The 130,679-nt window shown below is 33.3% G+C and overlaps 20 protein-coding genes and 1 long non-coding RNA gene across 31 annotated transcripts in view; 10 read left to right on the top strand and 11 right to left on the bottom strand.

Moving 5' to 3' along the window:
- The window catches only part of LOC18037712 (coatomer subunit zeta-2), a 2,488-nt gene extending 1,610 nt beyond the window's left edge, over window positions 1–878 (bottom strand). Inside the window, exon 1 of the mRNA XM_006426520.2 lies at window positions 725–878. Within this exon, the coding sequence (XP_006426583.2) occupies window positions 725–748 (24 nt within the window). The 5' untranslated portion in view covers window positions 749–878. The remainder of the gene's footprint in view (window positions 1–724) is intronic.
- A 299-nt stretch (window positions 879–1,177) lies between these two features.
- On the bottom strand, window positions 1,178–2,372 carry LOC18037711 (EPIDERMAL PATTERNING FACTOR-like protein 3). Its single transcript, XM_006426519.2, has 3 exons — window positions 1,999–2,372; window positions 1,681–1,736; window positions 1,178–1,583 (listed from the first exon to the last, which is right to left on the bottom strand). The coding sequence occupies exons 1-3, from the start codon at window positions 2,117–2,119 to the stop codon at window positions 1,392–1,394; spliced, it is 369 nt and encodes a 122-aa protein (XP_006426582.1). The 5' UTR covers window positions 2,120–2,372; the 3' UTR covers window positions 1,178–1,391.
- Window positions 2,373–4,001: 1,629 nt separating this feature from the next.
- On the bottom strand, window positions 4,002–5,127 carry LOC18037794. Its single transcript, XM_006426518.2, has 2 exons — window positions 4,991–5,127; window positions 4,002–4,486 (listed from the first exon to the last, which is right to left on the bottom strand). The coding sequence occupies exons 1-2, from the start codon at window positions 5,028–5,030 to the stop codon at window positions 4,233–4,235; spliced, it is 294 nt and encodes a 97-aa protein (XP_006426581.1). The 5' UTR covers window positions 5,031–5,127; the 3' UTR covers window positions 4,002–4,232.
- A 4,769-nt stretch (window positions 5,128–9,896) lies between these two features.
- On the top strand, window positions 9,897–10,320 carry LOC112096850. Its single transcript, XR_002904690.1, has 3 exons — window positions 9,897–10,016; window positions 10,107–10,169; window positions 10,283–10,320. It is a non-coding gene; the product is annotated as an uncharacterized LOC112096850 (long non-coding RNA).
- Window positions 10,321–24,277: 13,957 nt separating this feature from the next.
- On the top strand, window positions 24,278–26,981 carry LOC18037793 (IQ domain-containing protein IQM1). Its single transcript, XM_024180476.1, has 8 exons — window positions 24,278–24,498; window positions 24,620–24,734; window positions 25,012–25,077; window positions 25,192–25,280; window positions 25,395–25,482; window positions 25,690–25,920; window positions 26,018–26,119; window positions 26,499–26,981. The coding sequence occupies exons 1-8, from the start codon at window positions 24,278–24,280 to the stop codon at window positions 26,979–26,981; spliced, it is 1,395 nt and encodes a 464-aa protein (XP_024036244.1).
- A 1,977-nt stretch (window positions 26,982–28,958) lies between these two features.
- On the top strand, window positions 28,959–32,028 carry LOC112096714 (protein IQ-DOMAIN 1-like). Its single transcript, XM_024180086.1, has 5 exons — window positions 28,959–29,213; window positions 29,330–29,560; window positions 30,417–30,647; window positions 30,752–30,865; window positions 31,018–32,028. The coding sequence occupies exons 1-5, from the start codon at window positions 29,145–29,147 to the stop codon at window positions 31,642–31,644; spliced, it is 1,272 nt and encodes a 423-aa protein (XP_024035854.1). The 5' UTR covers window positions 28,959–29,144; the 3' UTR covers window positions 31,645–32,028.
- An 8,115-nt stretch (window positions 32,029–40,143) lies between these two features.
- On the top strand, window positions 40,144–42,029 carry LOC18036736 (transcription factor MYB26). 2 transcript variants are annotated; one of them, XM_024180051.1, is made up of 4 exons: window positions 40,144–40,165; window positions 40,267–40,534; window positions 40,728–40,857; window positions 40,971–42,029. In XM_024180051.1, exons 2-4 carry the CDS (start codon window positions 40,402–40,404, stop codon window positions 41,845–41,847), a joined length of 1,140 nt encoding a protein of 379 aa, XP_024035819.1. In that variant the 5' UTR covers window positions 40,144–40,165; window positions 40,267–40,401; the 3' UTR covers window positions 41,848–42,029. The 2 variants fall into 2 exon arrangements, with proteins under 2 accessions (XP_024035819.1, XP_006426579.1); XM_006426516.2 differs by lacking the exon at window positions 40,144–40,165 and having other exon boundaries at window positions 40,179–40,534.
- Window positions 42,030–44,137: 2,108 nt separating this feature from the next.
- On the bottom strand, window positions 44,138–47,033 carry LOC18036816. Its single transcript, XM_006426515.2, has 3 exons — window positions 46,662–47,033; window positions 44,900–44,993; window positions 44,138–44,561 (listed from the first exon to the last, which is right to left on the bottom strand). The coding sequence occupies exons 1-3, from the start codon at window positions 46,906–46,908 to the stop codon at window positions 44,489–44,491; spliced, it is 414 nt and encodes a 137-aa protein (XP_006426578.1). The 5' UTR covers window positions 46,909–47,033; the 3' UTR covers window positions 44,138–44,488.
- A 1,557-nt stretch (window positions 47,034–48,590) lies between these two features.
- Window positions 48,591–52,571, bottom strand: LOC18036601 (5'-nucleotidase SurE). Its single transcript, XM_006426514.2, has 10 exons — window positions 52,051–52,571; window positions 51,427–51,521; window positions 51,023–51,090; window positions 50,890–50,933; window positions 50,566–50,643; window positions 50,335–50,488; window positions 49,534–49,683; window positions 49,314–49,424; window positions 49,082–49,147; window positions 48,591–48,970 (listed from the first exon to the last, which is right to left on the bottom strand). The coding sequence occupies exons 1-10, from the start codon at window positions 52,359–52,361 to the stop codon at window positions 48,854–48,856; spliced, it is 1,194 nt and encodes a 397-aa protein (XP_006426577.1). The 5' UTR covers window positions 52,362–52,571; the 3' UTR covers window positions 48,591–48,853.
- Window positions 52,572–55,439: 2,868 nt separating this feature from the next.
- Window positions 55,440–60,390, bottom strand: LOC18035935 (serine/threonine-protein phosphatase 7). 3 transcript variants are annotated; one of them, XM_006426513.2, is made up of 10 exons: window positions 60,176–60,390; window positions 59,639–59,819; window positions 59,506–59,556; window positions 58,660–59,277; window positions 57,877–58,344; window positions 57,262–57,402; window positions 56,603–56,701; window positions 56,124–56,258; window positions 55,796–55,964; window positions 55,440–55,709 (listed from the first exon to the last, which is right to left on the bottom strand). In XM_006426513.2, exons 2-10 carry the CDS (start codon window positions 59,798–59,800, stop codon window positions 55,702–55,704), a joined length of 1,851 nt encoding a protein of 616 aa, XP_006426576.1. In that variant the 5' UTR covers window positions 59,801–59,819; window positions 60,176–60,390; the 3' UTR covers window positions 55,440–55,701. The 3 variants fall into 3 exon arrangements, with proteins under 3 accessions (XP_006426576.1, XP_024036726.1, XP_024036727.1); XM_024180958.1 differs by having other exon boundaries at window positions 55,440–55,964; XM_024180959.1 differs by lacking the exon at window positions 56,603–56,701 and having other exon boundaries at window positions 55,440–55,964.
- Window positions 60,391–60,772: 382 nt separating this feature from the next.
- Window positions 60,773–63,448, bottom strand: LOC18037387 (protein MAIN-LIKE 2). 2 transcript variants are annotated; one of them, XM_006426509.2, is made up of 5 exons: window positions 63,246–63,448; window positions 62,080–62,861; window positions 61,763–61,924; window positions 61,276–61,680; window positions 60,773–61,173 (listed from the first exon to the last, which is right to left on the bottom strand). In XM_006426509.2, exons 2-5 carry the CDS (start codon window positions 62,845–62,847, stop codon window positions 60,973–60,975), a joined length of 1,536 nt encoding a protein of 511 aa, XP_006426572.1. In that variant the 5' UTR covers window positions 62,848–62,861; window positions 63,246–63,448; the 3' UTR covers window positions 60,773–60,972. The 2 variants fall into 2 exon arrangements, with proteins under 2 accessions (XP_006426572.1, XP_006426573.1); XM_006426510.2 differs by having other exon boundaries at window positions 61,276–61,674.
- Window positions 63,449–68,290: 4,842 nt separating this feature from the next.
- LOC18036931 (protein ROOT HAIR DEFECTIVE 3) lies at window positions 68,291–76,810 on the top strand. The gene is made up of 23 exons (XM_006426507.2): window positions 68,291–68,472; window positions 69,301–69,450; window positions 69,891–69,957; window positions 70,042–70,144; window positions 70,433–70,503; window positions 70,606–70,669; window positions 70,756–70,821; window positions 70,954–71,001; window positions 71,105–71,167; window positions 71,265–71,321; window positions 71,745–71,903; window positions 71,993–72,061; window positions 72,159–72,250; window positions 72,661–72,739; window positions 72,889–73,054; window positions 73,326–73,450; window positions 73,729–73,991; window positions 74,077–74,173; window positions 74,269–74,430; window positions 74,739–74,843; window positions 75,284–75,378; window positions 75,475–75,571; window positions 76,161–76,810. The coding sequence occupies exons 1-23, from the start codon at window positions 68,469–68,471 to the stop codon at window positions 76,398–76,400; spliced, it is 2,442 nt and encodes an 813-aa protein (XP_006426570.1). The 5' UTR covers window positions 68,291–68,468; the 3' UTR covers window positions 76,401–76,810.
- A 3,350-nt stretch (window positions 76,811–80,160) lies between these two features.
- Window positions 80,161–84,501, top strand: LOC18036702 (protein HOTHEAD). Its single transcript, XM_006426505.2, has 6 exons — window positions 80,161–80,424; window positions 80,965–81,376; window positions 82,539–82,849; window positions 82,934–83,319; window positions 83,401–83,969; window positions 84,091–84,501. The coding sequence occupies exons 1-6, from the start codon at window positions 80,319–80,321 to the stop codon at window positions 84,143–84,145; spliced, it is 1,839 nt and encodes a 612-aa protein (XP_006426568.1). The 5' UTR covers window positions 80,161–80,318; the 3' UTR covers window positions 84,146–84,501.
- A 171-nt stretch (window positions 84,502–84,672) lies between these two features.
- Window positions 84,673–90,925, bottom strand: LOC18036701 (receptor-like serine/threonine-protein kinase ALE2). Of its 4 annotated transcripts, none has more exons than XM_024180185.1 (11): window positions 90,064–90,925; window positions 89,181–89,270; window positions 88,764–88,886; window positions 88,451–88,663; window positions 88,246–88,359; window positions 87,978–88,085; window positions 87,492–87,863; window positions 87,060–87,344; window positions 86,296–86,691; window positions 85,928–86,171; window positions 84,673–85,840 (listed from the first exon to the last, which is right to left on the bottom strand). In XM_024180185.1, exons 1-11 carry the CDS (start codon window positions 90,137–90,139, stop codon window positions 85,153–85,155), a joined length of 2,709 nt encoding a protein of 902 aa, XP_024035953.1. In that variant the 5' UTR covers window positions 90,140–90,925; the 3' UTR covers window positions 84,673–85,152. The 4 variants fall into 4 exon arrangements, with proteins under 4 accessions (XP_024035953.1, XP_024035954.1, XP_024035955.1 ...); XM_024180186.1 differs by having other exon boundaries at window positions 86,296–86,688; window positions 90,064–90,924; XM_024180187.1 differs by having other exon boundaries at window positions 88,246–88,347; window positions 90,064–90,923.
- Window positions 90,926–94,084: 3,159 nt separating this feature from the next.
- On the top strand, window positions 94,085–95,392 carry LOC18036109 (NDR1/HIN1-like protein 6). Its single transcript, XM_006426501.2, has one exon. It carries the CDS (start codon window positions 94,209–94,211, stop codon window positions 95,019–95,021), a length of 813 nt encoding a protein of 270 aa, XP_006426564.1. The 5' UTR covers window positions 94,085–94,208; the 3' UTR covers window positions 95,022–95,392.
- Window positions 95,393–100,317: 4,925 nt separating this feature from the next.
- LOC18036503 (chaperonin CPN60-like 2, mitochondrial) lies at window positions 100,318–106,443 on the top strand. The gene is made up of 18 exons (XM_006426499.2): window positions 100,318–100,502; window positions 100,599–100,620; window positions 100,913–101,044; window positions 101,265–101,424; window positions 101,802–101,977; window positions 102,440–102,535; window positions 102,620–102,724; window positions 102,946–103,032; window positions 103,141–103,230; window positions 103,944–104,024; window positions 104,118–104,186; window positions 104,253–104,330; window positions 104,920–105,015; window positions 105,086–105,185; window positions 105,274–105,377; window positions 105,468–105,573; window positions 105,799–105,877; window positions 105,968–106,443. Exons 1-18 carry the CDS (start codon window positions 100,465–100,467, stop codon window positions 106,071–106,073), a joined length of 1,725 nt encoding a protein of 574 aa, XP_006426562.1. The 5' UTR covers window positions 100,318–100,464; the 3' UTR covers window positions 106,074–106,443.
- A 3,819-nt stretch (window positions 106,444–110,262) lies between these two features.
- LOC18036682 (putative pentatricopeptide repeat-containing protein At1g17630) lies at window positions 110,263–112,473 on the top strand. The gene has a single exon (XM_024180249.1). It carries the CDS (start codon window positions 110,299–110,301, stop codon window positions 112,438–112,440), a length of 2,142 nt encoding a protein of 713 aa, XP_024036017.1. The 5' UTR covers window positions 110,263–110,298; the 3' UTR covers window positions 112,441–112,473.
- A 47-nt stretch (window positions 112,474–112,520) lies between these two features.
- LOC112096731 (LOB domain-containing protein 22) lies at window positions 112,521–113,629 on the bottom strand. Its single transcript, XM_024180250.1, has one exon. The coding sequence runs from the start codon at window positions 113,474–113,476 to the stop codon at window positions 112,652–112,654; it is 825 nt and encodes a 274-aa protein (XP_024036018.1). The 5' UTR covers window positions 113,477–113,629; the 3' UTR covers window positions 112,521–112,651.
- An 850-nt stretch (window positions 113,630–114,479) lies between these two features.
- Window positions 114,480–116,846, bottom strand: LOC18036940 (mediator of RNA polymerase II transcription subunit 9). 2 transcript variants are annotated; one of them, XM_006426497.2, is made up of 6 exons: window positions 116,469–116,846; window positions 116,294–116,356; window positions 116,115–116,195; window positions 115,585–115,643; window positions 115,412–115,494; window positions 114,480–114,671 (listed from the first exon to the last, which is right to left on the bottom strand). In XM_006426497.2, exons 1-5 carry the CDS (start codon window positions 116,727–116,729, stop codon window positions 115,437–115,439), a joined length of 522 nt encoding a protein of 173 aa, XP_006426560.2. In that variant the 5' UTR covers window positions 116,730–116,846; the 3' UTR covers window positions 114,480–114,671; window positions 115,412–115,436. The 2 variants fall into 2 exon arrangements, with proteins under 2 accessions (XP_006426560.2, XP_024035786.1); XM_024180018.1 differs by lacking the exon at window positions 114,480–114,671 and having other exon boundaries at window positions 115,410–115,494; window positions 115,581–115,643.
- A 3,385-nt stretch (window positions 116,847–120,231) lies between these two features.
- Window positions 120,232–121,959, top strand: LOC18036863. Its single transcript, XM_006426494.2, has 2 exons — window positions 120,232–120,365; window positions 121,513–121,959. Exon 2 carries the CDS (start codon window positions 121,524–121,526, stop codon window positions 121,719–121,721), a length of 198 nt encoding a protein of 65 aa, XP_006426557.1. The 5' UTR covers window positions 120,232–120,365; window positions 121,513–121,523; the 3' UTR covers window positions 121,722–121,959.
- A 194-nt stretch (window positions 121,960–122,153) lies between these two features.
- On the bottom strand, window positions 122,154–128,738 carry LOC18036862 (beta-galactosidase 17). 3 transcript variants are annotated; one of them, XM_024180597.1, is made up of 20 exons: window positions 128,655–128,725; window positions 128,171–128,488; window positions 127,831–127,935; window positions 127,215–127,410; window positions 127,007–127,095; window positions 126,157–126,237; window positions 125,671–125,765; window positions 125,338–125,408; window positions 125,034–125,124; window positions 124,851–124,968; window positions 124,661–124,756; window positions 124,535–124,583; window positions 124,166–124,353; window positions 123,971–124,042; window positions 123,710–123,859; window positions 123,562–123,612; window positions 123,078–123,246; window positions 122,794–122,939; window positions 122,649–122,714; window positions 122,464–122,568 (listed from the first exon to the last, which is right to left on the bottom strand). In XM_024180597.1, the coding sequence occupies exons 2-20, from the start codon at window positions 128,438–128,440 to the stop codon at window positions 122,464–122,466; spliced, it is 2,208 nt and encodes a 735-aa protein (XP_024036365.1). In that variant the 5' UTR covers window positions 128,441–128,488; window positions 128,655–128,725. The 3 variants fall into 3 exon arrangements, with proteins under 3 accessions (XP_006426555.1, XP_024036365.1, XP_024036366.1); XM_006426492.2 differs by having other exon boundaries at window positions 122,154–122,568; window positions 128,171–128,738; XM_024180598.1 differs by lacking the exons at window positions 122,464–122,568; window positions 122,649–122,714; window positions 123,078–123,246 and having other exon boundaries at window positions 122,800–122,939; window positions 128,171–128,738.
- Between the last annotated feature and the right edge of the window lie 1,941 nt (window positions 128,739–130,679).

Here is a 130,679-nt window from a genome sequence, read left to right as displayed (position 1 = left end):
GGAGTATTAGAATGCTACCAGCATTCAATCCTGTCATTTTGTCAGCCTTTGAAAAGCTTGAGAGCCAACAACCAAGCATAGATTATGCTTTTGAATTCATGCAAATGTACCTCACATGACATGTGTCTATTAATTATGAGTCATTTATGATCAGCAACACCCTTAATTGAATTTCTAAAACATGATAATCATAGTTTATCTAAACAAATACACACAAAAAAAAAAAAGATTCTCTCCCCCTTTTTTTAATAAGAAGAAGAAAATGTAGTTTGTGTTTTATTCAGATTAATAAAATCCCTCACATTTCAATGTTCTTTTTCTTTCCCCTTCATTTTCTCATCAAGAAAACAGAGCAAATAAAAACAGAGCATGTATGAACAGAGTAAACAGATCAGGAACATTTTAGATCAAATCTCAACAACACAACGACGGGTATAGAGTAATAATTTTTAACCCATGTTTGGTTGTGAAGATAATGTAATCCAGAATATTTCGTTTCATTTTTATCGGAGAAAGATCAATAAAATTTTTCAATATGTATCCTTTTCCCACAAATTCTCTGCAACCAAACAGAGTATATAAAAACAGAGAATCTTTATAGCAGATCACATACAGTACAGATATAAATTTTAGATTAAAAAGATCAAAAAAGAATTTAATGCTGCTGAATAATGGAATAAGAGTGGCTTTCAGTTATAGAGATGAGAATAAAAGAGAGCCTTACATCGGATGCTAAGATGTGAGCCATTTTTGTGGAATTATGATCGAGTGAGTGAGAAGAGTTTGTTGTTGTTGTTGAAGCAATTTATAAGTTCATGGTTAAAAAGGGCTTTTTGGTCACTAAGAAAAAATGACTTCCATGAGCGTTTTGGTATCAATAAATCATTTTCATTATATGATTGGTCATGTTTGTTGTGATTAGAATTTAAACAAAAATAAATGAAAATTCCTTTACCAGTTTGTATAAATTCACTCGCTCTTTAAGTGATTGTGAACCACCTATTTCGTTACTTATAATTAACAGAGGTTATTTGAATCTCTCTTATTAAATAAAGAATACTGGCACTCACTTGAAAGTTGAAACTTGTAAGCTTATGGTTATAAATTGCGAAAACGACTTGCCTCCCCTTAATGCCAATTGCACTATATGAATTTATGAACCAACCCCCACCGGCATTCCTAGGAAAGGAAAAGAGAAAAAGGCCAAATACATTCCGTTTGTTTAAAAGAAATAAAATTTCTAGCTACTACACCAACTATTTTACTAGTCTCAACTAACATTTTCAAATAGCCATGCCAATCTGAGCTTTTGTACAACAATATTGAGATGATAAAAAGAGAGAGGAATTGGAAGAATCTCTGTTGTTGTAGTTGTGGGTTGAGTCATTCATTCATGGGGTGTAAATAGAAGGGCCACACTTGCATTTCCAACCCTCAGGCTCATAATTTGCGTACTGAATACCCAACTGGCTGCGCTGCTTGCTGGTTGTGGGCACTTGTACGGCTTCACATGGAATGCATCCATAACACTTGTTCTCACAGCTTGGAGGGGTTGATCCTATTTTGCTATCGAAATTATAACCCTTCAAAGAGAACAAAACAAAGGTTGTATTTTGTCAAAACATTTGTTAATGACAGACACAACGGAAGAACAGAGAAGAGAGAAAGAGACAGGCACACCTCTTTTGAGCTCGAATTTGGGTCTATGGTGACTGGTAAAGCCTGCGGGCTCTGGCCTGTAACTCAGAAGGCAATGAAGTTTGGTTAGTACTGTGTTTCTTCACAAGCTAAAGCCGAAGAAGATTTTTTTCATAAGGAAAAATAGGGCATGGTTGTGATACTTTTAAGTCAAATGGAAGCTTAAAAAAGAAATCATGTAAAAGTAATTAAGTTTTGATATGCAAAAGGCTATTTTTTGGTCTAAAGAGAAAAACTAATAGATATAATCATTGCCCAAAAAAATAGGGGGTGGAGTTTCAGCATATATAAGTTAATTACCAGGTGGATGACTACCAATACCAACACCATCATTTGGTGCAAAATGCCTGCTTGTTGCAGAAACCCAACTCACAATTTGAATGGCTAGTAACAACAAAAAGCAGCATAACCTTCTCTCCATTTCTTCAAGACTTCAAGTGATGATGATTATGACAATGAACTTAAATGATGATGGCAGAGGGAAAAAGAGCGATAGAGATATTAATGTCTTAAAAGCACACAAACTTTACTAGCTGGATGAGGCCATGCATGACTGCTCAAGTATATAACCAGGAAAATGAGAAAAGACAAAACAATCAAACTCCCATTTCCCCAGAACCTCTAAAAGTTTCTTGGATTTCTCCTCAGCCTCTCTTTAACATTCATTGGTATGGAGATTTGGTTGCTTCACAAGCAAAGTCATGGGTTAGAAACAACAGTGAGGTTTCCTTTTCAGCTTTTATCTTGGTCTTTTCTTTTAGTACAAGCCACTTTCTCTTTTGCTTACTCAAACCAATCTGATATACTCTATGAGCTGTCCAACTCCGTTCCATAAGGCTAGAATAACAGCTCCCTTTTTTGGGGTCTGCCAAAAAAGAAAAGAAAAGGAAAAGGATAAAAAAAAACCTGCATGACCATATAAAGATCAGAAGAAATCTTGCCTAGACTGCAGTGCCTTTTGCTTTTCTCTCAAGACTTATTTCTATAAAAGGAAAAAGAATCCATTGCTGCAGACTCCCCACTTATTTAAAAGGAGAATAAATGCATCAATATCTGAGACAATCAGCAATGCAGATAGGTTTTAAATTTTAATGAGTGAATTAATAAACTTAGTATGGTACTACTTGAGTCAACTTTGTAGTTGTAGAGGCTGGTAGATCGGGAACACCAGGACTTCGGTTAACTTGATCAAATCCGAGCCATCCATTAACATCGGCCATGAAGTAATTAAGGATCATGGTGGTCCAGATTCCCTTTTGGGCATCTGCAGATGTGCCCATTTAATGAGCAGTAGATCCGAGTACACTCTATCACCATGTCATTTTACTTCCTCTTTTTTTTTTTATTACATCACTCATTACACCGGACCAGCTGGTCCTGGTTTAACAAAAGACAGAGTAGGGAACGGAAGCAAAGCATGCAGGAAAAGAAAATGAGAAGCTATTATTCACTCAAGATCATCCTATAACTATGCAATTTTTAGGTGTGAGCTATGAAAGTGAAACTGGAAAGCAAAGATTGAAAAAAGGAAACCCTGATATAACCATTCAATTGTCTTCCTCTAGGGTCTTGGCGGCTAGATTCAGGCATTGTTATAATAGACAATTTGGTACTTGTTTGTGAGTCATAATTTCCACAATCAGGTGCTTTGGTGTCACCAAGATGACAATAAAACTTTCTTTCAGAGGAGGAAAAAGCAAAAGAAAAAAAGAAAAAAAGAGAGAAGAAAAAGAAGAAAATAAGACGATAATCAAGAAAGGATGAAATGGTAAGCATCAAAGTCAGTGGTAAGCAACAACTGCATCTATATCTTCATCTTTCTCATTATTTTATTTTGTTTTTGAATATATGGTGACTTGATATTTGATTTTCTGCTAGAAATTACACATTGACACCTGTGCCTAAGTTCAGTGATTAGATCATTCAATATGCTGTACAATTCCAGTCACTCAGTCAGTGCTCTCAAGTCTCTACTCTCTGGCAGCCTACCAAGTAGTCAATAGGTCATTTCAAGTCCATTACAGTAATACAGGACAGCTCATGCTTTTAAACATTATGGCCATTGCAAAACTCTTATCAAGCACCATTTTGTCCATGCAAAATTGGACAGCTCTGGTGTATCATAATTGCCACAATACAGCAATATAATTAGTATGGTCTCAAAATAGTCTGAGTATTCCATACAACTCAGTATAAAAAGCAAATACCTGGCCTCTACTTTAAAATCTCTCAGTATAAATTGCTTAAAGAATTGATACTAAGCTTAAATGGAAATGGTACCATCTCATATGAAGCAATTTCAGTGACTAATGCAACAAATCATTCATATTCACTCCAAAGAATGTGAGAGGAAAGATAAATGGACATCAAAATTTTAAAGAGCACACACATTCTATCCTGTGAATGATAAAATTTGTACCAAATACATATCAAAGTAAATTTAGTGAAGAATACAAGAGATTTTTCCTACACAAGCTCATTAGGTTCAAAGTTTCTCTCACAGGCAGCAGCACTCAAAGCACTCCATCCATGACTTACTTTGAAGAAGAATCATGACTGCTAGAATCTTTTTTCTTTGGATGAACAGCTTCAACAAGGGCCTCGATCTCTTCCTTGACTCTTTGAATCACACCTGGCCCTTTCACTTCTTCTATTGGGGTGTTCTCATCGATGTCATTACTAGTCCCATGAGTTTCTTTGGTATGGCGTGGTGATTTATCATGGTGAATAATTGCCTCAATCTCTTCCTTAGCTCTTTCCAAAATGTTTGGAGCCTTCACATATTTTTCTTTAACAGGAATTGAAAAAAAAAGAAAAAAGCAATGTAAATTATATCAGCTACAATTATAGTTCCAACTCCCACAAAAATTTTACTAGCAAGATCCTTACGAAAATTATGCATCTAAATTCTAAACCTCAACTTATAACAGTGGTTTGACATTTTGTATTAAACAATGGAATCAAATGTTATCTACAAAACTCGATTCTCATTAATCAAAAGCTGAAGTTTTTAGTTTGTGCTTGTACTAAAGATTGAAACTTTCAATATTCTGGCATCATACAAAGAAAACAAATTAGCATGAAATGAAAAGCACCCATTGAACATGATTGTTTATAGAGAAGATTAAAACAAATAATATCAAATTTCATGAGCGATATGTCAATTTCACAGTTTTGCATTATTATTAAAGTAATGCAATATTTTCAAAATAATTACACTTTTTTAATTAAACCTTATATAATAATCAGATGGAAACTTGAAATAAATGACATATTGACAATATATTTATACCTGATTGATTGACTGATGGGTCTGGTTTTGGTTCTGTCATTGAGCCTGCAATAAAATTTTGTGGGTGTGATTCTGATCACTGTTCAGAATTTTCTGAAATTTTTAACTCTTGGAGTCGTGGTTCAGCTGAGCTCTTTTTCCTGGTGTCACGTGCGAGACGTGTGGATAAAGGTGCGGGAGTTGGCCTTTCACACAAAGACCGAAGTGATGGGATCAAAAATAACTCCGGTTTATTTTGGGCAGGTTCATATTTTCAGACCCACATTGGAAAGAGTATGTCTTATGACACCCCTCAAAATTTCTAACGAAGCCCCCTTACCGAAATTACCTAAACAACTAAGTCGAATCAATTCAATTATTATTTCGAATGGAAATTCAATTAAACAAATAACTAAATTATTATTTTGAAAAACTTATTACACCGATCACATTTCATAAATATTTATATTATAAATTTTAATTAAATTTTTTTTAGAGAAAATTATTGTAGCTTAGAGTTATAGATAAAAATTATATAAAAAGAAAAATTAATTTAAGATTTTAGAACTTGTATGTATATTTTATAAACAAAAACTTAAAACAGTTACTCATTTTAGGGTGGCAAGATGAGTTATTGTAATATATGGGTTTTTATCTTATAAATTAATCAGGGGTGTTTTAGGAAATAAAATTCAACAGAGTGGCATAAGCGGCTTAGGGGGGGTGTTTGAAGGTCCAATCAAACTAAAAATAACTTGCTCGGCTGAGGCCCGAGGATCGTTTTTCCTTGGTAGTTTTCACAGAAGTGGAGCATGTTAGAGTGGAGCTTTTAACATCCCTCTAATCCTCCATAACACTTATTTTTAGTTTTATTTTTTAAAATACCCCAATTTTAATTGATAAAATACAAATTCATATATTAAACTTAACTACCTTTTCATAAAATTTTATCCTAAAAAATTATTTTTTAAAGTTTTTATTTATTAAATATATACAAATCTTAAAATCTTAAATTGTTTTCTCCTTATCATATAGTTTTTGTCTCCATAAGTCTAAAGTCTAATAATTTAAATATATATATTTTTAATTAAAATTTAAAATATATATACAAATTATGATATCGGATGTGTATAAATAATTTTTTAAAAGAATAATATTTTGAGTGCTTGATTGAATTCCCATTATAAAAAAAAAATCAATTTATTTGGTTATTTAGATAATTTTAATTGAAAAAGGGGCTTTATGAAGAATTTTGAGAGGTTTCAAAAGGCCTGCTTTTTTTTTTTTTAATAAGGTGAAAAGACCTACACTAAATCTTATAGCTACTTGTAACATAAAATTTGAAATAGAAAAAAAAAATCATAAAGTTGATGTCTTAAAATTATAAGTTTGATTTAATAAAAGTCAGCCAATGTATATATAAATATGGGTTAGATTTAACAGACACAATTTTAGACATAATCATAAACACATATTTTTTACCATTAGATTAAAAAAGAATGAAATATGAAGATTAAAGGACATGAATTATTAATTACAGTAATATTTTTCTCCTTCCTCCCTTTAGTGTTTCATCTATATTTCTTCTTTTACTCATATTTTCATGTTTCTCTCTCTTATATTGCACAATGAAATAGATGGAAATATTAAAACCATCAAAATCAATTTCTTTATATTAGTCTCTAAGATCTTTTAAGTTTTATGCAATTGGAGGAACTGGAATAGTGCGTATGCTCTTGTTCGTTTATTTTGCCCATTATTATTATTATTATTTTTGTTGATATTTTTATGCAACTTCTCCGTATAAATCCATGCAAATCAATTTGACATGCAAAATTTGTTCGTGTTTTACGATTTTGTTTGCTTGAAGTATATGAAAAGCTTTTTAGATTTGATAGGAGTGAGAAACGTGAGGTAAGAGAGAGAATAATTAGGGAAATAATTAATTACCACATGATAAGATCCACGTTATTTTGTAACTAATAAATAATAATTATGTCTTCTAATTTTCACCTTTTTTTTAATTAATGGTCAGAAATTTGTGTTCATAATTGTGTTTAAAATCGTATCTCATGTACCTACAATCATTGCATAGGATAATAATCGGCAGGAGAAAACATAATAAATTATATGAAAAAGGAAAAGAAAAATCAAACAAGAGTAAATTATTAGGCCCCTAAACCCTAATAATAAGAAATTAAAAATTAAATTTTATCGATATCGTCATCCTCAAACTCGATAAAATTACTGGAAGTAGCATCATGGTCATCATTAAAATCAGCCAGGGGCGGCTCAATTAATTTTGGGACTTTCGGCGAATTATTTTAATTAAGCCTTTTAGAAAATTTGAGGTTAAATATATGTATTAGTTTTATTAAAAAGTTATTTATTTAAAATCAATTTTTCTAGCTTTCTTAGGTGCAAAATTATTGTTCAAATTTTTATATTCTAATTTCGCTAATATATTTTTCTTAATATAGCTAAATCTTTTAACTTTTTTTTCGACTTAGTTGATCTTAAATAAGTTTTTATCAATTTTAATTTTGAAAATTTTCATCAATTACTAATTCTTCACTCTAATTCACATCATTTTTACTATTTTTGTCAAACTTATCAAGAGCTCCTTTTTGAGATCGAACTAACTTTTGTATTCTTCTCTTTTTTTCCCAAGTTTTTTGTATCTTGATGCACATTTTCTATTAGATATTTTTTTCTTTTTTAGTGAAAGAAGAGTAAACAAGCAAACAATTATGCTAGATAATTAAAAGAAAACAACTATAATATTTAAAAAAGAAACAACAACAATTGAATAACACAACTAATTAAGAAAAAATAGGAAGGAAAAACTTGGATATTTGAAATTTAACTTTGGTGGATTGATATTTTATACAACAATGATCAATGGAAATAGTTGATTTTTTTTCTTAAGCAAAAATTGAAGAACGCTTTTTTTTTCCTTTATGCATTAAAGCATTGAATGTGTCGTGCCTTTTTCTTTTAATTGATAAAAAAATAATAGATAACAAGTTAGCAAATGCGTGACTTTTATAAAGTTTTAAATGAAATAACATCGAATAGAGATTGTTGTAGGAATTTGATAATTTATTTGAGTAAAGATTATTATAGAATCATAATAATAATAATAAATATAAATGAATAATTTAATAATTATAATATTAGAGAAAAATTTGGGGCCTTCATATAGAGTAGGGCTCTAGGCAACTGCCTAAGTTGCCTAGAAGAAAAGTCGCCCCTGAAATAAGCAGCATTGCCTTCGTTCAATCGAATACTATCAGGTAATTCCTGTAAGTTCTTTTATCTCCTGGCCTCATCAGACATGTACTTAAGCATGACATTGGCCTTCTCGTCTTGATAATCTCTCGAGCCAACATCAATAATATCACCGGTGGCAGAGCCGCCTGGTGCCGCTAGTGCATGTGGCCTTGCAGCGACCATTTCTAAGCATTCGAATGACTTGGGCATACTCTTGACCCTTTTCTTTCTGTACCAACTCTCTCTTATTTGCGTCCTCACCGGCCTCATCCTCATTTTTTGCTCTCTTCAACGAAGCCTATAAATGGCGAGAACACAGAACAAAGCTTGCTGCCGATTTGTAAAGACCTTGATCCCTAACATACCAACATAAAAAGAAAATTCAGATTGCTTGGGAAAATCACAATTACTTGGAAAGAGACAACTTCATTTGAAGACTTACCCAAGTGAAAGAGTTCATTGCAGAATCCATTTTTGCATCAAATAACTGAACTTTCTAAGCCGGAAAGGAAGATGAAAAATAGAACTTGTAATAACCACTGACTAAAAACCATATTTGTTCGAAAACATTCCCACACAAACAATGAAAGAAAGAATCATATCAGAAATGAATAAACAGATAATTGATCAAGTAGTGAAATCCTCTAAAACAAAGTTTCCAGAATGAAATATCCCAGATTCAGGCTTTCTGATTTCACTGTTGCTGCCTGGTTTGTAGATGATTTGCATAATATTTTTTGCTCGGCCTGAACCAGACAAAAACAAAAACGGAATATAAATGAAAATGGAACTTGTATCAGCAGCGAGTTACAACATGCATTTGTACGACACTAATGAAAGTAATAAATATTTTGCTGCCATATGATTGCATGCTGTACCAAATATGTGTATTACAGACCCCAAATGCTGAAAAAAAATTGAAAATGCTTTGCTAATCGGCCCACATCATATTGATAACTGTAGGGTCCAATAATCCAACCGGGAAACTCAATCATAGAGCAGATAAGATAAGATTAAATTAACTTTATTATTGAATATATATTAGCATATTCTACGATTCTATCCAATGGAGTCCACAATTAATGTTTTGAATAGTAATTTTGTATTACTGTATAATTTGGTAGCCATGGTCAATTGGTCATGATCATCGTAGTGGCTATGGTGAACTCGCTTGTCATTATCCGTCAGAGTTGCTTGTGAGGAAATGCTATTAGAGAGATGACCCAGCACATTGCTTTGATTGTTCTAACCAAACTTAATATAAAAATTGATATGGGACAGTCAACTTTTAGAAATTGACATCAGGTATTCAGCTTATTGAGACCGGTTGATGATATTCTATATTCAACTTTTTGGGCTTCTGGGAAAGCTGCTCTAAGTCCTGCGGCCAAGTTCATACAACTTTGTTTTAGAAAATGGATCTAGATACATGTTACAGTAACCTTCTTTATAATTTCTTTCATAAATAAAATCTACACCCCCCCCCCCCCCTTCTCTAAATATATTTTTTTTCTATTTTTTCTAAAATTTATGATTAAACTCTAGTGCTAAAAGTTTTTACATCGATATCATACATTCGTGTCTTCGCAGCTTTCAAATGTGTACAAGTTCCAGCAAAGCCTCAGATTCAATATAACTAAATGGTGCATATGGGAGGCAATACTTTTGATCTCTTTCCCTTCACTGGAGTTTTTGTATCAGGAAAATTTCCACCTTCATCAACAAGATCCTCAATCAATCCATCAGGTGTTACATTCACAGGATAAGTTACCAGGTGAACACCGTCCGTGTCTACAACTTCTTCACCACTGTAAATATTCCACATTTCATCTCCTATTGAACATATTTTCTGCACACATTCCAGGCTTTCAGGTTCTCGAAATAGTCCCTCTGCAAGTCCAGTATGTTCGTACCATAGCGACAAACGGTATGCACTAATATCTTCGCTGTTTTGATCATCATTTTTGGGCAGCTGGTAACACCCTTTTGCAATTTCAGTGTCTCTTTGCCCATCCGTTGATCTTTGGTTTATATTTGCAGATCCTATCAAGAGGTACACATCATCCACTGAACGGAAAAAGGGTGGAAGATAAAGAGTAAATTTGATAAATTATATGAAAAAGGAAAAGGAAAAGGAAAAGAAAAATCAAACAAGAGTAAAATTTTAGGCCCCTAAACCCTAATAATAAGAAATTAAAAATTAAATTTTATCGATATCGTCATCCTCAAACTCGATAAAATTACTGGAAGTAGCATCATGGTCAATTTTGGGATTTTAGGCGAATTATTTTAATTAAGCTTTTTAGAAAATTTGAGGTTAAATATATGTATCAGTTTTACTAAAAAGTTATTTATTTAAAATCAAATTTGCTAGCTTTCTTAGGTGCAAAATTATTGTTCAAATTTTTATATTCTAATTTCGCTAATATATTTTTCTTAATTTAGCTAAATCTTTTAACTTTTCTTTCGACTTAGTTGATCTTAAATAAGTTTTTATCAATTTTAATTTTGAAAATTTTCGTCAATTACTAATTCTTCACTCTAATTCACATCATTTTTACTATTTTTGTCAAACTTATCAAGAGCTCCTTTTTGAGATCGAACTAACTTTTGTATTCTTCTCTTTTTTTCCCAAGTTTTTTGTATCTTGATGCACATTTTCTATTAGATATTTTTTTTCTTTTTTTAGTGAAAGAAGAGTAAACAAGCAAACAATTATGCTAGATAATTAAAAGAAAACAACTATAATATTTAAAAAAGAAACAACAACAATTGAATAACACAACTAATTAAGAAAAAAATAGGAAGAAAAAACTTGGATATTTGAAATTTAACTTTGGTGGATTGATATTTTATACAGCAATTATCAATGGAAATAGTTGATTTTTTTTCTTAAGCAAAAATTGAAGAAAGCTTTTTTTCCCTTATGCATTAAAGCATTGAATGTGTCGTGCCTTTTTCTTTTAATTGATAAAAAAATAATAGATAACAAGTTAGCAAATGTGTGACTTTTATAGAGTTTTAAATGAAATAACATTGAATAGAGATTGTTGTAGGAATTTGATAATTTATTTGAGTAAAGATTATTATAGAATCATAATAATAATAATAAATATAAATGAATAATTTAATAGTTATAATGTTAGAGAAAAATTTGGGGCCTTCATATACAGTGGGGCTCTAGGCAACTGCCTAAGTTGCCTAGAGGAAGAGTCGCCCCTGAAATCAGCAACATTGCCTTCATTTAATCGAATACTATCAGGTAATTCCTCTAAGTTCTTTTATCTCCTGGCCTCATCAGACATGTACTTAAGCATGACATTGGCCTTCTCGTCTTGATAATCTCTCGAGCCAACATGAATAATATCACTGGTGGCAGAGCCGCCTGGTGCCGCTAGTGCATGTGGCCTTGCAGCAACCGTTTCTAAGCATTCGAATGACTTGGGCATACTCTTGACCCTATTCTTTATGTACCAGCTCTCTCTTATTTGCGTCCTCACCGGCCTCATCCTCATTTTTTGCTCTCTTCCGATTGTTCCCTCCTTTTTTCTTTGTTCTACGCCATATTTTACATTTATACATTGTTTTGCACCATCTTTAACATACATACATACATACATACATATAAAATTTATATTATTAAGAATTTTTTTCTTGATGACTTGCATTTTTCAATTCTTTTCTAAAATATGCATTTAAAGTTGTTTGTTTTTTCTTTATTCCTAAATTAAACATTGCCTCATCCTTAATTTTTTTGTAAAGCATGTAATATATTTTTTCTCGCTATAGAAAGTAGGTATTTAAGGTTACTATTCCTTAAAAAGCGTCTTTTATGGAAACAGTTGATAAAGTATAATTGTCATTTGGATCATGATTATCATCAGTGAATGTACCCATTACCTTATGAATAATCTCTTTATTAGCAGGAAATTCCATTATTGCATCATTTCACAAAGATAATTCAAAAGATGCTCAATATCCATGGCATTTCTATAGTGTAAACCAGAAATAACTTCATGTAATTTATGTGTAAAGTAGTAATGGTATCACACAAATCTTGTGGCTATTAAAGCCAAATCTCAAAGATTATTTATCAACCATATCCCTCCTTGATTGGGCTCACTACTCCATTATTTCTTCCCTTATATCATGTATACAAAGCAAATTCTAGACTAATTTTAACATATTCTATGATCATAACAATAATTATTTTTATTTGTTTTTTTTTACACACTTCTTTTATACATGTACCAAGAAAACTCTTCATAAATTAATAAATATTCATTTATTGAAAACTTAATAAGTTATTCATTTATCAGTAAATAAATAACCTCACTAAAATAATATTTTTTTAGGTCCCAACAATATTATTTTATAGAGGTTTTGCAGTATATATATCTCAAGGAGAAAAGAAATACCCTGAGCAACTTTAATTTACCTTTTTTTCTTGTTGAACAAGTAATTCACTTTTGTTTACGAGTTCACAATTATATATGTCAAATAAAAAGAGCCTCCGGGGTTTTTTTATTTGTGTTATTTTTTTTCTAAGTTTATTAGAATTTGAACTTAATTACTTATTTGGGTAGATCCAAGTTAGATTAGGATTGTTATTTTGTTACGTGAAGGAACATTTTGATATTTAATTTTTAATTAAAAATCTTCTTTCTATTTTCCTATTAGATTATTTATCTTTGTATTATCAAGAATTCATACAGATATACTTTTAAAGGTTTAATAATCCAAAACATGGCTCTCAGTCAACTTAATTATCAAATATATTTTTATTGTTTTAATATGATATCAAACTCCATATTACCAAACGAGTGGCTTATTTTTCAAAAACAAATGAAAAATTTAATGAACAGGTTGACGCATCAAAAGTTTTTTTACTTAATTCTAAGCTCCACAATAATAACATACCTGAAAATGAGTTTGTTGTGCAAATTTTATTGTACTCGCAAGCACGTGAATATATTGTAGTATATATTTGTAGTGATGAATGTCAATCCCAGAGGAAGTAGATTTAATTATGAGTAGGGTTAATTTTCTAAGCGTATATGTGATTTGGTTGCAAGTGATTTTTTTTATCTTAACGTTTTAAAATAAAATGGCATGAATGGATTATAGACGAAAACTATGTAAATGAAGTGTTTGAGTCTATAGATGAAATATAAGTGTGCAACCCAAGAGGGGGGGTGAATTGAAATTTTAAAAATTATCCTAACAAATCCACACAACAAGCAATCTAATGTCTTAATAAAAATTGAAAGCAATAAGTTCAATAAAAGCACAATAATTAAAGAGTAAGGGAGAAGAGAAACAAACACACGAATTTTTACGTGGTTCGGCAATCCCCGCCTACGTCCACGCTTCCAAGTGATCCAAGCTTGAGGATTTCACTATCCAACCCTTTCCAAGGCTTCAACCGATTACAATTGACTTCAAGGTGTCAATGAACCTTTACAACAAAGAGATTATCTCCCAATCTCTTCACTCAAGTGTCTCACATACTCAAACTCTTACAATTGAAATGAAGAAATGAAAGTTACAATGAAACTCACTCAATGAGTAGATATTAAAAAATGAAGAGCAAGAAATGATTCAATGTTTGTATTTTGCAAGTTTGAAGGCTCAAGATATCTCGTGTGCTTTTTGTTTTTGCTTGTTGGAGAGCTTGAAAATGAGTTGGATTTGAGTTCTTATAGTTTGAGCTCAAAAACTAGTCATTATGCACATTTTGGTCGTAACCGGATTACCAATTATGGACATCCGAATAGCCGCTTAATGTTACCGTTACAGCCACAATTTTGAATTTCTGAACATCCGGTATGACGCTTTGTCAAATCCGGATTGCCGTTTATGCTCAGAAGCTTACTGCCCAACAACCGAATTTTCGTTTGTCAAGATCCGGTTAGCCGATTGCTACAGTGAAATATTTTTCAATTTTATAGTTTGACCCCAAAACTTTATAAAATTGTATTATAGCCTAAAACGTTATGAAACTTTGCAAATAGGTCAAATTTCAGAATTTCTAAATAATACTTTGTCAATCCCAAAACTTTCTGAAATTATGATTTCACCCAAACTATGTGAAATTATAGAATGATCCAAAATATTTAAATAGTTTCAAATATATCTAAATCCGAAATTTAAAACAATATCAAAGGTTTTAAAATACATTCATTTTAGTCCAAAACACTTTGATTCCATAACATCATTTTCTTATTATAAAAGCGCAATTCATAAATCTTTGCTTAATCAATACACGTGGTTTGTTATCATCAAAATCAATATTTATAGCCATATAGGCTAACAATAGATTCATACTCAACATTTCACCATAGGTTTAATATTTCTTTTTTAGTTGTAATTAATTTATGAGGGGTATTTCCACTTCTCATAATCCTCACTTTAAGAAATATGGTATCAAGCAGTTGGTGTGCTAGAGGGTAATGATTGATGCATAAATTAGCAAGTGTACTAGTCGGCACAAGTAATACAATGAAGAGTAGAGTATCGTCTCACAGAGATTGTATATCCTATTAGCTACCGAAATTATTCTAACCGTAATTTATTTGAACAATCGAATAAGCAAATTTAGATTAAAAACTAAAATAAAATAAATTAACCGAAAATTTAATTAAGACGCAGGCAGTAATAGAAATCACCAAGAGATTAAAACACTAGGACATCCTATTTCACCATAACCAATCCAATTTAATCCTCCATCACTGCTATTAAAATTTACTACCCATGTTGACAATGAATTTCCCTAATCCATTCAATATACTCTCTCGAGTAATATTAAAAATACCTCCACACATTAACCCACTATATCTCTATGTGAATTTAAATATGCAAAGATTCATTAAGCTCCATGGAAATTCTTAGAAAAACTGCACGATTTATTACTACCCATGTTGACAATGAATTTCCCTAATCCATTCAATATACTCTCTCGAGTAATATTAAAAATACCTCCACACATTAACCCACTATATCTCTATGTGAATTTAAATATGCAAAGATTCATTAAGCTCCATGGAAATTCTTAGAAAAACTGCACGAATCATGTGGGCACATCTCTATCTTTCGTTCAATTCATGGCATCCATTACACAGAGCAAAAATACATAAATCTCCTCTCGGTCTTATTATGTATCCTCAAATTATTCAAATATTGGCCAGATATTTAAAAGAATTAAGCACAATAATAAACACTCAACCATGGAATAATAAATTAAAAATAACATAAATTTATGGAATTAAATCTTCATAGTTAGGCTACATCGTAGCCTTAGTAAAATAAATTAGTTTATGGAATATAAAGAGAATCCATGAATTTAATTAGAAACATTCAAGCAAGATAATCGAGAAGAGAAAAAGAAAAACTCAAGAATTAATGCGTCTGCCTCCTCTTCCAAATTGCTCCGGCTGCTCTCGGCTTTTGCTCAAGACTTGTGACTGCTGCTCTGTTCTTTTTTTTCTCTTGGCTCCAATTTCGTGCGGCTGCCCTCTTCACTTTTCTTTTTATATTGTTACGCCACTTCCAAATCCTTAAATGAAAAGGATTTCAAAACAAAACAAATCCAGCCTACTTTTAAGCTCATGCACGTTTAACTTACCATTTGAATTGCCAATTAGTTCTATAATCCTCCCCACGTGCATGCATGCTTAAAATTGGTTAATTAAATCTTCATTGATTTATATTTTTTTATTTCTTTCCCTTTTTTCTTCCACAATCCGCAATTATTTCCATTAAGCTCCAATTTGTTTTCTCTTTTTGCTTTCTTTCACTTAAATATTCCCAGTATTCCTACAATGACAAAATATAAAAATTAAGATAAAAATTAATATAATAAAATATAATTTAAATTAAAATAATAGATAAATTATGAGCACATCAATGATCTTCCACTAAGTGTAGTGTCAAGAACACATTGTGCCAGACGATAATAATTTTCTGTCGACAACGTGGTAACATTGTCCGCTAAATAGCTTAGATGCACTCTTTGTCGACACTGAGTCAAGACGACCTACAAAATACTATAGGGAAATTTCTCTCCAATAACTATAGTATTTAGTATTTATTGTGCTAGACAGTAACAATCTTTCATTAGGAAGTTGGTATACCATATAAAGTCTAGACAAGATATGTTGTTTATCGACAATAAGTCAAAACAACCACATAACTCAAAGAGAAAAAGAAAATAAACTACTTAATTAAGCTCATGGATCATGTTAAGACTTCACTTTCAACCCAAGCTCGAAACTAAATTAGTCATTCATAATTAAATTAGGGGTAAAATGGTAATTTTACTAAAATACGTATAAAATACAAAATAGAGAGAGATTACAGAAAATGAGATTAAAAATAGATTCAAGTATGTCTAATTAGGAGGTGAGTCCTCCATTTATATATACCATGGATAAATCATGACCATCAAATAAAAACAATTTAGACACTCGTGATTGCGCCACGTGGTAAGTTTTGATTGGTTAGAACACGTCATCAGTCAACATCATATCAACATTTTAGCATAATAATATGTTGCCATATCATCAGTCAATGCCACATCAGTATTTCAGTCCAATAGAATCATGTCACATCATTAATCAATGCCACATTATTGGTTCAATATGATGTTGCCATATCATCAATCAATGCTATATCATCATCGGTCAATATAAAACTAATTAAATTTGTAAAAGAATATGAGTGATACTACTGAAAAATAAAATAATTAAAATAATGGCATGATGATGGCTAAATGATGATGGCTAAATAATTAAAATAATTAAGTAAAATTCTCATAATCCGAATCAAAATTTTTATAATTCTAACTTTATTATTATATTAAATATACATGTTAGTGCTCATTAAGTATACATGTTATTGTTTACTTTTAGTACATTAATTATAAGCTTTCTAGAACCTTGTGTAATCTTTGATATTTTATATTACTTATTCAGGCAGTTAGATTTTCTCTAAATTTGGGATCTTCCTAAAATGTGAGGCTCTAAACAATTGCATAATTTACGTAGTAGTAGAGTCGGCTCTGCACAAAAGACATGTTGGCACGAAGATCACTCATTTACAAAACAAGAAAGGCATAATATACACCGATTATTGCATAATATACCATGCAAAAACATAAATTATTTTTTTTAAAGACATAAAAAGGGCAAAATAAATCTCCAAAAAAGAGATAAAATCAAACTATGATAAATGGTCAAGTCTCCTTAGTAAACGACATCATAAAATCAAACTCCTTTCAATTCCAAACATCTCTATTGTTGATCACTTGCTTCTCTCTTATTGATCACAATCCCATATGCATTATTTGGAAGTAAATCTTCTTCACCTGCTTTGACTTTTTTCTTAATGCTTTTCCGTTCCCTCAAATAAATCTTCTTCATCTGCATTTTTAATTGAGTTGAAAAAATGCTCTGTTATGTTTAGCAAAATTTTCAATCTAATAACCACCTTGACAAGGGTCATAAAAAATACGATAAATTTCTTAGTTGCTCGGATTGACTTGTTGTCCACTTTCTCCCTCTAATTTTCCCACATATTTCTTGTCTATTCTAAAATCCCTTTCATTGCCTTTAAAATTCCATCTTTTACATGAGTATAAATTCATCCATATACCAACAAAGTGTTGACTCCACTGGCAATGGAGTCCCCTTAAGTGGCTTGATTGGGTTTGCTCCCCAGTTCGAGTCGCAGGGAACTCGCCTTTGTTGGGAGAACCTGTGCCTCTCGGTTCGAATGAGACTTCTAGTCTGGGTTGTAGTACGGGTTTAAAGGTGCCTCCCATAGTTTGGGCCCTCCCCAGGATACCTCGTGGTCAAAACCAAAAAAAAAAAAATTCATCCATATTATGAATTACACGCTCTAATGCAAGAAATGGCACCCACATTTGTCCGTTCTCCGACACCTTATCCATGAGGTCAATGAGCAGATTTAAACTTTTAGTAGCAAGGTTCTATGATTGATCATGCAAATCTTTAATTACTTTTTTTTTACTCCAATTTTTCACATATATGCTTTACCTTTTGTGAACCATTGAAGGAGGATCATCAAGAATCTCATTTTTGATAAAGGAACAACAAATTCTAAATAATATCATATCCATCATCACAAGAATAGCCTTCTAAGTTTCATCTGTCATTCTTGAAAAATATCTCCTCTAATCAAATTCCAAAGCATACCAACTGCCCTGTCTTTAACATAATCAAATTTATATTCATATTGTTTTCTCCCAACATCCATAGAATCATCAGTTGTTCCCTTACATTTGTCATTTATCTTCTCTTTACTTAACTCAATATCATCCTCCGTCTCCACTGAACTTTTTCCATATCTAATATTTAATCTTCTCACCCTCTGTTTTATAAAAGCTACATCCTCCTTCAACTCTATTATCAGTGACTGCAGGATGTCCGACTCACGCTTAGAAAAATCTTCTTTCAGCCTAACTCTTTTTTTTTTACGTAGTAAACAAGTTATTCCTCTACATACCCATATCAGACGTAATTGCTTTCCCTCTCTCATTATTTACTTTTGAGACTCTCAAATCTCCGTAAAAAAAAACTCAAGACTTTTATGTAGATCCTGGAGGTCTTTTATCTCAAGCAATTCCCTATTGCTTTTTTAATTCTATAATTCAACCTAGCAACTTCAAGTGCATCATTATCATCAACTATCCTTAATCTTCCTTCTTTGTAACATGCATTCATAAAATCATCCTCTGCTCATTTGCACTCACCAATTACTTCCTCTTGCTTTAACTTAATACCATCCTCAAACTCCTGTGCAATACCATCTTCAAACTTTACTACACTTTTTCCAAATTCAATATCCAATCTTCTTACCTTTGGTTTCAAACAATCTTCTTCCTCCTTTAAATTTGTTATCATTTTCTTCAAGGCATCTAGCTCATGCTTAGAAAAATCTTCTTTCAGCCACTTAACTCTCTTCTCCACACCAAGCAAGTTACTCCTTTGCACATTCACATTAGACATAATTGTTTTCACTCTCTCATTACTTATCTTTGACTCTCGCAAATCTTTGTCCAAACGCTCAAGACTTCCATGCAAATTCAATAGGCTATCTATTATCTTAAAAAATGCCCTAACATTTTCATTTGTTGCGTCATCCACTTCATCAAATGCGCCCTTAGCCATCCTTATTCTTCTTCACAAACACATAAATGATTAATCAATAAAAAGAGTTTTAAAAGAAAAACATGTTCAATCCCAAACAAACAAAACGAATCAATTAATCAGATAATGATTCACTAAGATCAAAGCAATAAATAAACACTTAATGTTATTATCCACAAGCAAAACAATTAATTTTCTTCGAGTTGTCAGTTTTTGCTTATTAATTGTGTTGTGCAAAACATTTTCTATAGCGGGATCAAAAATTTAATTCTGACTTTTTTAACAAACTATTTACTTCAAGAAGCTGACATGACATTCTTACTTGCTTCTCACGCATTCCTCATTGTGTTTTCAAAATTTCAAAAAATGATGTGTTACTAAATTTAACAAAAAAAAAATCAATTGAACAAACGAAGCAATGTGTTATTAATTATTGACTTCAATTTATTTAGTTATTATTACCTACCATGCAATTGCTACACTCTATTAGTCACACCGCCATTGAAAAGAATGTCATATAGCACATGAATTATGGATTTTATCAGTTTATCCTTTAGTTAAACCTTAGAATCTTGTTGTTAATCTAATATCCAAAGACAAGTTAATCTCTTTGTTTCCATTTTAAATGTATGTTACATTAGTTGTAAGTACTTTTGTTTATTAGATGCCTCAAATTGATTGACTTTCCCATTTTGTTGAGGTGGGTTTTTTGAAGACCGATTTATACTGTCAGTGAGATCTACAGTTCTACATTATATAATTCACACTACTTTACAGTAACACCCTTCTCTCTTATCTCCATACCTGCCATTCTAGAACATAAAGTTCTTAAAGATTGATAAACTAATAAGTTTAAACAGTGTAATGAAACTTACCTATATTATTTAATTTGTGCGCCAACGTGTATGGCCTTTTCAAAAGGGCTTTGGAGCCTAAAAATAAGCAACTACCCAACAAACTTTCTACGTAGACATGTTTTACACGGTAACCGATTTCATCTTTGTCATAGCTATACATATTCATCATAGCATTATGTTGTCTTTCTTCTTGAATATGCTAACATGTACTGTTTGCAAAGTCTTCAATTCCAGGAGGCAGCAAGTTTTGATTGCACCATACATGAAAATATATCTTGCAACTTGCAGGGCAGTAACTTAACATTTAGTAAATTTATCAAACTCCAAGCTTTAAATTCTTGGCATACAGGCCATACTCAATAATATCCTCTTTCATAAAATGAGGCACGATCGATGATCCGGAATATTGTGAAAAGAAAAATATTAATTTATGCTAAGATGTCTTGGTTTCTCTAAAGGTTTCTAATTTCTCCCTAATTTATTCCAAATAATATAGGTACCAAAAATTCTGATACAAATTATTTTAATACAGAATCATATGGCAAATGTACTCTTGGTTGAAAATTATTAAGTGGACAGTGTCACGTCACGTGCGAGTCATGCGGATATGATGCTGAAGTGGGCCGTCAAATAAAGGCCGAAGAGTCAGACAATGACATAAGTCGTTCTTTTTTTAGCCTATTTTAGACCGAAAATGGAAACTCAACATAAGTCGTTCTCTTTGCAATTCTTTCAAAAATTGCATTATTTTTTTTTCCCAAAGGGTATTAACTATTAAACCTATTTTCTTTAGGGTCTGGTCAGATTGTACACATAATAACCCATATGCAAAGGATTTTCTTGAAATCATGACAAAATTTTTTAAAAATTTAAATTGAAAACAACTTTCGTTATTATTATTATTTAACCTAAAGAAAACTCAATGAGTGGATTTCAAACCCAAATTTGTTGTTTCAAACACGAGAAAAAAATTTTAATGGATAAAACACATTGGGGAAAAATACATGTTACCTACTAATATACTACATTAATTGACTAATTAAAACCCTGTTTTATCTAATTTGAATTTATTTGTTAGTATGTCACATTTATTCTTCAATATGCATCTTTTTAGTAAATATTTTAATGCCAGTGATGAAAATTGAAATGAAGAAAACTCAATTCAAGCTTTCTCATTTGATTTAATTTCTTTATTTTGATGTTGAAGTTTTCTTTACTCTCTTCAACCTCTTTCTTGGAACTTGCTTCTGTCTTAATATTTACTCTTCTCTCTCTTCTTCTTCTTCTTCTTCTTCTTGTTGGCTGGGCAAGGGGGAACCGAGACAACGTAACATTTTCCCAGCACACGTATGAGAGGCTCTACGTGTTTGACTAGTTCTTCCTTTCTCTCACGCGAAAAGGTTAACCAAAATTTGTATGAATTTATTTATATCGCAAAAAAGGTAGAATTAATTCAGGGATATTTTTGCTAAAATCTTCAATCTTTTCATCTAATTCATTTATATGACAACTAAAACGGTTTCACTAGAAACCAAAAAATATTTTATAATAAGACAAACAAAAAATTTTGTCTTTTGTGTCTTTGTGCTAATTTTTATATTTTTCTCTTTTTAATCAAAGAGCAATTACATTAAGGGGGAAACCTTAAGAGTAATTGTGGTACCGTGCCTCAGTTGCATCTGGCCGTTAGATATCAGTAGATCCCACCAATTCAAGTGTATCCAACGGCTGGATGCAACTGTAGCACGGTACCACAGTTGCACCGTAACCTGATCCTACATTAAAGGTCTATTTAATATTTAGGTTGGATAGGTACAGTTTGAAAGTTACAGTATAAAATTATTTAGTAAATATTTATTACTATAACTTAAAGTTAAGTTGATTTAATTTCATATCAGTATAATAAAAAATTTATAATATTTTTATTATTTTTTAAAATTATTATTTAAAAATTATATTTGCGCTATTAGAGATGATAATGGGGTGGGGTGGGGGTGGAGAGGTCTACCTCATTTCCCACCCCATTAAAATTTTTTGTCTCCATTCCCCAATAAATTTAATGGGGTGGGGATAGGGAATCCCCACGTGAGGAATTATTTTCCCATCCCCATCCCCACCCCATTCCCCATTTTTTTTAAATTTTATATTAAGTATAAATACATGATTTCAGTAAATTAAAAATTAGAGATTTAAAATAAAATCATCACCATATTATAAAGTATTTAAATTATTTTTAAAAAATCTCTCAAAGTTTGAAACAATATCTTAAAATGATATTAAAATTGAAAAATATTTAAAAAGAACAACACCTTAAAAAAGAAAAGAAAATATAATAATGTTTTAAAGTTGAAAAAGAATTATATTGTAGGGTTTTCTTTTATTCATATCATGTTTATATTACGTAAGAATAAAAAAAATTATTAATTGACATTATAGTTGATAAAATAAAAATTATTAAATAAGAATTAAAAACATTTATATATAATGGGGATTGGGGTGGGGGTGGGGTGGGGAACACAAAACTAAACCTCACCCCGTTAAGAATTTGAAGATTATTTTTCCCTCATTCTCCAAAAATTATTTAAAATTTTTCCCATTTGGGGTGGGGCTCCATGAGGACCCAAACTCGTGGAAGATTTTGTCATCCCTATGCACTATTAACTTTTTGTTCATAGTTAGAGTTTTTTTTTTTTTTTTTATATAGTAATTGTGACCTAAAAACTACAACACCTCAATAACACACAAGATCTTGTCAGAGATTGGATTGAAATGCTATAACTAGTGAAATTTTGACAAAAAAGATGTTTGGTAAACTTTTTAAATACTAATTATTTCATAAGTTTTTATATTTTGATACTTTTTTAATAAATAGTTTATTAAATAAATCACCATACTTTTTGAAGTTCTTATTACAACCTTAATATTTTAATAAAAGGACTATTATATCTTACTTTTCTATATACCGTTATATATCGATAAAGGACAACTTAAATTTATGTCTATTTTGGTCACTATTATTATAACAATATTTTCGTAATAAATTTACCAAATGCGCATACTCAACCTTTCAAATTCACAGTAATTGTAATAACATAATTTACTAAAAATCTAATTACTTTTTTAATTAGCAACTTATTTCACTTGTACAGTAGAAACAACTTATTGTATAACCATCGCAATCACAAACTATCCTTCAGTATCATTATGGCTCCCAAATGAAAAAAAAAAGAGGATTATCCCATTGCCGTTTGGAGAAACAAAGTGAAATCCCTCTCATATTTTAAAATAGGTTCAAACCCCAGGTAGTTATAATGATGTCATTTAAATCAATACTTTATATAATTATTAGAGATTTTTATCATATTGTCCCTAATTATAACTTGTCTTCACACTTTAGAGTTCATTATCAAATTAATTTAATCATAAAGAGTATATAATTCATTTTACTTAAAAAATATTCTTAAAATATTTAAATTTTATAACGTACATGGAGATTAAGATTATAATAGTAAAATGATATGTAAAACTAACTCCGTTATAAGTGCTAGGGGTTTAGGCATTTTAAAAGATGAGGGAATTCTGTTTAATTTATGTAAACAACACGGTGATCCTCATTTTCCCCAACAAAATAATAAAAAAAGAAAAAGAGTACAAAGCTTGACTTCCAACTTCCTCTCAAATTCAACCTCGTGCACAGTGGTGGTACTTTGTATTATTACAACTTAGAACGCTGGCCATTTTATTTTCTACGTTCAAACAATACACGTTGAATATTTTCTAGATTTTTATTCATTCAATATTTGTTGTGTCCATGTTGCGTATTTGAAGGTCTCAATCGTAGTGACCGAGCTTTCCATTTGTATAAATAAAGGGCCTGGCTAGCAGATTTCGTTACGTTCACAGCAAGATTTAAAGTAATATTCAGCAAATAATAGTAACTATTGCATATGATTACTGCGAAATCACCGACCTTCGAATTGAAGAACGATCATCAGGAGACGAAGCCGATGATGGGAATTAATAAGAGCTTCAAGAAGAGGGGTCAGTTGGATAATGGCATTGATGGCGATCATCATGAATCTGATAATAATTGTAAGAAGCTGAGGGAATTCGGAAGTGACGATGAGCTGGTTGATCATCACAGAGCTGCAACCAAGCTGCAAAAATTTTATAAGAGCTATCGGACGCGAAGAAACCTAGCAGATTGCGCTGTCGTTGTGGAGGAGTTATGGTATTATCAATTGTTTTAATTAATTAATTAATTAATTAATCTCTCTCTCTATATATGGAAACGGTCAGTTATTGTTAGTATTATTATAATTTATTATTTAATTTTAGGTTTTTGCATGCAGGTGGAAAGAATTAGATAGGGCAGCTTTAACGCGAAGCTCAGTGTCATTCTTCAACTCTGATAAGGCAGAATCTGCAGTTTCTCGATGGGAACGGGCTAGGATAAGGGCTGCCAAGGTTAATCAATTATGTTAATTTCATCAGTTCGTTTATAAGGATTTGATAAACCCAAAAGATCATGTATCTCCTTTGCATTTTGGTACATTTAATTAATTATATATATTAGGGCAAATTTACTGTTTGGAAATTAACTAATATCTTAATTTACTTGAGAAGATTCAACAGCGCAACCTTTGAATATTAGTGATCCACAATATGTTCCCATTCTATCTAGCATTATTAAATTTCTGTTTTGTCAATGGCTGACTTGGTTAATATTGTTAACTGTACGCAGCTTGGAAAGGGTCTGTGCAAGGATGAAAAGGCTCAGAAATTGGCTCTAAGACACTGGCTTGAAGCGGTCAGTTCACAGTTATTTAAGAGAAAACATCTTTCATCTCAATATTAGTTGAATATTTTCGATAAAGAACAACTTGCTACAAAATTGTTACTTTTTCCTTCTTCTGTTGCTTAGATTGATCCCCGCCATCGTTATGGTCACAATCTTCATCTGTATTATGAAGTCTGGTTTGCCAGTGAGAGCACCCAACCTTTCTTCTACTGGTAAGCTAGTTAAAGAATACCCTTGATATATAATTAAGGAATTGATCATTTCCTTCTTTAATTTAATACTACATATTTTTAATTACCTTCTTTGATTTGTGAAAATTACTGAAGGTTGGACATTGGAGATGGCAAAGAAGTAAATGTTGCGAAGTGCCCGAGAAATGATCTACAACATCAATGCATCAAATACCTTGGACCAGTAAGCACATATATACTCTAACATAAATGGATAACCGCGTACTACAAATATTACTTCACATTTCCATATATAGTGTTCGGCGTTTATTACTAGAGTTACTAAGTCCTCATTTAAGAGTTGTTACATTACATGTATATGACCTATATATAATATATATAATAAAAAAAAGTAGTGATATATATTTGTTATTTACAATTGATCTTGCAGAAAGAGAGGGAAACATATGAAGTGGTAATAGAAAATGGAAAGCTTCTTTACAGACAAAGTAGGGTTTGTGTAAGTACAGTGGAGGGTTCTAAATGGATATTTGTCCTCAGTACTTCAAGAAAATTGTATGTTGGGGAGAAGAAGAAAGGCCTTTTTCAGCACTCTAGTTTTCTTGCCGGCGGCGCCACCATTGCATCCGGGAGATTGGTTGTCCTTGATGGGATCCTAGAGGTGTGTGTCTATATATATATATATATATATATATAAACTAAAATTTCGTTTACATCTTGTTCTATGATATAGATAACTTGATGCTTAATTTGTTTAGGCTATATGGCCCTTCAGCGGTCATTATCGGCCAACAGAGGAGAACTTCATGGAATTTTGTAGCTTCCTAGAGGATCATCAAGTGGACTTGACAAATGTTAAGGTAATTAAAATAATATCCCTCTTATTAATCATTCGAGATGTTCGAAACTATGAAAGCACTGAAATATCTGTACACTAGCTATATAAAAAAGAAAAATTAAAATTATATTTTCGTTTCAAGGCTTTGAGCTAATAAGTTATGTATAGTCGTTGTTGCAACCTACAGCCTACTAGTTAAATATGAGAATGGCTTACAAATAATAATTAAAGGATGTCTCTATATTTCCATTGTTTGAGGGACATTGAATTTCGTTCGTACGTTATAAGTTTCAGACAACGTAGCATTAATTCACAAATATTCCTATGAATAAGCAAATTAAATCAAGTGTGCATATATTAAGTAATGTATGTTACCTTGGTCTCCATTTTCATTTATGCAGAAACATCCCATTGATGATGACATCCCTCCAAAAGCCTCCGATAGTAAAGAACTTAAATTGGACTCATCTGCTAAAGTTGATGTCGAAACAAAGAACGTCAGCACCGCAGCGGCAGCCTTAATCAATGAAGAAGAAGACCCAAAGCTGAATTACAATAGCAATAATAATGATGTGGAAGCAGAAGCAGAAGTGTTTGAAATTGATGACGATCAGAAGCCTTTGTCACGCAAAATATGGACAACAGGAGCAGGTCCCAGAATCAGTTGTGTTAGAGATTACCCAACCCAGCTGCAATTCCATGCACTTGAACAAGTCAATTTGTCTCCAAGACCAGGACCTTCATCCATCGCAAGCTCTAGTATAATGAATGCTCCAGTCCCTTCACCAAGACCTAGTCCCAAGATTCTTCTCTCCCCCAGACTTTCTTGTATGGGACTTTCCAGCCCCAGTCCTAGGTCAGGTCAAATTCATGTGCGTCAATAAACTTATTATTATGTTTTTATTATATGTCGTAGTTAATTAATTACCACGAGTTGACGGGGCAATTTCAACTTCGTTCATATAAGTGGAAGGGTAACGTCATTTTCCTAGCGACTTGACCAATAATTTGAAAGATTAACACGCTATTAGGGATACTGTATACTTTTTAGCAAAATTCCAAATTGATGTAAATTTCTAAAGAAAATTAGCTTATATGTTCATCAAATGCCATGTTTATGGAGATGTTCATGTTGTGCCTAAATTTTTAGGTCCTCTATATGGCCTTAATAATTAATTTGCCTGCTCCTTTCATTTAGTTTCTACACACTTAACCTTATCAAATTATACAGATCATTAGTTAATTGTTAAAACGCATTGGCTCATTACTGCAACTATTATCTTTAATGAAAGTTAATATTTCATTCATTAAGCACAAGTATGAGAATTCAATTCGGCAGTTTGATTGATTATTTCATTGTTTCAATTACTTTTGATAATTAAGGCACACAGATAGTTTTTATGGTTGATTCTCTTATAATTCTCTCCTAATTTAATCTTTTTCTTAGTAAATTTTATTAACTTGATTGGTGGTTGCTAAATTAAAAAATAAAGGTAGTTAAATCTTAATTATATATTAGCACTAAAATATAGGTAACATAAAATTTGTAAAAGATCAGGAGAGCTCAAATCAGGAGAGGATCTTAGTCCCGATTATATTTTCAGCTTTCACCACATTAAAAAAAATGTAAATCACACTAAGAAAGTAAAAATGTTATTCGTATAATTTTTTTAGATATTAGTATCATTAATATAACTAACAAGCTTAATAAATTAACTTCACAATCAAACACTATACACACCATAATCCCAAAGGATTAGGTCCATGCCTTTAAAACTGATTACAAGCAAATATTGGCAGAGTTTCACAATAATGGTGCATTTACTAAATAAAAATTGGAATGGACTGAAATTATAATTGACAAGAAATGGAATGGGATGAAATGAAAATAGAGTACGGGAATTAGAATAAATTTTTTATTTAAACTATAATAATTGGAATCGAAATTGACCGTATTTCCATTAATGTGTTTATTCTGTCTTGGAATCAAAATTGTAATGAGTTATATTGTTCAAATTATTAAAAATTCCTTAATTAACTATTGTTATGATTATTAATCTGTATTTTAATTATTGTGATTATTATTATTATTCAAAATTATTATAATTGATAATAATTGTTAATAATAATAATAATAATAATCATCATCATCATCATCTTCTTCTTCTTCTTCTTCTTCATCATCATCATCATCATCACATCAGGAACATCGCCGTAGTCGACATCATCACCAACTATGAAGACGAAGATTATGCGGTGAGGCTCGATTTTGGCAGTGATCATGGTGAAGATAGAAATGACAAAGATGACCTATTCTTTTTTTTTTTTTCCTTTGGAATTGAGGGTAAAATTGAGTTAATGAATTTTTGGAGGTGCAAAATTAGAATTCATAGGAATGGGAGACTGATTCCTCTCCCATTCCCCATTCTCAAGATGGGGTAGATCCTATGATTTTAATTCTGATTCATGCCTCTATTTTGCGAAATAAATGTTGTCAATTATTCTAGATTTCAGATTTTGATTCTCAATTTCGGAAAGTAAACACATTATTATTGTAGATGGAGTAAATTTCTAATAGGTAAAAGATTTTTCACAACCATCAAAAAATAATTAAACAAAATTATAAATATATATTGTGACATTGGTTTTGTTTTAATCGTTTTAGTTGTAGTCTATAATGCTGATTTAATTAGAAACCAAAAAGGATTACTTAAAATCAAGGAGCGGCAATAAAAGTCTTTATATCCGTTACAATTCTGTTTTTGATTCGAAATTCGAAATTCAAAATACGACACCTGTCTCTCTCTTCTCACCCTCAATAAAAGTTGCTTCCACTTATATTCCCACTTCCACCAACGGTTCGTTGCCAGAAAACTGGTTTTCAAAATTCAAAGAATCACAAACGAAGAAAATAGTTTTCAAATTACCATTCTTCTATTATCAACTTCTGTCTCCAAAAAAAAAAAAATTAAATTAAATAAACTCACAACTCTGTTTTCAAATTAGATTTCGTTTCCGGAAAAGAGTTTGCTGTAAATTATCTTGAAATGGGCGTCTCAGGAAAATGGCTGAAATCACTTGTGACTCTAAGTAAAAAGCCCCAGATCGCAGACAACGTAAGTAACAACAAAAAAATTAAGAATAAAAAAATTCTGTTTTTTGTTTACTTTTTTTTTTAATTGTTTCCCATGTTTTTCGTTATTTTATTTTTGGGTGTATGTTTATTTTGCAGGAAAAAGTGAATGACAAGACCAAGAAGAAGTGGAGGCTATGGAGGAGTTCATCGGAAGGGTATGGATCTTCATCAAAGAGAAGTCACTTGGCGGCATCAGAGTCGTCCGATTCCGATGATGCTTTCGGTGCAGCTATGGCTACTGTGGTCCGTGCTCTACCCAAAGATTTCAGGTTGATCAGGCAAGAATGGGCAGCAATTCGGATCCAAACGGCCTTTCGAGGATTGTTGGTAATTGGGTTCTTCTTCTCTTTCTGTTTCATCAGATTTCCAGAACTAATATTTAATTATGTGTGCAACTGTGTCAAATTTTTATTTAATTTAATTTTCTACCATCTGTTCTGGTTCAGGACCGTGACCTTTAGATGTGTAGAAATAGTTTCAGTTATAGGTATATGCATTGAAAAGAAAATTTTATACAACTACAATTTTTGGAATTTTGTTATATAAACAATCGTCTAGGCAAGCTTAGCTTTGGAGTAATAAGCTGGTGAGATTTCTAATTCTACATAGTTGGTGAAGATCAATTTTTGACAAATGAGAAGGAAAATAGCTCATGATTTTGGTCCTGTATGTATCCGTATGGCCTCCATTAATTTGTTTGAGTCTGTTGACCCATTTCATAGTTGTGTGGAAAAAAGTTGGATTTGGATTTGTAAGGACATTTTGTGCTGATATGGTTGTATAATATCTTACTTATAGATGAGGTTCATCATGTTGCTTCATCTTAACGAGAAGCGTGAGAGGTCAAAGAAAATAACCAGATGTTTTATTCAGGTTTTTCTGAATATGCAAGTTTGTTGAATGTAAAATCCAGAAACAATGTTCGTTTCCTAGTGTGCTGTCCTCTTTTCCTCTTTCTAAAAGCTGAAAAAACAGAAGAGTCACTATCTTCAAGTGAACTAAACCATTTGAAAGATCGGTCTGGAAAACAGCCATTGTGGCTTAATCAATGGGGTGTCGAAGTTTATCAGTCTATTACACAACAGTGAGCTATGTCATAGAATCTTACGATACTTATTTGGAGAAGAGTCATGTGTGCTTTATAGTTTTCATCTTTTGTGTGTGAATTTCGAAATGATTGCAGGCAAGACGGGCCTTCAGGGCCTTGAAAGCTGTGGTCAGGCTCCAAGCAATATTTCGAGGCCGACACGTCCGGAAGCAAGCTGCTGTGACACTGAGGTGCATGCAAGCTCTTGTCCGAGTTCAGGCTCAAGTAAGGGCAAGGTCTGTGGGGATGGCTTCTGAAAAGCAGGCTATGATGCATAGCCTGTTGGACGAACATTGCAGCCAGGTTGACCCCACCACACAGGCTGAGGTTAGATGTTCTCAGATTTATATGATTCTGGGTGGTAGTATTGTTACATATGTGAAATGCAAAGGTAATGTTGTTTGTTATGTGTTGGGTGTTATTGATTGCAGAAAGGATGGTGTGATATTCCTGGAACTGCGGAAGAAGTTAGAACAAAGCTACAGCTGAGGCAAGAAGGAGCAATCAAGAGGGAGAGAGCAATTGCATACTACCTCTCCCAAAAGGTTCTTTCTTATCCTTCATCTTGGTCAGCTATTTAGCAGAACGCATTTTCTAATTAATGCTGTGTGGTAAAGAGAAATTCATAAGCGCTTAATTAAGATATATAGCCTTAATTGTATAAATTCACAGTATGTCTAATTTTCTTTGCTTTCAGCAATCAAGATCATGTCCTAGTCCAAATTCAAGAACAAACAAGCCTGTAAAGTCCATCAAACATCATAGGCTGGATAAGAAGGGCCACGGCTGGAGCTGGCTAGACAGTTGGATGGCAGTTAAACCGTGGGATAGCAGGTTGTTCGAAGAGATGCATTCAGACCCGTCAGAGATGACTCCTTTCTATCGGAAAAGTGAAGACAACATTGTTGGGTTTTATTCCTGTTCTTCCGAGCAAGACTCGGTGAAAGGAAGAAGGAATAATGTCAATACTAAAATTATTGCTAAACCTCCTATAACTACTCAGATTACTCGCTCATCATCCTCCCCGAGTTCTGAATCTCTTTATGACGGGACCTCACCATCCACTTCATCTTCATCCACATCTGTAACTCCAATTTCCGGCAATACACTCACGATGGAAAGAGCAGAAGAGAGTTACTACCGAAAACCCAGCTACATGAATCTCACTCGGTCTATCAAAGCTAAGCAAAAAGCATCGAGGTTTTGTTCTCCTAAGAAGTGGATGGAACTTTCTAATGGAGACGACAGAAGCTTGGCTGATTCTGAACCATCATTCAATTTGTGCAAAGATCTATACCCACCAATACCATTGGGGCCGACATGATCAGCTGAAGTATCAACGACATTAAGGTTTCTTGAGTTCAACAGCTTGTTGCACATTGCAAATTACATAGAGATTTTCATCATAGGATTAATTCTTGATCCAAACAAGTATAATGGCATATTATTATTTGAGATATTTATACTAAAAATGTAGATGTTTGGCAGGATTTTGTTCATAGAGTTGAAAGAAATATGCACTACTTCCGTGAGTTAATGGACGTTCTGATAGAAGATTGAATTGTCATTTCCTCTTCTATTTATTTGTAAGAAAAGTTGTAGAGAAATGACATTAAGTTTTAGCGTATATTGTTGTTGAGTATTGGAATTTTCAATGAAGATTGAAAGAGTGCTGTTTTGAGGTTTAAGGAGGCTTCTTGTTTGTTCTATCACTAGCTTGGTTGTATATGGGACGAAAACAAGACTGCAGGTGACATCTATTTCACACCGTTTCTTGTTCTTCTTCATTGTTTTGTTGTCCCCGTTTATCTAATTCCATCTAGTCCAGTCAAATACGGTTCACAAATCCCATAAAAATTTCAGGAAAAATGGCATGGATGGAAATTATTTAGCTTTATCGAAATATTGAAGATTCTCATATACTTTGCAGGCAGGATAGCATACATATCAGATAAAGATTTTCTAGCTTTATCAAAAACATGAAAGATTCTCCCAAGTAGTGATTAAGCTCTTTTCCATGAATACCCCACATACAAAGCCAATAATAATTCATGGAAGAATCAAACACAAAAGAAACTGTGGGGTGTCTTTGTTTTCTCGTAATTAAGCACTCAGAATTTTGATTCAGTTTTCAATGCTTTTCATTCTGGTCCCAGAAATTGAATAAGCTCAATCATAAAGCAAAATGGTATTACAGCTCACAGGTAACTCTTAAACAACAGGCTAGCTTGCTGCTAAAAGCAATTCCAATTTTCAAGGACCATGCATAAGATTTCAAATCATGCGACTAGCAATAATTAAGCTCTATCAAACATTGGTCAATATAAATGACTATGATATGTTACCATTAAACACAAATAAAATAAGTTTCGATCAAATGAAATAACCGTGCATGGCCATTGATGTAACGTTTATATAACAAATTATGGTCCCGTTATTCACGCTCAAATAGAAGGACCACAATCATCAACCTCGTCCCAGCTGACGAATATTGTGAATGAGTTGATGTTTTCATCTCTTTCAAGAAATTGAAAGAAATGCAAAGACGATATTAAACAAAATACACAGGCTTAACAACCACATAATGACTACAATATAGAGTTGTCTGATACAATGCTCCCACCGCCACTCTCTCTTGAAAAACCTTGAATTTTTTATGTCTTTGTTACTAACCCCTCCAATGAACAACACGATATTATAGATATACACTAACAACGATATACTAGAGGTGTTGATATGAGTATATAAATTTTTTTATTTTTTATTTTTGGTTACAAGTTTTACATACGTTACAGATGACAAATAACTCGTAGCTTTAACAACAGCGCATGCATACAGTAGCAAATTTTGATGTTCACATGATATAGAGACCGCACAAGATGAAATGGTTAATGGGTCAGTTTCAGAAGTGAGTACCAGATTATACATTTTGGGTAGCTTTAGACAGTATCTTCAATAGGTTAGAGTTTGACTTCTCTCTCAAGAGCATGAATTGCATATAGAGGACAAAAACAAGAAGATGAGGTACCGCGTGGGAGGAAGCACAAAGTAAAGCAAAAAAACAAGTTTGGTATCATCAAAAGCTGTAAGCTTTTCTTGGATGCATATGCATGCAGGGCAATGAAGGCAATGCAATGTAAGCATACGTATGTGTCAAAGTTGATATGATTTGATGAAAAGTAAAGAAAAGAGAAAAGTTATGGGAAAGCTTTCCTTCAAGTGTGAGTAAGTGGACTTTCTTTCGATGGGGGATTGGCATGAAGAGAAGGAAGCATTGTGGGGTCTCAAATCATCGCTATTTTATTGCATACTCATGAAATTCTTTTATGTGATAGGAGAGTTACATTACATTACGCATTACAAAATAAGGATGCTACTAACAAAAAAACATATTGGATGCACTAACAGATTAAAAAAATTATAGTTTTCAATATATTAAAATCTATATATTAGTGGAAACGAGGATATTCTAATTAAAGAAGAACTATTTAATGAGATAATTATACCTGGTGACATATATTTTTAAAATATTGGATCAAGTGACAATCCGTTAATTTTTACTACTAATTCTAACGAACCAAGGGTAAAATAAAAAAAAGATTTATTTTATGATTAATTATACATGTGTGACACAAGTTTTGACAAATTTCAAAATGATGACACATGATCTAAAAATACTCAATCATGCGACAATTCGTTAATTGTTACTGTAAATTCTAACAGATCGAAGGTAATATTAGGAAAAAAAGATTTATTATATTGATTTACTTTTTTCATTTTCCTCTCTCACTATCTTCTTCTTCTTTCATTTTCTCTAGTTCTTTTTCTCTTTATTTCTCCGTCCTCTTCCATTCATTTTTTGCTCTCTTTTTCTCTTTTTTTCTTCATCTTCTTCAATTCGTTTTCTATTCCCCCCCCCCCCCCCTTCCTCCTTTCTTCATCTTCTCCACGGCTATAGCATGATAGCAGCTGCAAGCTCATGGAACCAAAGAAGTAGTTTGATTCAACAAGAAATTAAAAAAAATAGTTTGATTTAACAAAAAAAATCTCTGTTAACTATATATTTATAAGTCGGGCAGAAACATCATTTTGTCACTAATTATAGGGCATAATTTGTTCATAATTAATTGACTACTCCCGCTAGAGTTAACAACTTGTCATCTAATCGAGTACTTTTAAAACATAAGTTATATTTTTTAAACATGTCAAAACAAGTGTCAAGCATCACATGATGGTAATCAATCCTAAAATAAATTTATTTTTCTAATTTTACTCTTGGTCCATTAGAATTAATGGTAAAAATAATGGATTGTGACCTCATAGAGTATCTTTAAAAAAAAAATAAAGACATCCACATTAGACAAGAATTATATGTATAAGGACTCTATACACACTTAATATTTAACGAGATAAATATATGTCTCCGTCAAATAATTGGTAGCTAGCTAGCTAGCCAGCCATGCATGATTGATTGATGAAGATGTACGCATATCAAGTTTGTTGATTTCCACATGCAAATTCTTTTATTGTTGTCAAAATTATTAGGATTCCTTATCAATTGTCAAGGGTAAAAGAAGTTTTGAGTTTAATGTATATGATTGCGCATCACTTTTCTCATGAAATAAAGTGATTGTCTAGTAACCCTATTGCATACTCCGCTCACCCCACCCATTATTCTTATCGCAAACTCCATAATTTATAGAAAAATAATTGTTCATGCGGGCATCCTACTGTAAGAACTAGTTAATCTTCTTTTACCAAAATAAAAAAATAAATAAAATCAATTCTTGTCACATCTGCGTTTTGGTCTTGAGGCGCTCATAACTAGTGAGAATAGGGCCATCATTAGCTAATTAATTACATGTAAATATGTCTCGGTTCTATGTACGAGTCAAAATCAAAAGGGGACTAAATTTGTAACCCTCATATATCTCACATTATTGATCTTATAAATACGATGGGACATTAAGACGTTTGGAATTTTTAGCATTTCATTACATGGAAAGGAATGATATATGTCAATTTTAGTTTGATATATATAAGAGATGCAAAAATGAAAAGAAAGGAAAAAAGAGAGAAACTTTCTTGAATGAAAATGACCTAAATCAATACCAAGATTTTTCTTTCAAAGACGACAAATAAATACCTCGCTAGCTATTGATATGAATGAAAATAAAGGAAAACAAAAAAAAAACCCTCTTGAATGAAAATGACCTATACCAAAATCAAAATTTTCTTTCAAAGAGGACAAAGAAATACCTTGCTAGATATTAATTTGTGATATAGAGATGCACAGGGTGCTGACTTCACAGTATTTTAGAAGTTGGGATGAAACAAAATTTCTGCTACTGTTTGTGTCTTCTGATGGCTCAACAAATAAAGCAAAAGAGTCTGATGCTATTAATTGTTGCATGTGCAACAATTAAGTCAAGAATCTTTATTGGTCCTATGGGTTATCTATTTCTTTCATCACAAGCATTCCAAACTCTTACTTTTTCTTTCAGGACCATGTGGGAAAGTTCAAATATGTGTAACCTAAAGTACTTAGCAAATAAACCTTCATCACAGGAACTAGATTATAAACCCAATTTTTTTTTTTAACTTTTGGTTAATTTCAAGGCTCAATAATATGCAGCTCGCTTCCCAAAATAGAAAAAGAATATGCCTTTCTTGTCATGTTTCCTATTTTCCCTACTACTATGTTTTGAACCAATTTTCAGGGAAAAATATATTAAAAGGATCTTTTTTGTTTTTAATTTTTTTATGCTTCTTAATTTTTCTTTTTTAATTCAGAATTATCAATCTTTAGTTGGCTAAACACATTTTTTATGCTTCTTTCTAACAACCTGGAAATCAAAATCATAAAGTTATTTTTTGATTATGACATTCTTGACAACATTTAAACATTCAATTTTTTTTTTAATCATGAACAATAACCATGAAGAAAATTTGTTCTTTAATTATTGATGGTTCCTTTTCTTTTTTTGGAACATAGGTCAAATTCCGATTCAATTATATTAATTACTGCATTTTTCTAACTCAGTATTAATCCCTATATTGAACACATCTCCCAACAACCGAAAAAAATATTCTTAAATAATATTGAATGCCCAGTCGTACAATAATCACCTATACATATATAGAAAATTTAATCTAGATTAAGATATCAAAAAAAATCTAATATATAATTTTTTAGAATAAAAAATCTAATATAGAATTAATCACAAGGAATCTTTCAACGGACAGTAAAACCTTTAATTAATTTACTTTAGTAATCCAATTTGCTTTCATCATTGATCAAAATAAATGCTGCCTTTGGTACCCGAAAAAAGTTGCCATGAGATTTTCCCATTTGCTATTTTTTCGTCCTTCTAAATAAATCCCTTTATCTCTTGTTTTTTGTGAATCAAGTTTAGAAATCCACCTTAATTGCTGTTAGCTATCATGTAACTTTCACTGTTATATGTTAATTTTAATAACAACCCTTTTAATGTTGACATTGCAGTTTACTGCTTAAAATTCTTTTTGTAAATTCTTAGCAGAGAATTAATATAAAAATGATGTGATTAAATTGAATTACTAAACCTGCCGGGAATTGCGACTAGGGTACAGTAGTAGTTTTATATATATAGCAAATTTGGGGAGATAAGTGTAGTTCGACAAAGGGATTATATATGTATAGAAGTGAAGTTTGATTCAAAAATTGATAATTTAGGCAATTAAGCTAGTTCTGTTTTTGCTGCTAGCTCAATTTAGAACCCACTTTGCAAAAGGAAAAGAAAATGGAAAACTTATTAGTGGATTCCTTATACATTTGGAATTATCTACTTGAATAAAACAAAAGGAGCTCTATTTGATCGGAATGGTGACCTAAAGTTGGTTCTTTCAAAGATTATTATTAATCACCTTAGTCCTTGTCAAAAGATTATATTGTTTACAAATATATTGGTGTAGTCCATATTATAATATTGTAAAATTTAGTCTAGACTTGTATGTAATACTTGAATAACATCCAAGAATATATAGGCTAGCTAGGGGCTTTTATTTAATGAAATGAAAAAGTAGTAAATTATGTATGATACTTATTTTAATCGATTAACTAACTATATTGCCATAAGTTAACAAGAATAATGGATCTATAGGAACATTGATCAATATGAAAGAATCATCAAATTGGACGGTGGGGACCCTAACATCCAAGTCTCTTGAAGAATAGTTGGACATTGCGTTATAACTAGTCGAAGCTGGTGTGTGTAAAAACTTTACCACCGCCTCTCTTATTCAGAAGAACTTTTTGGCCCAGTAATTATCAGCATCAATCTAATTCAATGGAGAGAATGAATATGAAAGGTTAAAAGTAATGTAAATGAATAGCTAATTAATTATGGAGCCTATCATATGTAAATGAATATTCTGATTATTCATTATTAGCATCATTATCTTCTTCATTATCTATTCATCGAGTTTGTTATTATCAATAATGAGTTGCCATTAACTAAATCATATTTATGCATATAAGCCCTAATTGTGATAACTGTTCGGGTAGTATATATAAAACTGTATGCATGTGAATGAATATGGCCCCCTCATCAATGTAGACGAAGGGTGTATGTTTTTTTTGGGGGGGAGACGGGTGTGATGTTGAATGTCATAGATATTTTGTGATATGTTGTTGCCTCAATGAAAACCAATTGATTTCTACTTGAGATTGCCCGGGGGGAAAAAAAAATCTAACACCATACCTACCAAATTCCATAATCATATCATTTCATCAAAGTGCTGAGTAAAGAAATAGTTTAATTACAACCATGTAAGCATATCATTGTCCAAGTTATTATAAAAATTAATTATACAATAGTATACTAACTAAATGAAGCTAATTTTTGTTTTCTTTTAAGTAATCAATTAATTGAAGGCGGGCCGGTCGGCAATATTTTATCTGTACTCCAATACCACTGGTGTGTCCTTGCATCTTTCATGTTTACCCTAAAATGGATTCCATGCATTTCTTCTTTTTAAAGATTTGACCCCAGTTGAATCATAACAATCTTTATAGTACATTATGATTACTATTCTTTTGACTTATTAATAATTGTGCTTTATTTTGCGTCTCAAATAAAATGATTATTAATTAAAAGGTACGTTACTACTAATCCTTGTGTTACATGTGGGCTTCTATTCTCTTCAACCTGCAATATTTAAGGATCCAATAAAAGAAAAATCGACATATTCTTAATACACGGTTAACAATGTCTCCCACCCAAGTCCAATCAAGAGAGAAAAAAATGAAAAAGTTGATGAAAAAGCCAAGATTCCATTGGAATTTTTTGCTATCACACAATGGAGCCAAAGTGTTGCCACTAAGTGAACATCAGAAGATGCCTGTAACTAGATATAACTTTTTTTTTCGCTTGAACTAGAAATGTTTCATTCAAATTTTTAGCTGTCTTTCATTGCTTTGCTTTATTAGATCATCCTAAATACAGCCTTTTGGGAATCATTGTTTCAGACTTTTTTATACTTAGCTAGCACTCCAAAATTTGTTTGTCAAATAATTAATAACTCGCTCGATATCAAATTATACTAATGGATGCATGCTTTATCATAAGATCAAAGAGATTCAACTTGATAAATATTAACATCCTTTAAACTGAGAAGAGATGCGAGAGGAATTCAAAGGAGGAAATGAAATAGATCCTTGGAGATTAAATTAGAAAAAGAGATCAATTTATCTTCAATAATTAGGTAATAAACTGATCTATAATCTAATCAACTATAAGAATTAGACTGATTAGTGCTCTAATTAAACTTCTATGTTAAGAAAGATTTTCGACCCGAAAAATCTTTATAAACATGAATATGATTGCATTACTGATACATGTTATATATTATTAATATCAGAGGCATTAGCAACATTAATAATTAGGATTTTGGTTCAGCGAATCACCACAATTATAAATATGACGAGGTCTAACATGAAATTTACATAATATGTTTCTTAACTTCTTTGGCATGTGGAGAAGCGCCCGCTCCCGGCCACCACCCTCCATAAGCCTCAGCATAGTTCTTCCCTTGATGAGAGAAACTAAATCCATTTGAAAGTTGATGAAGTTTTTCGATGAGTAGCAAATAATTGAAAGGGGGATAAGTTAAAATAAAAACGCCTTTTCTTTTTAAAAGTAAAATAATTGTTATCCTAAATTAAAGCTACAAAATATTGTTTAGTCTCCGATTGCCTCAATATTGAATGGATTTGTGTAAATACTCTTTTAATCACTGGAGTTTGAGCTCGAATCTAAAAAAATGATCTAAAACAGTGAAGTTTTTATTTTGCAACGGCTGGATTTAACATAACTACAAGATTCAAATAGTATTTTTATTTGATATAACTTAAAATTCAAAAGATTTATGATACATCAAATGAAAAATAAATGGTAATTAAATACATTTTACGGAATATACGAAGAGACCTTCGTACAACCAATCATATCGTATGGCATTTGTTTATAGAAAATTAACTTGTATAAGAATTTCGTGACTGTGTAGTTTACTCATTACATAATCATCAAAAGCGACGGTGATGAAATGAAGCATGCAAAACTAGTGAAAAGGTTATGTTAAATGACATGACTCATGAGGGGCATCGGATCGATAAGTCCAAAGTGGGACCCACAACTGTGCATGATGAACACGTGCACACAGGCATGCCAGACCATCTCTGAACAAAAACGAAGAAGGGATCCCCCCCTATGAGTCATACAAATTCTTACAGAGAAGAACTGCAGCTTTTAGCCTTTTGCCCCAAAAAAACCCTATCTGGGGCCACACTGATGACAATGCCATTGGTACTGCTCTCCTCTCCACATTTATATCCATGACAGTGTACTCTAAGTCTCTCGTTTTATTTAAAAAGTCTTTTCTTTTCATTTTTAATCATCATCAAAAGATATTCAGAGAGTGGGAGGGAAGATCAAGAAGAGATCATATAGCGAGCTTCTTCTGTTTTGTTTTCTCTTTGTTTAATTTGTTTTAGAGAGAGACAGAGAGACAGAGAGACAGAAAGACAGAGACAGAGACAGAGATGGGGCATCACTCTTGTTGCAACAAGCAGAAAGTGAAGAGAGGATTATGGTCACCGGAGGAAGATGAGAAACTCATAAACTACGTTACAACTTATGGCCATGGCTGCTGGAGTTCTGTTCCAAAACATGCAGGTTTTATTTGTTACACTTATTATTTTTTAAAGGTTTTATTTGTTCAGTCAGATTGGTAAGAGTTGCTGACCGGTTCTACGGCAAATTATTTTTATGTTACTACATATAATAGCAGTACTGAAATATTTCTTAAAAGGACTGTATAATTGTAAGAAAAATATACCTTTTTTTTTCCTCTTGTTTGATGGTGCAGGCCTGCAAAGATGTGGAAAGAGTTGCAGACTGAGATGGATAAATTATCTCAGACCTGACTTAAAACGTGGGAGCTTTTCTCCTCAGGAAGCTGCCCTCATCATCGAGCTCCATAGCATTCTAGGCAACAGGTAATTAGCATGTTCGAGCGAGAGCATCACTAACATAAGTTACGTCTCCAAATTTGTGTTACAATTATACATATTCATGCAAATGAAGACTTTTTATTTTATCTTTTGGACAGATGGGCACAGATAGCGAGGCACTTGCCAGGGAGAACAGATAATGAAGTGAAGAATTTTTGGAATTCAAGCATAAAGAAGAAGCTCATGTCCCATGAAATTGTTCCAGCTTTAGCCAGCTTCCCAGCTGATTTCCACAACTCTACTTGTCCTGAAGAAGTCGGTTTCTTTTCTTTGAACACAAACCCTAATTTGATATTAAATTCTCATCAACAAGATCATCAATTCCACCTTCCTTCTCCACCACCACCAATGTTCCACAACAATTTTGATCAAGCTGAATTCAAACTGAATCTAAGCAATTACAACGTTGCTTCTATTCATTTCCCACCACCTCCTACAATCATTCCATCATCGTCAACTTCTTCATCTTCATTGGATTGGTCATTGCCTCATCATCTTCAGCCTCAAGTACACCTTGATCCCAATCCATTAGAGAATCAAATTTTCAGCCATATTGAACCAGTAGCTCTTCCACATTACTATGATGATATTATAGGAGATCATGATAATAAGCTTAATACTACTGATCCAAGCATAGTTACAATGCCATATGATCAAAACCCTTTTTTGGTACCCACAATGCCTAAACTTTGTGAGATTCTTGAAGGAACTGTCTGTAACCTGCCATCTTCATCAGCTTCCTTAGAAGGAGTTGACCCAATTGCTAAACTCTCATGTGGTACTACATTTTCATCTGGTTCATATCTTTATCATGTACCAGCAGATCCAATGGAGTACACTGATGCAATCATGTCAACACTGCAGCCATTATCAACTTCGCCATCGTCGTCATTGTCGTCATTGTCACCATTATCAAGAGGGACATATGCTACTACTACAAACCCTAATTTCCCTTCAACCAGCTGGGGTCCTTAGAGATATGATACTTCATTGAAAAGTTCTAGGTACTATTCAGTCAATATAGAGCATTTATTTCTTGAATTATGCATATAAATATAATTAAGATGGTAAGTGCAACTTATATTGGAAGACCTAGGTGGTTGCTAGTTCGGGTGCTTCAGTGAGTGATGCTTTTTAATGTTCCATAAAATAATGTGTTGCTAGGTTCTTTCAGATGTCTCTGAAAATTGAGAAATGAGAATATACATCTTGTGTGCTTTCATTTATTAATTCTGTTGTGATGAAGTACTCCTTAATATTTCAGTAGTTAATTGATACCTTATGTCTTCTTTTTCTTTTCCCCTTTCTGTTCCTTAGTGCCTCAGTTTTTTATCTCTCTCTCTCTCCCCAGTTAACAATAATATAATCCAGTACACAGTAAAAGGTTTATATACATTTGAACTTTTGATGGCCTTACGGGAAGGATAACGTCCAGTGTTCTTAGAGGGATGACATTAAATAGGATGATTTTTACTAATTTTTTTTATCGCCAATTAAATTTAATTTCAAAACTCCATAGTTAAACATGCTGAAGCTGAAACAATTAGGGATGACAAAAATCCTCACGGGGAGGGAAAAAATTTTTTACCCAATTTTTTATTCAGGGAAGGGACGGGGATGAGGTGGAATCCCCATCCATTCCCCATTTCCTCTATTTTAATTTTTAATTTTATTTTAATTTTTTAAAATTACTAGTAAATAAATAATAAAATTTGAATTATATTATAAAATTATAAATATTGGTAAAAATAAAAAATATCAAAATATTTATATTATTAAACTTTTAGGCCTAATCAACTAATTAAAGTCTTAAATTTTTATTTAGAACATTAAAAAAGCCGGGTAAATTCTATTAACCCAAATATTTTGTTTTATTAAAAATATTAATTAAGCATCTACATTTATTTCATTTATTTTATTGTCGATATAAAAGTAAATTCTTTTTCTTTTTATTGTAGGATTATGAAAATTGAGAAAGATAATTATTTTGATAATTTGTCTTTTGCATGTGACTTTTGTAATGGATCAATGTTAATGTAAGATATATTTCGAATTTTACTTTTATTTGAATTTTTTATTTTAATATAATTAACTCAAAATCGAAAACAAAAAAATATATTAATTATTCGGGGATCCCCTGCTATTATTTGGGGAGGGGATGGGGATTCTCTTAAGCAATTCTGACGAACGGGGATGGGGGCATACACAAAATATCAGGGATAGGTACGGGGAGATTGGTCCCCTCCCCTCCCCTCCCCATTGCCATCCCTAGAAACAATTCAATGGTGAACAGGTGAATTAATCCTACAACGTCTATGATAAAACTTTAATTCCTCTTGAACAATATTTCCTATGTTGTAGCAGAACCCAAACGGTTTTACAAATAATATTTGTACGTATGTCACTGATGAACTAGTTACCTCTTACATGCATAATTTTACTCCCTCTTTTCAGTAAGATATTCTCTCGTAATCGTTGACCTGACAAAAATTCATGACTCACTTGTCAAGGCTTAAGAATGTAAGTCACTCTCTCGCTTAGTCTCCTGATAATGACTTTTCTTGAGATGATTCACACCCTCCTTACAAATGCAGTCAATCGGCGGTTATTGCATGATAATGAGTAGCTTAGGCTAGTTTCGATATGAATAAGGGACACATACTTCATATGAAAAGATGAAACGAAGTTTGTGGTGCAGCTATTTTCATTTGCTTTCAACTGCAAAAGAATGAAAAGGCCTTCTTGTCTTTTTCTACTATTTACCTTCGACCTTGAAATTAACCGGATTAAATCCCCAAGACCTCTACCAACTACTCTATGCACTTGAAGTTTTCACATAAATTAAATTTCCACTTGTGCTATCATAGTTCGAGACGAGTCTTTTAGAAGATGATTTAACTAATTGGGTTTCGGGTTGTAACGAAGGCTCCAGGCAAAGTGCATAAGTTCAGAGATTTTTTGGGCTTTGGGACCTCAAGACTCCAATATTTTGACCCAAAAGAACTCATTTCAAATACTGATCATGTTGCGGAAATTCACCCATCAGAATTGGCAGCATAGCGTTTGCTCTGTTTCTGAAGCCGCCAATCTACTCAGCAGCCCATACCACGGGTGACTTCCCTGATGTGATTATGCTGTCATGACTATTTCAATTAAAAATGAAAATCGCTATAAACTCAACAACATTGTTCTTTTATCTGCCCATCAGTAGAAAAATATGCATCAGCAGAAAAATGTGCATGAGGTTGGCTGGAAGAAAAAAAGGTTGCTCTCTAACGCCGTTTCAACCCGACTAGAGCATCGGTTATTTGCTCTTGCATTGAAGTTCTGAAGCAGATCATGGAATACAACTAAATTTCATAGCTAATTCAAACTACAGAAAAAAGCAAGACATTCCAAGTAATAAGATATCCCTGCATGCATGTGTATAGAAAGAACAATCTTTTAAGTGAACAAAACAATGTCCAAAAGCCCTGTCATTCCAACTGCATTTCAAGATCATTTGAGGTGTCGGGATAGCCGGCAAATGTGTCTCCAATTCACTTAACCCTACCATCACATACAGGCAGGTCCTAGTCTTGATTCCGATTATATCAACTTGCCATAAGTGGAGTTACTATGCAGTAATTCTTGACCGACCCTTCGCTATTCTTCTAGCAATGACTCTTCGCCCACCCTTGGTTGCCTTGCTGCTCATGTAGAAAAGTAAGTTAATTACACAAGTCCACGAAGCTCTACATGTTCATCCAAAAAGCAAAAATGAGAAGAGAAATTCACTAGCAAGGGCATCCAACCAGGAACAGGTCACTATCCTATTTCCAAGATATCAGAACTGCATGCAAACGTTAATTCAACTTACGCATCCCAGAAATAAAAAATTGCCACCCTAAAACTGGAGGCAATTAAAGACTTCATTCTAGTAAAAACCATAACTCAAGAAAGGGAGAAAGTGAGGTTTGTTTCATATTCCAAGTTCTTAAATTGTCATTGAATATTAATTAGAGAAGAGAAAGAGAAAGAGATGTACCGAGCAAAGAATCCATGATTCCTCTTTCGCCTGATGGTGCTAGGCTGGAATGTCCTTTTGGGAAACAAGAGCATTGGCTCATCTGATAAATTTCCTGCAGAAAGAAACATATTTTCAGTGATGCAAACATAAAAGAGAACACAGGTTAATGGAATCCAAGATAACACCATTGACCAATCCTCTCCAACTTTTTACAGCTGAAAGAATGAAAGAGTAAAGCACATAAAAGGTAAGAAAAAAACCCAGCAGCAATTGATAGGTAGCAGACCTATTTTCTCCAGCAAAATCAAGCAGCAGTGAATTGCAATTGTTTTAAGCAAAATACTAAAAGATTTCTCCCTTGATGTCTTCAGCGAATTATTAAATGTCCATCCACACACAATTGTTGAAAAAGCAAATCCCAAAATAACAGACCCGATCACATCAAATTAGAGATCAAATGGTTTCAAGACTAAGGTTGAGTTTGTTTTTCATTTGGAATCTGAATAGACTTGAATTAGTTTGGATTCTGAATAGAGTCGAATATCTAAATCTAAATGATATGTTTTTTTTTTTTTTTTCCCACTGAATTGCTAAAAATAAATATTAAGTTTTTTTTTTTTAACTTACAAAGTCTAGAAACTAGTATTTTTACATTTGTGCCCTTACAAATTATAAATGTGAAACAAATAATAAACATATCAAAAAATATAAATAAGATAATATATTGTCATAACATAAATTAACTTCAATTGAATACAATCCTTTGATATTCTTAATTAATATATGTTAATCAATTTTATTGTAGTTGATGATGTTTTTATATGAAAAATATTTATAAAAAAAATGAAGAAAACAAAAAGATAAAAATAATAATAATCTATCAGTACATTATCATAAGTTATAGAGATGGATCATAATGTTAATTATGAAATTTTATTTAGGTATAAATGAAAATTAATTAATTAGATAATGATATTTTGGATAATATCTTTTAATGAATTATTCAGACTTTTTAAATTAATCAAAAAGCTAAAAAAATTAGCTTAATAACTTAATGACTGAAAATTTTCAACAAAGTGAAAAAAAAACAGACTTAATAACTTAACTGATTGAAATTAAGTCAATAAGTTGAAAAACCAAAAGCCCTTAAGAATATATATGTCATATTAGGAGACATCAGTCAGACGAGAATCTCATATATAAAGGGAATGGATCAATGATTAATTCATAATAATCATCATTTTTTACCAACATACATAGAACCTAAATGCAATCCAATTCTAAGGCACCTACAGCCGCAAGAAAGCATACCTATTGAGAAACAAAAGCCATATCTGCAATTAAATAACATATTGCTTTTGGTTCCTGCTAAAACCATCAACACAACCTAACTGCATGAACAAAGAAGCTAGAGCTAATGTTTTGAGAATCCGATCAACAGAAAACACAATGCCAAATCCCAATTATGAAATACCAGGTACAATCATATACTGTGACAGCATGATAATATCAGGGATCAAATATATAGAGCAGAAACACTACATACCAATTTTAAACAATGTAGTAAAAGGCAAATGACATAATAAAATTTTCAATTTGTAGCCAAAATAACCACTTACAAAAAGATATTAGTACATATATAATCAACATAAAGAATGATCAATCGACAAAACTACATAATACCAAAAAAACATTAAAACGAAAAAAAAATTGATCAAAATCAAAACTTTAGAAGCACAAACAAATAAACAGAGAATAGAAATGACAGAGAAAAAAATACCATTGGGTAAGTAGAATTCGAGAGAAGGAAGGCCAGAGGGGTACAAGAATCCTTGAGAGGCGACTCTAGTGAGCGAAACGGAGTCGCTGCTGGAGGGAAGATAAAGTGAAGTTTGGATTTTGGAGAGAGAAGGGAATTGATGGTGATGGGCCGTGTTACTTTGATGAACGAGTAATGTGTTTGGTTTTGAAGATACAAGTCGGTTCAGCAGAGACGCTCCCGTTCGGATTAGGGTTTTGGTCGCCATGGACGTTTGCTAGAGAAAATGGTCTGTCCACTGTCGTCGTTTTGATAAACCCTAGCCTAGAGCTTCAATACAGAGTCTTCTTAATAGTGTTAGTTCACACTTTGCTGTGCATTTACAGAATTTCTTTTTTTATTATTATAAAAGGAAATTAAGCGACACATCAGTTTTACAATATATATAATTTTTTTCTAAGAAAATAAAATGATACATCAGATATATTAAATATACATAGATTGTTTTAATGATATATTTATTATAATTATAATTTTTTTAATTTTAAGATATATAGAATTTAATGTTATAATTCTTCTAACAAAAACTTTTTTATTTATGAAAATTTTATTCTGGTAAGCTGTACATTGCAACATTAAATTTAATAATAAAAATATTCACCGTCCACTTAATTTTATCCATCTTTTTAAAATACACATATCCTAATTTTTTTAACTGCACTTCACCTAAATTTATAAATTCTTTCGTATTTCCACCTCCGTCTACAAATCGTCAATAAAATTAACAAAATTTTATCTAAATTACTTTTTAACCCCGACAATAAAAATTTTTTTTTTTTTTTTGAGAAGATAATAAGTCTCCCCTTTCACGCGCCTTCCAAGCCAAGCCGAAGAAACCTCTAATTCCAAATACAGAAACAAATTCGCTTATTCTTTCTTCTTCTGAGATTTTCATTTTGACTTCGTCCCTCCTCGCTCTGACTTTGATCGACTTGCTCACACTGCGTCTTTTTTGAGAGAAGAGGTCAAGGTTGGTCAGGTAAGATCCATTCGTTCCTATTCGAGCTTGGCCTTTGAACTTTAGCAAATAGTCCATTGAATAGAATGGAGAGAGCTCCGAGTCACGGAAATGCTCCTCTGTCAAGGAGCTCCGGGGGCTGGTTCGCGTTAGGTTAAAAAAAATATCTTCTCCGAGGAAGGCCGCAATTCCAATAGGAATTGAGGAGAGAGGTCTGGGTAACCAGGAGAGGAAATTCGTGTTGAAGAGATTAGTTAGAGAAAGGCAAACCCGCGTATGTTTATTTTTGTTTTCTGTTTCTGTTGTTTTTTTTTTTGTCCGTTTGATCTCTCTCCACTTGGCGGCCTCCAATCGCGGCCGTTGATTCGCCCACGGTGGACACCTTTTTGTTATGAAGTTTGGCGGTGAATTGTTCTCACTCGTTTTGTTTCTCTTCTCTTTGTCTGCAAACCGTCAATAAACTGTGGCTGTTTTCATTTGTGGGGAATAAACTATGGCCGTTTTCATTGCTTGATGTGCTGGTGCGGGTGCCACTATGCCTCTTTTTCCTTTTTTTTTTCTTATTACAGATCTTAAACGACGTCGTTTTTGAAGCCCAATTGAAATTATCATTTTATCCTTATGATGCCGGCAACGTCTTAACGGTTTGCGAACATAGGTGGAAATGTGAAAAAATAATAAGTTTAAGTAGAATGCAGCCAAAAAAATTAAAATTTATATATTTTTAAAAAAATAGATAAAATCAGGTGGACGGTGAATATTTTCTCAATTTAATATTAAAATAATGATCTTTCATTGCAGGATTATTTTCTTGTAAGATGGAAGCCAATAATTCACAAAATACTATTAAATTAAAAGATTAACAAACTCGATATTTTGGTTCCTGATTAATTATGGAGATCACTCAAAAAAGAACAAAAATGAAAAGATAATTAAGCAAACATCAGTAAGATACAGAATAAATCACAAGGTCATACAAATTTTGGACCCTGCTGTTTCCAATTACATTTGGTATCATCATGATTCATGATCATCAACTAAGAGAAACAAACCCACCACCCAACGCCACCAATATTGGAAGCCAAAAGAGAAAAAGAAAATGGTAATAATACAAAATAAAAGAAAAAAGAAACTCAACAAATTTTGATGATTGAATTAAGAGAATTGCTTCCGAAAATGTGTACAAAGCCACTGATTATGATTGTGTCGAGCTTTCTGTATCACCAAGAAGTGCAGCAGAGACCCATTCTGATGCAGCTGCTAGTGTTTCTGACTCGGTATGTGAATGAAGTGGTAGAGGAGTAATTGACACCTAAAATACAGAAGAAATCAAGTTTGCTTCATCAAACTTTGTACTGAATCAACTGATTTCTAAGAACGACAAAGGATTAGCAGGAAAAGCTCTTTTATGCCGTTGACTTACAAATCCGTTTTCCAGTGCTCTGAAATCCAGGTCCTCATCGGTATCTTCCTGCTCCTTGTCCAGAAACTGCAAAAAACCCATGGCTAACTCAGTTCATAGCTGTGTAAAACTATAGATTCTTCCGTGAAAGAGAAACAAAGTTGGCAGTACTTGAGAAAATAACTGAGAACCAGCAGATTAATGTCCGTACATATGCAATTACTAAATACAAGACTGCAGAAATTTTATTTACCTCTAGTCTAAAGTACTTCTTGACACGGCCAGTATCAGACTTGCCTGCAGCTCCAACTGACTCAATCTCCACCATACTCTTCTTTTGTGTGGTCAAACGACGAGCTGCACCCTAAGCACAAGTAAAAGAAGGTATAACCCCAAGAATGGATGCTAGACAAAAAAGCAATTTAGATGAAACACAAACAAGGAGAGAGGATAGAATTATGTAATGTACTCACAGCAGCAGAGGCATCTCGGCCAAGCTGTGCAAGCTGTAGGCCAAGACTTTGTTGATTAGACATAAAATGTCCAGCAGGATACCGGTTTGCCGAAACAGCTTGCCAGTTAGGAGTGGATCTCCACATGCTTTGTTTGGTAAATTTGAAACCCTGCCAAGCAAAAGATAAATAATATGCATATTACAGTGAGGTTAAAAGCTGATAACAAAGAAAAATTTAGAGAATACAACAAAGCAAATAAAGTACAGAATATAACTTAGCTATGACATCAAGTAAGCTGACATAAAAGTTGGGTACTGATGCATGTCACTTTATTCACATGGAGGATATCACATTGCAAGGCAAAAGCAACTGGCAATGGGCCAATAAAAGGAGGAAAATTTTATGGGTCATTAACCATTTTAAGCAAAAGGTTGACTGTTTGCAGATAAGCATAATAAAACACAGAAGGAAAAAAACAACTATTCTCTCAAAGGCTAGCAATGATATTGCTTTAATGTGCAGAAAGATGAGTTTAAAGAAATTTAAAAGGAAAAAAGACAGCTCAAAAGTGGGGTTTATGAAAGGAATTAATATGTTGTGCTTTAGGCCAGAGCCAAAGATTAATGAGCTTTGGTGAACAGCTTGACTATAATATTAAGCAACCAATGTTCATTATACTTCCACCTGCTATCCTCTCTTCCATTCATGTAAAGATACTACCAGAAACCATTGCCAAAAATCAGTCTTCAACCATGTATCACATGAAACTTATAAATTGCAAAATCAATATTCTTCACAAACTACTTTTGAAGGAAAGACCTTGTTGGTTAATGGAGATGTCGGGATTTCTACATTGAGCAAGCAACTCCTTGGAAAAATTCCCTTTCCAATATCTCTAGTAGCAGCATTTATCAAAGGTAAACAGACACTGACTGCATCCTTGAAATCACTCTCTTGGCTTTCATCTTTCTTCCTATAAAAGACAATAATTACTTGTCGATGATTAAGCAAAATCATAGTTACTTCCATATAACATAAAGATCAACCCACCAGTTTAGGGATATGGACAGAGAAGGTACACCACAAATTAATGCCTCTCTGGCTCCGGCAACAACACCTGAGTAGAACCTGATGAATTTCTTTAAGATATAAGAATAACTGCAAACTACAACTAAGTGCCAGAAGTATTAAGAAGAACTTTTGAAGCGATAAAAAGTCATGGACAGCTTTAAGCAGATATCACCGAGTAACAGTTGTTCAAGAAAAGAATAACTTATGCATGCTAAACAGTGATTCGAAAGGGCAGTATTGAATTGAATGCCATTGATGCTTAACAAGATGAAACAGAGGCACGTGCACATGGAAACAACTTACATGTGATGACCACAGCTTGAACCTCGGTTGATTCCACTAATTACCTGAAAATCATATTCCAAGAGGACTATGAAAAATGCTTACAGTTGAAATCTAAATTTAAAATCACAAATAACAGGAAATCATTACTAACCAGCAAAGGCTTTGACCAAGAAAATAGTGCCCCAGATAGTGCTAATGACACACAATCCACAGGAGTCCCTGAGTGACAAGTGCCATTAGTAAAGGTCGTATTACTATCAACAAGTATGACTAAATTATATTAGATTTACACATTAGAGGCATATAACAATACAAACATCGTTTATAACCGATGACAGTCAATAATGCAAGATATAATTCATCATTTTCTAGAAAAAAACACATAAGCCATATCCCTCTTACAGAACATACAAGAATCTTTAACTACTAGATGCAGCTTAGTTTATTCCTCATACATGATAATTAAGATCATTTCACATTCCAAATGAATAAAATGATACCAAGCAGTCAAAAGAAAAGCTTCGAGTGAAACAGATAGTAAATTTGAAGCCATACCTGAAACTTCATACGCTGTGGCACCATTAATTTCAGCAGAACTTACAGCAATCGTTTCTCGGAGTGTCACAGAATGACCTGACACTGATTTGTCCCTAAAGCAGTTCATTCACAAAGTAGCAAATCAGAAAAGACTCCCAAAATTCAAATAACCTACAAATCAAAGTCAATTCAGAAACACAATATACCCAGATAAGAAAAGTCAATCAAAATATAGCGAGAAAAAAACAACAAAAATACATAAATAATCAGCTAAACTGCTAAAGACAACTCGAATGGCCATACACGAGAAATTCTGAATACAAAAGATTGCCTCAGATAAGAAAATTCAAAGAATAGCCAACTAAACACAGAAAGACGGAAAAAATCATTATTTAAATAACACCCACAAACCCAAATAATAAATCAAGAGCCCAAATAATAAATCAAGAGAAACAAACGACAACATACAAATTACAAAAATCACAGAGAACACAGACAGAGAAACGAACAAACCCACTAAAATATCAAAACTTTAACAATACACAGATACCAAAATAAAAACTTTAACAAAACCCATTTGCCAAAACTAAAACTTTGGTTTAAAAAAGTGGCAATAAACAATAAAAAGGAAACAAAACCCACGATTGAGGAGCGCAAACGTGGACATTGTAGAGCCCTTCACGAACCAAAGCTTCAACAAGATAAACAAGGCCAGGAGACTCAATTCCATCCCCATTTGTGACCAAAAGCACAGGCTTTGAACTATCAACATTCTCCGTCGAATCAGAAGTAGAGGGCTCCGTTGATTCATTGGCCTCTTCGTTTGATTGCTTACTGGTGCCATCATCACCATCATCTTCATTGTCTTTACTCTTCTTCTTCTTGTTTAAAAGCACTTGTTCCAGGTTAGACACAAGACCTGGAGGCATTAAGTTGTTTCTCACAGAAGTCATGTTTCCCTTTTCTTTTTTTTCAAATTGAAGTGCTTTTTTGAGCAGAGAAATTGGACAAAACAAAACCCTAAAGAGAGAGAGAAGCGTGTGTTAATGAAAAAGAGAGATTGATGAAGAGAGAAAAATAGACCGGGTCTAACGGGGACTCTTTTAGAGAGAGAGAGAGTGATTGGGATTGGAGGGTGAAAAATTGGATTGATTGAGAGGGGAAGAAGGAACAGTTTTTTTTTAAAAAAAAATCGATAATTATTTTTAAGAAGGTTTTTTTTTTTTATTACACGAGACTATTGCTCAGATTACAACTCATATACATGAGATTATTACTGATATTTACAAATCAGACTATTACTGGGACCAACTGACATCAATGCTAATAGAGCTCTGCCCAGATTTTAATCCAGAGCTCCAGATTTTAACCCTCATAAATATTCGAAGGATGTCTACTCCTTACTCATGAGTAAGAAAAAAGACTACCTTCACTTAAATTAATTAAAAAAATAAATACTCCCACAATATTTTTGTGGGGGTTCGAACTGCTGCCCTCCAAGTTGTAGGGCAGCAGCCCTGGCCACTCGGGCTACTGCCCGAGTGGTTTTTAAAGAAGGTTAATACAACTTCAACAAATTAAGTTTGCCTTTAATGATCGCCCTATTACATGACATTGACATGTTCAAATCTAGACATCTCCTTTTTTTGTAGGTGCCGTTAAAGACATTTGTACGTTATTTTATTATTTTTTTTAAAAATAAAACGTTAATTATGTGCATATAAAAATAAATATAAATTTTTGTATAGTATTAGTATTTTCTCAATAATTTTATGAGGACGAAGCAATGGTGCCCCGGGTGCATTGTACCCAATTTTTGGTAAACTATTTTAGGGTCCCTCATATTTTCCGAAAAGTAAAAAACTTAGAAGCTTTCAAATTTTAACACATAAGTCCAATATATATCTATTATTTGCACTTAAGAGAATATTTCTATTATTTATATTTGATTACTAAATCATAGTTGATTATTATGAAATTTTTTACATTGTTATTTAGTTATATTATTATTGATAAATTAAATTTTAATTATTTATTAAATAGATTTTATGTTGCTTCCAAAAAATTAAAAAAAAAATCTATGTACTAAAAAGTTTTACAAGTTATTATCCTTGTACTATTATTAATTTTAATAGTCAAATTATGTCAATTGATCAAAATATAAAAATATAAAATAATTTAAAATTATATATCAAATCTTTGACTATTTTACTTTAAAAAAAAAAACTAGAGGAACATCAATGTTAAAAACCAAAAAAAAACAAAATACATCCATTCCATTTAAGCAAGTTCTTTGTTAGATCTAATGAACAACTCACGTGTGGACAAAATGGGGGCACCATGCACCAGGTGCACAATAGTTGGACCCGAATATTGATTGGCAAATTATTTTTTACACAATACTAATTGAGATTCCAACAATCAACTCTTGAGTTGAGTTTCAACTATTATGTTGTATTCATCTATTAGATAATAAATTTTATAATTAATAAAATGAATATTTATTCACCACTAAATAAATACCAAATTCATTGGGATTCAATTTTTAGGATTCCTGACATTGTTTTTTATATAAAAATTTTTAACAAGAGGCTATAAAGAAAATAATGTTATTAAGATTTTTTTTTTAATTTACTTGAACATGGATAAAGGAAAAAAGTATTAATTGATGACAAAGTTGTTGGCATATTTTTAAGAAGTTACAATGCTATCTTATTTGTATTTCCAGAAGGAAAAAATCTAATCTTGCTCATGATTCGGAGTGGCAATTTAGGGTTTTAGAATTCATTTATTCGATTTGGTTCGATGCGAATTAAATGAGTTTTGGTTTGAAAAAATTATTTAATTTAATAAATGAGCGAATTCGATTCGATTTGCTAATTAAATGAATCGAATCCTGGTTTGAGAACATTAATTCATTTATTTGATTAGAATTCGTTCAATAAATGAGTCATAAACGAATTGAATGTGACCCGTTCATTGAAAATTAGTTTATTATTCATTTAATTAAATTATTTATTTATCTAAAAATATATATGAAAAAATTTTAAAGTTTGAAAGCTAATATAGTAATTATATATTTTAAAGGATGTTAAATTTGAGGTCTTTTATATTTTATTTTGCTTAATTTTTGTTCATTAATTATATTTTTGTAAAGAAATTCATATTCAATTCAATTTGTTATTAATTCATTATAAGATAAACAAATAATAAATGAGTCTAGATTTAATTCCGTTTGTTTATTAATTCTACTCAATGAATTAATTGAACCGAATTCAATATTTGTTTAATAAACAAATTAAATTAAAATCAGCAAAGTTTTCACCCAATTTATGTACAATTCGATTCGAATTTAATTCATTTATTTGTTTTGTCATCCCATCTCGCGCGATTAGGATGTTGGAAGAAATTTGTATTTTGATATCTTTACACACACGTACATTTCTGACAACTGATGCTAAGATGTTTCAACTATGATTGGATTGGAATAAAAAATAATTATGTTTAATTTAATAAATTTCTTCGGAAATTAGTACATGTCATGATATTTAATTTCCTTTGAAAAACTTGTGACAATTTTAATTTGATTCTTTTTTTTTCCTCTCTTGTTTATGTTAAGGGATCCCCCTATCTAACAATTAATATAAGATACACCTCTTATATAAATAATACATAAATCTCACACATATACTGTTTATGCGAGAGAAATTTATCTTACATTAGTTGTAAGAAATTTATCTTACATTAGTTGTAAGATATAGATTGCCTTATGTAATCTTGTGACAATATGAAAATGGGGGACGTGCGACTTTTAGCCGTCCAAAAAGGACGAGAAGAGGCAATCGTCTTGCCCCACCGTATGAAATGTTTTCCCTCAACGTGGCACGTCGTCTTTAGTCATATGCCGTCATTGGCAATAGGATCACACGTGGTGTCTTCTTATTGCACACAGTTCTTCATTTTGATGATTTCCTCATACATGAGCATTTTATTAATTAATCAAAAAAAATTTCTTTGATGTACATGACAAATGAAAATTTGGAATCTTATCCAACTAATGCTTGCTGTCTCCATCCTCTTAGAAAGTCAGATAGTGAATTGAGTTAAATTAGTTCACAAAATTAGAAGTTTTCAACTAATCTTTAAAAAAAAAAGAAAAAAATTACATACACCTAAAATTATATGTTTAGCTACCCCGGTCAGAGAAGAGAAAACTTGCGAATCAAGCAAGCCACACCGTGAAGTTTTCTTTCCCTGCAAACCCAAAACACTGGTCTTCCCATTTGCATGTACTCATGAACCTGTCATGGTTTCAAGAGCATCAGATGCATGTGCAGGTTGTACGAAATGTGTTGCCGAGGGAAGAAGATAGGTTTTTAAGTGCTACCTCTCCCACGTTTTTTGCGAGATGATTGCTGTAAAAGAGTGCTCAACATCTCTTCCATCCTCCTCGAGCGATCATCACGGTCTTTCAAGAACAACTCAACCGTGCTCTCCAACTGCTTTATTTTTTCAGCTTGGTCTTGTATCTTTTTGTTGAGTTCTACTTTAGTCACCTAATCATTCCAATATTATTAACGATATGAAATAAAGAAATTCACACACACACACACACACACGAAATTGGCTGTCAAATAACAAAGTCAAGGATGCCTTAGGTATGGATATGGAGAGACCAGAGGTTCTATTTTTTAAGGGCAATGTTACCAACTCACCATCAGAGTCGAGTCTTTTTTTCCAACAGCATCCCTTGATACCATGTCTTGTTCCTCATCTGAATCTGTCAACCTAGAATCTTCCCCTTCATCTGAATCCATGTCTTCATAAATGAAAACATCATAAGGAGGTACCTGAGAAACGAGCAGCATCAGCTTAATCATATACATATGTTGGTACAAATATTTATGACAAACCTTTGTCAAGTCTTCTGCATCATCTCCCCAACCTACAGCCTAATACCTATACGAAGCGTGCAGCCATGTACCATCCTGATTTTAGATGCAATTTAATCCACCGACAAGAAGCATTGGTTTATGATATCTTCATATCATTCTCAAGCACCCAAGGTTTTCAATTACTTACAATTTTAGTGTCAGTTTTCTCCCTAAGTCCTACGTTGTATACCATTGTCATCCATGTTTATCCCCTCAGAGGGTGGAAAAAATAAAAAATAAAAGACATCAAAATTCCACACCTCTGGCTTTTCTGCAGCTTTCAGTTGGAGAAACAAAGGAGAATCAAACAGAGGAGGCTTCAATACAGCATATGCTCCTACATTATCAAACCCATCAACCTGTATAATTTCCAAATGCCATGAGTGTATGAGATTCAGCTTCTCCTTACAACTCTGAAAGGCACCACTACTATGGCAGGTTGTGATTGAAAAAGAAAAAGAAAGAAAAGGGAAAAGGAAGCAGATAAAGCAATAAAAGCAAAAAAACCATCTTCGCATTTTAGCAATAAAGATAAGGACCAAACCTTTCCAAATTATCCTTTCCCAGAGTATAGATATCAATTGATCTCTTTTTTTTTTATTATTATTATTATACTTTTATATGGGATGGGATATCCATATGATGCATACCCAAGTTTTCAGGCAAGTATAAATTCTGTCATCATATCCCCAAATTACAACCCTACATTTAGGCGCATAGCCATGATAGGAGATTCAAATGACTTAAAATCAAACCATCCTTTCCCATGAATCAACTCCAATAGAAATGTGAAGAGGTTGATAAAAGGTCAAATCCATTGCAGCTCCGCAGATTGTTAAGACAATTCACAGAGGATAATGGATTAACACTAGAAGATAAATCTACGCGAGTGCATGGTACAGCCAAGAAGAATCTGAACCTGTGGGTAATTTGGAGCAGTGAATAAAGTATACAGTTCCCCAGAGACTGTATCATGATCTTTGCTGTAACCATTTAACATATTTCTAGCATCATCCGCACCAGTCCGTGCATCAGGACCCTCATGTGATCTTATAATTAACTGTAACAGCAACAAACAAAGTAACCCAATCTTAGAATAGGAATTCTTATTGTTGACAGAGGTTAACGTAGAGAGGGTGGGATTAAGAGAGAATTTTCAACGAATGAGTGCTACATTAAAAACATCTAAAGCCATAACTTCCGAAGTTCTAGCTATTACCTTTGTTTCATCATAAATGCTTGGGATTTTCTCAACAAAAAGAAGAAAAAACAAAAATAGTTTTGGTATTAAAATTAGAGAAAGGTAAATCTAAGAATGTCAGAGGACAGAATATCCTGGAACCATAAGAAAAGGCAGAACTCAAAAAGTTTGCCTTGAAGGAGTATTCGAGACATGTAGTTGTGAGATCTAGAACCAGAACTAGATGTGATATTATAAGTACTACTTGAAGGAATATTAATAAGATTGACATAGGATATATTGAAAACAAGTTAAGTTCAAATGATTAATTATAAGCAATTGAAGGATTCTAACCTTCAAATGGTTCTCTTTTAAGAACTCCTCAGTGCAATCTGGACCCCACAGTAGACCAAACTTTTTAGTATTTTCTCTGAGCCCAGCTTTGGAAGATGGGTCAGACCATAGAACATCACTCAATAAATCATTTTCAGGCACATCTTCAAGAAATCTGTTTACTTTAGCAAACTCCTTTAAAGAACCCAAAGATAAAGCATCCAGCTTTTGTCTCTTTTCTCCTGTAGAACATTGTGTACTAGCACTGCATGTGCGACGAAATAGGCCCCCATGTGTTGTGTAAACACCTTGAGCAATGATTGTGGCCAGGGGAAGTGTTCTGAAACACTCCAAGCATTTATCAAACACCAATTTGCAATCTTTTTTGCCAAATTTGGTGCATAACTCTGCCCAGAAACCATATGCCAATGTGCAATTCTTTGTTTCATGATTTCCACGGAGTAAATATACTCTATGAGGCATCAAGACCTACACATAAGTGATTAAAATTTCAAAAACAAAAATAGCATAATTAGCACATCTTTTTTTTTTTTTTTTGGTCTTTTGATAGGAAACAAAAAAAATAGTATTAATAAGAACAATAACAACATCTATAGGCCAAGCATAAGAGAATTATCTCGCAAATCTATGAATTCAAATAAACAAGCAAGTACATGCAACAAACTAACAGCAAGTCATCTTATATTGTCTAATTTCCTTTATCTTCTTTCTATTCATGTCAGAGATATACTTATAATTAGAATAATAAAGTAAACCAAAATAAATATAGCAACTTTAATATACCTTCCAAGCCAACAAAACTAAAAGCACTTCCAAACCCCATGAACCTTTATCAACATAGTTACCATTGAAAACAAAGTATCGATGATCAGATGGAAACCCAGCATTTTCTTCAAAAAGTGCAACCAGATCATGAAACTGTCCAAGAATGTCACCAACGACAATAACCTCCGAATCCTCTCTAACACGAAGTTTCACACAGTTTCTTTCTTCCCTCATGATTTTTGAAGCTGCACTAATCAACTTTTTCACCACAGTGACAGGCATTACATTTTGAAATTCCTTTGGATCTTTCCATGAAGACCACTTGAAGGTTGAAATAAGAAGCTGAATCCATTCCAGGCTTATACGTCCGTTACGAGGCCATGAAAGGGGTAAAGTGTCCTGCTCCTTTGTCAGGTTCTCTAATTTGCCACCAACCAATCTCTCTCTCATTGTTGAACCAACTTCCACTTGAAGTTCTTCAAGTAAACCTTGCAGACTTGAGTCAAACACACGTTGTTTACTTACGATATTACACGCACTTCTTAATATCTCCACCACTGCTTGCTTCAACAGTCCATCTAAATCCTGAAAATTCATCTCACATGCATAATCAATTACCTGCTTGGCCACAGCCACCTGCAAAAAATTGCATATCATTCGGTAAAAAGAATTTTTAGATAAACGTACTGCTGGATAAGACGATTTTCTCATTTCTAAGTTAGAGACAAGTATCAATATCCCTAGAAAGCAAATTTAACTTGCAATATTTTGGAAGTAACTACCGAATTATTTCTCTCAACTTCTCTGAATTCAAAAAAGCAAAGGCATTAAAGCAACCAGAAAACACAAAAACCAAGTACTCACCACTCCATCAACACTAGAGCACCATAACTGTTCGGCATCAGCTTCCGTAACCTGTAAATTCATAAATATAGTTCAAACAGCAATAAGCAAATGATAAAATGATATACCCATTATGTCATTTCTCTCAGTCTACCTGTTTAGTTCGGCCATTAACCACGCCACCTGCTATTTCAAAGATCATAAATACACGGCGAAGATTCTCATCACTCAAACTAACCAAATCCATTTCTTTATTGATGATTCCCATAATCTCTTTGAATTCATCAACATCCCCTATCAAAGGAAGGAGGTCCATTTTGTACCAATCAAAATAACTGCAAGTGCGGAAAAAAAAAATTCACTGAGATATTTAACCATATTAATTTTTTAAAATGGAAATCAAAATATAGTTTAGCAAAATCGCTTTATATTAAAAGGAAAATAATTACAGCAACAATAATAACGAACAATGGAAAATGAAGTATTTTTCGTAATTATTTCTAGTGATACTGCTTAATAAAAGAAAAATAGATAAAAATTACTTCTATAAGAAAGCAAAAAAATAAAATAAAATAAAATAAAATGACTGAACAAATAAATAAATTCAATAAACACTGGAATGATGACTAAATGTTATCTGAACACAAAAATAAGAAAAATAAGAAAAAGAAAAAGAAAAAAAGAAACATACCGGTGACGGACAAACCGCCGTCGCGCTCGAGGAAGTTAGGTTACGTGGTGTTTCGAATTGGAAGGCAGCGAGACGATCTGGTTTGGGGATTTCCAAGACCTTTAGTTGTCGTTTATTAGTTTCCAGATAGACGACACCGTCGTTTCATTTTTTAAGGAAATTTAAAGTGTCCCCTCGCCTTTTGGTTTAAATACAAATGACTACCCAAGTTTTAAAAAATAATCCAAAATTTGAATACTAAATATTACTAATCACACTGTCACCTAAGCAATGAAACTCGTACGTAAATCAATAATTGATTTGTATAAGGAATGAATGATGCAATCTAATAATGATTAATAACACATCATTTAGAATTCAAATTTTATTTCCAATTGGGAAACATATAGTTAATAACTTGTAGGCAAGATTTGAAACCTGAAAAAAAAATAAATAAATAAACTACTAATGAAATCAACCACGGCCATATCCGTTCTCTAGATTTGATATTAGTTTTTCTGGCCGACTTCGAATTTCTAGGCAAGCAAACATATAAAATATTTTGATAAAATACGAGAAAACATTCGATAATATCATACGCGAGTATGTGATCATATATAAACATAAAATCGGAGGACGGTATGCTGCTCTTCGATTTCATAAGTTGTCATAATTTGACGACCTGTCATACTTAATATCAAAAAGACGTCCCTATTCAGCAATTGAAAGTTCAGACGACATGGTCGTTAGTGATAATTACGGCTGTATAGTTTCTAAAAGCATCATTGCTATAACATCATTAGAAAAATACAGTAGGTTTAATTTAGAGGTTCCTCATCGTTCTGACTACTCTCACTACTTCTCTTCCTTTTCTCCAGCACCTTGAAACCCTCAACACGATTTGCCAGATACCGATCCACCAATGCTTTAATCTTCTCGAATGCTAACTTGTTTTTCATATTCAAGTCTTCTGTTGAAGCTGCATATGCTATTTCTTGAATTTTCATCATTTCCGAAACCTGTAAAAGTTACACATATGATATATTACATTCAATATGAATAGGACCACTGAGCATCTGGATTAGGAAAATGTACGAAAGGAGAGGAAAGAAAAGCCTCACTGATTCTTGAAATTGAGACGGAGCAAATGCCCGCCTATGAACAAGTTTCCGGGTAATGTTTGAGTACCATGTTGTGTATTCACTTTCGTCTGTGCCATCCCCATCCTCCACAACATCCACAATGTTTTGCCAACGGTTAGACCACTCTTGCAACTCCGAATCCATTCTTTTTGACATGTCCAACTCATTATCAACTTCATTATTCTTAGTCTCACGTCGCTGCACATCTTTTGGAATTGATTGATGCAAACCGAACTGCCTCAAACAACGGTCTGGCAAATGCCATTCAGCTTTATCCATACAAAGCAAGATTGTCCTAGACCTACCCAGAGTTAAATCACCTCTAAAATTCTCTGGAATGCTGCTGCTATCCAAATCTTTGTAAGGAGTCCAGTCTATCTGTTTCTATCATCCAAGGCATCAGCTGTAAGGCAATAAAATTTTGAATATTGACCTCCAAGTTAAACAACAAAGCTAGAAAACTTACGTCGCTTGAATCCAAAGAGTCCAATTTCTGGCGATACATAACTACATCGGATTTAGTTTGAGTATTTAGTCTTCCTTTCCAATGAAGAGCAAGTGGAAAGCGATGAGACAAGTCTTGCTTAAGCTCTGGTCGGCCAATGTTAAGATGAAAGTAACTCCAGCACTGAAAAAAGTGTTTTATCTAATTAATCCCAACCTTCCAACAAAAAGCTGTAAAATATTAATACAGTAAACAAGTCAAATACCTTACCTATTTAGGCCTTCCATAAATAGGAATAGAGAATTAAAAACCTGAATGTAAAATCAAATGTAAGTTACCTGTAATAGTGTCAAAGAGCCACTGATGGTACCTTGAGATTTCATGGAAGCTTTGCCGAGCTGTCTATACAAGAACGCCAGTGCTGCCGCACCCCATGCATAATTCCCAGCTTTGTCAAAGTCCTTGAACAATGGGAGGTACAACAGAGGGACAAGGTTGCCAGATGTTGTGGCAAATATTGTGCTTCCTACCAAGTACATTAGAAAAGCACGCGTCCGTCGTTCAACCTCTTCATTTGAAGCATCTTCAGGACACTCGGAAAAGTTTTCCTTCAACCAACCAAGTTTCACCATTCCACCCTTTATCTCCTTAGCATCTGAATTTGGTGCTTTCCCTAACAAAGTTTCACAAATTTCTGTGTTAGAACCCACGACAGAGTTATCTCTTACTACAGCTTCTCCATCAACCCGTAGTCCAAGAATTCGGACTACTTCATCAAGTGTAATGGTAATTTCACCGCTTGGCAAATGAAATGTATTAGTTTCCCTCCTCCACCTCTCAACCAGTGCAGAGATGAGTGGATTGTTCAAGCTGACTTGTCCAATCAATCTAAAATATCCAAAGCCAGCTTTCCCCACCAAATCAATCTGTTTCTTCGTTAGCTTCCACCCATCAATTTTTGAGGTGTGTTCATGACACCTCAGCGTACCACGGTCCTGTCCTTCCCATATAGCTGAGGAAATATGTTGCTCTTGCTCATACAACACTGACGGGTCAATTGGTCCAGGAAAATTTGTTGGAGGATTTTGAACACTCATTTCTAACATTTGGCCAGTGGAACCTGTTCAAACAAAGACAAAATTGTAATAGGCGAATCCCAAGCAGTTTTTAGATTCGTGGCAACGATGTTTGTTAAAGCCGAGAAACCACAGAATTTCAAATAGTAGAATTAAAATTACTTCAAAATAGCATGAAAAAATGACTCAGAATTTTGAGTATCAACCATCAAACATTTCGAGTTTTTTTTTAAGTGATTCTACAACTTAAATTAACCCATCTTTCTGCAAATTGCAAAACCACTTTTTCTGAGCCGAATAATACATTTTAGGCGCAAAACGAACAAAAATAGGTAAGTTTCCGAAAATTCTATCAGCTTGGTGAACTAATTAGAAATTGCGGGGTAAAAAAAGGAAAGAGAGAGTGGAATAAGAGCGCTAGACAGTACCTTTCACATGCCAACTGCTGTAAAACGCTGATTCTTAACAGGAATCGAAAGAATGATGACCGCTCTAGGGCTAGGGTTTTTGTATTTTGGGGATTTTAGAAATTTGTGTTGAAAGGACAAAAAACGAAATTAGTTTAAGGAGAGCAATTTTTTTTTCGCGTATTCGATTTTGACAGCATAAAAGAAATTTAGAAAATCATATGGTAATACTAGTGAAAATTTGTTAAATAAAGTATAAGAAGCGACGAGAATTTTAGGTTGTTCTGTATTGTTTTTGAATTTATATTTTTTGAAAAAAAAAAGAATTAAAATAGTATTTTGTAGTTGTTGTATTTTAAATTTAATTATACGTCTGATATCATTTTTTATATCCTATATTTTATAACTAATAATAATATGCATTCAGTAGATATTTGAAAATGCTAAAAATATATAATATATATTTTGTAGTATTATTTTCAAAAATATTTTTTATTAAACATTTAATTCATATTTATTGTTAAAAAAATAATTATTTAACTAATACATATACAAACATACCATAAATAATTTAAACAAAATAATTATAAAAAATTATATGAGCATAAAGTTTTAGTATTAGCATTAATCAAAAAAGTTTTACATTGTCATTGTTTTTACATTACAATTAAGATATAAATTACAACACATATGATTTAAACAAACTAATTATAAAAAATTACATGATAGAAATAATGCATTACGTACGTATCATGACACATGGAAGTTGCAATTATATCTCCTGTAGCATTCATCTCTGCAACATTTGCTGGAGATAAATCAATATTAGTAAGTGGTCTACTAATATAAAATGCAACATACAATTGGAATTACATGTTTCTTACGTAAACTATAATTATGCATATCCTTTAAAATTGAAAATCGTGCTTTTAAAACACTAAAGCGTTGCTCCATTACATTACGCATAATGAATGTCTATAATTAAACAATGTACTCGACTTGATCATTTATAATCACATAAATGATACCTCTTACCTTTATACGGTGTCAAAAATCATTTTCATATTTATGGCCAGAGTCCACAACATAGTAATATCATAAAATATGAAAACAATAAATAAAACTTATTTAAAAAAGCTAAAAATACTAACTTATATATATATCGCAATATTCTTACCTTCTTTTAGATGTGGAAACTCGGATTCTGCTATACTTAAAGCATCCAAAAATATCCTTGAGTCATTGGCACCACCTTCCCAACCCGTATATACAAATGTGAACAACATGTCAAAAGAACATGCACATATAATATTTTGAGTCACTTAAGCATTTCTATCTCAATATGATATTTGTTTATGTGATCGTGACCACGCAGTAATGTGGGTTCCATCAATTGCATCAATACACTTTTGTAAAGATATGTAACAATTATTAATTTATTAATCAAATGTTAATATGACATAAACATTAAAGTAACATGTATTACATTTCTTACCTCCAAATAAAGAAAAAAATTGGATTATATATAATCTTTAGTGGCGTCTCCCCTTGTGGTGTGTTTACTTCCCAGATTGAGGAATCGGAATGATTAACGCGTTTACTTCGCAAAAATGAAGCAGGAATCAGAATCAAATTAGTGGGGCCCACAACTATTTGGGAATGGGGAATGGGAGATTGATTCCCATGGGAGGAGGTGTGAATCAGTCTCTCATTCCCGGGACTTCCCATTTTACCCCCACTCAGATTCAAATATTTCTAAACTACCCTCATTTAAATAAAAAATACAAATACCTAAGATTAAAAAAAAAAGCAAAATCCCTAGAACTCGTGAGCCGTGACCCGTGTTCTCCTCTTCGAAGCTTAATCGCTAGCCATCGATTCCGAGATCATACGTCGTTGCTGTCGGTTCCGCTATCACACGCCGTTGCCGTCGGTTCCGAGATCGTTGTCGCAGCTGGTCTGTCGTTGGATCTTAAATCGCTGGCTCATGTTGTTGGTCTCGTCATGGGTGTGGGCTCTGTCGTTGTCGGTTTTGATTCCGTTCGTTGGTCTCAACTTTCCCGCCCGTTCACCATCGACCGAAAGCTTCTAGTCACCATTATTGCCTGTTCATTGGTTTTGATTCTGTTCGTTGCCATTTGATGATTTTGGATCACACAAATTTTGTAATAATAATAATAAAATTAATTAATAATAATAACAACAATAATATTGTTATTATGATTTATTATTAATAATAAAAAATTCAATAATAAAAATATATAATTAATAATAGTAATATATATAAATAAAAAATATTATAATTTTTGTTATTATTATTATAAGTTTAATATTATTTTTATTAACAATCAACAATTAATAATAATTATTATTATTATTTTTAACAAAGAACAATAATATATCACTATAAATTATTATTTTTTATAATTAATTATTTTATTATAAATAATAATAATATTTTATTAATTTATTATTATTATTATTATTATCCTTATAATAATATTTTTTTAATTTATTAATTTTATTAATCTATTTTATCATTATAAGCAACATGGGGTATTTTAGTAATTTGAAACAGTCCACTCCAATTCCAGTATAAAGTAAACACATCAATGAAAGTGAAATTCATTTTAATTATAATTCTAACAACTTAAGTAAACAATTTATTTTGATTTTTGTTTGCCATTTCAATTTCAACTCATTCCCAATCCGGGAAGTAAACGCACCATTAAGGTTTTGCTTTAATAATATAATTTGTCAATAGACAAAGTACTTTTAACAAATGTTTAAAGTGTGCAAACACAATATTAATTAAACGTTGAAACCTTCAAATACAACCCACACAACATCGCCGTGGGACAATATGGTACCGAGCAGGCCCTTCTTCTAATCCCATTTCATTATTTTACCTATTCTCTTTTTTTTCCCAAATAATAATTTTTCTCAAATTATTTGAATCTATTTTTTCAATAAGCAATTTCATTACTTAACAAATAGAGCTTTGCCCGGCCAAATGGCTTTTAAATTGTTTTATTTATTTATTTAATCAACCAAGTAAACAACATAAATAAATAAATAACTAAACAACAAATTTGAACTATATCAAATATATATTCATATAGATAATTGGGAAAATTCAATTAATTTGTGATCAAATAACGTAGTTCAAGTGATTTTTTTTACCAATTTACCATCAATCATGGGTTCACATTTTTTTTAATTGTATTTTCACAATCACAATCACAAAAATTTACAAATTCAAGTGGAAGCTTGCTTTAGTTTATCAATTCTATTTTGAGATTTGCATGTGTACATTAGCAGAGGTTTAGGTGTAGACGAACAATACAATTGTCTAAAACCCTATAATTTGAAAAGACTTCTTTTTATAGTATTTCCTTATTTTGAATTTTTTTTTATTTTGACTGTTGATTCTCTAATTAATAAAGATTATTTTACATATTATATGAAATAAGAAAGCCTACTAGACATCTTTCTAATTAATAATCATCCTATAATTAAGATTTTTTTTATAGAAAATCTATATTTATTAACCTTAATGTTAAAGAGATATAATTTATAATATTTTTTAACAATTAATTCATTTATTATTATTCTTTCTAATAAAAAATAAATAAATTATTTACCCTTTCAATTTCCTAAAAAACTTTAATTATTCAACTTTGTAATCCTTGACTTTTAGTTTTTAATTTCTATTAAAAACCTTATAATCTAAAAAATCAGTAGATGAAAAAATTTCTTGTCACTTCTTTATAAAGAAAGTTATTATATTCATTGATTCATTTAAAAAAAAAATAGTTCATATTTATTATCTAATCATCAATTCATTATCTCAATTTTTTTTTTATATTCTATCATTCTAAATATTCTATTTGAAAAAAATAATATTTTTCTTATTTAATTGTTTATTTATTTTGTAATGGTCTCGTGTTATTGCTAGCCTACCTTGGGCTTGCACATGGCTCCGCACCGAATCAAAAACACCAGCCACTTTGAACGTCTATGAGCGGCGCGTACTCCCACGTGCTATAAAGCAGGATTCATCAGGCCGTTCCCTTTTCCCAAAAGGTAGATGGGCGGCCAGTGGGTCCAAAAAGAGTCGGTGTCCGTAATAGCAAACTGGGACCTACCTGGTCCGACGCCACGTCGGTCCTATCAAACCGCACTCTTTGTAACAACAGCAAGACCCAACATTATAATAAGTAAATATTATTATGCCATTTATGTTTTATTTTAAAGAATGGTTGATAATTTTATAAAACTTCACTATATATATATATATATATATATATACATTAATTTATTATATTATTTTTTATGTATTTTAATTTTTTTTCACAAACTACAAACATGCTCTCTTAACAAGTTAAATCTTCCCATGTTAACAAAATATTATTAGACTGGAGATTTGATATTTTTTATTTTTAAATATAAATTCGTTTTAAATTTTTACTTGATTGGCTTTGATGAAAATAATTACAAATTTACAAAAATCATATACTTGGACAATATAACTACTAACTAATAAATTACATATGATCGGAGTATGAGTTTTTTTTAATCTTTTTGAACATTTTTTTTTTCAGAAATGAAAACATATAAACATGTTTATAAGTATATTTGAAACCAAATAATGCTATGAAATTTTCATTATCTTAAAGTTTGATTTTGATTGGTATGTTATGGTGTCCTCAAAATATACTTGTTTAGTTATTTTGTGAGGAGCGTGATTGCTCAAGAACTCCAGCAGCACCCCTCCAAATCCGATAAATCTCAATAAAAAAATTCATGTGAAATTGTCAGAAGATTTCATTCTTCGGATGTACAAGTTTTAAGTCCCTATTATTTAAAAAAAAAAAAAAAACACCCACACACACACGCACAAGTGTGTAAGTCATGGGTTGCCACTTAATTTTATTCAATCATGCTGATATGGCACAAATTCATTTGTCATCAAGTAAAAACCGGAGAAATATCACCGGACACAACTCAATCTGACTTCTTTTTCTTACGCGCATTAACAGATTCATCAATCCCGTTTTCAATTAAAAAAATAAATTAAATTTTAAAAAAAAGCAAACAAATCTTTTTATTTTTTATTTTTTAGTTATTGCAAAAATTTCCTTTTGTTGCCAGTCAAGCAACTTTTTAAACGAACGAAAGTTGAACTCAGATCGATCAATTCTCCCTTTGTCTCTCTCACAACGCCTCCAAACGCCAATCAAAATGGGTGCGTTTTACGTCCTCCTAAATTTTCATTTATCTTTATCTCTGATCTTAATCCTATTTATGCCGCATCTTAATTCGCTAATGCAGAATTTTCTGTCTCGAAATTGCCGTTTTCAAGCTGATCCGTTGTTGCATTAGTTATTAATCTCGTTTTCATTAAATTGGAAGAGTTACAACTTACAATACGTTACATGCGTTTTGTTTTTTCATTTATGAATGGCCTTATTATTATTTTTTTTTTGTCCCGTAATTTGAGTAAATTTAATCTGATGTGATGTGATTGATTGATTTGCAATGATTTGATGTTGATTTTAGAGTTTTGAGCTGTGATTTAGTCTTTAAATAATGAATTTGAAGATTTTTAGCTGTTTGGATCAGGAATGAGGTGTGTTAAGGAATTTTTGTTTGTTCGGTTCCTGAAAAAGAAGATAAGGAGATGGAAAGAAAATATAAGGTTAAAATTTGTGTATCTGATTTGAGCCTACTTTTATGGAGTATGTTCTGGGAGTGTCAGAGTGATTAGTCATTTCATACTTAAATATTGAAAGAGTTGACATCCAAAAAATTATATATACAAAGAGTTCCTAATGTGATCGGTTTCTGAATATTCTACATTCGAATTGATATGGAAAAGGTTCGGTGTTATCAACAATTTTTTTGACAGAAAAATGATTGTCATTTTGTTTAAATTTAATAGAGTTAATGTCTAGGGCTTCTTTTTTTCTATTTTTTTTTTCTGTTGATTTGTCTTCTATGTGAGCATGTTGAAGTCATAGAAACTGTAAATTTCATTTTAGTTACTAACATGTGTACATGTTTGGTTTTCCAGCAAAGGGCGAAGAATGTTGCTCAACTCAGCTTATTGATGGGGATGGTACGTTCAATGTTTCTGGAATTGAGCATTTTATCAAGGAGGTAAAATTGAGCGACTGTGGGCTGTCATATGCCGTTGTCTCCATAATGGGACCACAAAGTAGCGGTATGCATTCATTTCTCCATTTAATGCTGGAAATAATGTATCTTAGAAAAGGCTAGCCAGTTTGTACTTGATTAATTCAGTACTTGATTAATTCAAGTGAACGTAGCATGTTGGGATGGCATTCTTGTGAATTAGACAATATATGTTAGGATGTTTTCTAGGTGAGTATGTTGAAGAATGCTGATGGTTAAGTTTGTTTCAATTTCCCCCAAAAAGACGTTGTTTTTGTGATTTAAAATGTGCTGTTCAGTTTTGTATGATATCTTAGTGGTCCATTTGGCGGTCTCTTATTTTTTGTTTGCAATTTATCCTTCTTCTGGTCATATTTCATTTTGTCTATCTCTCTTATCCATTTCTTTATCACTTAGTTGGATATTATAGCTTGTATTAGTAATAGTTCACACATAAGATGTGCCACATGTTTTTCGTTATTATGACAGGGAAGAGCACGCTATTGAATCATTTGTTTGGTACCAACTTCAGGGAAATGGATGCATTTAAAGGAAGGCATGATCTCCTACTAAACTTATGTACTTCATTTTTCTGTAAATTTAGTTAGTTCACTCATTGACAGAATGTGATTCTCTTCAGGTCTCAAACCACAAAAGGTATTTGGATGGCAAGATGTGCAGGCATTGAGCCGTGTACTCTTATAATGGACTTGGAGGGAACTGATGGTAGAGAACGAGGCGAGGTACTCTTCTGCTTGAATTATTTTAATTTCATTCAATTGTAAATAATGTGACCATCAATTGGATTTTATATTCACCACTCCTCTTTGTACTCATTTTTCATTCAGTTTGTAACATGCTGCTTCCTATAGGCATTTATATATCCTCATATATTTATGCCCTCTGGAATAGGCATGTAATTTGGATTTATTTTGTTCTGCTTTGGAATGTAGAACTGATATTGGTGTAAAAAGAGATGAATGGATAGACATATTGCTTGTTGACTGACCTGGTTTCATTCTTCCTCTCAGGATGATACTGCCTTCGAGAAGCAAAGTGCCCTCTTTGCCCTTGCTGTTTCAGATATAGTTCTAATAAATATGTATGTTTTCTGTCTAGCAAAAGTTTTCCATTCCTTGAGAACTTGTTTTGAGTGTTTCCTTCCATTATCCTGTAATAACCGTCTGAAATATTTTCCACGTAGGTGGTGTCACGACATTGGCCGCGAGCAAGCTGCAAATAAACCTCTCTTAAAAACTGTATTCCAGGTAATCTACATGTGCCTACCTTTACACAACCAGCATTCTCGCATAGAATTTTTAGTTTATAAGATTTTGGTGGAATATACTTACAGGTCATGATGCGCTTGTTCAGTCCTCGCAAAACAACGTTGATGTTTGTCATACGTGATAAAACTCGGGTGTGTTCCTTTTTGTATTTCTTTTAGGGTAGCTTGAGAGATCTAGTTGAAGATTTTTAATTGTTTGTTGATCATCTTGTCCTATGTTACTTAGTTGAGCTGAGATTTTGATTGTGTGTTATTTGATTATAGACACCATTGGAAAATTTGGAACCAGTTCTAAGAGAAGATATTCAGAAGGTATAAGGATATAGTGCTACATTTGTTTCCATTTTCAAAATTGACTTCAGTGATGTTGCTCTCTGATCTTTGCCTTTTTGTTTTTCCTCTCTCTTAACCATAGATATGGGATTCAGTTCCTAAGCCACAAGCCCACATGGAGACACCACTAAGTGAATTTTTTAATGTAAGATGTCATGTTTCACTAATTATATAGGCATGTTTTTAAGGGGAGTAATTATGTGTTTATAGTGATAGTGCTACTTCTGTTCATATATGAACAGGTTGAAGTTGTTGCTCTCTCTAGTTTTGAAGAAAAGGAAGAGCTATTCAAAGAGCAGGTACCAGATCTCTAGCATCCCCGAAGGGATATTTGAACTGTTTATGAATTGAAATAATTATGTTTTGTTGTTCAGATGTTCAAAAGCAGTCAGCCTGTGTGACTTATTTTCTTTATTTGTTCTAAACAAAATAAATAGGGGGAGGCAATTCACAACAATGAGCTATTAGTAGTAATTTTATGGCGTTTTGTTTTAAAACTTCTACTTTTGCATTATTTGTTGCTATCATTCTATTTTTTATTGAAATTAGTTTTTTCCATCTGTCCCCTGTCAGATTCCAAGATTTTGAGATGTATCTTGAGCAATTTGAAGTTGCCTATTGTTAGATTTTGTCTTGCAATATGAGGACAGCTAAATTCTCTTTCAGCTGACTGAACATTTTTAACATATATGCTCGTGTTCTCTTTAACTTTTGATACGAAGGTTGCTAGTTTGAGGCAAAGATTCTACCATTCAGTTGCACCTGGAGGGCTTGCTGGGGATCGACGTGGTGTAGTTCCAGCTTCAGGCTTTTCTTTTAGTGCACATGAAATCTGGAAAGTCATTAAGGAGAACAAGGACCTTGACCTTCCAGCCCACAAGGTTACTTCATGAATATCTTTCTTATGATGGATTTTACTAACTATTTATTGTGCTGTTATTGGATCTGACAATGATCCATTTGTTTATAGGTCATGGTGGCTACTGTACGTTGTGAAGAAATTGCAAATGAAAAGTATTCAAGTTTTGCTGCAAACGAGGTATCTCTTTTTCATTCTTTTTTCTTTGAAAATGTACTTGAACCTAGTTAATGTTCTATGCATTCGCACCAGTTAAATTGGTTTGGAATTGACACAGGAGTGGTATGAATTGGAGGCGGCTGTACAATCTGGTCCAATTTCCAGTTTTGGAAAGAAGCTCAGTTCAATTCTTGAAACTTGTCTATCAGGGTAAGGATATTTCATTTCATTTAGTATCTAAATATCCTATTGGCTCTACTGCAACAATTGAATTGACTGTATGATAAGAAGTTCTATGGTCAAGTGACATTGTATATTAGGATGAAATTAAGTAACTGTGTGAAAAGTGTTTTTGTAATGATGTGTGGGTGCCTGAATTTCTTGTTTTCCTCTCAATTTTAGTAGGAACACTAGCAGTTTTTTTTTCCTTAAAAAAAAAAAATTTAGCTTCATAAGAGAAAAAATTCTTCTTATTCAAGGGGGGAAAAGTGAAGAGAGGTATAAAACAGATCCTGTCACTACGTATTGGATTATGCTTTTTGTTGTACATGTTTTTGCGTGGTTTGGAGTATCTTTAGAGTTGTTGATTTTCTTAATTGATCACTTTTTGGTTTTATTAGGTACGATGGAGAAGTTTTATATTTTGATGAAGGTGTCAGATCTGCAAAGCGAAAGCAGCTTGAAGACAAGTTACTGCAAGTAATGCATCTTTCTTCAAAAAGGAGGCTCATCAGGGCCTTATTTGGCCCACTGGATTTCTTCCCCATAGCATAATTCATTTTATGCGTGTTTTTATTCATTTCATTCTGATTTTCTTTCCAATTGCTGGTCTTGTTTTGATTTGTTAGCTTGTCCAACCGGCATTCCAATCTATGTTGGGACATATAAGGTCTGGAACCCTCGATAAATTCAAGGATGCATTTGACAAGGCTTTGAGTGGAGGGGAAGGGTTTTCTTCAGCTGCTCATCATTGCTCTAAGTTTTATATGAATCTATTTGATGAAGCATGTGCAGGTACATTTTTTTTTTTAAATAATGGCATTTTGTAAGTCAAGGAGAAAAACCCGAATCAAGAAACAGAATGAAAGTATGGGAGTTTTATATCCCAAATCTAAGGATATGTATAAAACGAATTCATTAGATGAGTCAGATCTACTGGTTCATTGTTGTGTTATGTTGGAAATCCTGAAACTTTGACATTTTTTGACAGTGGATGGGCTTGGGAACTATGGTTGGATAACACATGTGCTTACCCAAGTATTATTTGTTATTTGATTGATTGCAGATGCTGTCATTGAACAAGCAAACTGGGACATGTCTAAAGCACGGGATAAGTTCCAGCGTGACGTAGATGCGCATATTGCTTCTGTTCGTGCAGCCAAGCTGGGTGAATTAACTGCTATTTTTGAGGTATAATTAAATATTAAGTTTATTTTTTTGCATCTTTTGATGACATTATTCTTTCAAATGTTTGATTGATGGTAAATGATCAGATAAAGTAAATAGTACCAGTCTTAATTATTTAGTTCAAAAAGGTTCATAGAACTGCTTGACACTGCTGTTTACTATTTCCTGTAGTTTGGGACTCTTTGTAACATCCAAAGATTTTCCCCAACAGTATTCTGCATAAAGTTTTATAGTTGGCTAATTTCCATGAGACATTACTGATGGTAATATTATGATTGCAGGCGAAGCTGAATGAATCATTGTCAGGACCTGTGGAAGCTCTATTAGATGGAGCTAATAACGAGACCTGGCCTGCAATAAGGAAACTTCTCCGGTGTGAGACTGAATCAGCTATTTCTGGTTTCTCTGATGCACTTTATGGTTTTGACATGGATGAAGAAACAAAGGAGAAAATGCTTGCAAGTCTGGAGAATTACGCAAAGGGTGTGGTTGAAGCGAAAGCTCGGGAAGAATCTGGAAGGGTACTCATGCGTATGAAGGACAGGTGGCATCTTCTTGCAATAAATTATTTAAAATGTTTGAATTCTTTCAGTTAGTCATATGATGATTTATTGTGAAATTGCAAACAGGTTTACATCATTATTTAGTCATGATTCTGATTCAATGCCTCGGGTTTGGACTGGGAAGGAAGATATTCGAGGAATCACCAAGTTGGCTCGCTCTGCAGTATGTTAATTGTAAAACATTAAGTGTTGAATCTTAATATTTTTAGCTCCATTGGTTTCCTGTTAATCTTTTTTTTTTTTTCTGTTGCTTGCCAGTCCTTAAAGTTGCTTTCAGTTATGGCTGCAATCCGGTTGGATGACGAGACTGATAACATCGAGAGTACACTTACACTTGCTTTGGTGGATTCCCGTAGCAATGCCACTACAAATAGGAGCATTACAAATCATGACCCTTTGGCCTCGAGCACTTGGGAACAGGTCACTTTTATTGCTTTTTTTCATGAAATTTACTGTGGAATAATGAATCGAATGAAAAATTAAGGAAAAAGGAAAAAGAGAAGTTAGGATCTGGATAATGTTTTAAGACCTGCAAATTTGCTTGATTGCATGCCCTTTTAAGCTTCATATGTGGCTATTGTACGATAGAAGTGTGGAAAGTCTGCAGTATTGCAAACTTTATTTCCCATTGGTTTTACTGCTTCATGTTGCTTTATTGTGCACACTCATATTTAAGAGCATCTTCTTTTCCTGACTAAGTAGTTGCAGCAACTGATTTTTTATTACAGGTTCCATCATCAAAAACATTGATCACGCCTGTTCAGTGCAAATCTTTGTGGAGGCAATTCAAGTCAGAAACAGAGTATAGTGTCACCCAGGCAATTTCTGCTCAGGCATGAAATTTTACTCATTAGTCTACTTTAACTCACTCGTTTCGTATATATATGACTGGTTGGATCTCTTAATTTTCAAGCTAGCATTGACTGGGTGATGGCTTTAAATGACCAGTCGTTATTGTGAATTTGTGATGGGTCTAATAACTTGCTGGTTTTAACTTTTAACCTTGCATGTATCAGGGTATTAGATGGCTAGTTGGTGTGCTTGTAAAACGAAAGCTAGAAATGTCAGGACTGGTTAGAAAATATTAGATATAGTGAGGATAAACTAAATGGCTTTGGTGGACTAGTTAGCTTCATGGTTTTAAGGGAAAATAAAGTCGTAATTGTGGGTTGATTCTGTTCTGTTCCAGATCTCAAGGTAGATAATAATAACTTATTGCATTGTCACTGTTGGTGGCTTATTGATTTATCCATTCCTCTTTTAATATTTTCAGGAAGCCAACAAGCGCAACAACAACTGGTTGCCACCTCCATGGGCAATTGCTGCCATGATGGTTCTTGGATTTAATGAATTTATGACTCTTTTAAGGTACTTTATTTTCCTTGTTAGAATAGAGATATAGTTTTTAAGAATTAGATAAATACTCACACCATTATTACTTGTACTGATATCTTCTCATTGCAGAAATCCTCTGTATCTTGGCTTCATCTTTATTGGTTATCTACTCATTAAAGCCCTATGGGTGCAATTGGACATTTCTGGTGAATTCCGCAATGGCGCCGTAAGTATTTTACTTTATTTTATTGGATAACATTTTGAGGAACTTTATTTTAGCACACTTGGAATTGAAGTATGACACTCAACCCCAATTCATATTTTGAGTTTTTTTTTTTTTTGGGGGGGGGGGGTCATAGGCTTCGGAATTTAAGTTGGCTTCAGTGGAAGTTAATACTTATATGTGCTTGGTTCATTTTGCAATTTATATAAATATCATAGAATGCTTCTATTATAATAGCTGTAGTAGTAGACCCTCATGACTGGAATTCCAAAGCAATTTTTTTTTTAATTATTATTATTCTGTTCAGAGAAACAGCTTTAATATGTTCCATGAGCTTTTTAACAATCATGAATGTACAGTCCAAACTAGTTATGTACTTAAGCATTGCGTTCTGTATTTTTATACACTCACGTGATTTGTACGTGGTAAAATATCAACCAATAGATCTGGTATTGGAACCAAACTGTTAGTCACCAACTTAAAAAGAGTCATTTATTTAAATTTTTTCAAGCTCTGTTCAACTTAATATTGATCTTTGACACTTCATTTCTTGTTAGAAGTTAACGGGCGTGATGTTTGTGCATACTTACAGCTTCCTGGTCTTATTTCCTTGTCTACCAAGTTCCTTCCAACTGTAATGAACCTTCTCAAGAAACTAGCTGAGGAAGGGCAAATACCTGCCACAAATAATAATCCTCAGAGAAACCCTGTCAGAGCATCAATGAACCATCAAAATGGTGTAAGCACTAGTGAAATTTCATCAACTGCATCATCTGGAGTAACATCATCCGGCAATGGGACTGAATACTCAAGTCCCAGAAAGGAAGAGTAGGTGCAAGCTGCTGAACAGAAAGCAGCCTTTTCTTCTACATTTGAAGATGCCAGAGTTCTGCTCACTCTTGGTGGGTGTTGCACGTCTTCTTTTGTCCACGAATCTAACTTTCAAGGTGTGACGGTTATTTATTCGGAAGGCATTTATTTTTGTGCAAGTGCCGGCGCATACAGGGGGCTGAGATTTGTTATGAAAAAGTCCCCATTAAATAGTTTTTTATATTTATAAGTCTAGGGTTTGATTTCTTTATTGTTTGTCAAAGAAGCTCAAGGAGCTTCTCTTTATATACACACACACTATTTTAATGGCTTTTGATTAGTCTGTTTTTCACCCCAAATTTTGTCTCGAGTAATGGAATGCTAGAACTCAAATGCGTGGCGCTCTAAATCTATTTCATTCTTCTTTTCATATCATTTGGCACATTTCGTTTTTGCAAAATATTCTTAATTTGAGTTTGCATGAGTCATGATATACGATTATTATTATTATTATTATGACGCGTGTATCCTTGGATTTCACGAGATTGAAGGAGATTTGTTGCGTTACAGGTAGAAGTTTTGTAGCTTGAATTGCATTCTTTCTCAAATTTCAAGTCTTAATTTTAGGTTACACTAATCTTGTAATTGTAACAAACACTTTGGCAAAACGAAATTGTTGGTGATTAATGCAAGCAGATGAAGAGAAATAAAAGAGAATTGAATCCCGACCACTAAAACATCGTCAAAACAGCTTTATTAGATACTGCTGCAGCAACCAGAAAAGCTGCTTTAGTACTTAATTATTAAAATTCATCACGTAAATTTTGGATCCTTTTAACAGCTGGATATAGCTAGCTTCTAACATGTCCATGTGTTGTGTTGTTAAATTCTCAGAAACTATAAATTGCGGCACGTGTTTAGGTGGGGTGTCATCAAATGTTCAGTGCATCTCATATTTGTTTCTCTTCTAGGCATGAAATAAATTGGCACAGCCCCTCGCGGTTGTCAGGTCATTTTCAGACCAAAAGAAGGAAAAAGAAATTGAAAATTAAATGAAATGACACAATTATTTATTTTTCAGCACCATAATTAGATCGTTTTTATGGCCTGCATAGTGCGATGGTACAGTTAGAGCTTCTATTAAAGTGGAATTGACTTGTTCGGCTCGCAAAAAGGGACTTGAAATTGAAATGTTAGGGCCCAAATGCTTATTTATTCTTAATCCCTCAATTCTGTTACTTGATTTGCTTGAAAGATCTCATTGAAAACGCAATCGGATTTAACCTGGCGTGCCTGATAGGGTTTATATTTTTTGGGATTTTAACGACAGCATTATGGTCACCTGAACCCGAATTTTACAAAAAAACGAGAGGCAGATTTGAAAAGGCAGAATATAATGTCATTCTTATGATAATGTATTGCGTTGACTACAAAATGTTCTATGTTACAAGCATTAACGCTATAAAATACTGTTAAAAATGTGCCTTGAATATCTGGTAACTGCAATTAGCCTGTTACCCTGATCCCATTACATTTATTTTATTCAGTACGAAAATTTTATTGGGTTTCAGTTCTTGTTTGTGTCTTAAATTTTCCATTTTTTTTTCTCTCTTTAAATTCTTAGCTACCTGTCTCGCATTAAATTTTGGTAGATATCCTTTTACATACGGTACTGATTAATAGTAGTAATACACTCTACACATCTCGAGTAAACATAAATACATAATTTTAAAAAAATTTACGAAAAAAATATTATCCAATAAATAAATCTTGCATCCCCTCAAGATGAAGAACTAATATTACTCGAAAAGCAATGCAATATACAAAAGAGAGGACTTGCAGCGAAGGATTAGAGTTTTTCATTTTTTAAAAATGTGCAATCATTTGCAAATTATACATATCATATGCTGTACTCTTGTATTCACACCAAGTTTTCACCCAAACACTATTTTGCAAATTTTAGAAAAACATATTTCTGGTAAATTTTGACGGACCAAATTCATCTCCAAAACTGGAAACAATAAATATATAATAAATAAATAATAGCGCGAGTTGCATCAGAGTTTTTTTTACAGTAGAAACATTTACTCCTCATCACCAGAGGTATTAATTATCAAAACACACTGCCCCCCCCACCCCCCATTTGATCTGTCATATTCTTGTGATTTATTGGATTGGACTGGACATAATAAGTGTTCTCATGGGAGTGAGGCCATAGTTAGGTTGGTGATTAATGTTTGACATAACGTAACGATTCTATAAAAAGTCACATTAAATTGAAACTAAAGTTGAGGTTTAGCTCAAATATTAAGATTCTTAAAGTTATTGACTAGGATTTTGATTGGGTGCGCCGCTGTGCGTGTAGTGGTTTATCATTGGTAGAGTCGTGTTGTAGGGCTCGCAACTCCACCAAAGTGTAGTTTGCGCACTAGATTACTACTCTTGTTGATTAATGATTATTATTTCAGCAGTATAAAGCATCATTTATGCTTTCGCCATTCGTCAACGTTGGTACGTCGTGGATGGGATACTGGGATCACATTTCACAAGTCACCATTAAAGAATTATAAACCAAAAAATAATATTTTTTTTTTTTTTTGAAAAAAAAGCAAGACCATTTTTTACTGTATATGATCATTTGGGAATTCTTAAAAGAGATATATATATACACATACGGATCATATATATATAGATTATAGACATTCCAAAAGTAGTTGTTATTAAGACGATATTTATTTTTGTTGGATAATTTGTGTTCTCAACTAATTAATCAATGCACTGAAATCGACCATCGTCCAACTTCAAGCATCGGCTTACACGTATACAAAAACAATGATAACGTTTATACATTTATGCAGAAAAATCGTTATGCATGCAGCATGCTACGTGATATATGCGATTGAATTTTGCATTCGTATAAAAGATGATCATAACACACGCACACATATATATAAATAAATGAATAGTGCTAGAGAGAGAGAAGCACGAGAGAAAAATGAGAGAATTTTACTCTCTCTCTCTATTTTTTTTTTATTATTTCTCTCGTCTTTGTCTCGTGTTTCTCTACACTAAGTATTTTTTTAAATAAATAAAAACTCTCTAGTGTAGAATCTTAAACTTTAATAAAATATAAAGCGTTAAAAATACGGGACTAATTAAAAACGTGCAGACATTAAAGTTGGCATATTATGTACAATTATTCATCATTACACATACATACAGTATCTATGTATCAATATTCCTATATATGGGATCAACAAGCTCAATAAGACTACACAGCTAGGGCTGGTATGAGCTCTCGTTGGAGTCATTGTAATAACATTTTTTACCCAAAACAAGAAAAAAATAAAAATAAAGAATAAAGACAAAACAGTTAATTAAAATAACAAAGCTTCCTACTCCAACTGTTGCATTCATTTCACCATTAATGATTTTTACCTGTTGCCGCTGCAGTGACCTTAAATACAGTTGAGAGCTGCATTGCTTTTGTTTGCTTCTTCTCATGGTCATGGACATGCTTATCTGGGTACCTACTTAAATTATATATATAAATGTGTGTATATGTGCAGCATTAATTAATGGTTACTCTGTGTGTGTGTGTATATATATATATATATTATAAATTTCTAGGTACAGACGTTCTTTTTTTTATTTTTTGTTATTGCCAATTATTAAATTATATGTTTTAATAACGTATACTGACTTTATTAACGAATAGGGTTTAATAACGTGTTGAGAACACATAGAAGACAACTACATATATATATATATATATATATATATATATATATGTATATAGGAGTTGTAAACGCACACGCACACAAAACAAGGCCAACCGAAGAGAGCCACATTGAGGCAGAAGCCTGAAAGAAACTGTTTCTCTTCTGCAAGTGTGTGTTGAGTGGTTGTGGTTTTCAGTAGTCTTCTAGTCTGACGTTCAATGGATTTTGTAGGGGCACTCACGCAGAAGCCTAAGCTGCTGTTTCTGCGTTTTCTTGTTCTATCTCTCATCAGCTTGCTCTCTTCCAGTCAAGCAGCAGCTTCAGGTTTCTCTTCTTTTCATTTTCCTGATGCATGCATGCCTTCTTTTCTTGATGATCAATCTGTGCAAACAGAGATCTGCAAATAAAGTTTGTTTCTTCTTTTGTCTTTTTTTTTTTTTTAATATTTCATTTTTGGTGTTTCTTTATAACTGTTATAAAAGTTTCTTGATATTGCTGGCTAGCTAAGCTCTGTTTGTTTTAGTTTTTCATGCAGCTAATTATTATTCACAAGTATGCATCCCTTCGCAGCTTGAGCTCTCATTTCATTCCAACAGAGGCCGTAGTCTTGGTTTCTGGAAGAAAATTGTTAAAAGAAAATGAATTACACTTCTGGAGATTAATTTGGAGAGAAATTAAGTAATTTTAACTGATTTTGCCATCTTTGCATGGATGGATTGATGTGATCATGTTTTTTGAAAATATGTCTTGTGCTTTAAGACTCAGAATTTTGAGGAACCTTTATTAGCTAGTTTCCATTACCATTTTTATCAATAATGCGACACTCTCCTTAACATATTCATTTCATTTAATTTAATTTGTCAGGCGCAGGAGCAAAGAATAATTTATACAAATACAGATACCCATTTATCAAAGAAGCAAGCTCGTTCACATCACCACCACCGCCATCATCATCATCGTTCTCACCAAGAAATGGTGATCATCATCATCACAGTGCATTTGACTACATTGTAGTTGGTGGCGGCACAGCTGGTTGTCCATTAGCAGCCACACTTTCTCAGAATTTCACAGTGTTGCTGCTTGAAAGAGGAGGTGTCCCTTTCTCCGACGTGAATGTCTCATTTCTTCAGAATTTTCACATGGCTTTGGCTGACACTTCACCTCAGTCTGCTTCCCAATATTTCATTTCAACTGATGGGGTTCTTAACGCAAGGGCTAGAGTCTTGGGTGGTGGTTCTAGCATTAATGCTGGTTTCTACACTAGAGCAAGTTCACAGTATGTACCCACAAATCTCTCTCTCTCTCTTACACAGTCTTTTTTGCCATTTTTTTTATAAATTTAATTGCTCCCTTTTTTTAAATTAGCATTAATGCTGGTTTCTGCACTAGAGCAAGTTCACAGTATGTACCCGCAAACTAGCATTAATGCTGGTTCCATAGCACTTAAAAACAGATATCCATAAGCCATTAATTTGGTCGCATTAACATGTCACACTCATTATTTTGCTATTAGTAGTATTTTCTTCTCTTGATGCAAAAGATACTACAACTGACGCTAAAATGTCTACATATGTTCTTGGTTGAGTGTTTATTATAGTCATTGTATTGGTGTTTTTCTTTTCCTTTCTTTTCTTTTTCTTTTGTTAAATTTGATCCTTCTTCATCTTCGTTCAAATCAGAGTGACTTAAGTTTAATACGACTATTTTCTTTAAATATTTTCTTAAAACTGTTTGTATTTAAGGTTATGAATCACTAATTGTGACAAGAACAAACCCGGGGGTTGACCCAACTTGGAGGCCAGGAAATCAAGATAACAAAATTCACTATATGTATAAATGCTTGTAATCATGTGATTGAACACAGGGGCAGCCATTTATTATGAGCTCTAAAAGTTTTGGTCATTGTGACCATACCACATTCATGAATCATGACTCTGCAATTATATCAAAATATTTATGAACCCACCTTCCACTTTAGTGTCTTTAATTTCTCTTTTTATTAAATGCTAGTTGTTTGGTTCATTTTCTGGCATGCAAATTCTTGGATCTAAATGGAAATGATATATTAATGTTTGTCGTAATACATCCCCTAACATAACATGTGGGGTCCATTCCACACACTTGTTAAAGCAGCAACAGTTAACTGCGATCTTCTTCTAATCTGAAGTATTTACTCAAATTTTATAAAAAAATCATTATAAAATCTTCTCATGATCTTGGTTTACCCGAGTTTTATTATAGACTCAGAGATGGATAGTTAATAAAGTTGAGCTGTGGGGAAACTTTGATATGGTCCTTTGACATAACAAGTCCTAGTTAATTTGAGAAGAGGCATGTAGATTGTGTGCAATCAAAATTTGGTGTCACAAAAGACTGGTATGCATTGGCTGCATGTATAGACCAAATGTGTAGTAATGTTGAAGCTTCTTGGGTTGCAGGTTCATTGAGAGAATGGGATGGGATGCCAAGCTGGTGAATGAGTCATTTCCATGGGTGGAGAGACAAATTGTTCACCAGCCTAAGCAAGAAGGATGGCAGAAAGCGCTAAGGGACAGTCTTTTGGATGTTGGAGTCTCACCTTTTAATGGATTCACTTATGATCATATTTATGGAACCAAGATTGGTGGCACAATTTTTGATAGATTTGGCCGCCGTCACACTGCGGCCGAGCTGCTTGCTTCTGCGAACCCCCAAAAGATTACTGTCTTGATCCGTGCCACTGTTCAAAAGATTGTGTTTGACACATCAGGTATGCTAACACATAAGGCTTGATTTAACCTTTATATATTGCTGGTAAGAGATGAGATATAAGTTGATGCAATGTGTATTGCAGGGAAGAGACCAAAGGCAGTGGGAGTTATATTCAAGGATGAAAATGGAAACCAACACCAAGCATTTCTTGCAGGAAACCCAAAGAGTGAAGTGATCTTGTCATGTGGAGCAATTGGGACACCTCAAATGCTGAAGCTAAGTGGTGTTGGACCTAAAGCAGAGCTTGAAAAGTTGAACATTTCAGTAGTACTTGACAATGTGCACATTGGGAAAGGCATGGCTGATAATCCCATGAATGCAGTTTTTGTTCCTTCTAATAGACCAGTTGAGCAGTCTCTGATAGAAACTGTGGGAATTACCAAGCTGGGTGTGTACATTGAAGCTAGTAGCGGCTTTGGAGAATCGAGAGATAGCATTCATTGCCACCATGGAATCATGTCAGCAGAGGTAAGCAACAAGAAGTCATTTACTTTTAAATGGCTAAAAGGCAAGTAATCCGAGTGTTTTTTTTTGTGGTGATTTCATCAGATTGGACAGCTCTCTACCATTCCGCCAAAGCAAAGAACACCGGAAGCAATTCAAGATTACATCAGAAATAAGAGAACACTGCCACATGAGGCATTCAAAGGAGGCTTCATTTTAGAAAAGATTGCAAGCCCTATTTCAACAGGCGAGCTTTCTCTGATCAACACAAATGTTGATGACAATCCATCTGTTAGCTTTAATTACTTCAGCCATCCACTTGATCTCAAGCGTTGCGTTGATGGGGTTCGCATGGCTGCAAAGATTGTGCAATCAAAACATTTCCTGAACTACACGCAATGTGATCAGAAAAGTGTTGAGGCAATCCTTAATGCAAGCGTCAGGGCTAATGTTAACCTTGTTCCTAAACATACAAATGACACCAAGTCCCTAGAGCAGTTCTGCAAAGACACCGTGATCACAATTTGGCACTACCATGGGGGCTGCCATGTGGGCAAGGTGGTTAGCACTGAATACAAGGTTCTTGGAATTGATAGGCTCCGTGTTGTTGATGGCTCGACATATGATGAATCTCCTGGCACTAATCCTCAAGGCACTGTCCTGATGATGGGCAGGTAAAGATTATAATTCACATTTAAGTACATAGAAACGATATTCTAAACATTATACTAGCAACTTTCCATTTCATGCAGTGATCGTTTAACACAATAAATTTGAGTTGTTTGTGATGTGCAGGTACATGGGAGTGAAGATTTTAAGACAGAGACTAGGGAAAGCAGCCGGTGTGTAGTGTGACCAAGACCGTGAATTGAAGAAGAGATCATTGTTAGTTGCAGTTGTGAAAGTGTAATTTAGTTTTGTATCAATTCTTAGCAAGCTGGTGTGTAGTGTGTAGTGTGACCAAGATCATGAATTGAAGAAGAGATGATTGTCAGTTGCAGCTGTGAAAATGTAATCTAGTTGTGTATCAATTCTTAGCAAGCAGTTGTGTGGATAAACTGGTTTGCTGCAGGAAACAACTATTTCTGTTTCTTTCCATTCTTGAATCTTGATGTTACATCAATCAGCTATCTTTCACTTTGCTCCTTGTGGTACTTGTGAGAACTGAGAAAATTAAATAATGAATTTTTTATTGTCATGCTTTAATTTGACGTTCCTTAGCTTTACGAAATTAGTTTAAAAAAAAAAAATTAAATGTTGACACAGAATTCATTTCTTTGTTGCTAGTTAAGAAAAGAGTAACAAAGGATGAAATCATGAAAGATGAAATTCTGATTCAAGGACACACGATGGGAGATTGACGGTGTGCGACATTCCTGAACTAAAAACTTTTCTCCATATAATGACTGAAGCTCAATGCATTTTCTCCAACACATGACAAGTGTATTAATCTTCACAGAACAAGAAGAGTAATGCTATGCTGACTCACTTTGAATACCCAATTGAAAAGATAATTTCATTACAAAGTTGTGTCACTAATAAAGAAACACCAAAAATGACCAAAAAGAAACCTGAGTAAATGACCAAAAAGGAACCTGAGTGTCTTGCTAAAAAACATACCACCCCAGAATGTCACATAATGTACCCACTGCACTGAAGCATTGAAGTTGGTGTACTGCCCTGCTGTTGTTAACATCAACAGAAGCCACTGCTGAAATTTTTGAAGGAGATGTTTTCAGAGCATTTCACAATTTGCATGACTGCATTTGATATTAGTCTGCATGCAATGAGATTGCCAGGAGTTTCAGTTGTCTGTAAGAGCGAATTTCGATTGTCTTCTGTAGATTTTGAAAAATTTTAGTGGGATTCTGGCCAAAATTTAGACGAAAATCCGTGCTCTCTCATGCTGCCTCTAGACGAACTTTTTAATATCTGCCAGAACTGCCTTCTCCCTTCTGACCTCAGGGGCCCTGAACTAGAGTGTCTCCTAAAAGACCCAGATTCCTGTCCTTCAAGCCCCATTGGTGTAATCATTTCTGATGCCGATATTGCCATGCTGTTGTCATGACCAACACCATAGCCAGACCTTGTATGACAGACTTCCAAAGCTTCTACAAACTCACCTGAGAGTCTATTTACCTTGCTATCTACACTGATAGAGCAGTCTTCACTGAGATCTCTTGATTCTATAGTCTCTTTTGTTTCATCAAATTCATTGCACACTAGCTTTAAAGCTTGAACAACTTCACCCATGAAAGGCCGGTGTGATACTTCAGGCTGCACACACATTGATGCAATTGCTGCTACTTTCACAAGGGTATCATATGAGATATTAGACTCAATGACTGGGTCAATGATTGTTTGCAGACCCTCCTTTGTTGTCAGAAGTGGACGAGCCCAAGCTACTAGATTTTCTTGACCAGGAGGTTGTGACAAGTCCACTGGCTTCCTTCCTGTTAGAAGCTCAAGGAGGACTACACCATAGCTATAAACGTCACTTTTCACAAGAAGATGACCAGTCATTGCATATTCAGGAGCTAGGTAACTGAAAATCAAGAAAATCTAGCTTAATACAGGTCTCATCAAATACGAAGAACATATTTTCAAGTATAAAGGTGAAGGAACTTCATACCCAAATGTTCCCATAACGTGTGTTGAGATGTGTTTGTTCCCCTCATCCAATGCTGTTCTGGCCAATCCAAAATCTGAAACTTTTGGTGTAAAATCATGTTCCAGCAAGATGTTGCTGGACTTGAAGTCCCGATGTATAACTCGAGGGCTTGAGTCTTCATGCAAATATGCCAAGCCGCGAGCTGCGCCAAGGGCAATCTTCATCCGGGCATCCCAGTCAAGTGGACCATTTACTTTGTCATCTCCTGACAGGATACAAGAACATACCAAAAAGCTCTTTTCAGATTTAACAATAACCCATAAATATACAAGAGTTTATTAACAAATCGAAATAATTGAAGATGGAAAAATCATCCTGAATGAATCTACCATGTAAATGAGATTCGAGACTTCCATTATGAATAAGTTCATAGACTAGGCAGCGGTTATTATCCTCTATGCAAACACCAAACAGCTTAACTAAATTCCTGTGGTGAAGACGGCTTAGCATCTCAAGTTCAGCCAAGAACTCTCTGCCTCCATGTTGATTAGCTCTCTTAAGAACCTTCACGGCCACTTCTCTTCCATCATCTAAAATGCCTCTATAGACAACCCCAAATCCTCCTTCACCAATTATTCTTGAAGTATGAAAACCATTTGTAGCTTTCTCAATATCATTCAAAGTAAAAGTCTTAGCAGTTCCTGTATATGTCACCGCACAAGAATCAATGGACACCGATGAGGAACTGAGCATGCTTCCATATCGCAAAGTCGTCGTAGCCCCTGCTGAATTAGATTTCATTATTTACCATTAAATGATCTTGCGATAACAGAAAAGCCCAAATATCAGCACAGAAAAAATAGAACAACCATAAAGTGGAACTTGAGGGTTGAATAGGGAGATAGTCAGCAACTGAATATCAAGAAAAATTTCGTAAAATATTAAAAACTAAGTCAGTAGATGTTGCTAAAGTTGGGGAGCATAGTTTATGAAAATATTTTATGCTGATGAAAAAGTAGTTAAAAATGGTCTCAGTAATATATGAGTTTTTACCATTTTATTGTACTGATCATAGTAATCCAAAGTTTGACAAACGTACTACTATGTGTTACATAATCAACAAAAGGACTAAAGAATTGGATCACAGTAGTACCAGATAGTTTTGCAGGGGCGCATATCACATCATGTGGTGTTTGTTCAGGTTGACGAAAAGCACCACGTTTCAACAGGAAAACTGCTATTCCAAAGCATAAAACTAAGGCTGTAAATGATGATAGAACAATTGCAGCAATCATGCTTCCTCTAAGCCCGCCTTTCTTCCTCATTGGCACCTCAACTCCTAATGGTTTTAATGCCTGTCTTTTGTTGTCACGACCAGCATATGGTCCATCATCTTCGGTAGAAATGCTCGATTGTGATGGAGGAGAGGGTGGAAGACCTTCAGAATTGTAAGAATCAAAATCTAAGTTTTAAGTTCCCAACTCAAAACATTTCCCAAATACTTCCCCAAGGAAACAAAATTACATGTAACTTTTCATTCCTACTGAAATTATTTTAAACATCCAAGTGAGGATAAATGTATAACCTGGATAGTGAACGTATAACACTTCATAGGCACCGAAGAGGGAAGGTTTTATGAAAACCTGTCTCTGCCAAAATTTCTTGAAGATCAAAAAAGCGACAGTATCATCAAATTGAACACCCAATGGCACAAGGTTGATGAGGGCTGTGCTTTTTTGTAGCTGCTGACTAGCTGCATTTGCTCCCATAACGCGAACTTGGCTATGGTTTAGTCCAACACTTGCCGCAATTTCCTCTGTCAGCTGTGAAACCAGAGGGAAAAATGTGTAAATTGGAACATCAAGGGCGAGCTTAACTTGAATTGGCCACACACATCCACAGGGTGAGCCGGGAGGAGTGTATGTTAGTGGCTCAGTGCATGTCACTGAGCCACAATCTGCATTTAAAATCCGAAAAGATTGTAATCTGTTATGCTGCGTATACATAGTTGACAAAATTTAATTAACAAGACGGTTCATTTTACAACTGCTAGAGCGAAGAGAACATCTACCTTCATTAGGAGGTGGCGGTGGTAATGTCATAACTGATGATGGCGGTGGAGTCTTCATCTTCTTCAAGGAAGAACTCGTAGGAGAAATTGTAGGCCGAAGACTGGGCACTTGTCATAGAAAGAACAAATGATCACAACATTGTCATCATCAATAGCACCATGAATAAAGCACAGGAAACCAAGCTTTTTTGGAAACTACAGAAACCAAATTTAACCCCCCCCCCCCCCAACCCAACCCAACAAAAAAAAATGTTGAACATTCTCATACCGTTTAAGTTGCCTGATGTAGCTTTTGGTGACGGTGCTGGTGCACGTGAACTCCAGCTTGATGATGATGGAAGGGGAGACTGAAATGAGGGGACTGAAGGACCTGTGCATTTCACTGATTGTTTGAAACTCAAAAAATAGATATTTTCAAAGTAAAAAATAATGTAAGAAATTTACTGACTCCTACTCCAGGGATAGAACAAAACCTTGCTGGCTGTTGGAGGGAGCAGGAGTTGGATAAGCTGGTCCAGAACCAGAATTTCTAGACTTGTTTCTTACATGATGATGTCTATGAAATGGAATGAAAGGAGAAGATGCTGGACCATGCACCCATTTCTTTGTAGGACCTCTAAAACTTGACAATGAAGACGGTGCAGGAGTGATACTGGAAGGCCTCATGGCATCATGGGAGTGGGCACCTACAAAAGGAATAAATTGTTGAATTGTCCATAATTGGGGCATGAAATATAAATCTAGTATCCACATATAAATAGCTACATTTACGGGTTCCCAGTGTACCTTTTGTTGGAGAGTAGTGCTTAGTTGATGAAATATGGTGTGGTTTGTTAGGTGGAGGAAGTACCTCTCCATGACTTTTCCTGCCAGAGCCGTGAGGACTTCGAATTGGAGAGTAGGTATGATCTGTGGCATCATGGAAAAAATGATCCAATAAACACGAGTCCTTGAATATTGAGGTAAATCGGAAAAATACTGATATTGATATGATTTGTTTGTCCGACAATTTAGAATCTTTTATGGATTTTGTAAACTTACAAGTAATAGATAATGCACCAAGGTTTTAATTTCAAAGAACAAGGGATCAGTAAATGCTAGCAATATGAGTTTCATGGAAAACAAAATGGTGTAACTGATCAGAACTTCAGCAAGAAATCCAGCAACTGAAAATATGAAATTTCAATAAACAACAAGGTTCACCTGGTAGTATGGATGGTGGATGGCCAGGGCTGACAGGTTGGATATTTGGTAGATTTTGCGGCAATCTCCGTGGTGGCAATGCAACTGTTACTGCATGATTAGGAAAGGGAGAAGTTAAGTGGCATTCTTCAAGAGCACAATGTGCTTGGGAAAAAATTAAACCTCTGCTTGGATAACTCCAGTGGAGATCTTAACATTCATTTAAAATTCTCAAAACATTAAACTTGGGAAAGAGAATTAAATTTTTTACCTCTTTAAATCTTGAATTTCCCACTATATAATTATATTATCAGTGCTTCAGAAATATTTTGTTTTATCTTCATATGATTAGTTGGCTTTGTAAAAGTATTTTAATTATATCCAAAACTAAATAAAAATAAGGTATATATTCATGAAGATCACAGCCGTCTGTCAATTTTTGGACCACATAAACATCATTATCAAACTTATTGAGCCAGGGAACAATAAGAAAACATTGCCCTAAAGAGCATTTATTGATATTTACTGGTGAAACGAAGAAATGATCTTTGCAAATTTGAACTGTTAGCAAAAAAATGTTAGTTATGACTCCACCAGCTAAAACCCAGAATTGTGAAGAAACTAGCAGTAATGCAGTGACAGTCATGGAGATTTCAAGAATATTGTGACCAAGAGGGATCATGAAGTGAATCAGCTACTGAGTAAGCCAGCTCATTCAAAATGTGCCATAATCATTCTCACTCAAGAGCAAAACAGATTCTAAACATATCATTTAAGCTTTTCTTCTACTAATTGATTACAAAAAAAAAAAAAAAAAACTTATTCGAACATCTTTCAATCTTCAACTCGAGTCAGTCACATGGATCAATAACCATAATTCTACAAAGAAAATAACCTTCATTACCTGCAGATCCACGAAGAGACAAAGCACTCGGAGTTGCACATAGTGCCATCACCATGAAAGCAAACAGCAACCCCATTTCAACTCTCCAAGAAACTAGAAACAATCAGCCTTCAAGATCTCTCATTTCTCCCTTAAGCATACCAAAGCTAGGAGAGAGCAGTGAAAAATGAAAGAGCAACCTGAAGAAGCAAAACATGGGTAAAACTTAAAGGAACAAACAAAACTACACACAGTTTCTTTTTAGACCACAAAAGAGAGGAGACCCACAAATAATACCACATAAGTAATGAGAAAAAGAATTGAAGCTTTGATTAGGTAGGGGCTAAAAACCAACTTATCTTTTCTACAAACTAAGCACCTAAAAAACAGCTTCAGTTTCTTGTGCTCTCATTGGTGCTTCAAAACCGAACTAAAGTCAAAAACTGGACAAGCAAATAGCCAAACAGTGCACTTGTGAGCGAGCAAGATGGTTGGCTGCTTGGTGGGATCTTTTGTTGAAAGCTGATAAATTACTGCTATTGATTGATAGTTTAATGTTAGGATTGTATAACTAGATTCGATAGTCAGCTTCTAACGGAATTAATAATTCTTCCACAGTGATTATTGTGGCCGCGAAGTTTGAAACTTTAAGGAGGTCTCGTCTGTCTACGGTTTCTTTGACCATTTTTCTACAAAACCAGTCAAACCTCCATCATGATGTGGGAGATCATTGTTGCCCCATGAGTCGTGACCTAACATTGGCATTTTCTTCAAATTTCTGCTTTCCAGCCATTAATGGTGGCTTAATTTGTCACGATACTTCACATGCATGCATGATAATTGTGTTAACAAGTTTCATGTGAAACATAAGCTGTGACTCTGAATGATTCAAAAGCCTATGTCTATGCTAATTAATAATAGGGCATAAGGTAATGTAATAATGTACTTACATTAAACTCTTAATTAAGAAACTCTCTTTTCTAATAAATCAGCCGATAATACTTGCGATTAAGCGACATAATTTCGATGAAGATCATAATAATAATAATAACAATAATCTATAAACAGTAAGATTAAGAATTTAATACACTTATTTTTTAATCAGTCAAATTCATTATTGAATAGCATTTCCCCAAATGAAGTGATTTTAATTAAAAATTTGATAGACATAAGAAAATGAGACAGATATTACGAAAGCAATCTATCATAACCTAAGCTTTTGGACATTGTCCCCATAAGAGACAAAGTCAATGTGGTTTTTGATGGTAAATTTCGAATAACGTTGTGGTCACCACCACCTCCTTTAATTTTCGTTTTAAAAAATAAAATTATTACACGACTAAGTTCACAATTCATGAATAAAATGATGCACCCATCAAGGAAAATTAAAAGTGTCGGTGAAATTGGTCAGCTTGATTGGAAAAATCCATTCATAAATTTACACTTTATAAATTAGAAATGGTGGGCAACTTTATGGTAGGGGGGCCAAACTATATACCATTTACTATCTTTGAGCAAGCAAACGTGGTACCGATCGACCATATTTTTGCTATTAATTGTTTACTTATTAATGAATTTAACTATCCTTGTAAAAATTTTATAAATGTAATGTTAAACCTTATATGAATTTTTGAGTTTTTAGATCTCTTACGTAAATTACAAAGTGACAGTTCATAGTATAATATATGTTTTATAATTACTCAATGAAATAGTGAATTTACGAAGGTAAAGAGTAAAAAGTAAAAGAGGGTAAAGCGGTAGATCAGAGTAAAAAATTGATTACACAAAATCAACTACTATTTATAATTATGAGAAAATTTTGTGTGCGTTAGGTATACTATTACAAGACATCAACAGCATATATATTATACTCGTTGTAGGACCGGCCCAGATTGCAATGTTGGGCCTGAAACCCAACATAAAGGATGGGCACAAATGCACAGCCCACTACTTCTTGTTTTCTCAAAAGGTTGCGGCTCAATTCTTTTCAAATTTCAGCATGGGAAACAACGCTTATACGGAAGGACTTCTAACAAAAAAGCGCTTTTAGATGCGTTTTCGTTACAAGCACCTCCGAATGAAGCGTTTTCCTTTACGAAACAATTTTTTAAAATAAAAAAATTAGTTGAAACATTACTAGCACGAGATCCCAGTTAATACCATTGGAAGTTGGGATGTTTTGATCAATTAATTTGAAAAAAATATCTCGGCCACCAAATTCAAGAAGACTTTTGAGTTATTATTGCCAATCACTAATTGACTTATTAAATTTTAAATTTAAATACAAATCAGAATAATTAATGCCAAAAAAGATAGATAAAGATTAATTAATTATGAGGTGAGGAATCAATTTGCTGTTTTATTTGATTTTCTTGCTGTCAATGATTGGATAATTGAGAAAACGGCAGCTAGCTAGAGTTGGTTGTCGTTTTATTTATCAAGAGCAATCTCGTATGTCATACAGCGCCAGCTATTTTTCAAGGACAAATCCCGACCGCTTGATGAGAGACATTATCATCGACAAATCACGAAATCAAAATGCCTGAGGACGAAGATTATCGAGGCTTCTTTATCTGAACGTGTGGGCCCGCACTTCATGGTGGGAAGATGGTCAAAATCACACGTGTCACAAAGAGAATGGGTCCACAGTAGGTGATGTGTCGACGTATGAGTTGGTTGAGAGATTGCGCGTTCACTTCTCCTCCCTTTGGCGCGTTTGCTTATTTTTCCTTAAATTTCCATATTCGAGGAATTATTATTATTATTATTATTATTATTATTATTGAATAGAATATGCCAAATTTTTAATTCATTATTTTTAGTATTACATTACAAACCCACCGTTTTTAGGACCTAACTAGGGATGGCAACGGGGAGGGGAGGAGGTCAATCTTTCCGTATTCATTCTTGATATTTTGTGTATGTCCTAGTCTCTTTTATGTTTCCGTCAAAATTATTTGAGAGAATCTCTATCTCCTCCCCGAATAATAATAGGAGATTCCTAAAAGTTTCTGATCCCTAAATAACTAATACATTTTTTTGTTTTCGATTTTAAGTTAATCATATTAAAATAAAAAATTTAAAAAAAAGTAAAGTTCGAAATATATCTTACATTAATATCCATTTCAAAAGTCGCATACATTAAATTAGTAAGTAACGCATCATGCAAGGGATGCAAACTTCTTTTACAAACTATCATGAACAAATTAATAGTCTAATACAAAATTGTTACAAATAAAATCGAATTTAGATTCAAAATTAACTTTTTCAATGGTGGCGTGGGCACTTTATAAATGTAGACTATTCCTTTTACAACACAATAGTTAAATCGGAGCAAATATTAGATTAGATTAGATATTAAAATTGTGATTCGCTGTGAGTAATTATAACATCTAAAAATAAATAAAAAATAGATTTAAGTTTAAAATATTTAAAGAATATTAAAATTAAAAAAATTTTGGGCTAATACAATCTACTCGGTCTTTTTAATTTTCTAAATAAAAATTTAGGACTTTAATTAATTAATTAGGCCCAAAAATTTAATAATATAAATATTTTGATATTTTTATTTTTATCAATATTTATAATTTTATAATTTATTTACTAGTAATTTTTTAAAATTAAAATAAAATTAAAAATTAAAATGAGAAAATGGGTAGGGGATGGAGATTCCACCTCATCCGCGTCCCCTTCCCGAATAACAAATTGGATAAAAAAATTTCTCCATCCCTTCTCCGAATAAAAAATTAAGTATGAAATTATTCTCATATCCTCCCCAAATAGGAAAAATCCCCGAAAATACTCATCTCCATGGGAATTTTTGTCATCCCTAGACCTAACTTGGCTACTTCCATTTTTCTTGCAATTAATTTTATTTTCTCAAAATTCCCATATCTAAACCTTTCCCGTTTAAAATTTCATGAATTAATTAAGCTAATAATATAAGAAGGAAAGAAGATGATTCACAATTAAGAAAAATTATTGTATGAAAGGAACCGGCCTCGATCCATTGTTTTAATTACAACACACGCTTTCTTTAAAATGAGTACACAAATTCCTTTTCCTTTGGTTTTTATTATAATACTTGCTTTCTATATTTATTAACGAAAGCTCCCTCTTCGCTCACTTTCTCTCTTTATTTTCTCCCACTTTCTTTCCCTCCAAACATGACAGACAGAGTCTACCCATCAGCCAAACCCACCACCAACGGCACCAGGAATGGTACTGCCACCACCCCCGCCGCAGCCTCCGGCGCCGCAGCCACCGGAACCCCATCTTTCCCGGCCACCAAAGCCCAACTCTACGGCGCTGCCCGCCCCGCATACCGCCCGCAACCAAAACGACACCGTTACCGCCGTTCCTGCTGCTGCTCCTGCTGCCTCTGGGTAACCATAACCCTAATCATCCTCATCCTCCTTGTAGCCATCGCCGGCGGCATCCTCTACGTCCTTTACCGCCCCCACCGCCCTTCTTTCTCCGTTTCCTCGCTCAAAATTCAAACCCTAAACCTCACTTCATCACAAACCCTAGTCACAAACATCAACCTCAACGTCATCACCAGAAACCCTAACAAAGAACTCGTGTTTTACTACGACCCCATAACAGTAACAGTCACGAGTGGCGACAATGATGACGTCAACGTCGGGGCTGGTTCGTTTCCTTCGTTTAGGCACGGGACCAAGAACACTACTGAGCTTAAGGCTTCCATTAAGGGCAACGGGCAAGAGCTCGACGACGCGTCAGCGAGTAAAGTGAAGTCTCAGTTGAAGAGCAAGAGCGGGTTGCCGTTGAAGATAAAGCTTGAAACGAAGGTGAAAGTGAAGATGGGAGCTGTCAAGTCTCCAAAAGTGAGGATTAGGGTTACTTGTGAAGGGATCAAAGCTACTGCTCCCGCCGGCAAAAAAGCGTCGTTGGCTTCCACTTCGAATGCCAAGTGTAAGGTTGATTGGAGGATCAAGATCTGGAAATTCACTTTCTGATGATGAATAATGATCAGAAAGATGAAAATTAATCAAAGGTGTGATTTTTATTTTTATTTTTTAACTTTTTTTAATTTTGTTTTTTGTTATTTTTTTGGATTCTTTTAAATATATTTTTTTGGGGGTGAATTTATTATGTTTTTAAATTTTTGTAAATGGAAGAAAAGTCTGGTGATTGATTGTAACAGTGGGATAGATAGATAAAAGAATGTTTAAATAGATATTTTTCACTTTTGTTTATTGATTTTTCTTTTTTTTTTTTAAATCTTTTTTGGTTGATTAATTAGTTCTTGTCGGTTGTGGCTACTGGCTGCATGATTGTTGGCGTTATTGTCTTGTTTATGTGTGTATATATTTATGTATTTGATAAAATAATAATAATATTGAGGGGGACACTTGGATTTTTCATTGGCATTGGCATTGGCATGCATGCGCACAAATTTTAGAAAATTTTCAATTAATTGGCTTTTCAATAAGATTATGACATGCAAGTTGATTAAACTATGGTGATGAATGATGAGTGGAATCCCATTATGTGATCATCACTTTTTGATAAACAAAGTGATAATTGAACTTAGGGGGTTTTCTTTAAGATATATTTATTGTAATTGACTTTCTAATGTAAAAAGTGAGTAATAGAGAAGTGGAGTCAAGTGAGTAGTGCTATACTTGGGGAGACTCTTGGACTAAAATGTGTGCTTCAGCTGTTTGCTGTTTAGTTTATTTATTCAGTAATATGCAATCTTTTTTTTTTTTGTTTCACACAAACCTTTATTAGTTACTATTATTATTATCCCTTCCCTTGAATCGTTTAAACTAGAAATTTTCTTATTAAAAATAAACCTAATTAATTCAATGATTAAGAATTAATGAGTGGGGATGAGTATGACTTAAGTAAATAAGATTTTTAACCACTCGTTCAATTAATAAGAAGAGATAAGGGGAAAAAAAGAAAAAGGAGTACGAGAAGATAAGCCTTGTCCATAAATTCAGTCCCGGAGTGCTTCGTTAATTTTTCAATTCAACCCCAATGTGCTTCATTAATTTCAAGATGAGTTGTTGGCATGGTCCCTTTGCAGTTGTATTATTGACTTAAATAAGTTTTCTCACAGCAGTTGAGTGGTTGTCATGTCACTCCCGTTTGTTCACTGTCTGTGAGAGTCTTATTCAATTCTATAATAATATCCTTCCCATTAACTAACCATTAAATAAAATAAATTATCTTATTCTAGTACGGTAGTGTATTTGTTTATATGCACGTAGGACAACTTATGCGTCGGTGCCTCTAAAGCCCATTAACTCGGTCGTATGTGGTGGTTGTGTCATTAGAGTTCTTAAGTTTTTTTTTTAAAAAAAAAAAAACCTACTTTTTGGTATACAAAGAATATATATATATATATATATATACACAAGTAGTTGCGTTTCAAAAGGTATGGGACCGCCCATAAAAGTGATTTTGTTTTGTTTTTTTGGCCTGGTGAAAAGCGCTTTTGGTATGTTCTGGGAAGTGCTTATTGACTTTTCTTAATTCTGCCTTCAAAGGATGACATTCCATTTGCACGTTTTGAGGGAGCATGGATGATGGATGGGTAAAAAGCATGATTTTAGTATTAGACGTGTGAAAACTACCGTCGTGTCTGAATCCGATCATGCACTGAATGGAAAACGGATCCTTGATATGAGCTCGTCCTAAACACCGAATCAATGGTCATCAATTGTCGTTTGAGGCCCACATAAGACAATTGAATTACCCTTTCGTGCTTAAAGTTAAATCAGCACCTCTGAGCCTAATATTTATTACCAGCAGATTTACTTCATATTTATTAAAAAAAATTAATTTGCAATGGAGAACGCATTTCTATTAGGAATTAGGAACTCAAACCCGTTCTCTCCACAATGAAGGGAAGAGCTTTTGCCTTTTGCCATCCGGGCAACGTCATGAATCATGATTCATTAAATATAACGCTTGAACTGTTAAAAAGAAAAAAGATTATCAATTCATGAAAATCATACTCTCACAGATACTTTTACCTCAAACCAAAATAAATTCCACGCCATGTATATATGGTCCATAAAAATAATGATTTTTTTTTTTAAATACGTCAGATGTACCGTGTCAGCTATATAACAAGCATATGATGTTATGATATGTGTGCACTTATTTTAAAAAATCATCATACAAGTGGTGGTTATATTAAATTTAATTACATATATCATGCATGCGTTAATTGGTTGTAATACATTAGAAGTATTTTAGAATTTCTCAAAGTAATGATAGACTCACAATTTGATTTACAAATTTTGTGAGCCTAACATTACTTGATTTAGAATGAGTTAAAACATGATTTAACATGAATAAAATTTCAATAAACTTCTATATCTCTCTGTCTCTTTTGGATATTCCTCAAAATCTTGATTATTTACTAAAAAGTAGCTCAAGACATAAAATAAAATATTAGTGCTTTTTTATTTTATTTTTCTTTCCTATTTCAATTTGCGTATCTGAATCGAGATTTAATGGATGAGCAGTTTGGCATCAATAAAAAAGAAAAATGGAGATTACGGAAAACAAATCAACGAAATTAGTGCTGGTGCATAAATTCTTCATGGTGAAAGAAAAATGGAGAGAAATTAAAGGCATCATGGGCATGAGCGGCCGGATAATTAATAAATGATGAAGCATAAGCAAGAACGTGAGGCAAACTGGCAAAGGAATCGCTTTCACACCGAAGTTAGGCGGATTGACTTTCAAACGTAGGAGACAGGAACCACACCATGCACGTGACTATATGTTAAATATCTATCGTCATTCATTGAAATGAGAAGACTGGGGGAATAAGAGAAAACAAAAATAACAATTTAATTATATAGAGCAATAAACAAAATTCTTATTTTTCCCTATGTATATAGGGAAATGAAAATTTAATTATACTTAATATTTATTAATGAGCAGGACTTATACTCGCAATAGAACTATTTAAATAAAATTTGACAATAGTTTTTTCACTTGTATTTTTCTTCTCATTATATAATTGATGAATTTCAAAGTGTATTTATAGGTATTAAAATAATAATAAACAGGCGTTCCATAGTTTCATCATACTGTAAGATCTAAACTTTTCTCCATATTTACAGATCCCAAAACACACACTCCCATTCAATTTTTTTCTCCACTAGTTAGGAGACACTTTTTTTTAATTAAAAAAAAAACCAAAAGAAATTTGTAAAAGAGTGGAGCTATTGGCACCCCTACATTATTCTTATAAAACCCCACTTTAAATAAAATTACAATTAAGGACAATTGAAAATTAAACACATATAGATTTTTTTTTCCAACAAATTACTTAATTCATAATCAATCCTTTAAAAAAAAAAAAATTCTATATGTTACTTCCTATCTAAGTAAAATAAGTTGTAGAAATTTATGCTTGGCTTTCTCTTTTTCCTTGAATTTTTCTACCTGGCTACCACTGGCTCACCATTCTTTCTAATTCGATAAAGAACAAGGTCATTGGATCGAAGGTTTTGTGGCAATAGTGAAGGATTTAGAGAGTATTCATGCATAATCCAGCAACCATTATGTGGAGACTTGTCCTTCTCATATTGAAACCTCTTCTTGGAATCAATTTTCTTTCTAGAGTTGCGGGACACAACCGCCTTGCCGGCATCTTCTCCTTGCCATGTTCTAGTACCGACTCTGCTATCAATCATGGAACCGTTAACACTCTTCTTCTTCAAGCGAGTGAAAAAGTAAAGATCTTCACCATCTTCTAAATCGAGTCCTCCGAATTGCTTCCAAATCTGCCACGGTTCCTTGGAACCGTAGAGATTTTCAGTTCTCAAAATTTTAAAACTTAAAATTACTTTGAAATTATTATTTGAAATATGTGTTATTCCAGACAATAATTAATACTAAAAAACTTATCACCCCTATAACTTTTTTTTTTTTGTGTGTGTATGGTAATACTAAAATTGGAAATAATTAAAAAAAACACAATAATAGAAAAGTGTATCTAAAAAAATGGCTATTTTTAAAAATAAAATGAATATAGCTAAAAAAAGGGGTTTTATAAGGAGATCAGAGGGGTGCCAAAAAAAACACGTGTGCCATTCGAATAGAACAGGCCCAAAGTATTGGACAATAAAGATAGGCTCATTGATCGAAAAGGGCCAAAATGACCCAATACTTGTTTGATCTTCTTCAGTTTAAGCCTCCGTGCTAAAACCCTACTTTCGTGAGAGCTAAAACCCCATCAAAGCCCTTCGCCTTTTTACTCTTCTAAGTTATTGTCGAAGCCATCCCCTGCTGTTTGAGTGCACAGCATACAAATTCATGTATCGAATAGCTTCAAAACTAGCCTCTTCAATCAGGTACTTAATTGTGCCTTTTTTTTTTTGAAATGTTACGTTAAACTCTATATGTTACTTCCTATCTAAGTAAAATAAGTTGTAGAAATTTATGGTTGGCTTTCTCTTTTTCCTTGAATTTTTCTACCTGGCTACCGCTGGCTCACCATTCTTTCTAATTCGATAAAGAACAAGGTCATTGGATCGAAGGTTTTGTGGCAATAGTGAAGGATTTAGAGAGTATTCATGCATAATCCAGCAACCATTATGTGGAGACTTGTCCTTCTCATATTGAAACCTCTTCTTGGAACCAATTTTCTTACTAGAGTTGTGGGACACAACCGCCTTGCCCGCATCTTCTCCTTGCCACGTACTAGTACTGACTCTGCGATCAATCCTGGAACCGTTAACACCCTTCTTCTTCAAGCGAGTGAAAAAGTAAAGATCTTCACCATCTTCTAAATCGAGTCCTCCGAATTGCCTACTAATTTGCCACGATTCATTGGAACCGTAGATATTTTCAGTTCTCACGAAATCATCAAGAAAAAGGGCTAGAGTTCCAGAAATCTTGTTGAATAATCTATTGTTCTCTTTTGATTTTTGATTGATTAAATATTTTTATACTTTAAAATTACTTTGAAATTATAATTTAAAATATGTGTTATTTCAGCCAATAATTAATACTAAAAAACTTATCACCCATATAATTTTTTATTTTGTGTGTAGGGTAATACTAAAATTGAAAATAATTAAAAAAAACACAATAATAGAAAAGTGTATCTAAAAAAAAGAGTATTTTTAGAAATAAAATGAATATAGCTAAAAAAGAAATTTTATGAGGCGACAGGGGTGCCAATAAAAAACTTGTGGCATTCGAATAGAACAGGCCCAAAGTATTGGACAATAAAGATAGGCTCATTGATCGAAAAGGGCCAAAATGACCCAACACTTTTTTGATCTTCTTCAGTTGAAACCTCCGTGCTAAAACCCTACTTTCATGAGAGCTAAAACCCCATCAAAGCCCTTCCCCTCTTTACTCTTCTAAGTAATTTTCGAAGCCATCCCCTGCTGTTTTGAGTGCACAGCATACAAATTCATGTATCGAATAGCTTCAAAACTAGCCTCTTCAATCAGGTACTTAATTGTGCCTTTTTTTTTTAAATGTTACGTTAAACTCTTTTGTGTTACTCGCTAATGGTTCTTTTTTTTTTTTGGTTGAATATTTTACAGTTCCCCTGCTGCAAAGAAAGGGGTAAGAACTTATTTTTGTCAAAATTTTGGACTTTGTTGGCTTCTTTGCTCGGTTGTTGAAAAAATATAGGATAAGAGAGGAAAAACAAGTAAAATGGGATGGATTTGAGTCCTCATAACTAAATGATCTGGGTTCTTTTTGTACGATGTGAAAAGGCAGGGACTTTGTGTCAAACAATGAGTTATGTGGGTTGGATTTATTTAGTTTTGTGGGGTGAATCCAGATAGAACCTTTTTCTTCTAACTTTTGTTTGACATTTTAGTTTTCTTGGTTGATGATTTGAATGGGACAGGTGTATGGTAGGGTTTTATGCAATAGGAACTATGTGGCGAAGGATATCAATTTTGGAGTTGGTGCACGAGCTGCCATGTTACAAGGTGTATCCGAGGTGGCAGAAGCTGTAAAAGTTACCATGGGACCAAAGGTGCTCGATTGATGTCCTTGACTTTACATTTTTGTTTTCAGCTTGAATTTTTCTGATGAATGTACTTGCACGAGAATGATGAAACTTAATATTAACGGATTGAGAGTTGTTAGATTTTCTTGTTGCTCTCTTTTCGAGTCTCTTTTTTTTTTTTCCTTCTAGTTAGAAACAAGACATTGCCAGAATATCTTCTCAGTCATTGTTTTGGTTTCTCATTCAGGGTCGCAATGTGATTATTGAGAAAAGTGTTGGAAATCCCAAGGTCACAAAGGATGGTGTTACTGTTGCCAGCAGCATAGAATTCAGGGACAAGGCAAAAGATGTTGGTGCAAACCTTGTAAAGCAGGTTGCCGGTGCTACTAATAAAGCTGCGGGAGATGGTAAGCTCTTCTAATTGTTTCTTGACTTTATGTGAAAGCACAGTGTGGTTGGTTATTGAGTTTGTATCATGCTAGGGTTGAGGTAAACTCTTTCTGGATGACATAGAAGTTTTGAAAAGGAGTTTATAATATATATGTCAATTCTTATTTTTGAAATATTAAAAGTGTTTAGATGACTCTGATTATTACCCCAAAGCCTAGTATGTGATAATATGCAGTGGCTTCTTAGCGTACCAGTTTCACTGATTTGTGCCAACAATTCCTTAATGCCTACTGTTAAGCCTTCAAAGCAGACTTAATGTTTCTGAGATATCATTTCTTTCTCATTGTGTGAGGAGTTCTTATTGCTGGAGATGTTCTTCTAATCTCTTTTGCAGGTACAACTTGCGCAACTGTTCTGACTCAGGCCATTCTCACAGAAGGCTGTAAATCTGTAGCTGCTGGTCTAAATGTGATGGATTTGCGCAGTGGTATTAAGATGGCGATCGATGCAGTCATATCTGATTTAAAAAGCAGAGCACAAATGATTAGTACACCGGAAGAAATTACACAGGTGGTGAAGCTTCTTGGAGGATCTAGTTTTCCTGTTTGATGTGTGAAGTAGGGAGGGTTAAGATACAATTTTTCAAAATTCTCATGCTAGTCCGAAGTAGGAGACGGTTCTACTGTTTATTTTACTGAAGTTGAATGAAACTGCTTCCCATAAGTTCAGTTCAAGTTTATACCCTGGTTGTGAGCCTATTTTCTTGTGCTATGTTTTGTTTGGATTTCAATATCAAGATGCAGCAAATGCAGGAGCAGCTAGTTTGAAACTGTGCTAAAGACTTTATCAACCTTGATAAAGTGTCAAATGGAGCCTAGATCAAGAGTCATCAGCATTACTACTTCTAAGTTTCACAAACATTGTCAATTAAACTTGCTTGATTTAAATTCACTTCTACTTTGTATGCATCATTTATTCTTGTTTTAGTGTTTGTCAACTGCAACTGAAATATACCAATTATGTAAAAAATAGGTGGCGACTATCTCTGCAAATGGTGAACGGGAGATTGGGGAACTGCTAGCAAGAGCAATGGAGAAAGTTGGAAAGGAAGGAGTCATTACTGTTGTTGTAGGAACATTTATCCCTTTCATATGATGACATTTGAAGTTTAACAGTTTGCTCTAGCTTATGTATTATTGGAAAATTTTGTAGGATGGAAATACTATGGTTAATGAGCTGGAAGTTGTTGGAGGAATGAAGCTAGCAAGAGGTTACATTTCTCCTTATTTTGTTACAGATCCCAAGACACAGAAGTGTGTAAGTTCAGATCTGTTTCATTCCAGAAAACCTTTCCTTCAAAAGATAAATGTTTAAAAGTACATAGTGTTTCCACTATTAATATGTGCTGATAATTTCTTTTAGCCTTTTTTTTTTTTTGGCTGTTTCACAAGCTTGAAAGATTTCTCTACTCATATACAACTGCCCTTGCATTAGAGAAAAATCTCTTAATATTAAAAGTTGTCCTTTGCATGTTGCAGGAACTTGAAAATCCTCTGATCCTCATTTATGACAAGAAAATTTCAGACATGAACTCACTTGTGGGATTACTGGAGCTAGCTGTAGAGGTAATTAGCTTTTCTTTTATGATTCTTTCTTGCAAATGAAAAGTTAATCATATGGAGGACCACAGAAATTCTCATTCTTTTCTTCTCTTGCTGTTTGACTACAAACAGAAAAATAGAGCACTTCTTATTGTGGCCGAGGATGTGGAAAGGGATGCACTAGCTATGCTCATCCTCAACAAGCACCGTGCTGGTGTTAAGGTGATCGTCCGGCCTTTATTTATATATTTATACAACATGAGATGGTGCGTAGTATTGCTTTTTGCAAATGTGAAAAGAGCGAAATTGAAATGCTGTTGAGATGTTACTGTCTACTACACTATCTCATACATAAGTACTAGGACATCACCTTATTATGATTTTCAAAAGAATATGCATCAATCCACATGCCATTAGTATCAATGTGTTAAAGTGCGTATTGAATACCAAACTCGTGTTACAAGCCTCTGCGAGCATTGGTAATTTGATATATACCAAATCAGGGTCCAGAGATGATTGTTGAGTAATTCTAACCTCTGTCACTTATGTGTGAAATAGGCACATTTAAAGTTGGGTTGTTAGTAACAACATAAAACATGCAATAATTATACAATCTAAAAGCATAGGAGCTTAGTGGAACCAAACACATAATTTCAATGTAAAATATCTGGCAGTTTAGATGGTATTATTTTGATGCAGGTCTATCCTTACCTAGATGTGTATAAACTAGGCAGTTAATATTTACTTCAAAAAACTGTCAACTTTCATCAATATTTAATTAATTAAAATGTAGACTGGGATGAACAAGTTGATTGTGCCTTTGTATTATCATTTATATAATAGTCAGTTATTTTAGTAACAGAATATCTTGACATAAATCATGCATATTCTGGCATGGATCTTTTCCTTTTTACCAATAAATTTTTTGATTTTAGGTTTGTGCTATAAAAGCTCCTGGTTTTGGGGATAACAGACAAGCAAATCTAGATGATCTTGCCATTCTTACTGGTGGAGAGGTGATAAGATCTTCCAAATCTTTACCTTTCAGCTTCGCCTTCCCCTGCCTCTGGTGATGCTCACAATAGTATTACTAACTATTTATTGTATAGGTTATCTCTGAAGATCGTGGTCGAACTCTTGATAAGGTCAAAGAAGAAATGCTGGGCACTGCAAAAAAGGTTTGTAATAAGCTGACAGTGAGCTTTACAAGCTTCTCGTAACATAACTGACATGATTTATCACAGGTCACTGTCTCTGTTGATGATACAATTGTTCTGCATGGCGGTGGGGATAAGAAGTTGATCGAAGAAAGATGTGAGGAGGTCTGTCAGTAGTTTATTAATCTTTCTGTCATATTTTTCATTTTGAAGCATAACTATTAGAATATCCATTTGTCAGTTTCTCACATTTGCTTTTTCTCATTGTCCCTAAAAGTCTAAAACCCTGCAATCATGACTGGTCACCCACTGTCACTCAAGTGTGGCTGCCTATCACAATTTGCTGGTTTTGAATGGTCATCTGTGGGAATTCCAGTTGCAGCATCTTGCTTAAACAGGATAAAAATTGTGAAAATTGCTTTGATTTTACAATTTCAAAAATGGAAATCATATTCTCAGTGAGATAAGGATTGTAAAACTCTAACAAGAGCTGTTACACTCGTTCTTATGTTGTAACAACTTACGTGTCTCTTAAGTTAGCTCTTGAGATGTTGAATACCAAGTATAAATGTTTCTCAGAAACTCCCTATGCTATGCATGTCAGTTTTGGAATCCCTTGTTGTACATCCCAAATCCAAACATCGGTCAATGGAATTCGAGGCCATAAAATATTTAATTTATGAGTCCGTTTTATATACATATACCCAAAAGAAAATGGCAACATGTGATGAATGATACTCTGATTGTTTGACAGTTGAGAACTGCAATGGGGAAGAGTGCTGCCACCTTTGACAGGGAGAAAGCACAGGAAAGACTTTCAAAGCTTACTGGTGGTGTTGCTGTTTTTAAGGTAAGCCATATTTATCTTTCTATATTGCAATGCCATGTATCTTACGTACAAACTAGTTATTTTCTCGCAGGTTGGAGGGGCGAGCGAGGTAGAAGTTGGAGAAAGAAAAGATAGGGTCACAGATGCTTTAAATGCCACAAGAGCAGCTGTTGAAGAGGGTATTGTACCTGGTAAGTTGAATTATTTTCTCATCTATGCGTATATGTCTACGCATTGAAATGCTGTTTTTATGTACTAAGTAAATATGGTTGCTTTTAGGGGGTGGTGTTGCACTCTTATATGCTACAAAGGCACTTGAGAACCTTAAAACTGAGAATGAAGACCAGAGAAGAGGCATCCACATAATTCAGAATGCTCTTAAGGTGTTTTTTTTTTCTCCCTTCTTTTGGCCAACATATTTCATGGTTTAATAACAGATCCATGTTGACTGATGGTATTATTGGTTAATACAGGCACCTACTTTGACAATAGCATCTAACGCTGGTTTTGATGGTTCCACAATTATCGGCAAATTATTGGAACAAGATGATGTTAATTTTGGTTTCGATGCAGCTAAAGGTTCGTTCCTTTAATGTTTCAATGTACAAAGTAACACTATCACTTCAGTTCTGTTTGTTCTCAAATTCCTCATGAATTTATAATGAAATTTGCTTCAACTAGTCTTGGCTCTCTCTCTCATATGATACTCATTGATTTCCTCATGATCATGTTAGTGCATCATCTGCTTATAGCTAAATGCTTTATCGGTCACTCAAGAAGTGTGTGCTGCATTTGCCAAAATAGGTGAATATGTTGATATGGTGAAGGCCGGAATTATCGACCCTCTAAAAGTTGTCAGAACCGCCTTAGCAGATGCGGCCAGGTGATTGACAATCCCTTGTATCATATAACCGTGCATATGAACAACATAATTTTGCATGCTAAGCTTGACCCCTGTCATTTTGAAATGCAGTGTTTCATTGCTGTTCACAACTACTGAAGCAACTGTCCTGGTGAATTCTGATGATAAAAACAAGCCTCCAAGTCGTGTGCCGAACATGGACGGCTTGGGCTATTAACTTACAAATGACTCCAGTGCCACCAAATCGTATGATTTAACATTACTGAGCCATTCTTCCTCGGATACACCAAGTACAAAAAATTTAGTGTAGTTAGGAAACATGACATGTACAATTTGAAATTCTCATATGCTATATTTTTGCAGACAAAAACCTTATATTTTGCCAGCAAATCGATATGAAAAATGATATTTTGGAAGTCTGAACTATGCCGATGCATTGGCTCTGAGGTTTAGTTGCAGAAATGCAAATATTTGAAGCTTGATGCATTCGGGATGAAGGTGGATGAGAGGAGAGAGAAAGCGTGCATGAATGATAAAAAGTAGAAAGACTAATGTCATTTAATTTATTAAATCCTCACCGTTGAAATTTATAGTTGCAGTTGCACTAACATGAAAATAAATCTTATATAGCTGTGTTGTAACTAATTTGTCAGACTCCAAGCTTCAAATTCTTGGCATAAAAGTCAAACTCAATAATGGGTCAGATTGCGATTGCCAATTAAATAATCTGCTTCTGTTGTGTAAAAGAAATAAGTAAATAAGTAGTTGATTAAAAAGCAGTTTGATATTTAATAAATTATTTTGTTGCAGTTGCGGTGAGTTTGAAAAGCAATATATATATATTTGGTAAATTTTATTATAAATATATTGTTCTATTATATAATGACCAAAATAAATATAAGTTTAAATTATTTTTTATTTTTTGGAGTATATTTAATGATATTTAGACATACTTTTTTTCTTTTTAAGAAACGTAAAATTACATAAAGTGAAAAAAGAACTCGATAAATTATATATATATAATATGATAAAAATTCATACTAATACATACCTCAAATAAAATAAAAAAATAATATACATTACATTCATATTAAACTTGATACAATAAACACCATAACTATAGAAAAGATTAGAAATAGATTGAACATTAAAAATCATGGGTATGAAATTAATTTCAAAAGTTATGGTAAATTTTCATGTGAAATTGTTCAAAGTTCAAAAAAATTTACACAATTATATGCAGACCTATTTTTATCCTATAATAGAAAATAAAATAAAAATAAAAAATATACATAAACTCACTAGATCAAAACTTTGATACTAGAGATAATATATAGTATTTGTGGTGATAATTTGATTGTGGTGGTAATATAATATCTAATGGCTTGGTATTATGGTGTATGGGAAAATAAGATAATTATTTTTTAAAATATTAAGATTATAATATGATTTTTCAAAAGGTAAGACAGCTTATTTAATAAGCTGCTTATGAAAATCAACTCTCTACCTACTTTTAAAAGCTGCTATCACAATGTAGAAAATGATAAAATAAGCAATTTTAATAAAATTTACCAAACACTATTTTTGTTACAAATTATAAAATAAACAGTTTATTGAGTTTCAACATCAATCCCAAACGGGACCAATGTATATCGTATTTTTATAAGATGAGATAATTAAATACGATTATTAAGCGGGGTTAGCACTGTGATATGCATAGTATTTTTTCCTATATATCCATTTTAAATACACACACACACATATGGAGAGCGAGAGAATAAGAGAAATTTATATAATTCAGGTTTTTTAACTTACGTCCAATATTGAAAATGGGTAGAAATGAAAATTTTCACTAATGATGAATGAAATTAGTTACAAAAAAAAAAAGAAAAATTTAAAACACTTCCTAAACTCAAATCCCAATTTATCGACGAAGTAAATAACAAAGATTACCTTACAGTTCTCAAGCTATATATATATATATAATATGTTACTTAACTTGTAGTCTGTTTGGAATTAAGGTGTTGTAACTTTTAAACTACAACTGCTGTATAAAAAAAATATAATTATGAAATAAAAATTAATATTATATAGTAAATATATTTTTTTAATAATAAATTTGATAAAATTATTAAAAATATAGTAAAATTTTCATCAAATAAATAAAAAATCACATTAAGATAATTTTCAAGGTACAACAATTAGTGTTTATCAAATATTTTATTACTGTAACTTTTAAGTTACATCTATCCAATTTTAATTTCAAACGTATCCTTATTCTGCTAGCTTCAAAGCATTTTTCATAGGTACGTGTATCATGAAATGTTTAATTAGTATGCTTTAAATTAAAACAAGACTATGTCCACATCTAGTGCATAATATCAAAATCATATCAGAAACATGACCTTTATGAATGTCTAAAATGAACCTGGAAACTGGAACGTCATGTTACCCCAATTCATCAATTTGTTGACAACAGGATAAGCTTGAGCAGACAAGAAGTACGAATATTGATTGATGATTGATGTTTGAAGACAAGCCAATCTTTCCATTCCACTTGGCGTGCAACTTAATCTAATTCTATCCCAAGTGCGGGTTACTAGTAAATGCCTCAAGTTGATTTACTCTCCGATTCTTAGTAAGAATTTTAAGTGGTTGGTCTTTTGACCTACGCTATCCTATTTTCCGTTTCAACTTTAAAGAGGCAAGTCCACTGTTGCTTTTCCCCCGCAACTTGGGTCAATTTCTCCTCTTCGTTAGTTGGCTCGAGCTGCTAGGTGTTTTTTTTTTTTTTTTTTTTTTTTTTATAGTAATATTGTAAGTGACAATAGAGTAGGTTGTTCACAGATTGAATTTTATAGATTGAATAACAATTCATATCATATTCATAATTTTATGTCTTATAAATTTTTAATTTAATTTAATTCAATTCATGAATTAGTAAAATTTAATTCAAATTTAATTCATATAGTTGCAGATTGAATGCAGATTTGACTCAATTTATATCTAATCTACTATTTTACAGATTGAATTAAAAATTTGTAATTCTATCAAATCTACAAATTAACTAAAAAAATATGAAAATAATTTTATTATCGATCAAATTCAAAATTAAATAAAATTTAAATAAAAATAGAATAATACATTCAAATTTCAAACAAATGAAAAGAAAAAAAAATCTCAGTTGTTTATATCAATCCATGAAAAATAACTAATATTATGAATTTAAATCTATACAAAAGCTTGGATGATTTGTCAAAATGTTCACCTCCAATTTGTATTTTGTATTTTAACCTAAACAAAATAGGTATAATTGAAAAAAAAAACAAATATAAATATTTTATTTAATAACAATAATTAATAAATATTTACCCTTACTTACTATCCCATCAAATGTTATCAAGATTTGTCAAATACACTCTTGTCAGCTCCCAAATTCTCGTTCTCTTTAAGACAAAAGAAAAATGTCAATTTAAAAAAATAGAATAACAATATAAACTCAAATAATAATCAATTACTATAATTAAAGTTAAGATGTTACATTCATCCGTCTTAATATGTTCGATCTCATCTATTGCTTCATCAAGGTTTTATTGTTTAAGAAGCTATGTTTGTTTGTTTAATTATTTTAATTTTGCTTTATTAACAAAAAAGATATAATATAGTGTTAATATAAGTACATTTTAACTTATTTTTTTTATTAGTAAGTAGTAATGCCACATTTATAATTTTTTTAATTGAAAAAAATATTTTTTCTTTGAGAATTTGTAGATTTTTGCAGACTTAAAGAAATAAATTCATTTTTAATTCGTTGACTGCAAATTTTCAAATTTTCAATTTAATTCAACTCAATCCATCAATCTACATATCGGATTTTTATAAATTAGAGAATTGAGCGGATTGGATTGAATTTTGACACCCTATGATAGAATTATAAATTTTTATACAAATTGAGGTGATGTATTTTACACTCTATGAAATATATAAAATAATAAAAATAAATCATATGAGTTAGGAGGTATTTATCTAACTAATTTAATCATGCCACTTCACTTTGTAACTCTATCACTATTCAATATGGCAAGTACGTGCTTGTTGTTTTACCATATAAATTTTTTAGTATTTTTAAATTTATTGATCACGGTTGATTTTTCTATACACTTATTTGACAAATAATTGTTTTTGATCTAAACCTAATTCAATATTACTTTAATTTTCTCAATTGTGGACATCTTACATCCATATTTTATCTAATCTTAATAGAAAGAGTAGTGTTATTCTCTTATTAATTATTTGATAAAATTTGAATTTCCCATATAAAAGTTAAAAGGTTGAATTTTATATTAAAGCACAATTTTGATATATAATAAATCAATAATAATAATACAGTAAAGAGAACACAACTATCCAAAACCGTTAATTCTGTTAGATTTGCCGTTCCCATGCGGCATTCACTTCTTCATCAACCTCATCAATTCTCCCCATCAAATCCCAGCCGTCCATTCTCTATTATCACCTACAACAATTCCCTTCTTGATTGCTTTGACCATCTCCTTCAACAATGCAAAACAATTCACCAACTCAAACAAGTTCACAATCAACTCATTGTCACTGGCGCCAATGCTTCCGCTTTCTTGGCGGCTCGAGTTTTATCAATATATGCTCGCTTTGGGCGTCTTTTTGACGCCCGAAATGTTTTTGAAACGACCCCATTTGATTGTAAATCGAGTTCTTTGTTGTGGAATTCTATCGTGAGAGCTAATGTTTCAAATGGATTGTATGAAAATGCACTTAAACTGTATGTTAAAATGCGGAAACTAGGAGTTTTGGGTGATGGGTTTACTTTCCCTTTGGTTATAAGGGCGGCGTGTAAGTTTATGGGTAGTTTTCGATTTCGTTTTAGTTTTGGCCAGATTGTTCATAATCATGTTTTGCAAATGGGTTTTCAAGGTAATGTTCATATAGTGAATGAATTGATTGGAATGTATGCAAAGATGGGACAAATGAGTGATTCGTTTAAACTGTTTGATAAACTACCTGTGAAAAGTTATATTTCATGGAATATGATGTTTTCGGGTTTTGCATTGAACTTTGATTGTGATGGTGCTCTTGAGTTGTTTAAAAGAATGGAACTTGAGGGCTTGGAGCCAAACTTTGTGACATGGACTTCATTACTGTCAAGCCATGCTCGATGTGGGAGGCTTGAAGAAACTATGGATTTATTTGATATGATGAGGAAGAGAGGCATTGAAGTTGGCGCAGAAGCAATTGCTGTGGTGTTATCTGTTTGTGCTGATTTAGCTGCTGATCATATGGGTAAGGTGATTCATGGGTTTGTTATTAAAGGTGGGTTTGAAGATTACGTGTTTGTGAAGAATGCACTTATATGTGTGTATGGGAAGCATGGAGATGTAAAAGAGGCTCAGAATTTGTTTTCTGAAATAGAAGAAAAGAATATTGTTAGTTGGAATGCATTGATTACATCATATGCAGAGGCTGGTTTATGTGATGTGGCTGTTGAAGTATTTTCACAGTTGGAAAAATTAGATGGTGGTTCAATGGAGAGACCTAATGTGATAAGCTGGAGTGCTGTATTTGGTGCTTTTGCATCCAATGGGCGAGGGGAAGAGGCTTTGGATCTTTTTCGTAAAATGCAGCTTGCCAAAGTCGTGGCCAATTCTGTGACAATTTCAGGTTTGCTATCAGTTTGTGCTGAGTCAGCAGCACTGAATATTGGTAGGGAAATCCATGGCCACGTAGTTAGAGTCTCGATGAATAAAAACATTCTAGTGCAAAATGGCTTGCTTAACATGTACATGAAGTGTGGATGTCTTGAGGAAGGACATTTAGTATTTGAGCAGATTGAAAAAAAGGATTTGATCACATGGAACTCAATGATTTCAGGGTATGGGATGAATGGACTTGGTGAAAATGCTCTTGCGACCTTTGAGGAGATGATTGAAGCTGGATTTAAGCCAGACGGAGTCGCCTTTGTTGCTGTTCTTTCTGCTTGTAGTCATGCAGGGCTTGTCAATGAGGGTCGTAGGATTTTTGATATGATGGTCAGAGAATTTAGGATAGAACCCCAGATGGAGCACTATGCTTGCATGGTCGATCTTCTTGGTCGTGCTGGATTGTTGCAAGAGGCAAGTGACATTGTGAAAAATATGCCAATGGAACCCAATGCTTATGTTTGGGGAACTCTTTTGAACTCTTGCCGGATGCACAAAAATACAGATGTTGCAGAAGCAATGGCCTCTCAAATTTTTGGTCTTATCACAGAGACAACAGGGAGCTACATGTTGCTGTCGAATATTTATGCTGCAAGTGGGAGGTGGGAGGATGCAGCGAAAGTGAGAATCTCAGCTAAAACTAAGGGTTTAAAGAAAGTTGCTGGCCAGAGTTGGATAGAGGTCAAGAGGAAAATTCATATGTTCTCATCAGGAAACAGTCTGCAGTCGGATTTGAAAAATGTTTGCGAAGTTCTCGAGGAATTGGCTCTTCAAATGGAGAACAAAGGCTGTGTACCTGATAATGATATCATTCTATGGGAGATGATGGGAAAGAAGAATGGTAGGAATTGAATTTTTCTGATCGAGCATTTTTAGAATCCAAAAATTCCACAATATATCATTGAAAAAGAATCAATAATATCAAAAAAGTTAAAAAAAAAAAAATGAGATCATACATCATCAATTAGAATGCACCAAGTTGATCAACAACTTTACATTGACAAGAGAACCCAACTCTTGATCTCCAACATACCATTTTCCTGTCATTTATCAACTAGCAAATCTATGATGATATAAGCAACTGTGTTGAAGGCACAAACCTTCTTTCAACTAGGTCTTGTTCTTGCTCAAACTTGACATCGGGTCTTTCATATGGAATCTCAACAAGCTGCTGCTGGGAGGGCTTCACATCTTCGACGGTAGTGGTAGTACTGCTTTGATCATTATTATTAAGAAAATCTTGCTTAACGTTCAAGGTAGACACAATAGCCGGATCCTGCAGTGCCCATGCATTCACATCAGCTTCTTGCAAATTATGATTCTGAACATTCACGTCAACATTAACGTATTCTTCTTGATCTTCTTGTTGGGTTTGCATATATTGAAAATTCTGCATGGAGTTAAACGTATTCAAAGGATCCGCGCTGACAATATCAAAAGTAAGCACAGAATCGTCGGTTTCAGGAATCTGAAGCTGGGCCTGCGCTTGTTGCTGAGCCTGCGCTCGACAAATGGCCAGCTGATGAAGAACAAGCTCAAGCTCGGCCTTGTTGTATTCAATCTGTCGTTGAAGCTCTTTAATGATGCGGTAACAGCCACCAACAGGGTCATTAGCTCTGACATCAGATTGGAAAATGATAGTCCTCATGGCCTCGTCCTTCTCAGGGGGCTCAAGGTGTTTGATAATTTTTGTAATGTTACTGACACCAAACAATTTATGAGCGTTGAGGAATTGGCGTTGGCGATCATGAGGGAAATAAGGGGCGAGAATGCAGTCAGGAGCGCACTTCCTGCGTTGGTATTTACATGCAGCACAAGCTTGGGTTGTGCCATTGCTACCAATTCTCGGAATACTAGCATTGGTATTATACTTGGCGTTATTGCTCATTATTTGTTTTTGCTTTGTTTTGTACGTTGAAAGAATATTGAGAGATTTCGGCTGCGGTGCCGGGGGAAATGGCTTGGAGTTTGTTTGATGAGGTTAATTAATTGGTTTGTTTGTTTGTTGGTGGAGATGAAAAGTAATGAGAGATGAAGAGAAATAAGGGGAATGGTATATTTGATTGTTCGTTGTTATTGATAGAGATGGATCTTTAACAGATTTTAGTTGTAAATATAAATTTTTTTCACTTGGTATTTTTAAATTACTGTTCGATTAGGTGTATTTACTCTATAAATCTTCCTAAGCTGAGAATAGAAAATTGCCATTCTGTTATCTACTTAACTTTTAGCCCCCTGAAAATCTTTAAAATGGGTTCAGTGAAACGCAGCCATTGGAGCCATCTCATCAAGAGTAAAAATAATTATCTATCTTCTATGTTACATGACTGACAAAAAGCCTCGATTTAGAATAACGGTAATGCTGCTTTCATTGTCACATCTAGAAGCATTCTAGGTGAAAGACAATTGCACGGACAAAGGTAAAATTCCCGGTGATTGGCCCAAAACTATGTCTCCACGCACACGCATCTGGGCAAACGATAAATAATCATTTAAGCTTTATTGTTTGATTTATGAGTAATGATACAGCTACAAACTCTTGTACAAACTTATTTTGCTACAAATTCTTGTACAAACTTATTTTGTACAAACTGATGTGGCATGATAAGATTGGTTAAATTAAATATCACTTGGCCCACATGATTTGTTTTTATTAATTTATATTTTCATTCAACCAATGAATTAATGCCACGTCAGTTTGTACAAAATAAGTTTGTACAAGAGTTTGTGGCTGTATCATTACTCTTGATTTATTAAGTTCTTTATTTTGCTTTTTCGTTGCATGTGAAATTCAGTATATGGAGGAAAATGTTATAAACCAATTTCTGTATCAAATATCTAATGCTTTGAACAAATAGCAGATATTATGTGAAGGATCAAGGTAACAAATATCTTGCAGAAATAGGGGCCGCAAGGCCATTTCAATACCCAAAATGTTATACACTTTAATGGCGAAAGAAGGAAAACAGGATTACAATTTACTCAGTGAAGTGACAACTACAGATCGCAATCTTAGGGTGCAATCACAAAAATCAGTGTCTTTCACTTTGAACTTGGTGTTAAGCATGCAACTGCAACTGAACCTGAAATTAAGAAGGCAAATTGATGATCAAAAACTGATTCAAGCTAACTCAAATTTAATCATGTGCATGATGATGATCAGAACAAAAAGTGTTTAGCACCACGCAAGAAAATAAAGGTCAGATAAATATACACTGATGAAAACACTAATAGCAAACTTACTAGTCATGATTGGCATAAGTTTCCTATAGTCCAACATAAAGATAATGTTGACCGAGGCATTAGTTAAATTCTAATATTTAGCTTATACTTTCAGGAAGGGACGGGGTGGCAACCAATTGGCCAAGAGGTTCACTTGTAAAAGGGAGTTGTTAAAGCCAAGCACAGATATCAATAGTAGTTGAAGTTTCACTTATAATTTTCTCGTGTACAAATAAAAAAGGTTGATCATAAGAAGGTTGAACATCATAAGGAACTGTTTCATGACAGAAACAAGAATTGGTGGTCTGGGAAATAGCAATTCGTGGAGAATTATATGCAACTAAAAGAAGTTCCAATCCTAATACTAGTGGTCAACTTTAAGAATCCTATTTTGCCTATTGCTTTGTTTCCAACTCCATCTCATAGCCTCCACCAATTACTTGCATCCACATTCGGTATTTCATTTGGGTATGTTGCTCTAAATTCAATCACAACAAAAGTCCATTTCTCCCCCTAATAGGTTGTGGAGTTCCACCACGATGAAAATACAATTCTTAACTTCTTTTTCAATCAAACTAAAAGTTGACATGGATATTCTCACCTCAAGTTGATATGTGGACAAGCAATTATGGTTCATACTCGATAAGCTCTTCCACAGAGTTCATATATTTGTCAATCAGTTCCCTGGCATTCAATAACAAAACAATTCATGTGCCATGCAAATATAGCAATTTTTATTGAAAACAAAATACTCTTAACATAAGCATTACAGACTTCCGTTGATTTAGCAGTTGCTCACTTTCTTCCAGCTTTCGTCTCTGCCCCTCAACCGTCTATATCCGATATGCAAAAGTTATCAAATCATAAGAAGAAACTTTAACGAACAAAAGTACTAATTACATCACAATGCAAACAAATGAACATAACAAAAGCAAAAAGAGGAAAAAGAAAAATTTCAATCCCCCACAGCTTCCCTATTTGATACTTCCGTCTCTACATATCTATCCACACGGTTAGTCTATTTGACCTACAAATCCAATCATTAGGTGGTGTCTCTGGAAACCCTTTCTATCATTGCAATATAAAAAATTATGCATATTCTTGCAATTTAATCAACTACACACGTCAAAAGTACTCAAGCTAAACATTATGCATAATGCCTCAAATCTTAATGCATCATAAATAAATCAAAATTAATCCAAATTAGCAACTCTGATAACAACTGATGCACTGATCATGAAACGAAATTGCCCAACTCATTTATTAAAAAGAAAAATAAAATGGCGGAGGTAGATAGATATTACCATAGCCTTCGTATCGAGTGATTCTGATATTGAACTTAACAGCTGCTGACACTTCTCAAAGTGGTTGTTTAGTTCATTAACCTTCCAAAAACAAGAGAAGGTACAAAATGAGAAAACAAATCACCAAAAATGGAAAAAACAAACTGAAATAAAATTTGGAAAAAAAAGGGGAAAAATACCAAAGCATCAGACTGCTGGTCCCGAGTTCCATTCTCAATAGCATCCGCTAAATTCTCCATCAACTGAACATTAAATTCATTAACCCAGATCAAATAATTAGCAAAAATTAATTTTTTCACATACCAGGATGAGAAAAAGTTTCAAAAGAAAAGAAAAAAAGATCAGTAGTCCCACGTGTAAGAGGTGGAAGTTGGAAGCGAGTGACTGGTGATGTTGGTTCTGTTGTTGTTGCTGTTGCGGCTGCTGTTGTTGTTGAGGTGTACGACCTTGTTGTTGAAACTGTTGCTGTGGGAATTGAGTCGGTTGTTGGTAGAATTGTTGTTGATGCTGTGGGGAGAGAAATAGATTGTCTTGATTTGAGGCTGCAGGGGAGCTGTTGTGGCTTGGAATTGATGGCATCATGTTCCATGAACCCGACCCGGAAAACGGATCCATTCTTGCCACTGTCACTGATGACCCTCTCTCTCTGTTTATGTATGTTTGTTCTGATTGGTGAAGAAGAAGAGAGGCAAGTAATGCCTCCAATGGACAGAAGAAGGAACGCGATGCTGTCGGGCGCTCGGGGGTGCATAGAATGGTTACGAACGTCCACTGCAAGGGTGACACGTGCATGCTTCTAGCCCTCCTTTTCATGTTGGTTAAAACGACAAATCATTTTCGTTCTAAAAATAAAACTTACCAGTCGTTTTAAGTATTGAAGAATTAAACAAACGACTGATTTTCTTCTCAAATAATTTGAAATATTATTAATAAAAAGTTTAAAGGTGTTATCACAAATTAAGATAGCAAGTTTATATATAGTAGTTACTAACCTAGTCTTTTTTAAATAAGAGAAATAATTTAAATTCTAATTAGAATAAAATTACAAATACGATTCAAATTAAATAAGTTTAATAAAACAAGATAAATCCTAATAAAATGCTAAACATTAAATTGACTCAAATTTAGAATTCCTAATATATTCTACCCCATATGCTTCATATATTAGTCTCCTTGTCTTTGAGACAAAAAAAAAAAAAAAAACCTCATCCTCGAGTTTTGATGAAAACAAAAGATAATATGAGGGATGAAACTTATAGTGAAGAAGTATTTGATCTTGTAATGCGAATTAGTAGCACTTTGCATCAACTATTCTTGAAACTCGAAAGTACCAAATTTTAATTGCTTCTTGCTTTTGAGTATGACTCTTCTAAAATATGCAAACTTTGAGCATCCCCCAAAAGCTCTATTAATTTTACTTTTCAAATATTTATTTGCTTACTTATGTGGTAAAAAGTATAGTGAAAAAATATGTTATTTTTCAAAAGACTCTTCAAATAGAAACAAGTTAATATTATTTTAATCAAATAAATATTTTTTCAAAGGAAAAATAAATGGTAATTAAAGTAATCTCTTTATCTCTCTCTCTCTCTCTCCAATAAAAACTAATAAAATATAAATTGAAGCGGGAGAAAACAACTCTACAAAATTGAAGAGAGAGAATTATTTTTTATTTGAAGAAACTTAATCGGAATATCTTTTGAAATCTTAAATGCTGATGTAGCTCAGAGATGCTCTTATAGAAACAAACAAAAGAACTTTCTCCTTATTTTGCTCATTATACTTTCTGTCAATTTCTCCTTTTGTAGCTAAGTGTTCTTCATTTTTCATCTTTAATACAGATAGGTGTAACCATATCAACTATCTCAAGGACTTTAAGAAAAATTTGCTTAGCTTCACGAATAATTGGTAAAACCATATCATTTTTATCATCTTCAAGAACAATTGGTGTCTTTTCTTCTTAAGCTTCTTGCACAATTTTAGCTATAGGTATAAAACTCAAATAAAGAATAGAATGTACCTCTTCATTCGAAACATCATCCTCATTTGAAATCTCTTCAAAAGAAGATTTCATGACATTCTTTTCTTCTAATGATGAAGATATTAAAGATTGATTTTCTATGCTAACATTTTTAACTTTAGAATATTGGATAAACTTTTTCATTTTACTCATTACAATGGTTGAATCTTGAACAATTAATATATCTTTAGTAACTTTAGAATCTTTAAGCAAAATATCTTTTTCCCTTAGCGCGTTATGATCTTTATTAGCATAAAAAAAACTGTCTTTCAATATTAGAATCATTCAGCGAGGGGAAGTCCTTAATAGGATCTTACTTCAATAACGAACTCTCGTGCTATAGTTTTGGCGGAATGAATCTATTGAACTCTTGATTTTTGTCTTCTTTGGTTTTCACGATGCATTCATTCAAATCTCTTCAATGCTTGCTTTCTCTCTCTCTTGATTTGCAATTCAACTTTTAAAGTAATTTTAACGACATCTAGTACCAATAAGTAGCAATGATTTATAATAAAACTCATTCTTTAATATCAGCACATAATCCTCTCACAAATCTTGAAATTGTATCCTTATCATCTTTAGAAAAATTCATATGACAATAATAATTTGAATTCATAGAATTGAACAGTGACACTTATCAAATTTATGATGGATCATTTGCGAATATTCAAGAGAAATAAAATAGGCTTTTATCCTCCTTTTCGAGCTATGCCAAGTTCGAATCGTGTCTCTTCTATGTCAAATTCGTGTTGTTTGTAAGTTTATCCATAATTGTGATGCATGTCCCATTAATTTAGAAAACATATAATTAACATCTTTATCTTTTGGAATATCTTCAATTTTGAAGTTCCAATCAAAAACATCCTTAGGATTATTAAATCCATCATAATAGGAAAAATCATCATCATCGTCTCTATATCTCATTGTATCACTTTTTTATTTTTATTTTGGGATTTTTTGTGGTTTTTTATAAGAACAAAAAAAATTAAAGGGAAATGATTTAATTAAAAGAAAGTAATGTGTAAAATTATAAATAAATAAAAGATGTGTTTACCAGTGACAATGAATGGAAAATTGGGCAAGGCAATGTGGATCTAGAAGATTTGAGGTTGGTGATGTGATGGTAGTGGTCGTTTGAATCAGATCATAATGTTAGTGTAGTGGTTTAATGGCTATTTGTGTGGTGTTAGGCTGGTTACATGACAGATCAATGGTGTTTGACGGCTAGGATTTAGCCAGTGGCGTGTGGGTGTTCAGATAGTAGAGAGGATTGAAGGAAAATAAAAAGAATAGCAGCCACGTGCGGTGGCTATTGGTAGCTAGGGTTTTGCTGATTTCTTTTTTTTTTTTTTTTAATTGATGGATGATAGAGGAAGGATTTATGTATAGAGGGTGGTTGATAGTGAGAAAAGTTCTGCTTGACACAGAAAAAAACTCTGATACCATTTGATGCAGTGTGGAAGTGATGCTAGATGTCATTTTAGAGTACATTCTAGAAATTTAAGAAAGAAACTCTCAAAGAGAGAAAAAGCTAAGTTAACGAAAAACATAAATCTAAAGGAAATAATTTGAACTATTATTGATGAAAAGTTTAAAGGTGTTTACCATAAACTAAGATAACAAGCTTATATATATAATTGTTGATTTAGTCCTAATCCTTCTCAAATAAGGAAAATAATTTAAAATCCTAATTAAAATAGAATTACAAACACGACTCAAATAAGCTTCATAAAATTAAAAAAAAAATCTAATAAAATACTAAATACTAAATTAATTCAAAATCTAGAATTCCTAATATATTCGACTGTATATGCGTCCTACATCACAAAGTGAATAATAATACAGACAATTTTAATTACTTATTCTACCCTACATAACATATCTTACATTACACTGCCACTAGGTCTACAATTAGATGGATGGTAGCGACTATTAAATAAAATATGTCTATTAAGCAATAATACATTAAACCTCAGGGGAGTTAAATGATAATCACCCGTCACAATCCAACAGTGATCTCAAACAGTTGTATCTATTCACAGCATCGAGCCTAAAACGTCGTCGTTTTATTTGACACAGACTACATTTCTTTCACATTTGTCCTTTGTAACATACCTTATTTTTAGTTCCGCGGAAGAAGCTTAATCGGTAATCCACTATTAAATTTCTCTACTTTCGACCCTGCAGATTACAGTTTCAGAAAAAAATTATTAACTTTCTCTTCGGATTAGGTTCGTTTTCTTCTCATTCTTTCTCTCCCTGGCACTGTTCTTTATTTTCTGTTTGGTGTGTCTTTATGAGTTATTTTTTGATAAATTTTGGTGGGTTTTTCTTGGTCTGGTTATTTATGATTGGAAGTAATTCATTTGAGTTCATGGAGAAGAAAACTGAGAGAAACAAGTTAGAAAGTTTGCTCTTTTGATGAAAACATGAGTATGATTGCATGAGTGAATAGATTTGAAGAAATTTGGTAGAACCCATTTTTTGGTTTGGACTGAATTTCAAGTTTTGATTAAGATCTTGTGATAGCAAGAGTATGATCACAACTTTTATATTGCAGCTTATGTATGTATATTTATTGTAATTGTGAATGCCAAAAGATATGTTTTCTTTTGGATATGAGGGAGCACGGTACATAAGGTGGATAGTGTATTAGCAGTTGCGATTATAAGATTTCTTTTGCTAATGTTAAATGGCAGAAATGAGGCTGAAAAACCTGGGAAATCTTTGTGTTTGATTAGTATTTTATGCTCTACATTTGCTTTTTGGGCACAATTTTTTGAAAGTTTTGCTTTTAAAAGCAGTATTGGAGTTGTCGTGCAGTATTTAGAAAAACAAGTTTAAAGGGTATTATATGTTATTGTTCTTATTGATATTGATGTTTACTGATTAAAATGATAAAAAGCTTGTTTGGTATTTAGGGGTCACTAGGACAATTTTTGTTTACAAGACCTGAATTAGGAGGAAAGTGAATTCAATGGTCTTCTAGAGATGTTTGCTTGAGTCTAATTTTATATATGGCTCCTAGCTATTTTTCATTAAGTTTGAGGCATCTTTATGCGAAGCAGTTGATCATCTTTATGAGATAATCAGATTCTTTGCACTTGAGTGATATTAAAGAGCCAAAAAAAGAAAAGTAACCGTAATCATTCCTAGAAAATTGAAACAGAGAGACCTATAATTATGCGAAGCCCTTTTGTAACTCCTGAAAAATACATTGAAGGATGGAGTGAGGACTTATATTTTCACCTTTTCATTGACATAGCATAGCTGCTTTTGTGGGCACTTACTCTGGATGCATTGCTACGTGACTTTTGGTTGTTATTTGGTTTGCTGGTTTGTGTTAGCTGAAACTTTTGTTATGTTGAATTTTTACAGATATAAATAATATGGCGGTAAAACCAACAGTAGCCTTGAGGGCTGTTCTTGTAGGTGGGATAGCTGTGTTTGCTAAGGTAGCAGGAGCAATGAAGGCAGCGGGTGGTGCAAAGCTGGGGGCAGCTGCCGCTGCCATGTCAATGGCAGCTGCTGCAATGACACAATCAAAACAGGATCAGAAGGAGGATTCAAAGCAGCCTTTGAAATGATTCCATTTTTATTTACCCCTTCTTGTTTTTGGTTGTTTTGTAGTCAGTACTCTTTGTAGCATAAGCAGTTCCTAGATAGCTCTGTGGGAGCAATCGAGAAGATTACTCATCAGTTTGTACCTTCAACCACAAAAGAATGTAACTACCATTTGAAATAAAAACAATGACTGTTGATTCTCATTGAAGCATATTATTATGCCAATCTAATGCTATGGAACACGGATTTGAGCTCCATTGATATTTATGTTATTAGAGTTGCATAAAAGTGTCTTCAGTGTTTATTGCACCTGCAGAACTCTGTAACTGTTCTTTATTCTCATTTGATTCTTAAAAATGTTTCCAGAAAGCACTTTCTTGGAGCGTTGGATTAATTGCCCAGTAGCCTGTCTATTAGGTCTGTTGATGGCTAAATATTTGATGATATATAAACTGGAAACTTGTCTATGCATTCATATGACTGTGGATCAAAATAAATTGAGTTTTTGAAATATAGATTACTAACATAAAGGTACATTAGACAAAGATTCATGGCATTTCTATTTACCGCACCTCCAGCCAATCCTCTCTATCCATGTATTATACTTCAGCCAGATATCATCTTACATTGAAAATGAAATGTGATAGCATAAGCTAACTTCGGACAGAGAAGACATCCAGGGTCCAACATAGCCAGAATGGAGGTAAACCGTCAAGCTCAACCTTTTATCTAGTTTTGTCAAGTATGTCTCAAGGCATTCGGGAGTTAAAGCTGAAGCACATTTGATTTAATTGAACCACACGTGAAGTCTGGTTGATTTACTGAATGAATTACAAGCTCCGAGTTTGGAGATTCCAGCTCAAATATGACCTGTCGCAGAGAGGAAAGTATGTAGATATTGTAAACAGTTGCCAAGGAGCCTGATACATACATAAAAAGATATCACATACCACAAGATTTTCCCCATGATGAAGGATTGGAGCAGGGACATAAAGGTCGCATTGAGGTCCAAAAGACTGCAAAAGGGCCAATTACAACTCCATAACAATAAACTATAAGAGAAAGCTGCATATAAGAGATTAAGAAAAACTTCACCGGCCAAAATCTTCCCAAGTTGAATTCGTTAACAAATGCAATCCCTTTACCCCACCCGCTGAACGATAAGTATGTATCTTTAACTTGGTTTACTTTGTCAATAGAAAAGCGCCCAACATAGAATGCAGGTTCTTTTGTAATATTCCCTGCAAAAGGAATGCAATACATCATTTATCCTCGTTTTCGAAACATTCTTGGCTTCCAGCAACATGACATGCAAGTGAAAATAAAAGAAAAAACATGATAAGACATCGTTCAGCCTTCTATAAACTCTGAAGACACACCAGCATTATGTTCTAATTTTTTGCGGGCAGATGCTTTAATCAGTCCAGAATATGCAACCTCAAGGATGGGACTGATTTTTGGCACCTCATTCAGGTTGTGAAAAGGAACAGGAATCATTTTCCAACCGCGCAGAACTTTCCCACCCAAGTAAACTGAAGACAAGATGCCCTAAATACAAAAAAACCAGCTGTCAATTCCAAGGGAATTCTCAAATCTTCACCTATGCTTTTGGCGACCAAAGAAAGTGACTCTTTAAGATACCACTAAGAACAAAATTAAGCATAATTGGTCTTCTTGCATAAACAATAAAAGCTTATATGGAAGGCAATGAGCAAAGTTAAATTTATGGGAATCCAAGTGACATTGAAGATGACGGAATGGGAAGACCTAGGATAGAAGATTAACATGAGTGATTCGGCAGATTTGGCTATGAACTGATATTGAGAAGAAATGTCAAACTTCCTACTTCACGAGTAAGCATACCTTCTCATCAAACATATATGGCCCATAGTTTACACGGCCCATGTTTTCAACCTGTAAGAGGAAATATATTAACAGGAAAGTATAAAAACAAAGTAGAAAGGAAAAAAAAAGGCAATCTGTTCAATGAAAGACAACGACAGCCAGTTACCAAAACAAATAAGCTGATGTTGGAGCCACATCTAAAATTAGGGAGGCTGAGTGCTCGATTTGACCATCGTTCAATGGTTCCAACATATGTTGGCCTTCCACTATTATCTTCAGTTGGACATGATATAAACACTTGAGCTCTGTCATGGACCTGCAATGTAAATACTAATAAATACTGGAACCAATAATGAGGGATAGCAGCACATGATAACAAAGCTAAAAAGTGACTTAGTCAGCTAAAATATAAAAAGGGTATTTGTACCTTTGATATAAGAAGACTGCTTCCATAGTCCTTTCCACCAAATTCAGAAACATACAATAGAAATCCAAACATCTGGACCACCCGGGGGGAAAAAAAAAATTCCAAATGCAACAGTCATAGTATTCAGCAATCTTGGATTGTTATCAAATGCTGAAAAAATGAAACATGCAAGCAAGGCTATAGATGCTTACACACCTGACCCACAGACTCCATTGAAAGTGGGTTTTCAGATTCAACTACATCTGCAGGATCTAGCATGTTGAGTAAGTCAAATAACAATGCTGTTTTCTGTAACTGAATAGGTCCAAATCCTGCCTTCTCATTATCAGGAAGAACAGAAGGAAGAGATGCTGGACTAAATTTCTCTACCACCCTCCTGATTGCTGAAAGAAGAACATTCTTTATTAACAGAATCTTTCAGGGAAGAATTACTCCCATGTTTTCACAGCCCAATACCACAAACAAATTTACTTTCATATCAGTTACAGTATTGACACCTTTAGAACTGCATGGAAACTAACTATGAGATTAAAATAAAAATGAATGAGCACTCAAAACTTATACCTTTGAACTTTGGGTTATCAACATCACCGGATTCCTTAATTGGTGCATCCTGAGATAATGAGGATTATCAAATGGTGCAAATAACCAAGCTAATTCACTTGACAAGCAAATCAATATTGTCCTTACATAATCATAGGAAGTGAGATCTGGCTGGTAATCAGACTCAGTGTTACCAGTATTTGCTCCGTTGTAAAATCCAAAGTTTGTCCCACCATGTGCCATCTGAAATTAGAAAAGGCCGATGGAGAACATCACCATACAAACAGTTTCTTGATACCAGAAAAATAATAATAATTATTATTATTATAGTACATACATAAAGCACAGCAGAACCATTTTGTGACAAAATCTTCTCTAGATAAGATGCGGTAAAATCAGCATCCGTCTTCGCAATCTTCTCTCCCCAGTGTGTAAGCCAGCCTGTATAAAATTCCCTGGAATTCCAAGCATTATGAGAAACAATATATTGACCAGAACACTACAATTGCATGACTCTTACGAAGAAAGCGGTGGTGACTTTCCTGGTGCATTGAACTGCTTTTGTAACTTAAATATAGGCCATGGCTCATCACCCGTTGAGAAGTCAACAGCTATAAATCACAATTGCAGATTAGGTTATAATCAAGACATGTTATTGAACAATACAATTTACAGTACTCCTGTGCAGAGAAGAAGAAAAAAATAATAGAAAAAAGATCTAGAAAAGACATTCTATAAGGATTGATTTTTCACTTCCTGTGTCTGAGTGCCCATATCCCTCAAGCTAACAACTAAGAACTTACAATATATTAGGCTCAACTTACCTGCAAAGACAGCGTCTCCACGGTTGGTTCCTTTCATAAGAGTTTCCCTTGTACCTCCATCTGTAGTATACCTGGAAACCAATAAAATCAAGTCAAAGGGTAGATAATTAAACTAGAATTATGTGCCAAAATTCCATTTGACTAACGCAATTTGAACACCTTTATAATACAAAATTACAAAAAGAAATGTCTACGAGAGGCACCATAAAGCCGAAAATTATTCAGTTACTCTCATAAGTTCATACTGCTCAACTAAATCAATCAAGTTCAAGTAAATAATACCAACACTATTACCAGGAAAAAAATGGAATGAGGAACACAAAAAGTTCTTACAAAATTATATCTTTCCCAAGGTGTGCTCTCGCCAATGTTACAAGGTGATGAAGATACTCTTTGTCATCTCCATACGAACCAAATTCATTTTCAATCTGTGAAAATAATATCAATTATCATCGGTACCTGAAACTAGAGAATTTGAAGTTGTCCTATCATTTTAACACTTTGTTTGGTAGAGCGTAGATTTGATGAAAAGTAGAAAGGCAAAAGGAATGGAGGAAGCACATTACTATTTTTATAGGAAAAGAAATGATAAGCGGACAGAAATCTAGAGAAATTATATTTTTCCCTGACACAAAACTTAACGACAGTTTTCTTTAACCATTAAGAAGGATGGGCCTTTTTTCCTAAACTGCTGTGGTTTGATTACAGCATATTGGAAATTGGATTTTTTTTTTCCCCGCTAACTGTTTTCTCCTTCTATCTATTACAGTTCAAGTGATCAGACAGCTAAGCAATAAGTAAAATACCCTGCCCACATACCTGAACCATTACAATTGGGCCTCCAATGTCATAAAGCAGAGGAGCTATTTTCGGAAGTAGGACTCCCCACCATCTTTCAACCTGCAAATTTGGAGTTTTGAAACAAGCACAGTGAGGTATGTCATGGTGAATCAACAGAAGTTAAAGACAAAAAGCGTCGGACATGCTTGACTAAAAAATGAAATTCAATAGAAATTGAGCAAATCATTGGAAAGAGTGACAACCAATAAGAGAACTGACTGTATTTGCTTCAAAACCACAAGTCAGCATAGACAGCACTGTAATACAACCAACACTGATTTGCCTGAGAAATGCACCTAAAGAGATCATTGGTATGAACAAATATTCTAGGACACTGCAGATGGCCTAATAAATCCTTAACATTATATGACAGCTAGCGAACAGAACATGCATCAAGATTTCATTTATTTTTTAATTGTTCGAGCAGAAAATCATTCAACCCAAACAATTCAACTTGAAAACAGAAAAACAAGTGCAAAATTAGAGCTCAAGGTTGGATAAAACAAGGGAGGAAATCTAATCAAGATAACAATGCATAATTGAATATGCCACAACTTTTACGAGGTTAGTATGACCATGTGGAGCTAGGAATTCTGTTGAAATAGATGAAAAGCAACATAACCAACAGAGAGATAAATAATAAGGGTGAGAGGCACAGCAGGTCACAGTTTCTGATCCCTAACAGCCAAAAGAAAATAAAAGAAGATTGAAAATGATCAATTGCAGGTAGGAGCATCCTTGGAAAAAGAGGTTCACAATCTGCACTTGTCTGATTCAACGTACATGTTAAGATATTTATTACTAACAGGAAAAGTATGGGGGAATGTACCAACTGAAGGTAAGCACGATCAGATGACCTTAGCTTGAGAGCCGGCTTTTTGGCAAGTAACCAAGCAGGGAAACCCCCCAAATCCCACTCTACAACAAATAGGATATTATTAGAGGAAACAACTTTCATCATCAACATGACTAGGGACACCCACAACAACGAGACCAATTACTGAACAAAGAATCTGAGTTGAAAAACAGACACTGACCTGCACATATATAAGGCCCAGGTCGAAGCATAACAAGCAAATCCAGCTTCTGACAAAGTTTAAGAAATGAAACAAGATCTGCAATGCCACTAAAAACCAGCTTGCCAGGTTTTGGTTCATGCAGATTCCAAGGAACATAAGTTTGAATGGTATTCAAGCCTAAAGCCTTTGCTCGCAAAAGCCTATCTTCCCAGTGCTGCATATATAAAACACACACCAAATCACCATGTTGTTGAAGAAGAACATTACCCAAAATATAGTAATAATGACAAATAAGAAAGTATATATATGCTAGTAAATTAACCAAGACATTTAGGTAGAAAATAACACATAAACCAATTCTATAACTTATTTTTATTGTGAGAAAGCTTTGAAATTAAAAATATGCAACCCTGAGGCTGAAGAGCTTTACCAATACTCAATTTCTTCGAAAGAATTTCATTTCTCTATTTTCCCCCATTTATACTGAGCGTGACAACAGTTAATATTATTATTGTTATTTTTACTCTTATAAACCTTCAATTGCAGATACTCAATAATCCGAAATGGCATTGAATAAATTCAACTATGTCACTGCTTTAGAAACAAATAAAATAAATAAAAGGAAGAGGAATACCTGAGGGAGAATGCGGAAATAATGCAGGTCACCACCAATAATCTGAAATGGCTCACCATCTTTCCGGAACATGTCATCCTCAATCTCAAACTTTCGACCATTCACCTGATGAGATACATACCAATAATAATTAAAAAATAAAAATAAAAATATAAAATAAAATAAATTATCTCCCAACCAATCACCAAAATCAACATTTTCAGCAAGTAACATTTCGACGTTGATCAAAGTTAAACAAGGTAACTAAATAAATTAATACTCACAATATACTCATCTCTAACAATTACATGAAATACAAACATATAGTCATACAGAGAGAGAGAGAGAGTGTGTGTGTTACGTTATTGTGGCGATGACGGTGGTGAGGAGGAGGAGGAGGATTGCGGAAGGCGAGAGAAGGGAGGGGAGCGAAGACAGGGACGAAGCCAAGAAAGGCCAAGAGCGATATCAAAACGGTGAGGAACAACGTCGTATTGGTGGTGGCGGTGCTCCGCCTTCGCATTGTCGCCATCGCGCGTTTGACTGTCATCGTCGTCGTTGACTCTCTTGGGCCTCTCGTTGTAGCTGTACTAGTAGTGCCGTCACTCTCACTCTCTCTCTCACTATGCATTTCCACTCCTACTGGATTGTGTATTTCCTCAAATCAATTGTGTATTTCCTAAAAACACCATCATCAAATTTTTTTAATCTTGAATGAAAATTTTGGTAACAAAATGGATTTTTATGCTGGTTCTAGTAATTAATTACATCATCAAGTATAGATTTTTTTACTCTTATATTAAATTTTAGAGAGAATTTATGGTCCGCTTTGATCAGAAGTACACCTCATCTTGCTTTATTTTTCCAGCTTCATCTCTAAATTTGGAGGCAAAAGCGCCTCTTTTTTTTTTTTTTTTTTAAATGGAGCAATGATTTTTTATTGGTGGGGGGGGGGGGGGGGGAGGAAGAAAAAGAATAAAAGGAGGCGCTGATAGAAATTATGGTACACCAAATCTCATATATCCCTCTTATTATTTGAAAATCGTTAATTAATAAAGTAAGTTGGGCTCAATATTTTGTCATCACTCTGTCAGCCAATCGACAAGTAAGATTTTATTAAGGTAAAATCATATGGTTTATCGTGCAAGTTAGGTAAATATTAAATACATCCAAATTCAGTGAATAGTAAAAAAAAAGTAATGATTCTATTAAGATAATTTTACATTAAACAAAAACAAACACCACATGAAACAACTTAAAACTGAAACCGAATTGTTTTCAATAACGAAAAAATAAAAATAAAAATGGCGGCTTCGATAAAGCAGCAGTTATATGAATTTTTTATTGGTTCAATGCTGGTTGTTGTATTCAGCCAACGAGACAAAAGGATAGACGTAATCTTTAAATTAAAGTTTTTATCTTAATTTTACCAGATATACAAAATTATATGAACAACTAAAATAGATTATCATTTCATGTAATTGTTAAAACAGAAAAAAAAAAATCTCTTATTTTTAATAAAATCATGTGAAATTAAAGAAAAAGATGACGCATTGCCTGTAAAGTAGAAATAAATGCTAAGAGATCATATTTCTATATTTCTATATAAAGCCCAGACCATTGTATATAATATATATTTTCAACATAGTATGCATGCGTACTTCAGCGTGATTTTCAAATTAAGGTTTTTTCCTTAATTTTGATACAAATATACAAATAACTTATTTATCGTGTTGGAGAAAATAAACATGTAAAAAAAATGAATAATTAAAGTCATTTATTATTTTATTTAATTGTTAAAATCAAACAATCTCTTTCATTAAAATCATGTGGAATTCAACTAGGTAGATGATGCATCATTGTCCTATAAATTACTCGGTTGCCACATCATCCGCCCAAAATAAAGGCATAAGACATGTTATTTAGTCACAAATTTCAAACGACCTATTTACATATTGTTGTTTATAAGAATACAAAGGACGTCATGTCAGAAACCCGATAGTCATATTGACGACTTGTCATTTAACTCTTAAATTACAAAGGACCCGTCATCATTAGCATTCTTTCAAATTAAAGTTTAAAATATTGGATGTGACATCGTTAAAAAATAGATGACTTGTCATGTCTACAGTGAAGTTTTAAAATACAAATGAACTATCTTTGATTTTATTTTGGTTTAGCTAATGGTCTTTCGATTTTCAATTTTATAAACGGTCCATCTATTTGCATCTATTAATATTATAAAAATACATTATATATATTTCAAGTAAATGTGTTGCATGTAACATGTGCAATTTTTACGTTATTACACCAAATTTAGAATGAGTCTATTGGGAGGCCAAAGAGTTCATATTCCTACATAAACCCCGGACCAGAGTATGTAATATATATTTTCAACATAGTATAAATATATATGTATATATATCTTCAACATAGTATATATCCACACTTCAACATGAATTTGAAACTAAAGTTTTTCAATCAATTTTGACCAAAATATACAATCAACTTATTTTCTGTGTTGGAGAAAACAAACGTGTAAAAATATAAGAATAATTAACGTTGTTTATTATTTTAGTTAATTGTTAAAAAGTAAAAGATCTCTTATTTTCATTAAAATCATGTGGAATTCAACTACGTAGGTGATGTGCCGTTGTCCTGTTAATTACATGAATGCCCTATTGTCCGACCGAAATAAAGGTGGATGATATGTCATTTTGGCACAAATTTCAAACATAGGTTAAAAATAGTATGCGGCAGCGAATAATGTTTATCCATTGTCGTTTATGAGAATATAGAGGATGGCATGTTGGAGGTCTGATATTCATATCAATGACATGTTGTTTGGTTCTCCAATGACAAACGATTGT

This window comes from Citrus clementina, unplaced genomic scaffold (assembly GCF_000493195.1).
Source record: "Citrus clementina cultivar Clemenules unplaced genomic scaffold, Citrus_clementina_v1.0 scaffold_7, whole genome shotgun sequence".
NCBI classification, from domain to species: domain Eukaryota; kingdom Viridiplantae; phylum Streptophyta; class Magnoliopsida; order Sapindales; family Rutaceae; genus Citrus; species Citrus x clementina.
The sequence above is the reverse complement of the archived record's forward strand: the minus strand, read 5'-3'. Positions and strand labels throughout refer to the sequence as shown.

Bases quoted from the DNA above. Each gene is read 5' to 3' on its own strand.
- LOC18037711 (XM_006426519.2), bottom strand. From the start codon at position 2,119: ATGGAGAGAAGGTTATGCTGCTTTTTGTTGTTACTAGCCATTCAAATT. The intron at 1,737-1,998 runs GTAATTAACTTA...TCTGAGTTACAG, and splicing joins TATTGGTAGTCATCCACCTG to GCCAGAGCCCGCAGGCTTTA. The intron at 1,584-1,680 runs GTGTGCCTGTCT...TTCTCTTTGAAG, and splicing joins CAAATTCGAGCTCAAAAGAG to GGTTATAATTTCGATAGCAA.
- LOC18037794 (XM_006426518.2), bottom strand. From the start codon at position 5,030: ATGACAGAACCAAAACCAGACCCATCAGTCAATCAATCAG. The intron at 4,487-4,990 runs GTATAAATATAT...TTCCTGTTAAAG, and splicing joins CCCATCAGTCAATCAATCAG to AAAAATATGTGAAGGCTCCA.
- LOC18037793 (XM_024180476.1), top strand. From the start codon at position 24,278: ATGGGAATTAATAAGAGCTTCAAGAAGAGGGGTCAGTTGGATAATGGC. The intron at 24,499-24,619 runs GTATTATCAATT...TTTTGCATGCAG, and splicing joins GTCGTTGTGGAGGAGTTATG to GTGGAAAGAATTAGATAGGG. The intron at 24,735-25,011 runs GTTAATCAATTA...AACTGTACGCAG, and splicing joins CTAGGATAAGGGCTGCCAAG to CTTGGAAAGGGTCTGTGCAA.
- LOC112096714 (XM_024180086.1), top strand. From the start codon at position 29,145: ATGGGCGTCTCAGGAAAATGGCTGAAATCACTTGTGACTCTAAGTAAA. The intron at 29,561-30,416 runs GTAATTGGGTTC...AAATGATTGCAG, and splicing joins CGGCCTTTCGAGGATTGTTG to GCAAGACGGGCCTTCAGGGC. The intron at 30,648-30,751 runs GTTAGATGTTCT...TATTGATTGCAG, and splicing joins ACCCCACCACACAGGCTGAG to AAAGGATGGTGTGATATTCC.
- LOC18036736 (XM_024180051.1), top strand. From the start codon at position 40,402: ATGGGGCATCACTCTTGTTGCAACAAGCAGAAAGTGAAGAGAGGATTA. The intron at 40,535-40,727 runs GTTTTATTTGTT...TTGATGGTGCAG, and splicing joins TTCTGTTCCAAAACATGCAG to GCCTGCAAAGATGTGGAAAG. The intron at 40,858-40,970 runs GTAATTAGCATG...TCTTTTGGACAG, and splicing joins CATAGCATTCTAGGCAACAG to ATGGGCACAGATAGCGAGGC.
- LOC18036816 (XM_006426515.2), bottom strand. From the start codon at position 46,908: ATGGCGACCAAAACCCTAATCCGAACGGGAGCGTCTCTGCTGAACCGA. The intron at 44,994-46,661 runs GTATTTTTTTCT...TTCTTTCTGCAG, and splicing joins CGAATTCTACTTACCCAATG to GAAATTTATCAGATGAGCCA. The intron at 44,562-44,899 runs GTACATCTCTTT...CTACATGAGCAG, and splicing joins AATCATGGATTCTTTGCTCG to CAAGGCAACCAAGGGTGGGC.
- LOC18036601 (XM_006426514.2), bottom strand. From the start codon at position 52,361: ATGACTTCTGTGAGAAACAACTTAATGCCTCCAGGTCTTGTGTCTAAC. The intron at 50,489-50,565 runs GTGGGTTGATCT...TGTCTTTTATAG, and splicing joins CTGTCCATATCCCTAAACTG to GAAGAAAGATGAAAGCCAAG. The intron at 48,971-49,081 runs GTAAGTCAACGG...TCTGTATTTTAG, and splicing joins GAGCACTGGAAAACGGATTT to GTGTCAATTACTCCTCTACC.
- LOC18035935 (XM_024180958.1), bottom strand. From the start codon at position 59,800: ATGGACCTCCTTCCTTTGATAGGGGATGTTGATGAATTCAAAGAGATT. The intron at 59,557-59,638 runs GTAGACTGAGAG...ATGAATTTACAG, and splicing joins TTAATGGCCGAACTAAACAG to GTTACGGAAGCTGATGCCGA. The intron at 56,259-56,602 runs GTGTGGAATTTT...CTCGTTTCTCAG, and splicing joins AAGCTGCAGAAAAGCCAGAG to GTACCTCCTTATGATGTTTT.
- LOC18037387 (XM_006426509.2), bottom strand. From the start codon at position 62,847: ATGTTAGAAATGAGTGTTCAAAATCCTCCAACAAATTTTCCTGGACCA. The intron at 61,681-61,762 runs GTAAGTTTTCTA...CTTGGATGATAG, and splicing joins ACTCTTTGGATTCAAGCGAC to AAACAGATAGACTGGACTCC. The intron at 61,174-61,275 runs GTGAGGCTTTTC...TAACTTTTACAG, and splicing joins CGTCTCAATTTCAAGAATCA to GTTTCGGAAATGATGAAAAT.
- LOC18036931 (XM_006426507.2), top strand. The intron at 69,451-69,890 runs GTATGCATTCAT...TTATTATGACAG, and splicing joins AATGGGACCACAAAGTAGCG to GGAAGAGCACGCTATTGAAT. The intron at 73,055-73,325 runs GTACATTTTTTT...GATTGATTGCAG, and splicing joins ATTTGATGAAGCATGTGCAG to ATGCTGTCATTGAACAAGCA.
- LOC18036702 (XM_006426505.2), top strand. From the start codon at position 80,319: ATGGATTTTGTAGGGGCACTCACGCAGAAGCCTAAGCTGCTGTTTCTG. The intron at 80,425-80,964 runs GTTTCTCTTCTT...TTAATTTGTCAG, and splicing joins CAGTCAAGCAGCAGCTTCAG to GCGCAGGAGCAAAGAATAAT. The intron at 83,970-84,090 runs GTAAAGATTATA...TGTGATGTGCAG, and splicing joins ACTGTCCTGATGATGGGCAG to GTACATGGGAGTGAAGATTT.
- LOC18036701 (XM_024180185.1), bottom strand. From the start codon at position 90,139: ATGGGGTTGCTGTTTGCTTTCATGGTGATGGCACTATGTGCAACTCCG. The intron at 89,271-90,063 runs GTAATGAAGGTT...CTAATCATGCAG, and splicing joins GTCTCTTCGTGGATCTGCAG to TAACAGTTGCATTGCCACCA. The intron at 86,172-86,295 runs GTAGATTCATTC...GTATCCTGTCAG, and splicing joins TCTCGAATCTCATTTACATG to GAGATGACAAAGTAAATGGT.
- LOC18036109 (XM_006426501.2), top strand. From the start codon at position 94,209: ATGACAGACAGAGTCTACCCATCAGCCAAACCCACCACCAACGGCACC.
- LOC18036503 (XM_006426499.2), top strand. From the start codon at position 100,465: ATGTATCGAATAGCTTCAAAACTAGCCTCTTCAATCAG. The intron at 101,045-101,264 runs GTGCTCGATTGA...TTTCTCATTCAG, and splicing joins AAGTTACCATGGGACCAAAG to GGTCGCAATGTGATTATTGA. The intron at 102,536-102,619 runs GTAGGAACATTT...AAAATTTTGTAG, and splicing joins AAGGAGTCATTACTGTTGTT to GATGGAAATACTATGGTTAA.
- LOC18036682 (XM_024180249.1), top strand. From the start codon at position 110,299: ATGCGGCATTCACTTCTTCATCAACCTCATCAATTCTCCCCATCAAAT.
- LOC112096731 (XM_024180250.1), bottom strand. From the start codon at position 113,476: ATGAGCAATAACGCCAAGTATAATACCAATGCTAGTATTCCGAGAATT.
- LOC18036940 (XM_006426497.2), bottom strand. From the start codon at position 116,729: ATGGATCCGTTTTCCGGGTCGGGTTCATGGAACATGATGCCATCAATT. The intron at 116,357-116,468 runs GTGGGACTACTG...TTTAATGTTCAG, and splicing joins CCAACTTCCACCTCTTACAC to TTGATGGAGAATTTAGCGGA. The intron at 115,644-116,114 runs GTAATATCTATC...TATCGGATATAG, and splicing joins CACTCGATACGAAGGCTATG to ACGGTTGAGGGGCAGAGACG.
- LOC18036863 (XM_006426494.2), top strand. From the start codon at position 121,524: ATGGCGGTAAAACCAACAGTAGCCTTGAGGGCTGTTCTTGTAGGTGGG.
- LOC18036862 (XM_006426492.2), bottom strand. From the start codon at position 128,440: ATGCATAGTGAGAGAGAGAGTGAGAGTGACGGCACTACTAGTACAGCT. The intron at 125,766-126,156 runs GTATGTGGGCAG...TTATTTTCACAG, and splicing joins GCCCAATTGTAATGGTTCAG to ATTGAAAATGAATTTGGTTC. The intron at 122,715-122,793 runs GTGAAGTTTTTC...GCCCTTTTGCAG, and splicing joins ACTTGGGAAGATTTTGGCCG to TCTTTTGGACCTCAATGCGA.